The following is a 131,497-nucleotide window of genomic DNA, read 5'->3' as shown; positions in this document are numbered from 1 at the left end:
AGAGCCCGGAGGATAGTTACGGGGGGACCGCGGCGGTTTCTCGCGTTGCGGTGGCAGACTATTACGCGACTCCCACATAAATTGGATGCTGCCGGCTCGAAATGTATGTAGCGATAAATCCACCGGGCCAAAATAATGGCGACTCATTTTGTAAATGGCGTAAAACTTAAAATTGTGCCCGTAGATTTCGCGGATGGGGTGACGCATCGCTATCGCTATCCCTATCGCTCGGTGGCAGCCATTCGGTAAACCGCCCCGACGGAGAGGGTGGGCGGTGGGTGGTGGGTGGTGGGNTGGTCGCCAGGGCGATGTCTCTCGGTAGGAACCGAACGGAGGGTATCATTTTCACCCAGAAATGGAGAGAGGAGGAATGGGGTGGTGGTGGGTGGGTGGGTGGTTCGCCTCGATTCCTTATTTTCTTTATCCGTCCACCAATTCTCGGGCCAGGACGAACCGCTCGCGCGAGATATTGCGCCGCGGCGATAACTCACCCCTCACCCTCGATATCAACTCCCACCCCCCGCGGCGCTCCTCCTTCGCCCTCTGGATTCGCCCCTGCGAGCCGAACCACCCTTATAGTCGACTTCATTGCGCGCTGTACGCATTTGTCTCGGAGCGTGTACGTCACACCCCCGCAACCCTTGTCTGGTACTGTCAGGCCGACGTCTCTGCATCCCTTATTCCCTTACCCCCAGGCCTGGGTACAAGCCGCAAGTGCACCTGCGAAATGAACCTCGGTATTCCCCAGCCCAGAAATGTGACATTTTTCTCCTTTTTTTCTGACCCCCCACCGAAGAAATGAAATCGTGTTTTATACTGTACAGATTATAAGCAATTCCTAGTTTCCTTTCGTCTTTGGATTTTCTGGGAAAGGGGGAATATCATCCGCGAGGCGGTGGTTCCGCTGACCCTGGGGTCAGGCGGCACTTAGCGCGTCAAATAAATTGCATCCCCACCAAATTAGATTTCTCCCCCCTCCGGGGGAGAGCCCCGGGAAAATCGGAAACGGCATCTCGGCGGCCATTTTATTTCCGCACGAGGGCAAGACGGAGGGGTAGGCGTATATTTTTTCAGCAAGAAATAATGAAACCTCCGGAGAAATATGAGCTACCGGAAGCTGCGTGTGCGAGCCAGATACGGGAAATCTAATTCTCGGCCGGAGGGGTGTCCGAGGGCCTGGACGAACGTCCCTCACTGTATTATTTATACGCGGCCGAAATTGGTGCCTGAGCATGCCGGGCACGCACTCATCTTCTCTGGAGGTGGCCCGAGTAATGCCCTTTATTTCTACCGTTCCACGCACCGCGAGAATATTCATAATGCGTTTTGCACGCCGACGCCCCACCGAGCCGTCGCACGCACCGAGACAGGAAATTGCGCGGAAACTTATCGGCGGCCATCTTTGATTGGCGACAATAATCACCGGCCTCGCGATTACGGAAATACCCGCGAATCTCCCTTTTAAGCGGCTACGCTCGCCCCGCGAATTTCCGCTTATCCCCGCCTGCCCTCGGCGCAATTATTCCGTTCTTATGCAAATCCCTGTATTCTTCGCGGGGACGCCGAGCTCGCAACACGCTAGGCGTACGTCTTTTCCGCGGCCGCCATTGTCTCCGGACACTTTGCGCGTAATCCGCGCCGAGTGTCGAGGGTGACGCGCGAGTTTGCGGAAACTTTCCCCCAGGAACTTATTCGGAGGCTTCGCGAGCTCGGAACGGTCGACGCAAATAACACTTCGCTCTTTAATCACCGTATTATTATATTTTCGAACATAGGGTGAAGCGCGACTTTTTTTCGGCAATCTTTCCTTTGGGCTCCTTCGATGACTCCCTGGAATATACGATTTAATATTCGATAATTCAACGGGAAAAATAAGGAATTCATTTTACATCCCCATTTCAAGCATCGAATTAACGATTAACGTCACGACTTGGAATTACTGGAAGAAGACCCTTTCGAAGGGAGAGGAGGTTTTCATCCTTTCTCCGGCGCATCTCCCGTATAACCAGGGCAGGAATAAGTCTCACCCTCCTTCCTCCATTGCTCGGCAGGATAAGACGTCCTCCGGGACGAAGCACGTAAAAACGACGCGAAAGTCCGATCGAAAGGCAATAATTGGAATAAAGCCCGGGCCTCCGGCCGCACACGCGTCCCCTCGTCGATTGCCAGGCAGATCTCGTTTCACGGCTCGATTCTGTCAAGAGACGAGGGGGGTTCCGGGACCGCATTCCCGGCGAGGGGATAACTAGAAAAGTTCTTTCCCAGCCTCGCCCTCGCCCGCCCCTCCGTCTGGCGACCGGCTTCTTATCCTTTGCACCCCTTGTACCAAGCGGCGCGTATCTCCGCGGAGCAGGACGTGTTCACCCAAATGCGCTGTTAAAATTTTGGACACAATCTGACCATTTGTCTTGCGGGACCGGGGAATAAATCTCCGGCGGCTCAGCCGGCTAAGAAAAACGCCGCGGCGGCCCCGCTCCCCTCCCGGCCCTCGGCGCTCTTCCTTTTCATTTTTGCCACCCCTCCGGGGGCGGCACCGCCGCCCTCGCGCCGCTGCCCCGATGCTCCCCGATAAATCATAATATCCGTATTAACATTCCTACCGCTTCCTTCCTTCTATCGAGTTCCTACTTCCACCCGCGGAATGGATGACCCCGTCTCTCTCCACCCCCTTGGCTCGCCAAATTCCAAATCTCGTCGAACCTCATCCCAGCGAAAACGGCATCGAATTTCGATCGAAACTTTCGATTTACCCACGGTTTTATTCCCCCATTAGTCCATTTATTAATAATTATCATCCAAGGCACCGGTTCGATGGGTACCGGAAATCCATGGGAGGGGTACGAAAATCCGAGTTCACTCCCTTTTTTGCTGCAGGCATTTTACCCTTTACTGTATACCCTTCCATCGTGTATTCCTACGTTCCTCATATCTGCCGTCTCGTATTCATAGAAAGCGACTCTTTGTGCCGGGCCCGCGCCTTCGGGCCCGCTCGCGAGAAAGCGCGCCGCGTGGCGGGGGATGAATGAACCCAGGACGCGATGAATGAACGGACGACAATGATACCGTATATCAAATCGACAGGGGGGCGTGCGCCGCGCGAGGCTCCCGCGCGCGGCCGTGCCCTCGCGGGCCCCCTGGAGGCCCACGCGTCGCGACGCGAGGCACCTCGCCGGGTTTCGGCCAAGTGCTTTATCCAGCGATAACTCAAAATGGCGGCGTGCCCGCTGCAGCGAAATGTCCGCCGCGCGCGCGCATAAAGTACGCGGCTGGTATCGTATTCTTCACCCAGTTCCGAGCCGCGGATATATTCCCGAGGGGTGGCGGCGACGCGACGTGACTTCGTATAGCGCGTTTGTCGTCGCCGCTGGGGGTGGGAGGAGGTGGCAGGGGGTGGCGGTTCTCGTCCTTATTCCGCGCGGCAACCCCGGAATTATTATCGTCGTTGTTCCCGAGGACGGCCCCGGAATGTGGTGGCTGTCACATTAGCGTCGCGGCGGAGGGCATCACGGGGGACGCTTCGATGCTCGGCCACCCTTGCAGCCCCTTTTATGTGCCCCGCCCGATTTCTCCCGACGCGGTGACACGCCGGATCCGATATCCGACGAGGCGGATTCCCTCCGATGGAGAGGACGATCTTATAGATCCTGAGGATAACTGATTAGAAAAATCCCGGCCCCGGTATTGTAAAAAGGGTAGATCAAGGATAAATTTGGATCCAACATCGGGATTAAGTTTGTAGGTGTAAAGGGGATTTTGCTCGTCTGTCAGAGAGGGCCACGACCCTGATCAACCCTGAAGAGGACCTCTTCTTAGGGGGATCCGCGTTCCTTCGACTTCTTCTGCGACTTCTCTCCTCCTCGCGATTGTTTTGCCCCGGGTCGACCGTGAGCGTAGGTAATTAATTCGTGATTAATAAGGGGTGCTCGTTCGCATGTGTCGGGGGACATCCGGTGGAGTCGCGCCAGGGCTCGAGAAAAAGACCCGAGAAAGAGGCGCGAAATGTGTTTCCGGTTGCGGGGATGAGTTATCGCATTGTCACCGTTCGGGAATTCGCGAAACGGCCGGGCGCCGCGTATCGTGAGAAAGGAACGGGGAGTTAAACTGCGTTAAAGTTTAATGGCGATCGCGGGCATGCACACACTTAGGTGGCGGTGCCAAGATGTCGCCTTGAATCGGCGGTGAGTTACGGCGGCATAAAATTCGGTAACGGCGCGAGTCTCCCATAAAAGTATAATTCCGGCATTGAGGAGGGGGTTAATTTTTGCGCGGTGAACCTCGCACTAGCTCCGTAGGAAAAATCGGTAATTCACTGGTCGCGTCGATGCATGATAAACGCAGTCAATGCACGCCGGCGACGAGCAAACTGCCCCGCGAGGACATTTTATCGGGCGGTTTAGCACCCTTTCGCTCGCACCGCCGATTTTACCTTCGAGATTACATATATACCCACCGTTATTCAATTTTAAATAACGAATTATTTATCAAGTAATTCTATTTTTTTTTTTTTTTACCGAAATACCGGTATAAATATTTCGGAGAAGAGAGTCAAGGCGCGCACCGAGTGCGCCCCATCCTCGGGAAGTCCTCAGGAAACTCGACACAATTGGCTCACCAATGTCTATCGATATCCCGAGGAGAGGTTCCGGGAAGGTTGCCAGGAGTTTCGAGGGACGCAAAGTGGTCCAATGTTTGTTAATTGCGATAAATCTCGGCGGCTCGTCCTCCGTCGCGCCTCCGGATAAAGCCGGAGAGATCTTCGATCGGATCGCGACGAGGGCGCATCCCGCTCGGCGTGGTTCTAAATGCATTATTGGGCATGCTGCATGCGACCTAGCCCGCTGCAGCCGCCCGAGTCCGCCCGAGCTCGCCTGGGCCGGTATGCGCGCGCGAGCGGCCCGGAATGGAGTCGTAGGATAGCAATTTCGAGCGAGCAGTAATAAAGCACGTCTGCGCGCCGAAATCCTGACGAATGGCCGCGCTTAGGCTCGAAATGGAGAAGCGTCGAGGCGCTCGCAAGCGCGCCGAGCTCGGCGCCCCTTTTCCGTCCGACGCCCTATCGGATGCGATCCTATGCAAGCCGGGGCCTATCCCGCCCCCAGGGCGCCCACCCCTAATCCGATGGCTCCTTCGAGCCAATTCCACGAAAAAAGTCGAGTTTAACGCGGCGCTCTTTGTTTGGATTTTGTGAATTATTAAACCAGGCAATTCTACGTTTCAACATGAATTTGTAATTATTTCAATTTTCTTTCGGAATATCATAAATTCATACAGAAATAGTATTCACCCTTGAGGTGAAGTGAAACCCTCTTCAAATCAGTCGATTCGAGTGAGACACTTTTTTTTACGGGTACTGGACCGATCTGTCCGAAACTTTGAGACATAACTCGCGAGCACTTGTCCTGACACTTTCAAAATTTGGATTATAGAAAAAAAAATTGCTGACTTAGCCTGGATCAGAACCAAATGTGAATTTTGTAAGAATTTTAATATTTTATATGTAGAGGAAATTCAGGAAAACGCTGTAGAGGTGGTTCTTTTCTGACATCGTGAATGGGAAGGAGGATGAAAAGAACCGGAGGTGGAGTTTACCCTAAAGTGTAGGTACGTGGTTCTAAACGAGCGTTTCTTTCCCGGTGTCGGTCCTGGGGTCTCCGGGGAAGGGAGGTTCGCGGGGCATAAGGTGAACCCCGATAAATCTACCGGTACCAAATTGAGAATGTAAAATACATGCGGCCCGCGTCCGCGCGACCGTACGTGGGATTTATCCGGGCCGAACCACGAAGGGCAGGTACGGGTTTAATTTATTCGCCCGCTCGTGGTATCCCCCGGATACCGCGGCGTCTTAATTCGGCCGATCTCTTTAAAGCGCGACTGGCCATTGCGCGAATCCGGCCCCCTTTGGCCAAATTAATTACAACTTGTCACCGCTTCAAGGAGGACGAAGAATAAACGTCAGTTTTCCCGCACACCTGTATAAGTCACGATTCGCATACAACCAAATATATATATATATAAATCTATAGATGCCTATATACTGAAATTTTCCATATATCTTTATTTAGAGCAAAAAAGTATTTCATCCACTCTCTATTAATTATCATTATTTTAAATGAAAAGCGCAGAGGCACTCGAATTTCTCCTTGCAAGAAGGCCGCGCGTCGGGACTCTTAATCGGAAGAGGTCATCCCCGTTCCCGACTCGCCGAATTTTTGCCCCGAGAGGGGAAGAGAGAGACTTTTCCGAGGGAATATATATGCTCTCCTCTCTCGGCGGCAGAACTACCAGGACACTCTGTATAGCGAGAGATTCACGGGGAGGTTACAGGAGGCAGCTAGTACCTATAGCAGCGACTTCTGGGCCTCTAAATCAGCCTCTGTGTCGTGATTCATGGAGGGCAACCTCTTGCCCCCCTCGGCCCCTCGCCTCCCCGAACCTCCGGCACCCTCACACCCCGATCCCACCTATTCCTCCCCTCGCCTCACCTCTTACGACTCCTTCGGCAGTGACCTCCTGCGCGACCCTTTTACCTCCGAGGCTCTGCCCGCGCCCACCTTACACGATCCGCACCTTGGCGACGATGGGCCACGCCACGCCATGTCACGGGAGAGAGATGTACCCCTTCAAAAGGGAGTGACGAAGAAAAGTTCAAGCGAGAGGGTAGGGAATTAATTGCGAGAAATATTCGGACGAATTGAATGAACGATTGCGTTCATTCATACGTCCCTCGGGTGTGGCGTTGTCGATAAGTCGCCCCCAGGATTGCCGGTGGGATCTCAAACTCGCGGAATTATTAATCGCCAGCTATCGAGTCTACGACCTCATCTCCCGAGACCGTCCTTTCACAGATCATTGGCCACTTTGGAGTATCCCCTCGCGACGTCGCGAAAGGGGAGCCTTAATCTCGCTAGTAAGATGTAACCACCGGTCAATGTGAAATATATTTCATTTGCAGCTGTTATCTGCTGCTTAATAACGATTCAGCGGCCTCGGCGCGACGTTTTGATTTATGCAGAAGCTATTACCGCTGGCGTTGCCATACGCCCTTCGCGTGCCTTTATGCGGCTCGACTCTTTCTCGGTCTGAAAGTTCTCTTCGCGATTTGAAAGTTGAAACCTCGCCGGGGAAATTTTTTTCCGCTGAAGATGTCTCGGCGGTTCCTGAGATTTTTCACCGCGGGGCAGGGTGAGTAATTAGCAAAATGAATATGGCAAACAATTCCTTATGCGTGGATAATTGTTTTTTTTTTCACGAGGTGGACATTAAGTGGAATAATTCCCTGATCTCGATTCGCCTTGTTCGAGGAGGAATCGTGAATCAGAGGCGAGCAGGACGTGGCTCCGACATTCGGTACTCGCGGTCCCAAAGATGGCCGACGTGGGCACATGCCAAGTCTTATTCCTCGCAATTGGAGTGAGGCGAAGGCCTCTCGATCATGTGGATATGTGCGGTCGGTATTAGAAGTACAGCGGATCGCGGGGCCTCGGGAAATACACTCCTGCGGGGATATCCCTCGAGATATCCGTGGAAGGCCATTTTCGAGCTCATTGAATAGACAGCCATGATTCTATGACCGCGGAGCGTGCCAACTCCATTGTAGCACCCTCCACTCCACTTTATCCCCTTACCCCGGCGTTCTCGTATATGCCGAACCTGCCTTATTCCGCCGACCTGTCGGCACCTCCTCGCATTAACCGCTCTAAAATATCCCAATTACCGAGGGCACTTGCTCCCGACTTCATAAGTCAACCGCTCTCCTCCTATCCTGAATACAAGCAATGCACATACCCGAGGGACCCCCGATCCTCGACCTAAAATCCAGAAAAATTCACCCAAGGAGATATAACCGAAAAATTGTCAATGGGCCCGAGCCAGTACACATAAAGTGATGAAATGAACTGTCATCGGTATTTCATATCACCCAGTATCTTCGATTTACTCCAAAGTTCCTGCATCAGCCTCCCTAGCGGTCCAGCGCGGTCTCGCGAACTCCTCCACCAAAAATCCAGAAAAATTCACCCAAAGAGATATAACCGAAAAATTGTCAATCGGCCCCAGCCAGTACACGTAAAGTGGTAAAATGAACTGTCATCGGTATTTCACATCACCCAGTATCTTCGATTTTCACCAAAGTTCCATCATCAGCCTCCCTAGCGGTCCAGCGCGGTCTCGCGAACTCCTCTCTCTACGCCGTCCTGCAAAGTATCGCACAAAAGGGCGCCCTTTTCCTCCTCCTCGGGACTTCTCTCGCGTCTCGGTCGCAATCGCGCGACTCGAGACTCTTCTCTAATTAATGGGCCCACAACTCCCGAAGCGGACTCAATTATTGTCGATGCACATCGGCGTAGGAGCCGGCGGGGCCCGTCCGCGCCCAGGGCGCGCTCGCATCTCGCGAGCCTCGCATTCGTACATACGGACGGGAATACGTAAGGAAGCAGGGCATGAGCAATGGCTGGCAGCGCTCCGTAATAATGTTGTCTTCGTCGGCTCGTTTTATTTGCCCGCGGCGCAAGAATGTAGCCTACAGTCCGGCTCAAAATCCGAGCCTGGTTGCGCAACCCGATCGGCGCGAGTGCCCGTGAGCGAGGGCACACGTACATACGTGTACGAGCTAGACCCCGTCGAACCCATCCGAGTGGCTGAAAAACGAGTTTCCGGAAGGAGAGAGACCCACGAGGAAGGTCTCCATGGCCGCCGTGGCCCCGTGGAGATGGGCTAAGAGATACCGGGGCCGGCGTCGGGACGCGCCGTCCTAGAAATTTCGGAATTACTCCGGATTTATGGCCCCGCGCAATCGACTTTCGACAAACCAAGAGAAAGACCGATGCTGCTTAATTTCTATTCCCGTGAATTTCTCCGGTTAAGTTCTGTTAAAAGATTTCTACGTTCCAGCTCCAGGAGTTGTAGAAGAGAAAAAAGAAAAAAAAAATACGGCCGCGTTGCAAATCGCGGTTTAGGGTAACCTATAAATGGTAATTCGAAATTGAAGAAATCCGATCTCTGGGTAGGAATCGAAGCCCGGAAATGTCGGGATTTTTTGAGGTTATGGGGTGACTTCGAGGGGGATGGTTTTGGCGGATTCCGGAGGCGCGGCGTTACGCGGCCGCCGACACGGCCATTAGAATCGAGGGAAGCATTAAGCGGGATCTTTGGGATCGGAGGGCTCGGAGTGGGAAAAGGGAGGGCTCGGCAGGCCGCATTATTACGCGAGGCAGCCGGGTGGCACGAGTACCTGACAATCAAAACGTCATAACCATCGATCACGCGGGGGATAACGATGGGAATTGGCTGTTGCAAATACATTAGGCGGCGCGGGGTGTCACCCCGAGGAGGGGCGCCTCCTCCCTCGCTCCGATACCGACGAGAAGGGCGGAAACCGAGGACGCGGCCCGAGATAAAATAGAAAAATCGTCAACGCTCGGCCGGGCCCGGGCTCGGCTTAAAAAGTATAAATTTCTTTAATGGCGCTAATAATTCCATATCGCGTAATTTACTTACTGCGAAACGCAACGCCAGCCAGCTACCAGAGGCATTAACGAGGAGGCTAATATTTATGCGGTACTCGCTCGGCCGGCACCCAGATAAAGCGACGTCACCCCTCGGCCCTGAAGACCGCCCTCTTCGGCCCTTCTTCCTCCGCCGCGAGACTCGACGGAGAGGAGATAAAAAAAGGGGGAGGAAAAAGGAGGCGCCCTCCCCGGGATGTAGGTGCACTCGGTACCGGCGCCCGATTGGCCGGGGACAAAGGGAGCCCGGTAATTTAGCCGTGCTCGAGCTCGGGGATCACCCTCGGTGTCGATAAATTCCCCCAGAAACGATCGGAACGCTGCCTTCATTTTCGGGGCCATTTTGCCGGTTTAGCTCGCGCGAGGAACCCGGTACCTGCGTCATTTGTTCGCGGGTAATGTATCGGAGATGCACTCTCCAATTATTATGGCACTGCCGGATAATTTTGCGCCGGAAATGCCGATGCTTCCGGAGACGGTTTAAAAATTAATTCCAGGTGGGGTGGACGAGAAACTCGAGGGGGATGAATTTAGGATGGGATCCCTGAAGCGACCACTCGGAGAATCGTCGGATCAAGAATTGTCTCCACGGATCCTGGTACCAAACTCGGCACGAAATCGGCGCCGACAGGCGAGAGGCGCCGCGGCCGACAACCTGCTGCGCCTCGGCTGTTATTTACAGTAGTTAGTGTAATGCGATTGTGAATATGCTCGAATGAAAAAGCTTAATGCGCCGTTATTTAGCTGACAGCGGACAACGCGGCCGGCGCGTGTTTACGCGTTTACACGAGACGTGACGCGCTCGGGCCGGCGTAGCGTGGGTGGGTGTTTTGCGAGGCGACGCGCGGCGTCGCGGCGCTCCCTCTACGGGCTCGGACGCTAGACTCGTGGATTTTATTTAACGCCACTCGAAGGGCCGGTCCCTGCTACCGGGGTAACTCAACTATTCATTCGCGCATTCCATTGTTCCATTATAAATAATTAACCATTAATAAGCGCGACGCGCCGCCCGGGCGGACGAGCCGCGTTAATTCCCGCCCGGCGAATCTGCCGGCGGACCGGCCGATCGATGCCCCGCCGAAAGTATCTCCTCGTTAGGGAGGCGGCAGAAGTGATATTCAACCGAGTCGCGGGAATATCGGCACTTTGTTTACGGGTGTATTAATATTCATGCGAGCCGTGCCGCGGGGGAATTAATCGGCCCGATTACAATGCGCTTAATAGCCGCGCCCGCGGAGGCGCCCCGCCGATGTAACCGTGTAACGGAATTCATTGCGGCTCGTTTTTTGAGGGCCCATGTTTCACCCGAGCCTCTTTTCTTCCGCCCCCGAACAAATCCCGCGAAGCCCGTAATTCCCGTCCGAACCTTCGCCCTAAACTTCGTCCTAACAACGTCTTAACCTTCCCCAAAATTTCTTCCCGCAACCGTAACCTGGAATTTCTCCTCTACAGCGGTGTGCTTTACTTCCTCCCGTAAAGTATATTACATATCCAGGGATTTTCCCCCCGACAAGAGGAGATCGATTCTGCCGAAGAACGCGTTATTATTTAAATCGTCATAGTTATTCGATGTTATATCATCTAGTATTTCCCAGGAAATAATTTTATAGAATTTCTTTTTCATTTTTCCGCATACGAGGGGAACGTCCCGAGATCCATTTCCTTGGGCGCGGAATCGCGAGTGCCCTCCTGACTCCTCTCACTCGAGATGCAGCGTGCGCAGCGTGTCCGATCCTTATCCCGATCTCCGGGTCCATTGGTCAGGCTCGGCATCTGCGAGATCGGAGTCGATCGCGGTCCTCATCGCGCTTCGCGCCTCCGCCTGGCACGTCGCCCTCGCCCGAGTCGTGCCAGCTCACGGTTTTCTTACCCGCGGTTCAATTAATCAAAGGTGCGTCGGCGCTGATTACTCTTGCGATGCACTTGCCCGCGTACACGCGATTACACGCTGTGAGATAGACAGATGAGGCTACGTGCCCGTAGTTAATCTTCCACACGTCAAACCGTACAAACGACACGGCGGCCCGCGTCCACGAGCCCAATCGGCGTGTGCACGCGTGCACGTGGGCATCGCGACGCACACACGAATTTCTCCGGCGGTGCGATACGTCACGGCGTAATGACGCGCCGTGCATCGGCCGAGGCCAGGGGGATGACGAGACCTCCATACTAAAAGGGCACCGAGAGGTGAGGAGTGTCCTACGGTGCCGACGGTGTATATACGCGCTCAGGAAATCACGATCGGACGTACCCGCTATAAAGGTATCCGATCGGCGTCATGTACCGGGAATTATTCATTTAGCGACTCCCGGCGTCGCATCGGCGCCCGGGACGGCCGGCAAAAAGTTCCTCCCTTTTTCTCTTCCCCCGGGGTTCCCGAGCGGGCGAGCCGTTGCTTTAACCGGGCGTCCCTTTCAAGAAAAATCCCGCACTAAACTTCGCTACAAGAAGGTCTACCCTTAAACGGAGATTGAGTCATTTCGGCGGAATCTCGTCGAATAAATCTGCACGTTCCAGAGGCAATTCGGCAAATTACCAAATTGTGGTCGGTGGGGATTGAAAACAGTGGAGGGAAGGAAAAATTCTGAATCCGTTTGTATATTTTGTATTTATAATTTGGGCAGAAGGCAAAGTTACCCACGTTTTTAAAACACTTCGATCTATACCGCTGATCGTCTTCGATATTCCGTTTGTAATTTTCATTTTATCGTGATTCGTCTTTTCGTATTTTGGGCTTTCGTGAAATTTCAAAATTCTGCGATCGAGGGAGGGAGAGGAGGCGTTGATGACAACGAGGAGGAGGCAGTCACTGGCAGAGCGTAACGAAGACGTAGTGCCGTCCTCTTCTACCCGCCGCCACCCACGCCCACCCACTTCCGCCCACCGCCACCCACTTCCAGAGAGGAGGACACGATACGAGGCAACGGAGCGCACCGGCGCCCGCGGCGGCTCCGTCGAGGCGCCGGCGTCGCTTCCGCCCTCGTCCCCGGGCGTCTCCTCGCGCCCCTCCGAGGTCCCGAACCTGTGGAACCCCCTGCCACGGAACCGCCGATCTTCCCTGGAACCAGGAACCGCGCTCGAACGGAGGGGAGGTACCCGGCTCGAAACGCGCCAAGACCGCCGATAAATAAATACGACAAACCAACTCCACGGTTGTTGATCCTGCCGCTCGAATATATCAGTCGCGCGCGTTAAGCTCGAATATCGCGATTTTATTATCCCAGCCTTCTTCCTTCCTCCCATCCATACACAGTCCGAAGCGTACCTAGAACCGTGCCCGACTCTATAGAATTCAAAATGTCGGTGGAAAAATTACCAAAACGAGTATTAATTAGAAAGGGGTTTATAAGCACGGATCGGTCCGACTGTGAGAATAACTTTATCAGGATGCTTTAATCTGGGTCAGGTCAGGACATAATTGCGGGAGATGATGGAGCACCGTCCACCGCGATAAAAGGGTTCTCCCTCTGAAAACCAGAAACCTTGCAATTTAACTCTTCGGCAAGTTTAACTACGTGTTACGCGAGCGCCGAAATTGCTCCGTAATGACGTCAGGCAATTTACATAAGGCCCCCCGGTCTTACGGCCACCCAGGAGAGATCGTGTCGCGTTAAATTACCCCTTCACAATAGGCGAGGCGTTTTGACGTACGGTAAGGAGTTGATTGCCTTATAGGCACTTAATAAATTTGCCGAGGTGACGTTGCCGCAAGAGCGCGGCGACTCCGGTACTTTCCCTCGGCGTGCTTTTGCGATTTCCCTCGTCGTCGGGGCATGTCGCGGAGGCAATGTAGGCCCGTTTGGAACGCAGCCGAAATTAAATGGAGTCGGCTCGTGTTTCCAGGGCGGTACCGGTCACCTGGGAGTCCGACTATTAGTTCAATTTGTTCGAGGCATTTCGCCGAGGGCCCTGGGGCCGCGAGTCCGCGACCTCGCAGGTGAGAGACTTTAATGGCCGCATTGACAAACCGAGCTCGAAATTGCGTCTCCGTCGCGTTTACACGTGGACCCCTGTGAATATAATCGATTGGTAATCGCGGAATCGGTCGCCGGGGTAATATCGGACCCGCGCGAATTACTTCTGGTGACATCGTGACAACACGCGGGGATGCATCGTGAGTCACCGGTCTCGGCAGCGGACTGCACGCAGACTAGAATCGCGGCCAGGCCGCGAGCTGCATGTAGGATCAGCCGAGGGAATAAATAATTGACGGCAATAAGCTCGCGTGAAATTATGATTCCTGTCATCCATGCCCTCCGTCCCCTCCGCGGGGCCTGGCAACCCTCTCGATTATTATTCTTTCAGGGGGATGGAAACGCTCCGGACCGAGTCCGGTTTCCGCACCCTCCGGAGCGAAATCGGAGCGACGACATCTTGACCGAAAAAACGGAAAACAAAGTGGACCGAGATGGACTAGCGTCAAGAATGTTGAAAATCCACCTCTTGGTGGAGTAAACGCGATACTTCGATACGCGACCCGGTGGAATTATTTTCCGGGGAAAAGGGAATCTCGAGCGGATCGATTCGATCGGCCCAGCTCGGCCCATTGTGCCGGCTGAATAGCGCAGATATGCTGGGCGTTGCAATTTCAGAATTTGAGCTGAACTCGGCGAACTCCAAAACCGCCCTTTCGGGATTTATACCGTACCTGGTCGAGGCCGGTCAGTCGCTGATCCGGTGATTTTTATCGCGGGAAGAAAATATGAATTTCGAGGTTCGATTCGAGTCGGATCCCCGACTAAATGGGGGGTCCATTACGAAACCGCGGAGCCCGAGGACGCGGAAATCAGGGAAGTTGGCCCGGAACCGACCGACTCGAAAATCGGCCTTCCGGGTGGAGGAGCAGGATATTCGCGGGCCGGATAATCGAGGCCGAGGGTTTCGAATAATCCGCGGGAGGTTTCTCCGGTTTCTCCGGTTTCCAGGTGGGTCGGAAGTCTAGCGGCGCGTCCGGTGGGCCGGCGCCATGTGCCGGAAGCCCAGAGACTACCGCCGGGCACAGACGTTGGCGGGATATTTATTGTAACGAGGACTTATGGCGACAGATTTAGGAATTAGGGTATCGCGGCAGGCCCGGCCCCCTTGGCAAGGGTTTCCATGGAGCTAAGCGCGATACACGCGTATCTCGTGCACGTACAAATACGACATCCGGAGGTCCTTGGTCCTCGCGCATGGGCCCACGTGATACCGCAATAATCCGGCCGGATTATCCTGCGTGTAGTGCGGCTGCCCCGTAGAGGGGACTCCGATTCGAACGGCGGCGATACGCCCTCCACCGAACTCCACCTCGAGGATGCGCCTTTTCGAGGGTGGATTTACCTCCGAGCACCCCGGAATTATGAATTATCCCCCCGAAGGTAGAAAAGAATTCCGAGAGACCGGCTACCTCGCGCGCGCCATCCTTCCCGGGGACTTCGAAAGCGCAGCGCGCGGCGTCGTCGAGCGTCGCGCGGCAAATGACCCGCGAGACGTCGGCATCCCGGGCTGCGGCCAATTCATCGCGCGTCGACAGCGGCATCTCGCGCGCGTCGGCCAGCGCGCCGGGAGTGACGGCCATTCGCACCTAGTAGCGTTCAAATTTACAGCCTCGTTCGCCTCTCCGCGAGGTCTCTTCCCTCCCGGGCCCCTCCCTTGATTTACACCCCCCGACGAGTTCAGCAAGTGGAGCCGAGGGCGCCGGGAGGGCGGTGGAAGGCCACCCCCCGTTTATCGGGCCTCGTCAAGCTCGTTATTATTACGTCTCATTTGGCGGATAGGATAAAACGCGGAGCGGACGCGAAATGATCCGCCTATAAATCCCAATAAATGCCTACCTGCTCGTACGGGGATAAATATACGCGGCGAGGAGACACGGGGGACGAGGCGGGACGCCCGGCGAGAGGGACGCCGATAGGGCGACTGTGGGAGAGCGAGGGGGACGCGCGGGAAATAGAAAGAGAGCAGCCCGATCGCCGCGCACCGAGAGAGAGAGAGGGGCGTCGCGCCAGCTGGGCGCATGCGCACGCGTTCCCGGCACAACTTCATCATGGACGCGCGCGAGAGCGGCCGCGACACACGCGCGAGTCCGCGGATGCCGGGCGTAGCGACGCCGCTCGAGAGTGTGGAGGACCGGCGTCGAGGGGTGGGAAAGATAGCCGGGAGGGGGAGGCGCCGCGGCGGAGGAGGGCCGCGAGGGGAGAGGGTCAACGGGGGTGTGCATTGCGGATTTATTCCCGCCAACACATTCATCATGGCGGATTTAGCTGAACCCGTAACGCATGGCCGTGGATATATATCTGCTTCCACCCCTCCCGCGCCCCCGGGAGTTCCGCGGACCCGGCGAAACCTCACTTTCGATGACTTTCCCGACTCTTCCGCGAGTCTTTTCGGCAAGGGTCGCCGTGATGGTACACGCGTGTCCCTTCTGTACACCTACGCGCCAGAACTCGACTCGTCGAGGGGATCTCGCGAGATCCTCCACGAATTTCGGGACATGGCACGTTAGGCCGGGAACGAGTGTCGAAAGATTTGAACATGGGACGTGTTTACGGGAACTTCCCTTGAAGACGTTTAGACATTCCTGACGCTTGATTCATACCCTGGGAAAAAGATCCATTTCGAAGTAAAGAAACGTTTCTTTTAATAGTACCGAAGAAACGTTCGGTTAATTCAAAGGATTACCCTCGAGCTCGAATAAATTGGGTGCAACGTTTATTCGTAATTAGGAGAATTTATTTCGATGACGATTCTATGTTGAGTAATTGTATTGATAATTTTAGTTTATTTTTCTTACTTTCGTGAGCTTGGGTATCGTGTCGCGATCGCGTGACGTGGGAACGACCCGGAAGGTCGGGGGTGATTTTTTTTTTCTTGAAGAGGGTCGCTACTCAACGGGGGTGGTCGATCGCCGTACTCGACGATACGTCTTTAATAAATCCCACCGTGCTATCAGCAGCTGATAGCCATGCGTCAGGGCGGCGCGATGACAGACCCTTGGTCACTCTTGGTCCTTGACCGCCTCCCCGCCCTTGAGCACCCGGAACCGGGATATTACGGGGATCGAAATAAATCCAAGGGTCATCCATCTACATTCTATCCATTTTATCCACAGAGCGGGACGTGCGTCCCCACGTACACGGAGCCGCCATCTTCCCGAAACGCCCCGCGCCTCCTTTTCCATCTCGCCCTTATCCGAGCCAATTCCGACTACCCTCTTTCTCTCTCCGCCACCCTCTGGGTCTCGCGATCTCCCTCTGTTCCCGGAGAGCGGGACTGTGTGGGAACAGCGCGAGAGAGAAAAAGGGAGGCGGTTCAAATCCGATCTTCAGCTCGCCTCTATCGAGATTCCAATAGCGGCCTTATCGAAGGCTTTGTGCGATGAGGGATCGCGATTCGCCCGAGCACTTTCTAAGGTCGTCCCATATTTTACATTTATTATCATATTTGAGGCGTTCACAAATCTTTTTTTTATCAAGGCCAGGCATTATCGATGCCCCCCTCGGCCGATTCGGAGAAAGAGTCTTGGGGGGTGGCTTTGCCATTTAGATTTTCGGAGGAAAGCCCGCGATGCCTCTTCCGAGACTCGGATCTTATGATTCACTTAAAATCGGAGAGGTCCAAGAGAAAGCCATCGCACTTTTAATCGAAGAAACATGTCTCGACAGAGAGGAAGGTTAACGGAATAATTAGTTTTATTAAAATTACCACAGTTTACAACAGGTCGAGTGGACATCTCGAGCGTCGCCTTTCCATCGCGCCTCACGAGTGGAGCGTCGATGGATACGAGTTCGTCGGGCAAGAAATTCCCTTCGGAAGTTTCCGGGTCTTAACTTCGACGGTGCATCCTTCATCTTAAAAGGAACCGTTAAAAACTTCCGCTACAACGATATTTAACACACTCGGCGCGCCGGTTTTAATAATCCCTCGATATGGACGCTATTTATTTAACAAGGTATTTCACCTCTCGCGGGTAAATCGAATTCCGATCTCGTTCATTTTGGCGGCAGTCATTTTAATAATTCAGTGTTTCACTGGGCGCGTTCATTTCCTTTTTTAATTGAACTCGGGAAGGTATCGGTTCGTCTAATTTAGTCGAGTCCCTCTTCGGGTTGGGACGTCGCAAAAAAAGGGCCCAAGTCGGGCCTAATGACTTGTATTTTTGGCAGCCGTGGTACCTTCCTCGTGGACGTCGTAGGGTCGTCGCAATACTTTATCGAATGTTGGAACCGTGCGCAGCCTGGGGACGAGTCAATAATGACGAAGCTCCGGAATTCCTGGGCGCCATTCTGGAAATCGAGGGCACCGCGTTAGCTCCAACGATCGGACTTCGGACTTTCTTATTAACGTTCCAAACTCGCGGCTACTTTTCTACTGCAAAACGCACCACTATGTGTATATATATATATATAGCCGGCACAACACTTCAAACCTACACGAGACATGTACACTGGGAAAGATAGACTCCTACGCGACAACAACCACACTGTACGAATGGCCCCACGAGTCGCAAAATCGAATCGATTTTAATTTATTCTACATTGACAGACGGCGCAATTAAAACCGAGACTTGCCAAAACGGAGTCGGGTCGACTCGACTACGTGGCGGTGGGGGATTCGAACAGTGGTGATTATTTTCTTGTCGATTAAAAAAATAGGAAATGCAGTCACAAAACACTATGTACCTATGAGAGTATATCCGGCATGCTGGAGTTAAACTGAACCGATCACCCCTGGGGAGCTTCGAAGGGCCTCAGAGGGGAAGAACGATAGGTACCTACGGGGTCCCCTGGCACACCCTGCTCTTGTCCCGCAGGAAGGAACGGCAGCTGTCAGAAATTCCCCCAGGAGCAGGGTCCTTCCGTGCCCCTCTACCCCAAACTGCTCGGAAAATGGCCGACGCTTCGCCAGGGAGTTCTCCATTTTCCAGGGTTAAAAGCACTCTTCGAAAAGTTTCTCCTCCGTAAAGTAGACTCGTGACTTAATAGTAATCTATAATATCATCGCTCCTTCGTCTTGCAGTGTTTCGTGAGTATTTCATATATTTAGAGGAGTATCTCGGAGTGAAGTGAAATTTTGAAGGGATTTCGAGGGAGGTGGATTTTGAGATGCCGAGTGCGGGAGAAGAAGCCTCGACTGGTGGCCTCGGAGAAAGAACGAAGAAAGGAAAAGAGGAGATCTCGACCCAAATCTGAGGGACGCGAAAAGTTGGCTCGTCGATCAGCGGCCGGAAGGAAGGAAGGAAGACCCGCCATGAGAACGGGCGCTCGCCTCGTCCTGTGTATCTTTGATATCCCCCGCGCCCCCCGCGTCGTTTGCCATCTCATTTTCCCTGTTTGCGCGTTTCTATGACGGCTAAATTGCGAGGCGCACTCGCGGGCCGAAGACCTCCTCGAGTCCGGGGAAAAACAGGCGAGGCACCGTCTCGGAAAATCCGGGAGACGATGCGGAGTCGCATCCAGCGTCGATCTTTGCCGATGTCCTGGCGTCGGATCAAGGACCCGGGTAAATTATTTCCACATGGTCCTGCATCGGGCAGGGCCCTAACACACCCGATGGTGAATTAAATCCTCGTTAATCTCGTTAAGCCCGCGTGTTTCGGGATATCGGCAAGGCCCGGCCGGTGACAAAGACGGATCTCCCGAAAGAGCTCGTCGAGATAAGCGCGGATCCGGATAGTCGCGCTCCTAGCGGAGTCTCCTTCATGGCGAATAAATAACTTTGATTAAGAGCGTCCATCAGGGGCCGGGGCCGGGTCCTGGTCCTCGGAGTCGACTCGCGTCCGGGCCTAAGCCGACTGGGTCCTAAATCATTTTCCACGGTTCGAGTTCCCGGGCGAGCGCCGGCGATCCCGGCCCCGCCGCTCGTATCTCAGGTTGGCCATCACCATTTTCCAACTTGTCTCCCGAATCCCAGTGACGTAAGTAAGGGCGTATATAAAAGTAAGTGACTCGGTCTCTCGCGCGGGGCGGTGATGCAGGGTCCCGCTATCTGCGGAGTCTATCGGGCAGTAAACAGCGAGCAGCAGATAAGGCCGAAGATATATTATGGACGGCGCTTCTCCGTCGTATGGCCCCGCGGAACCGCTACCAGCTAGACGCCCGCTCGGCCGCGCTCGCTCTATATTTCGGCTTTTTTGCCGGCGGCTCCCTTGTAAAAACGCCAGCGGCGTCTGAATAGTCGCGCGGAGGACGGAAGTCAGTTTGCAAGCCAAGCATGGAGGCGGCGGCGCCGAGCAACCCCTTATTTTCCTCCTTCTTCGGCGCTGGCGATGTCGCCGGGGCTACCGGAGCCCCCGAAGCGATCCGCCCACCGCCACCCACCGCCACCCACCGCCTGCCGCCCTCTCGCTCGCACCCCGCGCCCCCGCCGGGCTCCCTCTCGCTCCCTCGAGCCCTCTCCACCCGACTGCCTCGATGCTCGAATGCTCGATGCCGCGATACATCACGCACACGCTGTTGCCGGCTAGCTCCTCCGAGCCACGGCATCGCATATTCGCCGCGTGCTCCCTTTCTGCCCTGCCCCTCCCCCTTCCGGCCTGGGAAATTCAACCGCGGTGCCCGAGGAAAATTCCCTCCCAGCTCTGGCAAGGTGCCGTCGACTGCGATCCCTCGACTCGTGGAGATCGATCTCCTGTACCACCGCGAGGGCCTCGATAACCCGGGATTTTTTTTCCACCCCTTTCGTTTCCGGAAAAGCCTACCGGTTTTCCTGTACACAGGGATAAGAATTGCGAGGCTTCAAGTTGAAAAGGGATTATCTGGATTTTTAAGTAAAGGAGCATCCTATCCCCCTTTTGTTTTCCGATAAAGGGGTAAAAAGGGCAAGGCTGTGATTGTCAGGTGATACCGACCTCGATAGTTCCCTCGAAGGCGGCGCGAATTAAGTAATTTCCCGTCACCGGTCGCGCGACGCCCATTAAGCACGGGCACCGCAATTAGGTGTGTGCCGTAATTACCGGCTAATATGGGATATTTCGCCATTATCGGCCGGCTCGTTTTATTATCACCGCGCGGCCCCGTTAAACGACGAATCGGCGCGCACAGCTCTTCGGAAATTCCGCACGAGCTGCGCGGACGGATGCCGGAAATTCTTTCCGGGCTGTTTTCGGGATTCGGAAAAAGGGGAGAGGGAGGATTAATCGCCCCGGAATTCGGAAATGGGAGAAATTTCGGGAGGCGAAGTCGCGACTCGTCGCGCTCGCGGCGAAAGTACGTACTGTTGTCTGCACCTGCATACGTGCATACTGCAAGTGCGCAAAGAGAGGACGAGTACGGTCGAGAGGCCGCACATGAGAGCCACGAGCAGTGGGCGCAATTACCATAAATAAGATCTCGGTCCACGGGATGACACGGCGCACGCGATCGGGATACTCCCGCACATATCCCGGTCGCGGATCTGGGATAAGGAGTCTACGAAATGAGGGACGCCGTTTTCCCTTGGCGCCTCCCAGGAGGAAAGGGGTGATTTTTTTAAGGGGTCCCTACCCACCAACGGAAATATCATCGAACCACCCCTTGGCATTAAATCGGCCTCCGCGACTCTTGGCCATCCATGCGACCACCGACCTCTCCCTCGGGACTCGGTTTTCTGAAACGCGTCGATGGAAACGCGCCACCGCAAGAGCGACTGCGAATTAACTCCGCGCTTCTTCGGAGTTATTACCAACCCCCTTCGCCCCCTATTCCCGGGGGTGCCCTCGCAATTATCGCGCCTTTTGTTTTGCCCACCGCCGACGAGTACCTTTCGCCTCGATTTGTTTCGAGGGATGCCGCGCCGCACCCCTAGGCAAAGTTCTCCCCCAGGGGGTGGTAGAGACGAGGGGATGAAATTCTGGAAGGATCTCCAAAGACCAATGACGTTTGAACTCTTCTGCACCGTATAGTTGACAATTCCGCATCGACGCGAATTATTAATAAATTTTGCCCGATTATTTCCGGAGATGTAAAAGATCCCATGGACGTTGAATTTCATTATCGCGAAGTTCTTGCTTTGGAAATTGGGAGGAATAGAGCGGAATGGGAAAAATGACGAGTCCAGTTCCTGGTAATATCCAGAAATCGTCGGTCGTTTTAATGAATTTCATATCGAAGTAAATTTGAACAGTCCCAGGGTTATTCCAACCTTTACCCGTGAATTTCTTCGGGGATGAAGAAATAAACGAAACCGAAGTAAAACCAAAAACCGCGACCACGCATACATATGTTTACGCAGTCGATACATATGTACATAACATATGCAAACAAATACCGGCGAGCGTCGCGTCGGTGCCGGGCATTTCCGAGCGGGCCGACGTGTTCCGCATTCGGCCGCGGTGCGGAGCAGGTCCGGGTTCTCGGCCGCCATTTCGCGACCGGCGGGCGAACGACCGTCCGAACTCGCGGAGGAGCGCAACGGTATCGCCCCTCGCTGGTGAAATGCCAGAGAAATGCGGCCCCGCAAAATAGAGGAGCGCCCGCGGTGGCTACCGCGTTGGCAAGGCGTCGGCGGCGTCGCGACGCGCTCGACGGGCCGCTTCCAGAATTAGATCCGACTCCCCGAAGAGGCGCCCCTCGGCGGGGCACGAGAGAGGCCGAGAAGAGCTGGCGAGAAGGGAAGAAAAAAAAATGTATGTATATACTCCGGGGATAAAAAGGTCCCGAAAATTCGAGGGGCACTCGCCGTGCCGAAAGACGTCGGGGCGCCCGGGGGAAGAGCCACCCGGGCCGCTCCAGATTTACGAGGGAGCCATTGGTTCCACCTCGGCCGAAAATCGGGCAACCTTGGTCGCCCTCGTCCCGGGACAAGAGGTCCCGTTTTTTCGCAGGGCGGATAGAGGATCGCCGACGTTTCCGCAAACACTCGACCGACGCGTCCCGTTAGGTCGGCAATTGTCGCCGACTCGGCCGCGCCATTCTCGCGGCTCTTTCCGGGGCCTTTTTCGGGCCTTTTTCCGAAACGGCACCCCCAAGGCCGACCGACCCCCTCGTAAACGCGAAAGAATCCCAGGGCGAGGTCACCGCCGTTCGGGACTCTGCTAATCGCTCCAGGAGTTTTTCGGCCCTACCGAAGGGGACTTTAAAACCGCGGCAGGTAGTTTCGAGAAGTCGCTGCGGATATTCCGAGCGTAAACTACCGGGCTTGACACGTCCACGGGCTCGAGGAATGCGACTTTGCGACTAGGTGGACGCCATTGTCTCGCCTTCCTTTTCAGAGCACTGGCGAGACTGAGGCGCGTGAAAAATCGACGACAAACCCCGGACAAAGGGGGATTCCTACGTTGGATTAATGCGCGCTTGCTGGGCTATGTTATTCTTCGCTTAAATACACGAAACGATGTGGGGGAAAAAATTAAACTGCGGGGGAGGACGCGGAAAACGCGGGGGGGAACGGCGCCGCCTATGGAGGGGGGCATCAGCTGATGAGGACCCTTTTTTTTCCTCTCGACGAATCCCTACTTGATATTCCCGACTGGATACTTATTGTTAGTTACGCTAGGAGCCTGCAAAAGTGGCGCGATTGGAAACAATGTTGGGAAATCTGAGTTATTCCGACTGCAAGCGATAGTCTTCCCGCATAGCAAACACCTCGATTTGCATGTCGGTGCGGACGAACAGATGACGTTGGAAACGTGCGCGATCAAAGTGGAAAAATCTAAATTTCTGGGAACGCACGCTAAACTCTTTCCCACCTGAGATTTATCCTTTTGAACATGTCCATCTTTTATTAAAATTGCGCAACATAATTTCTGATCATTTCTGTCTTGGGCATTTTACGTGGAAGGGGTGCCACGGGACGAAACGACCCCTTCAACACGGAGCCGAGAAAAGTCGGTTTCCCTGAAACCGGCGGTAATTAAAAACAACGACTTGCCGACAAATCGCAACCCGGGTAGGGGAGCATATTTCTCGAGGACGGCGCGGACTTAATGTATAATTGAGTTCTCGACAAGGAAAGGACACTTTGTGGCCAATATAATCTCTAATAATTCTAATAATTCGAGAAGCCGGAGTTATACTTGCGAGGGGTGGAAGCCGTTTCCTGGAGCGATGCCCGCTTCGCCGCGGAAGCTGAGACGAGAAGCCGGGATAGGAGCAGGGAGAGAGAGAGAGAGAGAGAAAGAGAGAGGCAGAGGGAGGAATACGTGGAGAGATAGGAAGAGAGAGAGGGAGGAGGAATAGGTCGAGGGATGGAACGAGGAAACGGTGGGAGGGCCAATTAGAGGGCTGGAAGATTTATCTGTGGGCGACGGGTGTGCGGATAGTAAGGGGTAGCAACTTGCTCGCCCTCTTCCTCTAGCTTCCTCCCTCTCTGTTTATCCGTCCGTCTCCTTCTCCACCTCCGCCCACTTTTTCGAGATACCCGCGATATTTAATTCGACCCGTTCCTTTTTAATTGGAAAACGTGGTCGCCGAGTAGATTTCCGAAGGCGAGATTAATGGCTAGCGGAGGCGCGAGATAAGGAGATTTTCATGTATTTCCGATCTCGGGGACGGGGGCATAAATATCGGATAATTTCATGCTCGTCGATCGGAGGTCGGGTCTTGGCGTCCTTCCGAGTTCCCCCGAAATATCTTCCGCGAAGGGGGCCCGGTCGCGAGTCACGCTTGGGCCCCGGGGACTGATTTTAATCGGGACTACTTTGCACCTTAATGGGAGACTTAATCGGCCTATCCTCGCGCTCTCGGCAGAGGCGATGGCGAAAAATTCGGACAAATTAGCGCGATGCGAAATTATTCCGCCTCGAGGTCGAAGCCGTTTCCTCCAGAGGCTGGAGGTTCGTGGAAGCCGCGCGGCTCGGGGGGCCTAAATTATTTTAATAAGGACGGCTGACATCTTAACTGCCCGGATAAGCAGATCAAAGCGCTGCTCAGGTGATGTTAGCTCGGCCCCGTATTTACACGCAAAACACTCGGCTCCGCGACGGGGATACGCGTTATCTCCGTGGAAACTACTCGGAAGAGGACTCGTTCGTCAGGCCGCGACATTTTTATAGACCCGCACGAAATTAGAAGTAGCCCGAAGAAGGAGCCGCGTGGAGGCCGGGGGAGCCGGCTTTGAGGCGGATTACCACGGAATTGCAGGGACCTCCTCGGTCCGCTGAACGGATTGTTTAAAACGGCCCGATCCATCCGTCTTTCCGTGCCGGCCCCCGAATCGATCTTCCCCGATCCGTCTAACCGCCCCGGAATTGCAAGAACGCGGCCAAGACGCTTCCGAGGGCCCCTGAAAAATGGCCGCTCTTGGCCCCACAACTGTACCCATCAAATAAATTCCATAATAAGATAATCTCATCATCGGGACGAATCATCCATCAATTTTCGGCGATACCAAGTTACTCTGGAATTCAATCTCGAATCCAATATGGCGGACCGGGTACCGCAAGTATCCGTCTGTACGTGTACATTGGATGACCTAAAAGCTTCGAGATGGGTGGGAGTAAATTCGAGAAAAAATTGTGCAAACCACCCCTAAACCTTTTTGCCGGCCCTCCAGCCGAGTCGCGAGCAAACGCCCTGAGTTACGGGGCGCTAACACTTATTTCGAAGCGGTACGCCATTACGGGGCCATGTAATACCGGGAACGCAACGCGAACCTCTCATCCAGCCAGCCATCCCACAGTTCGTTTCCGTGTTGTTACATAATACACGCTGCGGCGCGGTTACGCGGATGAGGGATGAGGTGCTGCGTTGCCTAATAACCTCCCCGTTCCCCGAGGCCACCCCGGGGGGTGGAGGCGCGCAACCCGCGGATGGCGCCGCATCCGCGGATGCGGACCATCCGCACCGCGCCGCGACGCGGCGCATCGCGAGGAGTAATTATTATACAAGGGTGGAGAGCTGCACCCCCGAGCACCGACGCCGGATTCTTGCGGCATCCCTTAGTACGTAGAGGCGGTTTCCAGAATGGACCTTCAAAAAGTATCTTTCCTAGATCTTAGACATATGCAGACATTTTTCACCATAGGACAGCTGATAAAAAAAAAAGAAAAAGAAAAATTGGGTCGTACTGATTTTATTATTTTTTCTTTTTCTTCGAAGGGGGTACCTATCCAGCTTTAGCACCCTCGTAACGTCTCGATTTCCCCGGAAGAGCGGCAGCATCCTCGGGTTTCTTAAGGGTGGTCCCTCGAGACTTGCGTGATCCACGGAATTCGGGGGTCGCGGGCCGCATGCCCAAATTGGATTAGTCGGGCCGAAGAGGCCGAAATTGGCAGGGGGTTTGGAAGCCCGTTGTGGCGGACTTCTATATTTAAGTGGTTGCACCTATACGGAGGGACTTACCGGGATTCAATTACCGCAACGTCTGCGAGGCACGCCATTCCCACCCCTCGCGGGAACTACCCTCCGCCGCCTTGGCGCTCGGCGCCCGCCGCCCCTTCGTCTTCCCAAGAACGAACAGGTGCTCTCGCGCCCGTTGTAAATTGCACCCCTGTAATCCGAAGTAAAGCGCTCGTTTTATCCGTGCCACGGCGAGATGGATGCGCGCTACATCTTCCGGATAATAGGTTGCGCTTACGGCGCCATCTTCCGCAGACTCGGAGGGGAACGGCGTCGGCGTCGGCGTCGCAGCGCGGAAGGGGAGGTCGAAAATATTATCGAAACGCCATGATTTTACGGAGAATTAATTTCCGCATCCCAGGAAAAATCACGAAAAAGCGTCCGATTATTCCGGGCGAGTTTCCGCGCACCCTCCGTGGATGTGGAAGTGAAAATTGTCCAGGGCTCTGGGAGATTCTCCAGGAACGGAGGCAACGAATCCACCCCCTTTCCAGGGTAAGGAATGGCGTTTCCACGGGGCGAAAATCGCAGCCTCCTAAAGAGAGCACGCAAGCGGCCGGCGCCCCGCTTGCGGCCAGCCGCGTCCGTGCACCTAGGCCGGCACTGTTTCGTTCGGTTCGATCCTAGGTACATAATTCATCGGGCGTGCACCATTGTTGGGGCTTCATTAATACAAATGGCGTCTGCTGAATTCTGCCCAACCGCTCCCCATTCCGCAGCGCGCAACAGCGCGGTGCAGCGCGCGGCCCCTCCGGAGAGGAACGCAGAGACCCGCGGCGAGCGAGACCGAGAGAGAGGGGAATAATGTACACCGTTGTGCACAGGTACATCCTATATACGTGTACGTGTAGAGAGAAACGGAGAGAAATAGAGAGGGTCGTAGAAAAGGAGGGCGAGAGCAAGGGAACACCCCCGCGAGCAGCGCCGCTACAAGAGACATATTTCCGCCGTTCTCGTCGACTTTCATGAGAACGTCTATCCGCAATAACGTATTAATATCGCCCGAAAGGAGACTTATGGATATCCACGAAAGCTCGACCCCGGATCAACGCCGCGCCCGTTAGGACGGACGCGTTTCCAGAGGAACCGCGGATGTCATTTTAAGCGCCATAAAGCGACCGCCGCACGTCCCATGCCGGTCACCATGGAATCGGCATTTTCCTCCTGAAAACGGGAAAAGAGCGCCCCCGTGGAGAGGACGGACCCCCGGAAAAATCCAATTCCTTCCGGTCAAAACGTGGAGGACCTTGGAAAAAGTCCACGAATCGAGGAACTTTGTCAATGCGAGCGACAATGAGTATTTTTCAATCAGGAAAAATGAAGGCGAACCGCCGAAGAGGCTAACTGGAAGAGTAAAAACGCGAGAATCCTTGACGAAGGTTAGGATAAGATTAAGCGGATAGATAATGAAGTGCCTATGATGTTAAAATTAAAGGTGTTACAATTTTCCTTGAATGGTGGAAAAATTAAATAGGAATCGAATGGGTTGGTTTTTTTTTTTTTTTAAAGATAATTTTCAGAGGAAATTCGGGACTAGGAAGCGCCGAGCTCGAGAGCCCGCGAGCAAATGAACAGAAGACTGGGTCAGATATTAAATCGCATTTATTTTCTAGCAGCTGTATAATCGGCACAACGTTATAATGTCCTTCGGATCAGCAACCGCGATCTCGGAAGTGACTCCACGGCCGGCAGGACTCGAGCCTGCCCGGTCAGGAATCGAATCGGCGAGTCGGCGAACAGTCGGGTATTTATCTTACAAAAATCCAATTTCCTCACGTAAGACGTTGACACATATACACGGCTACCATACGTATACTTAGGTATTCCCCACCGCTCTAAAAATTGGCCTACACTCGGCTAGTCCTGCGCAGAAAGGAGTCAACTCGTTCCAGGACTAAAATCAATCCCCGCTACGAAATCACCGGATCGCTTCGCAATCCTCCTCCCTACGACAACCGATCGGCTAATAATTCGCCCAACAATCGTAATTACCACGATAAGCCGAACATTTTATCGAATACCGAAAATATCGTAGCAATGGCCAATTTTCCCTGCAGAGAATTCCTCCTTCCGCGCTTATAGCTCGCTAAGCGGTGTTACAGGTTCGTTCGGAGATCCACGAAATAAATAATCATTACTAATATTACACTCTTCTTAGAAATACTGCGTCTACGTATAGTGTGTCCAGTTCCTCAATACTCGCTTAGCGGCTACTCGTATACATTCGTTAACTAGAGTAACGTTACTATTAGTGTTGGCGCCACGCTTTCCTCGGGTAGGCGTTTAGGTACTAAGTAGGTACGTACATAGGGTATTTCGTTCCGATTTTTAAGTTCCTATCTGTAAGCCTTTATCGTCGCGCATTCCTTCAAAAGTGACGTGCCAGAGATGTACATCCCCTAAATAGATTCGAAAAGGAGCCATTCGTATCGAAAACAGCGCGTACTCGCCGCCCTCTTCGCAGGTACTGAGCGAATACGTCATATCGTTTTTATATTTACAGAGTGACAATATAATAATAATAATAATAATAATAATAATAATATATTAATAACAAAATTTCTTGCGAACATCGATATATTCCGTGTAACGACCGAGGGAGCTGCGCTTTCGACATTTCGATCTCGCCCGTTTTGATCACAATTCAACTTGGATTTTCCGACCGGTCTTTTCCGACTTTCTCTTTCTTTTTACGTACTCGATAAAGTATGAAAGGAAAATAAACTCGGGCCTTCTCGAAATCCGCTGTCTTTGACGAAGTGGGACCGCTTTGATACGCGGCTACGGGCGACGCGTTTTACGACGAAACGCGGAAAAGCAGCCCTCGAGTCGAGTCGTAGACAATAAAAAATAACAAAAATATAACGTGTAACGGCAGTCGTGGTATCGTCGCTCAAAGAAACGCACCGGGCATGCACTTCCATTACATGGGAGCGGAACGATTGATAAATGAAGGAGGAAAGAAACGGCAGTCCTCGACGGCTTTGTACACGGACCCACTGACACTGGATCCAAGTTAAATCACTCTACGCACTTTTTATCGGCGATTTGATTTCCATAGCGGCAATGGAATCGTACAAATTGCCCCGATCGGTAGATGTTTTTTTTCTGCGGTTTTCAGGTTGGAGAGAAAATCCAGCTCCTCCGCTCGAAGCGCCGACCCGATCGAGCGTCTCAGGGGAGACTCCACGATCGAGTCGGGGTATCGATAGAGCCTGCTTTCGATATATGTGCTTTTTAATCGGAGATAACGTTTGCTTTCGGGTGCCATAGGTCTCAAGAGTGGATGTGCAAGGCTAGGCAGCGATGGCTTTTCGATTTCTGGGCCAAGTCGTCGACCCTGGAACGTTTTCGACGCATCTTAGAGGGCCTTTCGGCTTGGAGGGTTGGTCCAGTCATAGCTTCGGGGTTCTGTACGCTACTGCACTAACATTCGCTACACTAGCTCGGGAACTACTGTAGCTACTCGACGGGTGAACAGAAGGTGGACATGGCTCATCGGTTTGGGGATATTGGTCAATGGTCAAGCGAGCTACGGGAGTCCGGGTTTGGTCACTCACCAGGCGCAGCATTCGTTCGCCGCAACCCATTAACTGACTATCGAGAGAAACACATCGATACCTATTTGGCATTACGGACACCGTCGGCGCAGCCTGCCACTTACCTGAAACAGAAAGAGAAAGGACGCCTGCGTTAATCGGATCTCGTTAAAACGCAGAACTCTCAAGTTATTCAATCACTCCCGCCTCAATTAACCGCAAAATCCAAAATTCCATATTGAATCCACGACCATGCCGTATTTATTAACGATAAAATCCTCAATTTATAATCTAACGTATGTACAGTTGCAGGACACAATTCATTGAGAAGATAAATTGACCTTGATTTAAAGGAACTTTTTCCCTCAGTCTGAAATTCATTTGAACGTATCCCATCGCAGGATTTTGATACCCTCCAGTCAATCAACTATTTTCAGGGTAAGATAGTACCGAACGGATAAGATCGAGCGGGACTCTAGACCTCGATTTTCGAAATTCGAGGTCCCGGGTACGGTGGTAAATCCGAGGAGCAATAACAAAAATTTGTCGAGCACGCCGTCGAAGGGGTCGCGCCGTAGTACTTCATAGGTAGTAGTTCGTAGGTTGGCCGCGTCTGGGGCGCGACAGGCCGGACCCCGGCGGCGCTGGTTCAGCTCCTTTTGTAATGGGACGGATGCACGTGGTGCCTTGTCCGGCACACGCACGTTGGGTCGAGGTTCGGTGGTGTCGGTATCTCGGCGATATCGATAGCTCGCGCGAAGAGCGAAAGGGGTGGCCGGAGGACGGAAGGATAAGGGGGGTCGGTCTGGAAGGGGCGCTTCCCGCGCATCCCTCCCCCGATCCCTCCATCCGTCTCGACCACCCCCTTTCCTCCTTTCCCTTATCCGACCCCTTCCCCCGACGCATCCGTCTCCCTCTTCCCGGGGTTTCTTCCCTCCTGCCCACTTTTCCAGCGCGGCTCTCACATGGCGAAGCGCGCCAAACGGACCGCGACCAAATACCCTGCCGAAAGTAGAAACGCCGTTACTCATCTTTAGAGGGAACGCGAAAAAGTTGTTTGTCCTGCATCTCTTCGTGCAGGGGGCAGGAAGGATCCCGAACTCTTGGCAGGGCCGGCGACGAGTCGCGGACGCGCCTCGATTCCTCTGCTCCAGGGATTGGAATCGTTAATGCCGCCCCCGATTTGCCCCGACCGAGAGGCGCCCCTGGATGACGGGGGTCGGCATCCTCTCTTGGGGATGTTTCCGCCATTTTCGGATCCTGCCGACTGGGATAAATCCGGGAATGCCGAGGACCTCCGCGTCGCTTTAACGACTCGATCGAGGTAGAAGGTTTCCTTGGACCGTGAGCCGTGCTCGCAAGTGGAGAGCGCACGACCCGAGGGATTATTTTTATTCCGAATATTCCCGAGGTTTTCGTCGCGACGTATCGTTCCTTTCTTTACGGACGGACGTCAACGGAAGATTCCTCGTATCCGTAAATACGCGGACTAGTTTCTCGGGCTTAATTTCCCGAGCGTTTGCTCTTCGGCCTAGAGCCACTTGCCGGCGTCTCCCGGCACTTTGCAGGGAGCTCCGCTTCTTCGGGCGTTTGTCAGGATTTCGAAGGAGTTAGACTTTTTAAGCCGCCATAAATTCGGCGAGAGAACTTGCGCAAGAACGCAACGAGGCAACCGTCAGGGGTCCGGGGGGGGCTCGATTGCCAAAAACGTTGACGGCAACCCCGAAGAGAAGACCTCGCGCTACGAAGAGGCCGCTGGGAATCTCGCGCGGGCGTTAATCACTCGGCAGACGGTCGCGGGAGGTGCGACATTTGCGCGGTGAAATCCACTCGACTCTTTTGCATTCCGATAAACCAGAAACCGCCTAGTCCTCGCTCTCAACACATCCCCAAAACTCGGCGTCGTCTCCAAAACCTCTGACCTAAAAAATACCACGAAACTCTGCACCTCGCATTTCAACCCTGAAAGAAAAAGAGAACGCTCATCTAGAGAGATATTCCTTCGAACGTTATCAAAAAACCATTTCATCGATTCAAATAATAAAAATAACGCGACTAAAATAAAATCCAATAAATCGACCGCTATGCATCCTCGGAAATGCGATCACTCAATTGAACCAAATTACTCCTCGAATGTAACTGCATTTCTTCGGTTCAATGAATTTTCTTCCGCGTGGTACTATTCCAACTTAAATCCTCTTAGGAGATTTCATTCCTGCTACCGCCGACAGCTCTGACAATTTTCGGGTAACTCATCCCAATTGTTACCAATCGATGGAAGATAACGCGCAGTGAGAATTTTCTCCGTAACCGGGGGTGCACCATTTGTCAAGTGTATCGTGCGTCAAAACATACCCCAGGGGAGGAGGGTAAGCCCTCTTTAGCCATTCTTGCAGGGATGCAAATGCGCGGGAATATCAGGTGTTCGCTCCAGACCAGACGCGAGAAGGGGTGGCGTCGGCCCAGAAGGGTTGATTGCAACACGCTGCCGCGACGCGTCCGCGGGGGTGCCCGCGCCCGTGGGGCGGGGATGAGCACGGAGCGGTTATTATCTATCGCTCTCGTTACCACAGGTTGCTCGTAAACCGGCCGCATCAGGGGTCGGGACGTCGGTTTCGCAGTGTGGCGGCTCCGGCCGGGGGTGCAGGAAGGTAGACACCCACACGGAGAGCGGGCCGCACCACGGCCGCACCGCCTCCCGCTCGTCTCCCCTAGATATTACGTCGAGTGCGAACGGATGGCCGCGTCGAGGGGGCCGTTCCGAGCGAGGGCCTCGGCCATGGGTCCTCCGAGTTCCATTGGTCGGGGACCAGGAAAAGGAAAAGAGGCCCGGCCCGAAAGCCGGATTCCCACGCAGCGGCCTTTCCTGCCCATCTCTACGACCGCATAGATCTTCCCAGCGACTCTCAGCGAACGACTATCCCGTAATTAAATCGAAATCGGCACTAAGCACGCTAACTTAACACAAGTTTCACCGAACTGCCAAAAATCAACATACATGCGCTAACAAAAAAAAAAAATATCACCATTTCGTATATTCGACTGAAATAAATTGGATGTATCGTTACATTCGATATTATGACAATTTCATGTTTACTTCGGTCTAACAATTATAAAATTACCTTACCGGTGTTGGATGCCGGGACTACCCGAAAGGAGCCTGGATTAATTCCGGCTCTTTTTATCGCCCTAGCTAGGAGCTTCGCGCAGTTGCGATAAATCGGTGCACTTAGCCTCTCGCGGGGAGTAAATCGAAGTATCGACAGCGTGCTTAGGAAGGCGTCTTGGCGTAATTCCTGCCCGCTCGAATTAGTATTCCCGCGTCCAGAGACCCCGAGGAAGGTCCCGAGGAAGGTTCCCCGAGGGCATGGACGGGCTCGGATTGAGATCGAGACTCGGTTTTTCTCCTCGTCCGGTGCACACGAGCGCGAATTGCGCGTAACCCCCGCGGGGCGACAGCGCGCCGTCGCGACAGGGGGCACCACCGACGCCGCAGCGATACCGTCCGCGTGTATGTAGTGCTGCGACCAGCCGCTGCACCAGAGCCCATAAATCTCGGAGGATATAGATGGCTCTAGTGTCGCGTGAGCTGCAAGCTACCCCATGCAGGGTGCCGTGGAACGTCCCCGCCTCCTGCTACCCGCGCCCCTCCCGCCCTCGCCGCCATCGTTGACCGAATTGCTGGAAAGCCACCTTTTACGCCTAGTCGCAAGAGCCGGCCGGAAATTCGACCTCGCGAGCTCGATCGGCACCCAGGGGTGAGAGGAACGCCCGAAGGGAGATACGTTACCCGCTGAAAGTTTCCCATTAAACGGCGGACTCTGAAAAGTGGAGCCAAACGCCGAATCGCTCTCGATATTCCTGAGGCAAGGATATCCCCTTCGTTCATTAGAAAATCCTCATTACATATACCCTGGAACGTCAAAATATTTATAAAACTTTTCTCCAAACCGAATTATTAAAAAAAAAAAAAAAACTTCAGCATGTGGCTCCGGAGGTGCTAAGGAAGAACGCGATGAAATGTCATTTTTTAAAAAGAATATGTCCCCTCGGTTCCACTCTGAAATAAATGAAACGAACTTTTCTCTGAAAATTGACATTTCATGAGCGGCGCGCCGTTCGTTAGGGCCTTCACAATTACATGATAAAGGTCCAAATGGTTTGGAGGATGGTTTAATCAATATTTTCATATGTTTATGCCATACGAAGTGGCCCCTTTGTAAGACTTTAACGAGATGGGAGTTTCGCGACGATATGGAAGATCCATGGTCGTTAGGGTGGAGGCAAGGGTCATCCGGTATCTTTTGCTAGGGGTGCGCCGCGTGGCCGGGACTGTCACGGAAGGGCGAACTCGGTACGAGCCGTACAAGAAGCCTACAGGGAGCCTACAAGAAGTCGGCAAGAGTAACGCCCTCCTCGGGGAATAAGCGCCAAGGAAGGTCCGAGTCGGGCCCGAAGGGCTTGGCGCGTCTCGACGTGCCCCCGCAGCGCTTACAGCTTAGCCTCGCCGACGTGGCGTCCGCGGGAAATATTGCCGTATCTCTTCATGCGGTGATATCGCCGGGTGATGTATTGCCCGAGATATTTTACAACTCGCACACTTGCCCTTACGTTGGATGTACGCCGGGCGTGCAGATATCCGCGGAGTAGCGCCGAGGGCCGCGACGCGGAGGACCACGCGGCGCGATGTCGGGACCAGCGCCTACCATACCCACCGGCCGTGCCTACAATGCCTACTATGACTACTATACCCTCCTGCCGAGCCAGAACGGCATGTCGGTACGGATCCAGTGTGGGAGTAAAACGAGTACTGGTACGAAGTGTACGGGACCGGGACCAGGGGCCAGGAACCCATCCAGACAGCGAACCAGCCAGCCAACCGGCCAGCCAGGAGCGAGAGCGAGCCAGCCAGAGAAAGGAGAGAGGATGCCGATGATGAATCACCCGCCAGGAGTGAGACCGAGACCCGCGGAGGGAGACGGAAGAGCGCCCGAGGAGCAATAAGGGGAGAATCGCAAAAAACCCTTCGACCAGGACGAGCGCGCTAGACCGAGTCGGTAACTACCAAATCTACGGATTCCGCATCCTGGAGGGTGGTACCCTCCCTTTGGCCGAGGGTTCCGAACTCTAGATCCAGGGGATCCTCGAGTTCGGATTTCTGGCAACCTTGCGGTCGTTCCGGGTCTTGGTCGAGGATGCTGGATTCGGCATTAGGTGGACGGGACCTGGCTTATTCGGAATCTAGGAAACGGGGGACGGAGTGGACGCTTTTGAGGTAATCGGGAACCGGTTCCCTCGCAGGGACTCCGGGTACCTCTTCCGCTGGGTTCGGGGAACGCTTTCACGTTCCAGTTACTATTAATCGATGCTCGAAAGTGATCCGGTATCGCGATTCCCTCCACGTGCGAGTCATCGGGGCTCTCCTGGGAGGGACGCGATAGTTCTCCAGGGAATGGATGTTCACTTTGGAGGGCGCTGGTTGCGAGGCTTCTTGCAGGTTTGAAAGTAGCGTAGGCTACTCGTTCCGGCCAGTAATCGCGAGCCGTGGACGGATGTCTCGTCAAGGGGAGACGTTAAGGCCTGGCGATGGTTATGGCAACACGGAAGGCCCCTTCAGGAGCAGTTAATCCTCCCGTTGCGACAGTGGCCTAAACGGCAACGTCTAGACGGATCCGGATATCGCACTTATCGAATAGCGTAAACCCCTGTACCCAGGACAATTGTCGCTTCCAAGTCAAGTGCACGGTTTGACGTCATTTAACCCCTTGCCGTATTTTGACGGCGTCTGACCGTTGATAACAATTTTGGGCGGATCTTGCATATCGTTTCGCCCGGTTAGGAATATCGTCCTATCGGTTTGTCTTGAATTTTGCCGCGTTAAATTTCACGGCAAGGAGCATTCGAAGAAAAACCACCGCGGATGACGGAGAGAACTCCTCGAAGAGCTCGGTATCCGGGTCGGGCAAGTAATCCGCGACACGGAGGAGCTCCTCCAGGAGCAGTTAGCTCTCAGGTGGTAAGAAGACGGAGAGCGTCCGAAGGCGCCGGAGGGCCGATTGGCCGATCCCGGATCGGCTCGTCCAGGTCGAACAAGAAAGCGCCAATCGCGTGGCGGAGAGATTCAATCCTTCCCGCGGGCATATCGGCCGTGCCGGGGAGATCGAGCTTCCCGGGTGAAAGAAATTGGGTTCCCCGGATGGCCGGGAAGTGCGCGAAATAAAGGAGTTCTTCTCGGCATCGTCAAAGTGGAACGTACACAGTTTATATAGGAGTTGCGTTCGCTCGGTCACGGGTAATGGTTTTACGAGCGTCAAGGGTGATATAAAGAAAATGAAAAACACCGGTGCTGCCGACATGCACGGCCTCGGTATATAACTAACTACGTTGTCCCCTCTTTCTCGCCGCTACTTCTTCTTAAGTTATATAGGACCGGGCCCCGGGTACCTCTCGTACTCGCTTCCTCCTCGCCGACCGGGCCAACTCCCCACGGAGTGTATCACAATTAGCTCGCACTCCCTTCCCGCCCAGCGCTGCCAACTTCACCGACCCCTTGTGAAGCTGCCCGGGAACTTTAGGAAGCTTATTTCAATATTACCGCGAGAACAAAGCGCCCCGTAAGCACCTGACGAGTCTATTCCATGGCGAGTCGTCCTAACGACCAATGCTCCATCTCTGCGATCCCTAGATCACTAAACGGTGGCTTAAAAAAATTCATGCACCCTCTCCAGAATCCTAAGAATCCAGCTCGATCCGGTCCATCCTAAACCCCTCCCTCAAGTTACGCGGTAAATTATAACACGATTTCCGGGATTTTCAAACGTCATTTCTTCTCTTGTTAAGCTGTTCAAAATAAATATGTATTTCTAAAACTTATATGCATTAGCTTTCATGTACAATATTTATTCCTTCCTACTGACAGATTTTATTTACGCGATTCTCCTTCGCGTAAAACTAATCCACTTGGAACGAAGACTCCGCGTAAACTGAGATGGCTGCCAGGTCGTCCTCCATTTTTTTCAGACGAAACTCAAGATGCCATGCCTGGATTCCCTTATGGATTGTGTATGAAACGGGGTACACGGTAATTTTCGAGCCACCCTTGGGATGGGTTCACTGATCACGCGAAGGGGAAATCCAGTGGATGGCCGAAATCATCGAGATATTAAGTGGCGTCCGTATAGGTTAGCGACAGAATTTGGCAACGTCGCAGCCGCCATGACGCGACGGTCGCGCGTTAGAAATATCCACCCTACCGAGAGAGACGGGCGGAGCCGGAGGGAGAGGAAGCGAGAGGACGTATGCTAGGCTCTGGCTAGCCTCGGTCCTGAAAAGAGGGTAAAAAGGGATAGCCTTAGGTTTTGTGTAGCGAGCTCTAGCCAGCTTGTGCGTCGTTGCGTCCTGGCCCGGTCCACCGGGCGCCCCATCCCATCCCGTTTCGTCTCGTCCCAGGTCCAAGTCCCAGATCCCACGTCTCGTTCCACACCCCGCGCCCCGCGTCCGCGTTCGTCCCAGTGGGAGAGAGGGAGACGGCGCTACCCCCGCCCGGGCCTCTCGCTCCCTCCGAGCCCAGCTCTCGGGGATTCTGGGAGTTTTTAGAGTACGGCCCCTCATTGTTGTGTAAATGCGGACCAATGGCGCCGCTAGACGGGGCGCTGCTCACTTTTAAATGCTAATACTGCCCGCGCGGAACCAGATTTTACGCATTTTCGTGTGCAGGAAGGGTGGGTTAGCGCAGCGCTCGCGACCTCGACCAGAGGCGTGACTTACTCGCCGCTAATGCGAGGTCTAGCGACAAAAGCCGCGGAACGAACTAGTAACCCTTTCTATACCGCGTTTCGGATTTCACGGGTGCTTCGGGTCTTTTTGGCCCGGGAACGCCTCTAAAGGGGAACCGCCGAAGGGAGGTTGAATCGTAATGGATACCGCGTTGTACCGGGAGTTATTAAATGGAAATACCCGGAATTAGAGAAATTCCGCTTATGAGACATTCCGGACACCGTTTTCTGTCGTGCGGCTCGAGTGGTTCGGATTCCCCACCAGTCGGTTGTCTTCGTTGAAACGCGCCCTCGGGTGCAGACCCCTCTTTGAATGGCTTCTTGGCGTCGTCAACGGGCTCGTGGAGGTTTGCGAAAGTATCTTATTAATGAGACAATGCGGGACTAGTGCGTCGGGATATGTATTCACGGCTCGGGTGCGTAATGTATCGGCAAGTTTCACCGGTGTAGCAATTCGCACGGGCAAAGTTACGAGCGTCCCTCCGGTAACGGGAAGCTCTCGCGCGGGGGAACGGCGGTGGCGCCGTACTAGCGCGATCTGGCGGACGATCGCTCAACTCGCTAGCCTCCCCTCCACGACTCCTCCTTCGTGACCTCTCCTTCCCCCTCCGCGACGCCGACCGACATCGAACGAGCCAGACCTCAAAGGCGTAGACTTTACGGTGGTTCAAGTGGTATCGCCTAATAACGATGCTCGTAAACGCCAAGATAAAATCAACAAAAGGAGATTTACCGGCCACTACTACATGTAATGAAAGCCGCGGGACGATAATGGAGGGCAGTACAAACAAACGAGACGCCGGCGTGAATCCGATTCGTTAAATGGACTCTCTTCCCGTGGAAGGAAGGTGTCGCTCGTAAATTCCCGGCAAAGGCGTAAGAAATGACCGCGGCCACGTCGATGGCGGTGACGCTTAAACGCTTGTACGCCGATAAAAAATTATCGAAGCCATCGAATTCACCGTACCGGTGAAGTACGGTCGTTTCCGCTCGAGCGTTTCGTTATTGCCGATAAGAAGCCTTCCGATAAATTTTATATTAAATTCCTCAGAGTCCGTTGCGGGCTCATTTACGAGTACAAAGACGCTCGGTTTATTTCTCGGTCGGTGTCTCACTTACCGCGCTAGAGACCGTGCATAATTGCTTGATTTACGACAAACAGCTGACAGACGAGACATATAGGATAACGCGGAACGGGGCACCGCGACGAATCGCCCCATTGTTGGGAAATTCTTCGGCGGTCCACGATGCGATGATTTAGAAATACGAATAACCAGGGTATTACCACGAGAAATAAATATCCATCGAATCGAAGTGCCGAACTTTGCCGTTGAGTATTCCGTGTCGTTCGCGCATGTCTTTTAACGTACTTGGCGCGAAACTCTACCGAGGTTCCGTAGCGGAATCGGCGCATCGGTATCTCGTGAGCCTTTTTCCGGCAGGACTTGGTCGAGGTAGGTCAGGGTCTGATTGCAGGAAGGAAGCAGTTAGGCCCGGTTAAAGTCGTTAAGCCAAGTTTACGAGGTGTTACCGGGAGCGTAACCTGTAAATCTCGAGCCGGGCGCGTGCCGCGGCCGTTTGGCCGGTAGAGGGGACCACGGGCGCCAAGGGGTACGGTGGTGGGGCATATAAGACTACTCGCGTTACGGGGGCCTTTATGGACCGTAAACGTCTTCTTTTACAACCAATAAAGATCCTCGTGGCGCGTTTGACGAGGGGGAGGGGGCCGCGTGCCGCCCGTCAAAATCTCGCCTGGAAGCGGCTCGGTAAAATTCGACACACCGGTCGCTCCATTTGGACTTTGCCAGGGCTACGCAGTTATTGGGCCGCTGACTGATCGATGGTCGCCGACGGAGAAAGGGTCGAGCGAGAAAACGAGAGTGCCGGAATAGAGAGGATCGCGGAGAGTATAAAACACACGCGCGACGCACACGGACGCTGCCGGAGGTTTATGCTCGGACGCGCGTGCCGAGTCGCGTCGATAAAAACAGACCATAAAGCGCATTACGGCGGATCGTTGAACTACCGAGGCAGGGGCACTTAGCGGGTAGAGCGGCTCCCTAAATTAAGCGATTTACCGATCGAGGGTCGGTAAGCCAGATCGATGCGTTACCGACGCGCCGGCCAAGAGGCCGTGCCGCCATCTGCCGCGCCGCGCGCGAACCGGGAAAGTAGTCCCGCGCGGAGGACTACTTCCACCCGAGCCTCCGGAATCGTATACGAAAATATCGCCGTTTCTTCTCCTCCGAGCCCTCCCTTCTTCTCGAAACGTCTTCGCGAACGGCAACCGAACGTTCGAGTCTATCGAAGAAGTACCTTTTCGCGAGATAAGTGGAGAAAACTCGTCGCAAGGTTTCGAGGTAACGCGGGAACGAGCAATGGTTGATGCGCCTTCCCCTCGGCGTAGGCTGCCGCCTACCGGGTACGCCCACCACGCGGGAGGGAGGTCAGCAGCCATAACTAAGCCAAATGTGTTTAACGCCGCTAGATGGCACCGCCACTCCATAATTCGCCCCGGAGTCTATGAAGCCCTCCATGCCGCGATATCTCTCTCGCTCCTATTGCCGCGCGACGAATTGCTCGCGTGACCCTGTCCCCTGATAAAGGGTTCCGATGTTTTGATCGGAAGGCTCCGCTCCGATAAATAATCCCCAGCTGTTTTTTTTTTCCTTTTTCCTTTCCCTTCTTTTATTCCCTCCACCCGGTGCACGCGAATGGCGACGCGTTTTCCTAAATTACCTCGAATATCGAGAATTCACGCCGAGTTTCGCTTTTACACGATAAGGTACACGGAGCCGACCTGTCGCGGGCTAATCAGAGGGAAAGGGCTGAGTTATCGCCCTCGGCGGACAAGTACGACTATTTCAGGGCTCAAAGAAACATCGCAAATCAGAGCTTAACTGGGGAAACGTTCTCCTTTTTTATGATGGCCTGGCGAAGTGTCGTTATTTCTGAAAACATCTGGATGCCGCATTCGTTCCCGAGGACCACGCGGCTCGGTTGGCGCTACCAAGCCGAAACACGAGTGGAGTCGCGCAGGGATGCTTTCCTTCCATTTCTTTTTTTTTTTCTACTTCCCTTTTTTTTGTTCTCTCCACGTCTACCTTTTCCCCTCCTCCGCCGGCATCGTGCTATCGCCCTCGACCTAGACACATAAAGGGTCGTAAAAACCCTCGGAGAAAGTCGAGGGAAAGTGCGGAAAAGCGTGGGCCTTTATTTTCTTTCTTTTTTACGAGGGATATATTTTCAAAGCCCTCCGTCTTCCGAGAATGACTTGGAGAACTTTCGAGAGCGACACGAAATTACGGGGGCCGGGGTTCCGAAAAACGGGGACTTCTTTACCTGTCGCGAACTTTCTATTTCCGTCCCCTCCTACGCCGCGGGAAAATGAAATAAGTGAGAGAGGAAAAAAAGGAAAATACGAGAAAGCCGCGTTAATTCCGGCCCTTGCACTTCGGCTGACCCGAGCGTTGGATTTCTTTTTATTTTTTTTTTCTCGCAAGGTACTCGGCATGCCTCAAGGCGAAACGAGTTCGTACAACGATCCCATTCTTCCTTTATTTGAAGTATGAATCGCCGTTCTGTTTTCAGACAAGGCAGGAATTATACCCAGCCATCCAATACTATCCATCGTGAAGACAACGGGTTTAACTCTGCGAACACGAAGCCGTAACATTTCAGCTTTGAACATGCTCCCATTGCGCTATCTCTTTTTAGGTACGCGTTCATTGCGAGTACGAACAGGGCACGCGAGTGGAATAACTTAGGAAATTATGAAGGCACGCTCGGACGTGGTTTTAACCTCGTTAGATACGCCGCCCGAAGATACTTTTTACAGGCGACCACGTTCGGCCTCCGCGCAAAGCTCCCCGAAAATAGTCCCTCTCCCTCGCCCTAAATCCCCCTCTCAATCAAACCGCCGCTTAAAAAGTTCTTGCCATTCCGTCTGCATTAATCTTCCCCGTACATTTCTCATTTTTTTTCTTTTTTCTTTTCCCCCCAAGGAGAAGGAGAACTCCCGAGAGCTTATTCACTCCCCCGAGATCCGAATAGTCCTGTCCGCGGCCGGTCCAGAGCTCCGACACGGAGTTGGCAACTCGACCCGTAACTCGGAGAAAGTTCGGAGATCCAAGCCGGATTCGGGTGAATCGGGCTTGTTGGTAAGCTTAAGGTATCAGACTAAGGCCCGCCTTAGTACACGGCATACATTGAAGTCTTAGCGGAGCAAGCGGCGAGGACCTTAAGTCGCGCCACCAAGGGGGGCGAACCCCCCCGATTCGATGATACTTGAATAAAAGACCCATAGATCACCCCTTCGCGATTCCTCGTGAAATCCTCCCCCCATCCAGCTCGTACTTACTACCAAATCTAAATTGTCCGTCAACATACAACTCTACATCCCCTTGTTTATCCCGAGAAAAAATTATCAGTTGACCGAAAGAAATGTGCACATCGTCGCTCGAATCGTACATAATTACGAGAAAGAATTACTTCCTCGAGAAGAAAAAGTGTTTTGACATTTCCTTGGATATATTTGATCCGCAGGATTTTAATGTCGCAATGCATGCCTCTTCGAGTCAACTACTTTTTATCAGTCGGTTAACGCACCAACGGTTTCTTAATAAGATCTCACCTTAGTATAGCTGTGTACATTGCGGTGCTAGTAGAGGGTGATGAGGGTTGCCGGTGGGGGGGTCGGGGGGGCTCCGGTGCAGGGCGTACCCCTAGTTGCCCCCTTCGGGTCCCCCTCCGCCCCCTTGCTGCTGGTGCGCAGCCGCGGCCGCGGCCGCCGCGGCCTTCTGCGCCTGGGCCTGCTTCTCCTGCTCGTTCAGCTCCTTGATCGCCTGAATCTCCTTCTTGAGCTTCATCCGCCGATTCTGGAACCAGATCTTGATCTGTCGTTCCGTCAGGCAGAGTGCGTGCGCCATCTCGATCCGCCTCCGCCTGGTGAGGTAGTGGTTCGTGTGGAACTCCTTCTCCAGCTCCAGGGTCTGGTAGCGGGTGTACGTCTGGCGGCCGCGCCTGCGCAGCCCGTTCGCCCCTGCAATCAGAAAGGAAGGACTCGCTTGAGTCGTGGGCGAAACCGACGGTGAAAAATGATAAGATTTGGGAATTTCCACGAGCGGGGCCCGAGGTTACGCAAAAGGGGTCTCTGGTTGGCATCGGCTCGACGGGCACCCCAAACGACGTGTCGTCGAGGCCCGAACGTCTTGTCCACCTCGTTTGCCCGTCGTCGATTGGCGACCAAATCGACTTTCTCGGGCCCCTCGAAACAGGTGCCTGGACGCGGAGTCCTAAATTTCGCACCACGTGCACTCCAAGACGCGGGCTCGGATGTTGGAGTAGGAATATGCAAATGGCTTGGAATAAAGTAGGCACGCTCGGACCCGGGGACGGAGTCGAGACGGTGTGCAGGCCTCCACACCACTCGACGTCGTACTTGACACTAGAGAGAAGAACGCCGAAGAACTGCCTCCCCGGGCCCTCTTCTCTTCCTTTCCAACGTCTCCGAGTGCCAGATGTCCGCCGAATACTTGACCCCGTTGACGAGGATACGTTTCTATCGGAAATATGCAAACACCTCCGGGGAGGGCTCTTGGCTCGACTCTATCGCCCTGGGATCGATGGGAGGAATAATCCATGTACCGGAGGCTGGACCCGGAAGGTGGGACCGTATTTAGTGGAGGAGGCCAGGAAAGTATTTATCTTAAGATTTGTCTCCGCTTTCGAGAGGTTCCAGGGGCGACCTTGAACCGCAGAGTGGAGGGAATCTCCGGGATGCTCCTCGAGGACGCGGAACGGCCACTTGGGCGCAATAGAGGTATAAGCTCCGACGGGAGCTCGAGTTCACCTTATCGGCCGTTACTGCCTCGTAAAAAGCCCGTTCCACCTACACCACGACTTGCCACCCTGGATCGGCAGCCACCTCCGCCGAGGAGGCGAGCACGCCTCCTATGAACTACGTGGCCGTGTGCACACATCCCCAGGAAAATTCCTCCACCGATATTCTCGCCTTTCGCTTTCTACCACCACTTCCGTCCTGACGATCCACAATGGGGTCACCAGCTCCAGGTACCCCCGGATAATTCCTAGCCCACGCCCACGGGAACGTAACTAATATTACGTGTCGCTACGGAAATGTCGACCTCTTGTGGAGACTGCTGGGGTCAGGGGTGAGTTATGAAATTTTCGATCGTTAAGAGATTCGTCTTTGGAGCGACTCTAGATTTTAGCTGCGAGATTTAGATCGATAGTCTGGAGGCGGACCATCCGACAGGTGTCATTAAGAACCTAGCAAGGGGCAAACTCTAACGTAATTCCCCGCACGCGGAATTGCCGGAATACTTTTACGGTCGCGACGCGAGAATAGGCAAGAAGGAGTTCGTTCAAACCCATGCACGTCCCGGGAAGTGTTATCTATCCCCGAAGTTTAGAACTTCCATTCCCGGCTCCGACCGACACCCCTCGACTCCGAATTCCTCCTCGCAGGGAAATAAGTTCCACGCAAAGAACACCGTGCCGTAAATTTGGGGAGCTCGTCGTCACGTGTAAACTTTGTACCGCCGACCGGTGGACCCATCGAGATCGAGCTCATCCACCCGGAAGGATAGTCATTCGCGAATGCAAAATGTGTATCGTCCTCTCGATAAATTTCATATATTTTCGCGGGAGAAATTTAATAGACAATCTGCGAGTCGCTACAAAACCATCCCCTATGACCCTTGAATTGATAAGCGCGACTTATTCTGACGATGAATATTTATTTCAGATCCTGTAGGCGAATTACTCCGAAAATCAACCCTTATACCGCAGGAGTAACAACCCTTTACTATACCAGGAGAACGCTACGCGTGTAAACTTTGGGCAATGGGCGGAAACACCGAAAATCGGACGCGGCCACGCGAAAGGGTGGTTGGGGTGGGCAGGGGCGGTTCAGAATGCACGATGCGTATCATCCCCTCAATAAACGCGTCATATTTACAATCGTATCTGCGCCGATCCATAGGTGTCGCGGTGGGGGTTGCGAAGTCGCGGTCAACGGGGGTAGGTACCAACTCTCGAGCCCTCCACTCGAGGCAGAGTTCATATCGGCGTCATGTTTATTATGGCGACGTAATCAAGTGGGCCGCCACCCCCGCGACCGACCGGGCGATCATCGTTCCAGGTTGTCACGCCCGCGGCAAGGGGTGAGCGCGGAGTTATGGCGCGGCGTTTATAAGGGTTATTTGTCACGGGGGTGGGCGCCTCCCCATAGAGACCGGCGCAGCGAACGCGAGCTCGGGGGTAGGTGCCCTCGGAAGAAATTTCTTTTAATCCAGATTTCGAGTCGGAATATAGCGAGAACTCGCCGAACGTCGGGAAAAGGGGTGGAGGAAGTTTCCACCCCCGAGTTTGCAGAGTTCTTGGTTCCTCGGTTGCTCGTCGTCCTTGCGTACATTATCGCCGTGGAGTCGTTGGAAAGTTGGTTTGCGGGTCGGTCGTTACTTTTTAAATATTTTTTCGGTCGGCTTCGTTATTGGGTTTTTGGGATTCCGTAACGGGTGGAGAGGGGTTGGAGGCGCTTTTCTCGTGGCAAGGGGCGCGGACGATAGACTGGCGAGCTTATAAATAAAAGAGGGGGTTCTCCCAATTAAGCCTCCCTCATACGTCTCCGCAAAGTAGAAAATGTGACAGGCGACCCTCTCCCTTCCCGGCCTTTTCCCCGAGACTCCGGATCGCCGCCCCTCGGTATGCCACCCCTTCGAATCCTGTATCTTGGTCGACGGGGCCAAACGAAGTTAGGCGCCCCCTAAGAGACCCGAGCGTGCGTGGCTGTTTAACCAAGAGGGTGGATAAATTTCGTGACGGAGTCGCGGAGCGTGTTTCGTACCGCTAAGGGGCGGATAAGAGGAGAGTTTGGTCGGGGGAACATGCCCCACCGGCTTGAAAAATACGCCCCCGCTGGCTTATGGATCTACTCGGAAGTCGCGGGGGGCAGAATTGCGCGCCTTGCAAAAAGGGGGTTTGAATTCGATAATCTGCGAATGGAACATCTATGACGGGTTCGTTCGCCCTCGATAAATAGATCCTCGTCAGAGCCGATGCTAAAAAAAGTTTCAGATTGCCCGGATAATTTATAAGGATCGACGTTTCGCGCGCCACCCCTTTTCGAGCCCAGTAATCGCCCCAGTAATCCTCCCTCAACCTCGGGCCTTAAGAGAATGCATTTCGTCGAGAACCTCCCAGCAGGCGAATCCTCCATCCCTGAATCCGAATAAGCCTCTGATGTATGCCCGAAAAATTCAAATCGCCCCCTCCCCCGGAATCGCGGCCATTTCTGCGTCGGGAAGTTCTCAGTCTCTCCCGAGGCATTTTAGACCGAGCCAAAGGACTCCGCCGAGGAGTTTTATAGGGTGAAACATTAAGGAATCGGAAATCTCCTACCGAAGAGATTTACCCCAAAATGGCCGAGAATCGTCGCGGGGGGACGCCGAAGCCGAGGTTATTCGGCCATAAAAGGGGAACCGCTTCCCTCTTCGGGACTCCCCGTTCCTCCTCGAGTTCTCTCGCCGATTCTAATAAGAACAGCCAATACGTTGATTGCTGGCGGAGATTCGCTCGTATAACTCCGCGAAACTCGCAAAACACCCCCAGAGGCGGTCCAACTCCCGGGGGCGTTTGCCCCCTCCGGGATGGCAGCTCGCACCCGAGGAGCGGATCATACGCGGCTACAATCAAATCAAAGTAAGTGAATTGGCGAGCACCGCGAAGGTCCTCGGAATCCGTCCCCGAGATGTACGAGCACCCTCTCGCGTCGGCCCACGGCCAAGACGGAGAGGGTTACCTACCCCCGGGCACCGCGTCGAGCTTTTTGCCAGCGAGATCGAGCAACGCGTCGTCCCCTTTAGCCCTAAATTGCGGGATCGCCCAGCCGTAAGTTTCTCGCGGAGCCAATTTGTTGCGCGCAAGTTCGGTCGTCGGGGGTAAGTTAGGGCAAGTCGGAGGGTTCGGTGACGAATCGATATTTGCGAAATCAGCAGCGTTCCCTTATACCTACAGCACCGACAATTTCCGGCCCGGGTGCTGGAGCCGCTAAATTAAGAAGGACGGACCCGATACAGGGTGTCTGCAACGTGGGTTTGGTGCCGTCGACGCACCCTGCACCCACCTAGGGAAGGATCACATCCCCGAACGCGTGCACGTAAAATCATCCCTGTACTTTAAACTCCACATCGAAAAGCCATAAAAATACCCCCGGAATTTCGAATTCGAGTACAGTGGTTTGGGCGTTGGTCCAAAACCTCTGGGTCCTCTTTCCGTACTCATGGCATCGTCTCCTTCCACCCAGACCGCAGGGGTAGCTCTTCCGCGACATCGGCCTCGCATCCGGCGTCTCGGCCGCGAGACGTCACACCCTAGGCAACCCAGTTCGTGCCCGGGGAGAGACTCGGTATGAGAAACGCGTAGCTACGCAGCAAGCACCGTAGCTCAAGCCGGTACCCTCCTCCAGGCTCGCAAGGTAGGTAATCCTCTCGGGGGCGTGAGTTACAGCTTTCGTCCTCTGCTATGCCCCGCTTCCTTCTCGCTCTATCTGCCGTTCCTCCCTCGGTCCCCTGGGATGGGGAAAGTGCCCGCAGAAAGTTCGGAGGACGACTGCGTTCCTCGGCAGGGCACCGGAAGGCGGCCTTCGGGGGGCGGGGGCGAAGAGCCGAGAAGACGCGAGACACAGCTGGAGTGCGTTAGTCGGCTGTAATTAATAAGTTATAGCTCGGCTAACGAGGAAGCCGATGTGGCCACATCCGACACCTCTTCCGCGCCCACGCGCCTCCCCGCGAGGGCGGCCATCGGGCCTCTGAGAAAAACCCGAACCCGTGGCCCAGCCCCATAAATAAGGGCCCGAAGGCCGCCCCCGAGCATGAAATAAGGGTGGCTGCCGAGCAACAAGGGGCAGATGCGGAGACCGCCCCCCTCGTTGCGCCCCCTCCGGAGGGAACCGCCTTAAGAGAGCTGACGGCCCTCGCATACCGATGCCGAGGAGGACGATAAAACCTAATACCCCGGTGGGGCTGGGGTCGCTAATTTCCCGTCGCCTAGCCGAATTATTAACCGGGCCCGCGAATTCTTCCGGGAATCACCCCTGGGACACCCCATACCCGGCCAAGGGGTGGAGATGTCGCGTCAAACTACTTACATTTGCTGGAAGGTGGAATCGACTCGGATGGAATTGACGCTTTAATGTAGTATTTTTTTATTTATTTATTATTTGTATTTGGTTTTTTTTTTATTTATTACTATTGTAATTTAGTACTTTAATTTAGTATTCCGGCGACGCGATGCGGGGTCATACCGCGTGAATCCTCCATTTTTCAATTCATTTTTTACCCCGACATCACGGTGAAAGGTAACAGATATACCTCTGTAATCGCAAATGTTATCGGCGTGTTTAATGCTAATGGCGTTACAAACGTTGCGGCAATAGGGTTATGACTGCGGACGCGATGCTACTTTCTATTTCGGTTCTCGGTAGGCGACATTCGCGGATGAATGATTGCGCGTTTGTGATCGCGGTGATTCGTGGGCCAAGTGTCGGTAGTTTGGGAATTTTTTTTTTTTGTAACCTCTCGCGCGGAGGGATTTTCTTCGGAATCAAAGGAGCGCGGAGACATTATGAAAATCCTCCCGCTCCAACACCTCGAGCCAATATTATGTTATAAATCTCGGGTGCAAGACTCCGATTTATTCGTTCGGAGAGAAAACGAAGCTGTAAGACATTTCTTGTTAAAAGACGAGGGCTGTAACTCACGCCCCCGAGAGGATTACCTACCTTGCAAGGTTGTAAAGGAGGATACCCAACTTGAGCTACGGTCTTGCTGCGTAGCTACGCGTTTCTCATACCGAGTGTGTCGCTCTCCCTCCCTCTCCCTCTCTCTCTTTCTCTTTCCCTCCCCGTGCACGGACGGGTTTTGTGCATGGTGTGACATTTCGCGTACGCCGAAAGGGGCTTGAAACGCTGAACAGTGCCCTTTCTACCTTACGCCAAGTCCCACATTGCAGTTCATGGCGACGACTCGTACGCGCGCGAAATCGAGGCAAATGCCGGAATTTGACGCGATTCACCGCCGGGTAAACCTAATTAATTATTCGAGAACCACTCTTCCATGGCGAAATTTCCGGATAAGAATCAGCCAATTACCCCGAGGCTTATTATTCCGCCGATTTATGTATCCGGATGTTTTGCGTTCCGTTTATCATTATTTTTTGCGAATTCATAAAAAATATCCAAGTCATTTTTGCATTTTTACCTGAGTTCTCCATAGAGGCGTCTGGGAATACTCCTAATCTCTCGAATGTCTCCGTGAGTTTTTTAGTTACCTAAGAAAATCCTAGAAAAATAGAACGACGCGAAGGTACCTCCGAAAACCTAGTTATTCCTCGTCCGAATTTTCCCTTTGAGTTGATAGTAATTTTTTGTGAGGTATTACGAATTTTCACATTTCAAGCTCGGCTCGTGGCAGGAGGAGAACCGTAGGAGCCCGCTGGGGAGAAACGAGCACTCGAGGGGCGTGCACCTATCTCTAGGGGCTTCCTAGGTGCCCGAAGAACCCTTGGAAAAGTGGAATGGCGCGAAATCGCGACTCTAAAGGGGGTGCCTCGGTGTAAGACCGTAAGGTACGTCGGAAAGCCTAAACTTATGCGACGCGGCCAAGAATGCCGTCCGCCGTGCGAGACGCCGAGGAAGGGGAGGCCCGAGGATGCCGTAAGAAGAACATATGGAAGGCCCGTGAATAAGATATCGACCCCTTACGTCCTGGATCTTTAGGCGCTCGTGGCCGCGGCCATGGCGGCGCTTAAAGGGCATTCCTGCCATGGAAAGATTTCCTCCGTGCCTCTAGCGGCTCTCATAGAATACACCGGCCGCTTCCGAAAGGCTAGTCGTGATCGTGCCCGACAGGAGGCGCTCCTTCCGCAGGACCTGTGAATCACGACTCGGGAATAAAGAGACATCTGCCCCGCGGACAGGAACGTCTCGAGATAAATGAAATTCAGGACGTAAAGTCGAGTCGCTCCCACCGGAGAAGAGGGGTCCGAGGAAGGAGGAGAAGAAGGATCCCAAGGAAGAAGCGCTCTCCGAGCGAGGTCCCGAGCGAATCCGGTACACCCATCGGGTCCCTTGCAAAGAGAAAAAACGATATCGAGATAATTTCCCCCTTGGAATATGAAATTCCGCGAGGTGGAAATATTTTTACTCGGCGCGGGGGGGAAAATCGGAATAAATCTGAATAAATCGGACACCGAGCAGGACGATCCTGCGTCCGATCCTTACCGGCTGGAATCCGCGGATTTCCGCGAGTTTCATTAGCGGCCCTGTCTCGTTATTAACGGCGGCACCTTCGCGCGGAAACGCCGGGTCGAGATGAGCGAACAAAGGGGGTGTACATCGGGGAGTGGAGGGTAGGCTCGTCCCGGCGCGGCCGTAGATTTAAATCCTGAATAGGTTCGGATCTCCCGAAGCGGGTATTTTTTCCCCACCCCGAGGACGAGGCGAGAGTCCTTTTGTTCGCCTTGTCCGATGGGTGCATCGCGACAATTGGCTCGCAGTTTCGAAGGAGCCGTATCGAGGATCGAAGCTGGCCGCATCCTGGTCGAAGCCGAGAACCGGCCGACTCGTAATTCCCGCAGGATGCATCGCTCCGGAGACGCACTCCGTAACTAACCGCGGATGTGGAGGGAGAAAGCCGGAAATTTCCCGAAGGACTCTATACGTTGTTCCGGGCCTTGCCCTTCCGGCCGCTCTTCATCCGCGTCTTCGAGAAATTCGCCCCCAGGAGTAATATAATGCACTTTGAAAAGAATCCACCGATCGATTTCGCGATAAATTCTCATAATACCTGGGAAGTAAAATACCCACATTGGAGTACTCGTATTACAGCCACGGGGTTGTTTCTACATAAAAAGGGATGTCCGAGGTCGAAGTTAGGCATTCTTGATCGAGCATTACCGAGTTCAAGGATGCTTGGGGAGGGATTCTAGGATCCCCACTTTTCGCTTCTACGGCGCATCCTTCCGATCCCACCGAGCATAATCCGTCTCCGGATCAGCGGCGAGCATGCCCCGGCGTGCAGGGAAATTTAATTACCGGCATGCTCGGCACCATCTTATTTTTCTCAGGGCGGCCCAGCCAATCGGGGGCCGGGCTCGAGCGAGCTCCAGCTGCTGCACGCGGTAACTGTAATAATTATGCAAAGACCGAACGCAACGGTGCATCGCGGAGAGCCCGAGGAGGGTGGCGGGACGCGAAGGAACGGAGGGAAAAAGAACCAAGCGGAGGTTAGATGGTGGAGGAGATGGCATGCAAAAGAGGCTTTCGTAGGTAAGCGAACCGAGCCGGTTGTAAGGCGACACCTCGCGGCTCCGGATCCGTTCTCGTAGCGTCTCCGTCGCCCCCGCAGGGGCCGCGATAGCTCCGTCTCCCTCGCCCGCTCTGGTCGCGCGGTCCCCGTCTCCCTCCCTCCTCCCTTGCTCCGATTTCCTCTTTCTCTCTCTGCCTCCTCTTTTTTCCTCAGCCCTCGCGGAGATTTCCACCTCTCCGCCTCCCGCTGCCCTCCCCGATCCTCCCTTGGTGTCTCCCTCCGTCTTTGTCCCGCGCGCGTCCTCCGTCCCTTTTCCCTCAGCCCTCGCGGAGATTTCCAGCTCCTCTCCCCGCGACCCCCAGGAGTGGCTTTTTTTTTCTTCCTTCGGCTCTCTCCCTCTCACGAAAATTTGAGATGCGCCGCACGATCGCGACTACTCTCGCGCGACTCCCTCCGGGGGCGGGCCGGGGGACGAGGCGGGGGCAGGCCCCGAAAAAAAAGATGGCCTTTTTGATACAGGTGGGTAACCTCGCGACACCCCCTAACGAAACGCATCGTCCGTCTTACTTACTCGGTCTCGCATCTATAAACTCACACCGCGCCGGTGCCTTACGCGCGCGAGCGGCCGCACGCACGTCGCACACACCGCCGCGGTTTGCGCGCGCCCGCGGAACGGACACGACCGGCGGGGAACCGACCAACCACCCATATATCTGCGTCCTAAAAGGAATTCCAGAATATATTTTACATATGCTTTATTGCTGCCTTATTTCCAACTCTGCGCGGCCCGTACGCGCAGCGGCCACAAAGGGCCCGGGCCGCATCGGAGACGCCGGTGTCACCTGCTATGCGCCAGCGAAATCGCGGCCCTTTCGACGGGGTGTGCGGGGGTCCCAAAAAATCACGAGGACCCTCCCTTTCCCGAGAACTAGGGAGGGATGCGCGCTTTCGGAGGTAAAGGGCTCCTTTAAGGAGTAACCCACTTTGTACGGCGATATTTGCCGGATTTGCATGCAGAAAGAAGGCCGCCTCCCAGGTGCGCCGGAATTTCGGAAGGGAACAATGGCGCCCCCGCGCTTCCTGGATTAGAGCCGCGAATGCATAATGCATGGATGCGTATGCCGGCATGCCGAGGTAATGACTTAACTTGGGGATAAGGAGTATCGGCTAGATGATTCGATAATTTGCGAGTAGGAATACGAGAGGCAAGGCCCGGAGGGTCGCCGCTCGGGCTCCGCGCGTCGCGTCGCGAGAGGGGCAGGGCCGAGCGGGCCCGAAGCGGCTCGGCTGCCTTCGGCTCCGCTCGGCCCGACTCGGCTGGGCCCGACTCCTCGGACCCCGGGGGGCCAGCATCCCCGGCCACCGATGGTGGGGAGAGCCGGTTTCCACGACCGAGACGCCATCACGCTCGCTCGCGAGAAACTACGATTACGGGAGGTGGAACCATACTTAAGAATTTGGTTCACATTTCCAGGATTACGGCGAACCGCCGAGCCGCCATTAGCGCTCGAATCGGGCCGCATTAACGAGCAGCTCCGGGCTGCCGGGTCGGGCCTTAATATGGAATTCCGCTGCCGATCCCGCTCGGCTCTCCGATAAAAACCCGAATTCTGCCCCAAGAGAGAAGATTGCTCTTCCAGAAGACCTCGGTGCAGGGATTTCGCGTACATTTTTAGAGGTACCGAGAAAATGGCGAACGCCGGGCGAGCGCCATCCCAGGGTCCGTTTAAGGGCCTTACCCTGATCTCCGGGGCACTAGGATACTCCGGCGATGAGTCGCGTCGCGGATATCTCGTATAAGTCGAACCCGGATCATCTTCCGCGATGCGGAGAAATTACGTGACCGAATCCCTAGTTTCGATTCCATCCTAAACGTCTACGGTTGTTTCAACTCCCTGACTTTTAGGCTTAACTCGAACTCAAGCCGAGCCCTGGCAGGCTTAGCTCGAGTTTGGGTTGCGGCCAACTTCAAGCTCCACATATACCGAAACTCCACTTTGAACCCCTCCACCTTGGACTCTTCCACGTCTCGTCACCCTCTAGACATCGATCCACGCGATGACGAGCTGGAGTTCCGTCGTTTCCGGCCAAATTAAAAAATCCTGCAGCTCTGGTCATCCGGGGACCATGGAAGGTGCCGATGGTCGCTCGGGGGTCCAAGATGGACCGAAACGCTGGGAATTTTCGCGCAGGGCCTGGTCCCCGAAAATTTTTCTACTAAGTGCCGATCCAGATCCCCTTTTATCTAGCTACAAGAGCCAGGGAAGGATTGGTTCGGGTGGTTACGTAGTTACAGGTTGGTCGGTCCCGCAGAAGACGAACGAGGCGGCGCGGCACGAGATCTTATCCGCCGCGGCAGCGGCCACTGAATCATCCGCTTTGAATAGGGCCTTGCCTCACTCCCTATATTATATATAAGCTTATATATACATATATATAATACTATATATATTATACATATACACCCCATAGGTACGAACCTTATACCTATTCCGCGTCCACGACACAATATACCCTCGACCTGTATAACCGCGTTATACAGAAACCGTTGTACGCACTAAATAACCCCGACGACACCGTCGCACTGTCCGCGCGGCCACCTTGCGGCGAACCGAGGCCTCGGCCCTCCTCCATGACTTACAAGTTAACGATAACGCACTGCTACCAGAGTCTTAATCAGTATAAATCATACCGACAATGCCGCCGCGGTCTACCTCGGTAAGTTCGTACAAGTATCTCGAGGACTAGCCGCCGGAGGCTGGCTGGTCCCCTGTACATCCTCCCCCCCGAAAAATCAACGTGCAAGGGATTGTGGAGAGAAATGTACCCCAGGAAGCCGCTGAGAAATTGGGGTTATCCTTGAAGGGACGAAAATTGAGTGGAAATACTACTCGGAGCGCGACTTGACCCAAGGGTTAAATTCGGAGGCGCCGTCGAGGAATCTAAGGGATCGCCTGAAATATGTACTTTTTGCGTGCCGAGTGCACGCGTAGCCCTCCAAATGGGTTCCTCGTAAATCGGGCAAAGTGTACGGTGGTTACCCCTAATAGCCGCGGGAAAAGCTTCTATTATGCCGAGGGACGATTGAATTTTGACGCTCCTCTTGGCAATGGACGTTCCTTCGGTCTGCACGCTTGCGCAATTAGCCCGGCGCTCGCGTGCGCTCGATTTGTAAGAATGTACGTACACGCGTGCGCGTAGTCGCGCCGGAAACGCTGCCTGTCGCTTTAATGAAGACAATAAAGCTCGAACGACTTGGCCGGCGTTCGTGCGAACTGCCTCTCGCTGGTCTCGAATCGCGCCGATGGTTATCGGCTCGAAATTAACCACTCGGCGAAGTTGTCGGTCGGATCTTATGAGTCAATCTCGATTTCATTTATTTTTTCAAGGGGCGTATCTCATATGGACCCCTTTTTCCCGTGAGGGGTTCACCGCGGCACCGATCTACCGCTTCCGGGTCCAGATGCGCGATTTCTTCCGCGAATTGTAATTAAAATTCAACCGTCCAGGGTGGAAATCAATTTTAGATAATTCCGTGCAGAAAATGCATCAGACGAAGTACCTCCGGTCTGATGATCGTCGTCGAGTTATCGCGTGATACTTCAGTTGGCCGCCTTGAGCGTTACGCGATCGACACTCCAGTTAACGCAATTAGCGATCCGCTTCATTGACGCGAGTACTCGCGGTTGGACCGAAATAGCTGAAGAAGAAGACCGAGCGCGGCTTAATCGAGCCGATAGATAATGGGTAGGAACGTGCTGGAAGAGCGAGCGAGAGGGAGAGTTAATAGACGGTTATTGACGGCGGCGTAAGACGCACCGAGATCCCGCCGCGGATATCCAGCGCGGCTGCGTTTTCCGCCGATGCCGTGTCTTCGAGCTATCCGCGTGGGAGAGAGTAACGAGACGCGGCTTGGTCGGGCAAAAACTGGGAAACATCGTCTCCAGGTAAAAGGATCGACCTACGAGGCCTGAAAGCATTCGCAAATAACAAAAAAAGAAAAAAAAACAATGAAATTCGACTGAGAAAAATAATAATAAATTAATTCCTCCAAGGACCTCGAGGTTGCGTTCTTTTTCGTCGAGGGAAGGAGGCAACCGATTGACGGGGGAGAAAAAAGACGTCCGCCCACTTAACAAGGAATTTTGTCGGAAACAATTATGGCTATCGAATGACGTCGAGAAATTCGGTCCCCGTGCAGCGAGGCATAATGCTAATAATTAATTAAATGGCGCATCCGATACCACGACGCCAACACTTCGAGTATCCTCGCCGGGCAAGAATGTCGGATTTACGTCCGCGCGTCGCCGAGTGAGACGTCAAGCCCATTCCGCGTCGATATTAAAAGTATATTAATTCGGCAAAACCGGCGTCGGGCGTCTCGTCCTCGGGGACATCTTCCGCCGGGCGGTGCCGTCCACTCCGCAGGAAGCGGCCGAAGCTTCGCCGTAATTGTAAACATTGGATTAATGCAAATGAGCGCTTAAAAGCTTAATTGCTTTGATAAAGTATGGCCGGGGCATTAAATTCAAATGCATGTAAATTAATTCAAATTTATGAGAAATAGGTGGACGCGGAGCACTTACGGGGTTGGGGGGCGGCGGTGGAGGGGAATAAAAATTAGTCCCTGCAGACCGGCCCCCGCGAGGAGGTCCTCCTGGTCTCTTTTTGAGCAGGATGGCCGGCATCGGGCCTGGTGGCTCTCTTAAAAAATTTCGCCATGGCGGCCCCTCGACGCGGGATTTCTCCGCCGCGATACCAACCCTCTCCTCTCCTCGCCTCCCCCAGGAGGAATAAAGTGGACGCTGCCTCGTCGGAGATATAAATCCACTTTTCGCGGGGGAGTCGCCGCCGAGACGGATGCGTGCATTCGGTGCTCGCGATAGGGCCGACCCATCCATTTCGCGGCTCGATTAGATAGGGCCGGCTTTATTGGCGGCAAAAACCGCGCGCCGATGCGAAACAACGGCCGCGGCCACTTTGTCGCGGGCACAATGGACTCCGGTAAAAATACGACGGCAAATGGGCGCGCGACGCGCGAGGGCCTCGTCGGTGCAGAGGGTGTTCTCCAAAATGGCCGCCGGCGGCCTAAGTGAGACGCGATCTTGGCGCGGGACGCCTGCTCCAGTTTACCTCGAGGACGACGACCCCCTCTATCGCAACTTGGAAACAAACCCTGTTACTTTGTGCGGGATTTTTCTTTTCAGAGACCTTGCCATCGCTATCTTTGGAGGAAGACGTAAAGCTGCCCCGCGTTTCGAGGTTAGGTCCGGCCTTGATCTCGACTTTTTGCGCGGCGGTGAGGATAAGGCCTCCCGGTGAGGAAAGGGGTATTAAGACCCACGTTATACGGGAGCATAAGTCTCGAAGGATCCTGCAATTATGAGGTCAGGATCGTAAAGGATGTCTCGATCAATTTCAAGATATTCTCACTTTCCTCGGCGCATCTTGGACGAGGATCTCCGCCATTCGGCCGAGTTCTCGCGCGTGGTATTTCGATCGGCCGGCGCGATACGGGGGGCCGATTATCGAAAGCGAAGGTGGATTTTCCGCGGCGATTATCGCCGTTTATCACCCAGGGAGACGTGAAGGAGTCGTCGCGGTTTCGAGCCCCAAGGACGGCGCTTCGCTCTTACGCGATAGCAAGAGCTACTGGCTGGAAGTACCGGACTACCTAGGTTGTCATTACGATACTCCACGCCCAGATCATTAAGTTTATGCTATCGGCCGAGTTTATATACCACCTGGCGCCGTGCGTACTCAATTATCGACCGAACCATGCTCCGAAGCCCGGCGGTCGCACTTCGCCACCGGTGAGCAGCTCGACTACGTCTTGAGCCTTCGAGACCGCGATCATACTACCAAATCGATGTACGTTTTTCTCAAACTACGCTCCACTATTTAGCATTCAACATCGATGCTAATGATATTCGACGTACAGCGAATGTACCTGCTCCAAGAGCGCGGACAATGCGCGGGGGATGCCTCTGACCATAACGGCGGTCATGAGGCTCGGTAATTATTTTTCTACCGTGAACTATTTACCCGGGAAGAATAATGACGACTCAAGGAACCCTCTCGAGAGAGGGAGGTTGCGGGAAAATAATGAATACTTCGGTTTATTAAACCCCGTAGAGTCTATTTCCACGGGTCGAAGAAGAAGAAGGAGCGCGCTGATGGCTGGGAAGCGGTTCCCGTCCGACGTCGAATTTTTCTTTTCCCTTTCCTCCGAGGTGCAGCCTCCATCTTCCACCATACACATCCCCCTTCGCGAGGCAATATCGTCGCAAAATGCCGGGAAGACGCGAGCGACCATCCCCTCTTATAGCAATTACTTCCATCCCATGGTTGGCTCCGAGGTTGGCGCGTCCAGGCTGGACGAATGTCGGGGTACGCGAGCTGCCTAACTAAAAGTTCTCCTCGCAAATTGTCGGTTATTACCGACGTTACGTTTATCGATGCAGCGATTGCGTTTATGCCGAAGACCCCCTTGGTCCCTGCACGCTCGGTGCTCCCCCCCCGAGCGGAGACTTTAATGCCGGGGACGATTAGTGGCACGACGATCGGCCACCGATCATCCTTCAGCAATCTTTCAGCCATCCTTCAACCATCTTTCAGCCATCTTTCAGCCATCTTTCAGCCATCCTCCGATCATCCGCCGATGATCCTCGACCATCCGACAGCCCCCTTATGGTATGATTCGCTCGCTTCCCTCGCTACCGCCATCTTCTCCCGCATCTTCTCGTCCACCAGGACTAAAGGATCGGAATTGCCGGGCACCCTACTTACATGGAAACGTGTACCCATTAGCGAGCACTTTTCTACACCTCCCAGCCTCTTGAAGCCGGAATAATTGTGCCCTCTCGAATACAACCTCGATGCATAAATCCGATAATGGGTGCCCTAAATTATATCCAGATTAATTCCGGTCGCTTCCTTTCAAGTTCCTTCGGCTCCAATTTTCCAGGACCTCCCCAAAATCCCGGGATTTCCCGGCGTGCAAGAAACATCGACGAAAGCATCGACCGCGGTCGCCGATCCGCGAACGACCGGCATTATCCCCGGGGCTCGCCAGGGCGCGGGGAACAAAACTGCTAACCACTTTCATGGCGGTTATCTTCTGCCCCCGATGCAAAAAATATGATCGCGGTCTCGGAGCTCCCATGGGCACGTCTCGAGCGAGACGACGAGGAGAATAGAAGTTTACAGGCCGCTTGGGAGCGAGAGAGGAGCATACAGGGGAAGGACGTGGTCCATCGAGGGGCAGAGGAAGGATGGGGGAGCGGAGCGAGAGAAAGAGGGAAAGAGGGATGAGTGAGGAAGAGAGAGACAAGGGACGCAGGTGGATGAGGGGGCACGAGGGGGGAGAGTGAAGCGTGTACCAGAAGAAATGGGAGGGCGGATGGGGGGCGGGTAGGGGGGATATCAAGAGCGGACCTCCCAAGTCGCGGCGAGATGGCGGATCATCATCGTCGCATCATCCGTGAGCCGAATGAACGAGAAGTCCGGCTTAAATTTTCGCGAAATTAATCACGCCCCTGGTCCAGTCGCGCGGGGGAAATTTTTTTAATCACTATTCATGCTGCCGAAGGGCAAAAAGAAATTAGAAAAGGAGGGAAGGAGCCGCGCTTTCGTAAGCGGCCTCGAGATTGCCGTACCCCGGCCGACGAGCCCGGGCAAAAGCAGCAAGAATTTTCGGATATTAATCGCCTACCCACCCTGATATCCCTCCGATCAGGTGCGGGGGAAATTCGGTAACGACTTGTATTACACGGTACATGGGAGATGATATAATGATCGGTTTTATTTGTGCACTCATTTTTTGAACCACTGGGCATTATCGGATCGCGCCAACCTGATGAAGACCTTCATGAGGTTTCGGGGGGCGAGTGGATTTTTTTTTGGGAAATTGGATTCATTAAATGGGATGCTCGGAATACAGACGTTGCAGAGGTTTGGAACGTACTAGACGAGTTGGCCGAGGTGGCTAAGGACGCCGAGGGGGATGTCGCAGTCAGGGTGGGATATTAATTTCGGGGATTTGTGGGATACTTCGAAGTTGGGGATTTTGATCACCGGGAGTGGAACAGAGAGATAACGCGTCGCTCTCTGCCGGGCTCTGCAATCAATGGTCGATGACGAGGGTGGCGGAGAAAATGGCGAGGGGTTTTTTCTCTTCTCCTTTTTCTAGGTCGGGGTGGTTTTACTTTCGACAAAAGCTCTCACATCGGCCACGCTTTCTCCGGCCTCCATTTTCCCGGCGGCGGCGACCTTCGTTTTCGGAAAGGCGGGGCGGGTCGACGGCATCGATTTTCGATTCTCGCTATCCGGTTTAGGGTCCCGGTCGAGCATGATGTCGAACTCGCGAGACTCCAGAGAATTGGGGCGGATTATCGATGGCCATGGGGTCGGCCGATCCGATTTTGAGGTTCCCGGTAAACATGGCATGGTGCGAACTACGCCAGGAAATAAACCTCAAAGGAGGAAGAGTCGAAATACCACCAATGAACCGCAATATCCCGAAGAAGCCGAAACCGCAAAAATTAATATCGTCCCCGTTGTCCAGCAGAAATTTAAATTCCTATTTTTTTCCTCTCTCCCGACCTCGGAGATTTCCCACCCCGAAAAAGGGGAGGGAAATCGAGGGTCGATTTTCGACTCTCGCCATCCGGCGGGCAATAGCGTCAGCACCGGGCGGTGCGCGACGTTAAAGTCGTGAAATTCGAGCGAATCGGAGCAGATTATCGATGACCGTGGGGCAGATTAGTCTGGTTTCGGGGTAGCGGGGTGCCCGGGCTGCAGGGGTGCACCTGGCAGAGAGAGAGGGTGCTCGCTGCGGCGCAGGGGTGCGAGAGAGACGGCATAGGTGAGGGATGAGCCGTGCATATGGCGGCGCCCCGTGCGCGCGGCGCGGCCGCGGCGCGATGGCAGCCGATGCTTTACGAGTTTTTGGGGTAAATTGGCAAATTGTAAGCCGGCCCAGCTAATCAGGGGAATTGTTGCGGATGTGGGCGGCCGGCGTTATTGGACGGTCCGGTAGGTAACCGGAGACGCGCATTGGGTCCAGGGTGCTTCCCAAGGGGTGCGCCCCCATGGAAACGGGCCCAAACCCCAAGGGGTTCCCGTTCCTCGGAATGGCGGCCGAACGACATCTGCCGCTCGCCTTCCTCCTCCTTTTTCGTCGGCTCGAAAGAGCCCTCGGGATCGCCCTCCTCCAGGACTCGGGACGCCCCCCTCCGGACTCGCACCCGAGGAACGACGTTCCGAAACGATTACGGCCTTTAATTGCGAGGGGAGGAGGGTGAGCCGCTCCTTCTCCAGGAACTGCTAAGTCGAGGACCGCGCGGAGGACTTCCGGAAAAAGCCACGACGGACGAGCCCTCTCCCCGGGGGAAGATCGTTTCGTCGACGTCGTAAAGATCCCGAAGAGGACCGCGAAGAAGGGGCGCCGAACGACAGCCTCCGGGAGGAGCGTTTCCGCCTCCACTCACGGATTTAGCTCGATTTAGCTAGATTTAGCTCGAGGAAACCGTCACTGGAGAAAATTTATCATTAGGGAATCGGTCGATCTCGACCTAGAAAATCGGGACTTGTTCCGGCTGCCCCTTCTCGGGCGTCGACGCTGTCTATTGTGTCGTCGGAGCAAAGACATCTCAGGCATCGAGAGAAAGCTGGGCCGGAGAGATCAAAGCCGGCGGTCTGCACGATCGCGGCTCGTGGACAACCCCGGGACGATCTTATCCTAGCGGCATTGTGATCGGCGAACTCGGAAACCGTGGCCCAGGTGATGTTCCGCTTGCGGAACCGAGAGAGATCCGCGAGCGAGAGCCGAGTTCCCGAGGCGGCTCGCTCTTTTCGCACGAATATATCTTCCTACTCGTGACGGCCTAATCTATTCCACGCGGAGCGACAGCCCCGTGCCGAAATCGTGTCTGAAAGTCGGGGTGCATCTAGATGCACTTGCCCCGATATTGATGTCTTTATTAGCGGCCGCCTCTCTCCCTCTCGAGAGGGCCGATGCAGCGGCCATCCCGGAACGCCTCGATGGCGCGGTTCGCGCCTGCAATCATTCCGGGGGCGGTGAATCGCGGCTGGGAAAGAGAACGGTGAGAAACGCCCGCGGGAAGGGGGATATACCCGCCTCGATGTGTTTAATGAACGCCGAGCCGTGTGATTGTGCCAGTCGGCATAAACGCTCCGGCACTTTGCCCACCGTGACCACTTGGTGCAGCTTGGTGCTCGATACTCAGCGCCGCCATTTGCTTGTACAGCTTCCTGCAGTGCCTTTCCAATTATCGGTGCATTCGTATTACACGTCGTTTCAATCCCTGTCTAGCCACTTTGCACGGCACTGATGATAGGACTTGATCCCGATCTCCCATCTGGCAGCAGCTGATGATGCGCAAATGCGAGATTAAGACCACCGAGGTGTTGGTCTTGGTCTCGCTCCCTCGGGTCTTGGTCTCATACTTGGGTAACGTTTAGATCCAGACTCCAAGACCATTTTGCCCCTCATCGGAGCAGATCATCAGGGTGGAGTTCGCACCCTAGCATGGGACCGACATCCGTCTTGCCCCTTCTGCCGAATTTATTCCAGCCTTATAAATACGTAGAGCCACGCGCGATCATATTGTGCCCATTAACGTCGCGGAAAGTTGGCGGCTGCTCCGAAGCAGCCAGCAACCACCAAGCCTTTAAGCCGCGGCGGGAAGTTTCCCACTGATCCTCGGTGCGCGAGCTTAAGCCCCGGGATTCCGGAGTTACTGCCAACGTGCACCGAGCGGCGCCACCCTGCACGGGGTGCATGGTGCACGTATCCAGGGTGACTCGGTGTGCGGTGCACGGACGACCCCCGGCCGTGCTGCACCAGGATGCGCAGGGATACCGAGGGCTGCTGCCGGGCGAATGGGGTGGAAAGGGGTGGAAAGGGCTGAAAAGGGGTGAACGCGATGCCGACTGTCTGCTCCCCGGCTGGCACCGTCTATGGCGACCAAGGTACCGAGCCAACCCCCAGCCACCCCAGTTGTGCGCTTCCCTTGAGCCTCCACGAGGACGTCTAATGCAACGGATAACTTAGTTACCCCGAAACGACCTCATCCTCAATTTTTCTGATATTTACAATCCGCCCAAAGTTCTGGAAATCAGGGCACCGGGGATCACTGTACAAGACATCGATCTCGATGGGCATCACACAGGATGGGGAGGGTTTCACCGAGAATTACGCGACTAGAAGTGGCGGCATGATGGATGGATTTTGATTTCGACGCCAATCGAGAGTGCGTCGATCTTGGAATGGGAAGTGATAAGTTGATGGAGGGGTTTTGAAAATTACTCTCGACTGGATTAGTCTTCGGGCGAGTAAACGTTCCCTGATCGGGACCTCGCATCACGACACGACCAGTCGTCGTTTCGCGGAGACTGTCGCGACCTCCTCGTAAACTCGACTTTGCGTGCACTTCTGAGCGATTCGAACGACCGATAATGAAGCCTCGAGCCAGGGAATTGATTTCACCGCGACGTGAGATGCGTATCTCTTATGGACGGTGGGAAGGATTTTATAGGGGGCACTTCCGGTGTCTTCGGGCCCGCGAAGTGGTGTAATGATAGACGAGCCCTGGACGCCGCGGCGATTGAATAAATTACCTCTCCGGGGAAAAATCCCGATTCCGGTCCGCGTGCCGCGGCGACCGGTCTACAAAAGTTGGCGCGTTTTGCTCGTAAATCCGGGTTTTGCATGTACTTTCCCGGGATTTATGCGGCGACGGTATCGGTGCGTTTCGAAGGCCCCGAGTCGCCGGGGCTTGACGAAGGGGGAGGAATTTGCGGGCTTTACTTTCATCGATTACCGGCAGGCGAGCCGCTTCGGCGTCTCTCCCTCTCTGTCTCTCTCGCCACGATCTGCCGGCCGGAGGCAGAAAATCGAGCAAGACCTCCACTCGGTCCAGGCCCCTCTGTGCCGAGAGGCAATTTCGGGGAATAAAAGTGTCCATAACCGGGAATGAAGGACGGGCGGGAAACACGCGCCCCCCGGGCGCGGCGAACGCGTCCGTGCAAAACCGCACGAAATCCGCCGATGCACCCGAGATGACCCGCCCGATTGTTTCGAGGCCGATCGGGATCGATCGATCCTCCGCGGCGAAATTTCGATACTCGATGCCTCGATGAAGGAAATCCATTAATCGTTGAAATCGCCCCGTGAGAACTTAATAATCCGGCAAGGCGTTAGAAACTCTATAAAATCTGAAAATCCATAATGCCATTTCGACGTTGCATAAGGGATTTTATGATCGGATATTAAATTCAAAGATATCGATGTTTTCTTGGTACTCTCGAATATTCGGAAAATCTGGAAAGCAGGAAGTCGCGCGTGACCGCGGAGAACGCAAAACCTCGTCGAGGTCGAGGCGGAAGGTGTGGGAGGGTTCGACAGGGGTTCGAAATTCTGATTGCATTTGCATAAACCCCGGTGGCGCATGTTCGCGGCGTTGACGCGCGAGATCCGGTGCGTCGCGACGCGGGCGTCGGTTGGGCGAAATGGGGCGGCCCGGGTAAAGGCGGGAGCAAAAAGAGCGGCGTTACGCCGTCGTCGCGGCGCCTAGGCAGGCCGCGACGTCGCCACCCCCGCCGCGACGCCGGGCGTCGCTCCTCGGAGGCGCGCCCGGGGTTCATGCAAGGCAAATCAAGCTCCAGAAGGCGAACGCTATTCCCGGATTGTGCCGCCGGAGAGCCTTTTACTTATATTTAAATTCGGGACAGAGGGTGCGCTGCGATCCGCGGGCGGAATCCGCGCCTCCCCCGGCGGCCGCCCAAATGGGATACCGGGATACACTTAAACGAATTGCGGGCCGGGGATAAATCACCTAGATCGATTTGCATTCGCCAATCGCTAAGGAGGGCCGAATCAGCCGCGAGAAGCTTTCCCGCGATTGGCCGTATCTAAGCAGCCCCGAACCGAAAAACCACCCCCGCGATTCTGGAAAACAAGACCGTAACTTGCAAATTTCAGGGAAACTTTCAGTCCGTTATCAGGGGGGACACTTGAAAACGAGCAGATGATGAACCCCAAAAATGGGTTATCAAGGTTTGGCACTCATATCCGAACCTTAATTTTTTATCTTTTGTGACCCTTCATCTGCTAACGAGTCTGGGAAAAGAGCATGACCTGAAAATTTCACGGAGCTTTCAGGCTGTTATCAGGGGGAAACGCTTGAAAATGAGCGGATGATCAACCCCAAGTATGTGTTATCAATGTGTTATGTGGCACTCGTGCGCAAACCTTAATTTAAAATTTTTTTGTGACCCTTTAAGTGCTAATGAGCACGGATATGAGAATTAGAGGTACTTAGGAGATCAGCAAATTGCACTTCTCGAGTACTGCAATGACTTACGCGCCGAGTGCGCCGCTAATTCGCCCGACATCGTCTATTGACTCGCAAACCTACACGGATCGGCTTCTTGGCTGCGAATTAACGAGGCCCGTTGCCCCGAGTGCATGAGATACGCGTATCTATGTGTGTCGCCTTGATTACAGCGCGGTCCGCGACTGTCTAACCGCGATTGCGCTCGCAAACGTTGTTTTCAAGTATCGCCGGACTGATTTAATAACGTCTCTTACGGGACGTCAGAGTAATTGATTTACGCGGAAGCGCCACTCGCGGTGATAAGTCTTTACTCCGCGCCGCCGATGGTGGACGCAGGGTCCATTTGCCTCATTTTGCAGCGACCGCATATCGCATACTAGCCATATTTTTTTGCAACACTTTTCCACCACGTTCGGTTGATCCATCTCTCCCAGAGACTCGGAAGCTGGGCCGAGCGATAGCGCGTCTTTATACCCGTTCGCTTTCTCGACATCGCTCATCAGAGATTCCACCGAAGGCCTGACAGGCGAATTTGTCATCGCGCCTTATCAAGCGGTCTTAATTAACCCCAGCGAAATCATCCGACCGTCCATCCGACGTCCGAGCAAATCGGAGAATAATTTGAGGCGCCTCGGAGTAATGAGCCCTTGACTCTTGAAATATCGGCACAAGCGATAGCAACGATCTCCAGGCAGGTCTTGAAGCTAGCTCGGAGATTTTAACGACTTAACGAGTCGCGGGAAACGAGAACGTCCAGAAAATTAGTTATCGTAGCGTCGGGGTAATTCGCCTTGTTTAAGATGAAATTGCGCGAAACGGAGAGGCCTATCTCGACGGGGGCCATTTTGCGCAGCGGAAGGATGGACCGATCGATCGGAAGCTGAGCGATCGATCGGCGCCGATGATCGTCGATTTGCTCCTCGCGAGGGGCGTTTCCGAGCACGGACGGGCTACTTGCATTAAATTTAGCTCCGACTGGGTGCATACCGCGCATACAGTAGGGCATGATCGAGGATCGGCAGGGGGCGACGCGTTTAACCGCTTGCCAGATTTCGATAAGCGCGAGTTATCGGGCCCCGAAGTGAGACGGTCCCTTTCGGGGGCCAGTCGGGCCCCTTGTGCCACCAAAGAAGCCTGCCGAAGAAGTCGGCCTGCAATTAAGTCGTACGGTTAAAGAGGCGATAATTCACGCGTGGCAATGGAAGTGCGCTTAATTATGCAGGCCTATATTCGGAGTTCTTTGCGCAGCGCGCCGGCGATAAAGTAATCCGCGCGGAGGATGCACCGGGGGCGGATTGCGCGCAAAGTCGTCCCCGCGGCGAGAGGGGAGTGCAACTAATTGTCTATAAATTTGGTCATATCTTCGCGGAATACAGGTCGATATCGAACCACGGGAAGGTAGCGCTCCCCACTGCTTAAAAGCGAGACTAGTTTCGCGAGTCTCTTGATTAAGACCGAGAAACGTCGATAGGACGATCGCGAGTGATCGGACGCCCTTCGAGGGTAAATCAACGGGGAGGAATTGGGTTTTTTTAGCGACGACCAAATCGGAGGTTACGTCGTATCTTCGCATCCCGGGCGCGTATAAATATTCCAAGTCGATCGGCACCGCTTTCCATCCTCCCGGCATCTTTGGTGGGTAATTCAGTCCGAGCAGGAAGCGAGCTAGTCCCGGGGGACGAAAAAATGCATCCGTCCCTAACGACCGGCGCTTGTTATGCACTTCCTGTACAGCACTCGCCGCGAAGGCGTCGCGCCTCCCGCGATCGGCCATCTTTCTTGGGCAGCTCGACACGGGCGATGTCGAAACCCGATAGAAATCGCCGAGGCGACGGGAAACTGCTCGTATCGAGATCTCAGGGCGAGAGGTATCCCGGAGGAAGGCGAAGCGCGAGCTCGGGGGATGCACTCCTCGAGGTTTCTCCGGAAAAATGCAGGAGGATTTCCCGGGGCCGGCCATAAATCCCGATCGGCCGTTTTTTCCTCCGGCTTTCCCGGAGGCCGTTATTCTTTTTTCCTCCCTTTTTTACCCCGCCTTTTTTACCGAGGACCCGAGGAAGGACGCGTCGAGCGGGGAGAAAGTCGCGAAACAATGGAGGGCCCTGGGGAAAGCGGGGGGAAAAAGGGAAGAGAGGATCTCGGGGAGAAAGTTCGCGCCCTGGGACGCGGGGTGGCAGGGGAGGCAGAGGGCGAAAAGGGTGGCCATGGGTGGCCGGGGGTACCGAGGCCCCGTTGCGGCTGGTCAGGGTTGCGCCTTGGGCTCTCGGGGTCATCCCCCGGCCCCGGGATTTCATTACGTTATGGCGGTGCATCGTGCCGCCATTATTCAAACGCCCCTAAGAAAGCCCCACCAGCGAAGCAGGCCGCTGTCGGGCCGGGAAATACGATCTTCCGGAGAGCCGATTGCGGATTCTGAGCCGAGCGAGCGGGACTCGCCGGAACGAGAACAATGAGCGATATAGGTGGACGCGAGCCCGAGAAAGGCTCGAGTGGGCGACTTTATTCGGAGCCGGCCTCCCGATGTTAATTCCAATTATTTATTCGGCGCAAACGTTCCGACCCGTTTCCCCGCCGGAGGTTTCCATAAATCCGAGAAACGCATTCGGACGCGGTTCCCTCGCCCGGCACCTCGAATGGAAATTTTCAGAGGCCGAGCTCATCCTCCGGGATTAATCTCCCTCGTGCTTCTCGGACGGGAAAAAGCGTCTCCGATTCCTCCTCGGGGAGGAGATCCTCGACAAAGCCGATCCCGACGACCCTCCACGGCAGCCGGCCAATATGAGGCTGCACCCGAAACGGTGAGCAGCCTGGTCGTCCTCGCCGTTCGTCATCGGCATCCGGTTCGAGGCTGCTACACTTCGAGGCGGATGGGGCAAAATAAAATGAATAATCGGGAGGAGCGGATCCTTCCAGGGGGCAGGATGGCGCGCGCGAGAGAGAGAGAGAGAGAAAGAACGCGGTCGGACATCTCGCAACGAAACCCAATTAAGAAATGTTTTGCCGGCCGCGGCGAAGGGGGAGGGCTCGAGCGGCAAGAAGAAGAGGGGGAGGCGAATAAGAGCAGGATGAGAGAGAAGGCCATGGAGCGGATCGAGCGGCTCGGCTCGGAGCGCGGCTCGAGGCTCGTCGGCGGGATCGGGCATCGGATCGGGATCGGCCAGATATATCCGTATAAGCGGCCGGCTTTCGCATAGGCGGCAGAACGGCAGCAAATTAGTAGCCGGCGCGTGATTGGTCTGTTGCCGCCCCGTCCATATTGCGATACGCCGCTCGCGCCCTCGCGCGGTTGACGCGCTAAGCCGAGCTCGATAGGGCTCGATAGGGCCTGATAGGGTTTTATAGGGCTCGATAGGGCCATAGGGCTAGGTAGGGCTGGGGAGACTCGGGTCGAATTCGGAAGTCTCGGGGGCTCGGGAGGGCTCGACAGGGCTCGAGAGGGCGCGGAAGAGGGCACGGCAGGGCACGGGCGCGTCCCCCGGTGTGTGCGTCCCTGCGTGCCCTCCCTATACCTATGCGCCGCTCGCAATTTACTCGCGATATCTTTATGCCGGGATTTACGAGCCGATAATCATCGAGGGATGTTCCGGTGTTTTTCGGCTAAATTATTATTATTTATATTGCACTGCCCCGCGGACAGATATCTAAGCCGAGGGCATTAATTGACCGAGCCGGGTTCGATGGCCGCGAAAATGGCTCTATTACCGCGACTCGCCGAACCAGAGGGTATTCGCCCGGGCCAAGAAGTGTTAAGTCGAGCTTCCCGAGGGAAGCGAATCGTTTTTTCCCTTCTGGATTCTTCGCTTCGTCGCGACGGACACCCCCCTTGTCGACTTTTCCAGCCATCCATCTCGGATGCGTCGGACGATCCAAGATGGATGACTCGGTCAACGTAATTACGGTCCGCCATGAAGACCCATGAAGACCCGTGTTCCGCGGAAGTATTATTACGCATATCGCGGAGGGGTATCCTAAATGAGACGTCTCGAGGGGCATTAACGGAAGGGGACGAGATCAACAGCCTTCGTGATGACTCCATCATCCGGACACCCGACCACCCGAGAGTCGCTAGTTTCCGATGAAAAAGGATTCGCACATAAACAATTTTCTCCGATAACCCGTCGCGAAGTCGCGCGTCCCCTCGCGGGGGTAACAGGGGGGCAAATCAACCCCGGGAACCGAACGTGCGATTCCAGCGGCGATCGGGGGAGAGGAGGGGAACAACCTCGTTACGAGTCATCCGAGAGCGGGGACGGACGGTGGGCATCCAAATCATAGTGATCGAGGCGAGACCGTTTACGCGTAATGGTAGCGCGGGCTCTCGGGCTAAATTAATTGTGATGCCGCATTAAATTGCGAGAGTGTTCGCAGGGTGCACGAGGGGGCTGATGCGATCTGGTGGCGAGGCATGCCCCTTGAAATTTAAGAGGTTCCCGGCGAAAGCGGTGCCTACTCGCGTCACCTTTGCTGCCCGAGATCGGGATCGAGTCAGACCGCGGGGGCGATAGCGGTGAAAGCTGATTTCCCCTTTCCGTGTCAAACTAACGAGGCGACGAAGAAATCCCCGGTAGAAATGCTAAACCCTTTCTCAAAAGTGATTTAAATATTTTTCTATTAAATATCTTATTCGAAGAAAAATTCTCCAACGGCCAATGCGAAGATCCCTATTCAATGGTATTTCTATGTGGGGTGCAGTCCCCACCCTCGGGCAAGGGTGGCCTCCCTTGGCAGGCCTCGTTTCGGTCGAAAACCGAAGGCGGTCCGAAAAGTGGCCGGGCGGGGCCGGTAAAGCCTTTGCGGGCTGCGTGCCGCAAATAGCAGGAAAGCAAAGAGCGTTCGGCGTTGCTCGGCTGCAATTAAATCACCGCGATGGTTTACGGGGCCTCTCTGGCCGGTGGAGTCCGGCTCCTCTCCCCTCCCGGAGCCACCCCCTCGGTGCGCCGGAGCTTCCCGGAATCGAGAGAAAATAAAACGCCGGAAGAGTTCGGGGGGTTGCGAGGGGTGCAGGAGCGACGGATAGGATGGAACACGGAGGGGGGAGGCAGAGGGTTGGGGAGGGAGGACGTCACGGAACTCGTGCTCCGTGAGCCCAGCCGAGCTGCACGACTCCCGATCCTTGCCGCGAGAAGCGGCCAGGAACCTCCTCTATCTCTGCCTATCTCACAGATACCCGACCGGCCATCTAGAGCGATGCCTAGAGAGATCCCTAGGGAGACGCGAGCCCCCACGGTCGACGAGCGAATTGTCACAAACGATCGATTCCAGAGAATCCTTGAGGCTCTTTTTGGTGGAGGACTCGATTGCGAGTTGACTTGGGTAAATGACTCCATCTTGGGATTTATTTAGGCGATAATATTAGAAAGTCTAAGAAATCAGGGATCTACAGCGATGAGATCTCTCGGGAGATGCGAGTTCCCATGGTCAACGAGCGAATTGTCACGAGCGATTCTAGGGAATTTTCACGTCTTCTTTTGGTGGACTTAATTGCAGGTAAATTTGGACAAACTACTCTGTACCGAGAATTTTTTTAGTCGATCAGCCTAAAAGGAGTTCACTTAGTTACTTGACTTTATGAGAAGAAGGCCAGTCGGCTATAAGATCGCGATAACCAATGGCGGCGCGACTCGGAGTGGAGGCGCGGACGGGCGGATTCCGCCCTGGCGGCCATCACAGGGAGGCGGGCGGCCAAGCCCCTTTGGATGGACGGGACACGTCGGGTTTAGGTACATAGACCGTTCCGTCTTCTATCTTGTTCCCCTTACAGTGGTAACGGGTACACCCGACCATCTATGTAAATGGACGATCGGGTAGGAAAGTGGGGGAATGCCTCGGAGTGACATGAAAATTCATTTCCATCGCGTGCCTACTTACTCCCAAATGTCAGTAACGTCTAGCCATGAGGGATGAATGTCGTCCTTACCTGAAACAGAAAGAAATTCCTAATTAGCACAGAGGCGCAATTACGGCAGCATAGGAACGAAGTGTAAGCGATAATGCAATGCGCCAGGCAATTAAGGAATTCATCAATTCTTACGGAGGGAAGTGATGGGTGGTAAAAAGGAGCGCTTCTCGCAATGAGTCCCCCTATAAACTCCACACCTCCGCGTAATTGACTTCCATCTTCGAGCGTAACGAGCCGGTGGGCCATTTTTGGTGCGGGCGAAGTTTCGGCGCGGCCTCCTTTCGGAAAACGAGCGCCTTCTCGGAGGGCCTTAAAAAGCTGTCGCGAGGGAATATCGAAAAAGGCAACGGAGCGCGTCTCGTTACCGCGTCTCATTTCTGGGTCCCGGGCCGGCCGAGTTTCGGAAAGGTGGTATCCGTTCGTGGGTCGAGGGAAAAAGTGGTAGGCCGGTGGCCGCCATGGCGTACCCGGGTCCGACGTATGTGTGCACCGGTATATACCATTACATATATGCCGCCAAGTCCTGGCGAGAAAAAGTTGGACGAGGCCCCGGTCCGCCATGGCGGGTTGTGGGGGGTGGTGGGCCGGTGGGCAGCTAACCGAGGAGAGGAGCAAAAGCGAGGGCCAGGCCGGGTTTCGTTCCCGGCCGCATTCACCCGGTGCGGGCCCGCGGCCGGGGCTAATGGGACGCAATTAAACGATTCGTATCAAAGAGAGCCGCCGCCGCGCTCTCTCGCGGGAATGTCGCGAACTAGCGGCGAGGCGGGACCGCTGATTCGCCCGGACGAGTCTAGAAAAATCTCGGCCACGTCCAATTCCATCTCATTAGCGAGGAAGCGGCAGCTGATGCTTGTCTCGCGGTCTTAGCGCAAGAAGAAGAAGCCTTCGGAAGCCATGTATGGAACCGGTCTCCCTGTCCCCTATCTATACACCGTATACCCGGGAATGTACTGGGTGGCGCGAGGTCTACTCGATCGGTTTCGCGCGCGGCTCAGCAGTTCGGCGCGGGACGCGGAAGAGGGCGGACGAGCCCCCGAAGGACCCACGGAAGAAAACTGCGAATATGAACATCACGGTAAATCGGACCTCTTAAAATCTGCATTCTTTGTATTATCCCTTTACATGAGAATAAAAATAATATCTACCGTTGCGGTCTTATTATTTGTACCCTGTCCTTAAATAATCGAAAAAGCCAGTAATTTCAGAATTAATCCTAAACCGAATAGGCATTTTACGCAACTATATGGAGTACCTTTTTCATCTAATTCTGAAATAAATTTTAATGGAGGTAACGGTGAATGTCGATTCTCTAAATTCTTTTAAAAATCGGTGGAAGGCATTCTTTGAAATACGGAAAGTGAGGCGAGACCAATTTCTCGATATTTCTCGGTTTTCATCTTCTATCCACCCGACCCTCCGCGCGGGACACCCTGTACAGGTTTCCCGTGCCTATATTCCGTATGTACATATATTCCGCGGCTATATACGTATCCCCGTAACTGCATGCAGCATGCACATGCATGCGCCGCAAAACAAAGCGAGCTCGTTAGGAGGTGCATCGCAACGACTGCACTCTTTGCTCGGGGTGCACATCCTGCTGGCGTTCGAGCGGCTGGTTGGCCGGTTCACCGGTTGGCCGGTTGGCCGGTTCGCCGGTTCGCCGGTTCGCCATCCCATGGCGGCACGAATGGCTACGTACCGAGTTGTACTCGAACGCGTCTTGCCCTCGCGCCCTGCCGGGACTCGGCGGGAACGATAATTGCCTCCGGGTCTCACCGGCGACCACTCGGACTTTCTCGTCGCCGATTCGAGCTTCGAACGATCCACCTCTGCCCAAAGCGCCGCCATTTTGGTAGCGCATAACGAGACGACTCGCGCGACGCGGAACACCGAATTAAAATCCAAAAGTACGAGCTCTGACATCTACGCCGATGTTGAATAAAAACGCCACCTTACATTCAACCGAAATTTTATAAACTTTTGTAAAATCAGAAAAAGCGGCGGATTACAATATAACGATTTTGTGGGGGAATTTTCAAAGATGGTACGTTCCGAAACGGAAAGAAACTATCAGTGCTCCTTATCAAGGAAAGTAACGACTCATGCTGGATCACAGTGGTCTCAGTGGGAGGATACGTTAGAAAGCCGATATTGTGAAAAGGTTCCAAGCCTTCGCCCTCTCCCCGCGCGGCCCGAAACAGAGCCTACATTGTAATGCCCCATTACTTATCGACGAATATAATGACCGACAGGGGACCACTCCCGGCGCGATAGTGCTTAAAGTAGATTATATCGTAAGGACATTTTGCGGTTGAAGAACGAGGTTTCGCGGTGGCCAGTGGCCGCTAAAAAGCGAGGCGCCCGAGCGAGCGCCATCTTGATTCAGTGTTCCATCCCCACCGACACCCATTTCCCGGACCCCTTTGATCCGCCAACGCGAAGACGTGGGAAAAATAAACCTCGAGAAAGGGGAATAAAAATTTCACGAAGATCCTCTAACGAGTTTCGAAATAAATTCCCGGGGTTCGGGAGGAATGGAGTTCGGCCACCTAACCGTCGCCTCGATCCCTCACGGCCAACTTGCCAAGCCGAACTCGGCATTTCCCTAAGTGTGGGTACCCGCTCCCGCTCCACTCAATTTGTACCCGAGCACCTATTTCTTCAAGACGGGGACCGGGCATCGCGAGGACGCGAGGCGGGCCTTACGCGAGTCCTGCGGGGCCCGGCCCCCCTCTGGGGGCCCGCGAATAATTCCAGGTTGCGTCGACGAGAGGTCGTCTCGTTTATTCGACTAATGATACCTCGGCAATATCGGCCACGACGTCGACGAGGATGGATGCGAGGGGACGACGTCGAGTCTCATTAACGGGGACCCCGCGAGCGCCACCGAGGTTGCGGATCCGCGGCGGATCAGCCGCAGCCGGTTCCCCGGCCATTTCGGGGGCAGCGCGTAAATCGGCCCCCCGGCTGCCGATCTCGTCGGCAAGGAGGGGGCCGAGTCGAATTAGGGTTAACGAGCAGGTGCTTTGTCGTCCGCCCCGAGCGAGTGAAGTACGGCGTAAAAAATATGCCACGTATCGAAACGCAGCCTGAATTATTCAGGCGAGTCGCCGCTCCGAAACGGTGAGCGCGACGACGGGCGCCGCGACGGCGATCGGGGCCCGTCGTTAGCGTCGCTCCCGATATGGGCCATATTAACCGGAACGTGGCCGATCTCGGAAATGGCGCGCCCCTTAACTCGCCAATGGGTTCGGCAGGCCAAGAGTAGAGCCGCGATAAGCGAAAACGGCGCCGTTTCCCGGTGCGCTACTCTGTAACGAGTCCTCCGCCCTAACGAAGCCCGTTGTCGACAAAACCGTATATACGAAACTTACCGATCGCGTTATCCCGAACAAATCTCCTTACACAGAATTTCCTGTATCTTCCACTATTTACCCAGGAAAGTGGATCCAACCTAGACCGGATGATCGGGAAAAATTTCCCATTCCCCCGACAATTCCTCGAAATTCCCCGATTATCTCGGTAAATACACGTTGGAGAAGGAAACGCTTCAAATAAATGTTACAGGGAATTTCACGGGGAAGAGATTTCGTTCGGGTCGTTTTCCTTGGCGAGGGACCGGTGAGGCGGCAGGTCGCGTCAAAGCTGGGCGGGATGCGGTTCCGAAAAAACCTGGGCCGCCCGAGCGGCCAGGGCCCTGCGTCGACCAATCCGCTTGTAGCGCTCCGCAAGATGGTCGGTCCTCGGCGTTCTCCGCAGGGGCCGATTTCTCGGGCCCGGTTCTCCCGGGAGCTCGGGAGACCTCGAGAGACCGATGGCCCGGGGCAGGAAAGAAGAGCCCCGCGAGTCGAAGGCTTATTAATGTCGATCGCTTCATTAATGCCGCGTGCGTTCGCGCATGCGGTAGCGTACATGCTGCGCGGTTCTTATATGCCCGGGGGAAGGGGGGGAACACCGCGAAAATATTCGCGCTCTCTCGCGAGCTGGTACACGCTCGTCGATAAAGAGCGGATCCTTCATAAGCGCGGCAAACCGCATAACTCTCGTTCGCCGGACAAGCGGAATAAGAGGAAATATGGGAGGTGATCGGCCTCTCTCCTCTCGAATCCCCTCTCGTCCTCTCTTTCTCTCCGCTCTTTCTCTGGACTCCGCCGGTCAGCGGAGAGAAGAGCCTCGAGTCCTTTCTCGCATCCTTCGGGACCCTCCCGACGAAGGAAAAAATCCTCCACCCATATTTTCGACTTCAGGCCCCCAGCAGAATTTCCCGGAATTTTCCTTTCAAGGTGAACCGGGAATTTGGCCTCTGCCGAGTGGGAACATTTTCGGGAAATCGGGACGCGAGTCCTTCTCGAGATTTTCGGGATTTTTTCCGAGGTCGGACTCCCGAGTCTCGGCGGGTCGCGCGAGAGAGAGGGGCAGCGGCCGGGCGCGCGGGCGAGAGGAGGACGGAGCGAGCGCGCGCGCTCCGGAGATAGAGAAAAAGGGAAGGAGAGGTTGGCGAACGGAGTCGAGCAGACATAGCTCTCCCGAGTCCGCAGGACGAGTTTATGCGATTTTTACACTCGATCTGATTTTTTGGCGGCGCGCCTCGGTCTCGCGAGACAGATATATGTCCCAGGGCATACAAGAGCCGCGCGTATAAAGACATCGAAGCGAAGCCAACGAGAATTCCTCATCCCGTCCCGTCCTCCTCCCCTCGGCAAACCGCCTTTCCCTCCCCCGGCGCGGCGGCCGCCCCCGAGCCCCCGCGACCCCGCGGTGCCCCGTCGTTCTCTTTGCCACCATACTTGGTATACCCCCCTCCAGGGGCCCGGCAGAGGAACAAGAAGACGAAGAAACGACGACGGGCCTCGCCCATAACCGGTTCACTCTCTCGTCATCGCGCTCCCTTCCCTCGGGACGCGACGAGCCTACCCGGTCCACGTAGACGGGAGATGCGGAGATGGGCCCGATGCGTGTACCTGCATCCCGCCCAGCCTCGCGCCATCTATCGGCCGCGGAGCGGAGGACCGATCGCGCCCCGCGCGAGAACGCCGAATCGAGGAATTCCCGGACCCCCGGGCCTTCCCAAAAATCCACGTGACCTTTCGACATCCGAAGAAGCACCCTATGTATCTTAACTTCTTCCCGCAATCATTCGGTCCGAATTTTCAGACAAAACGTTCGAAACGGAACCTCTCCACGTAGCCCTAACCGCAAACGAGACCACAGGAATTGATCGACATCCGCAATTACTCTCACACCGGGGGTACTTCGAGTAATCGCCGCCGTTTTCACTTTACCGCGAAGCTAAGAGAATTATCCCACATGGGCTGTATAGGTATTCCAGGGATCCTCGCGTACCTAGGGGCACAACCCAGGAGGTAATTTAATGAATTGATTTTTTTCTTCGCTTCAACGAGTTTAAATTTGTCCCGAGAATTCCCCCCATTTTTCCCGTATGATAGTTGCCTCCGGAATCCTGGCGCCCCGACACCTCGGGGCCCGAACCCTGCTTATCTCCGTACCCTTGTACCGGGGCCCGGGCAGATCCCCCTATCTCGCGGGGCACGCAGCACTCTCATTGCCCGGCGCTGGGCCCCATACCCTGGGAGCGCGGCAGGGCCCCTCCGGCCCCGCCGGGAGTGCAAAAGCGATGCGAGGCAAAGAGTTCAAGAGGAACGCTGGAACAGCGTCCACTCATCACGCGGCGTGTAGCCGCCTTTACATAAGCGGCCGTGCCGCCCGGCGGCGAGACCGAACGCTCTTACAACTCAATGCGCCCCCGGAGGCCCCCGCGCCCCACCGAACCCGCGACCACGGCGCAAGTATGTAGCCAATTATGTAGACGCGTATGTAGGGAGACGCGGTATATAGGTACCTACACGCGTACCCATCCGCCGGCCGGAGAGAGACATTGTTCCCGCATTTATATTCCTCAAGGAGTGACGCGAGTTCGGCGCATGCGCCCCGGACGGAACGTAGGTGGTGCCTCTAGGGGTTGCTCGGTCAAAGGGGGGCCCAATGGGCCCAGGGTAGGCCGGGCTCGGGGAGGGGGACCGGACCCTGCCTACTTTTCCTTTGTTTCCCGGATTTTGGGACACCGATGGCAGGCGGGAGGATTCGGGGCCCTGCTGGGACTTGGGTCTTGGGAAAGGAAACGCGGGAAGGGGCAGGGGGAATCGCGACGCCATCTTGGGATTTTCAGGTGAGACGGGAATGGGGAATGAATTTTTGTGAGGGTTCGCGGTATTTTTCGGTTGGTTGAGGCGAAGGGGTTGCGAACTTCCGCTTGGGGTTGTATGGTTTTTTTTGCGACGGGGGAAGATGGAATTTGGCAGCTTAGGGGTGGAGGTCTCCCTCCAATCGGATAACGATATCCCGGTTGTGTCGGCATCCATCGGGCCCGCCTGCCTCGCCGTTACCCCTGTCGGTCCCCCAAATTGATTCCCAGCTCCTCCGACTTCACCCTCGACAGAGATACCCTTCCGCCCTTATCTCCGGCGTCCCTTCTCCGTCTTATCCATTACGTCTACGAATGGTCTCTCCTAGGTCGATCCTGCCCGTTGATTCCCTCCCTCTAACGAGTTTCGAGCCAGTTTCGACGCGGTCCCCGATCACCCCCTTACCCTCGAATCGATCTTTCGATTAGGGTTCGATTTGCGAGGCCTCGAAGACCCCGCTGGCGACTTCCGCGAATCGCCTTCGGAACTCATCCCGGCCGGGAAAGAAAAAAAAAATAATCAAGACTCGAAGAATGGCAAAATTTGAGTCCGGTATATCCGATTACCCTCGGCGGGGAAATAATACCTCTCGGATATGTTCTTGCGCAAAAGCGAGACTGGAAACGAGGAAGAACATATCGAGCCGGCAAGGAGATCGTTCATTTTTTGAGTACGTAATGACCGGCGGACTTTCAACTTCCTCGACTCGCTCGGGCAGCAATGAGAAATTCGCGGATAATTGCTAAACTCCGTGCTCGGAATCGCCGCAGCGAGGCGCTGCGGTGCAATCGGGTTAATTGCATAATTGGGCAATGCCGTCAGAATGCCGACCCGAGTTTTAACCCCCGTTTCTCTCGATAGGAACGACGAAAGCGCGGCACTCGTTAAAATGCCGACGGACGCGCTCGAGTGCATTTCAGCAAGAAATTGAATTATCACTGGAATTGCCCCTAACTCGTGGAGATACGCGCGTTCGTCTTCCCTAGTGACCCTGGGTAAACTCGCGAAATACTCGCTGAATCGGAAAGCACCCTCGGATAAATTCCCATTAATTACGCGCAATACCTTCCTTCCGGTTAAATAAAGATGCGGCTCTCGGGGAGACAAGATGGCGGCGAATTATCAGTCGCGCGGCGCGATGCGCCGATCCACCGATCCGACTCGTCGCTAGGGACTCTAGGAAAGGTCGATATTTACGAGCGATCTGCAAAAGCGGTAATTCAATGTCGCGATGTTACCGAAGTAACGCGATAACCCCTGCCGTTTCTTCACCATATCAATCTCCCGGTTTCCGGCTGGTCGTTCGCCATCTTCCCCGGCCGATCGGCCGACTCGGTCACGTTTCGACGCGGCCTGAGAAAGACGTAGTACGACTTATTCCCCAGGCCGAATAAGTCATAACGCGATAACGCGAGTGTTTACACGCGCCGACGGCGAAATGCGCGCTTTCTCGTTAGCGGACGCCGGAAACCCGTTTACGAGGCTCTCTAATCGACGCACGCGTGTAAACGCCGTGTCCGCGACTATCGCGCTCGTATCGGACTCAAGACCCGACAAAAGTGCGCAAATATGAGACACGACCTCTCCTTCGGCCACGACTCGTCATACCCCGGTGGACATAACCTATAAAAGCGAAGAAAAAAAAAAAGAAAACGATCAAGATCAAAAACCGAGGTGCCACCGATCTCGTAAACCCGGCCTTGCGAGCGTCACGCATACCGAGATCAAGGAGATCCGCGCAATCTTCATCGGGCAATCTTCTTAATCTTAATTGCACGTCCTCGAACCCGATCCCAAAGAGTGGGAATGCTCGAGTAAAATCCCCGTTACCGTATCGGCGACATCGGGACTGCAAGTTTTTCTCAATCTGGAGGGGCAATCAGGTCGGGTGATAATGGGAAAAAATGGCGGCTCTTCGGCACCTTCGGTTACCGCTCTAAGAAGGGAAAATTACCAATGGATTCCTTTCTGTCCGTACTGCCGCCGAGACATGGAGTCGTCACGCTTTCCTGTTCCCGGATCGCGGAATGCCGACGTTCCTGGGTAACGATAATTCCCGAGGAATGGCAACGCGAGTGGAGTAAAGGCGATTCTGGATTTCCAAGATGGCGGCCGATCGCCTTTGGAGGTGAATTCGTCTCGTCTGGGAGATCCCGGGGGATCTTTGCTCGTTTCTACCGAGGCGGGAAGTATCCGTACTTCGACGAGGGGAATATCTCGCTACCGTGCAGCAATCAGGGGTTATCTTTGGAACTTTGTTCAGTATGGCCGCGCATGCGCTCCGTTAAATCAGCCGGCGCGTCCGACGGGCGCGACATGGCAGCGGATCGCCGCGCAGCGTGATACGATGTTAAAAGAATTTCGAGAGCCGGGCTATCTTTATTTTTCCGAAATATGTTCCTTGGGGGCTGCCTTGACGGGGCGCTGCCGATTAATCAGCCGGATCGAGCCAGGGAACGAACTATAAATTCCCGCCGAGCGAGCGCGAGTGCTCCTACAAGCGGCGGCTATCCGACGTGCATTCTCATTAAACACGACATTGGGGTTCCATTAAATATGACGTAAGATCGGTGATGTCTTTGCCTTGCCAAAACGGGAATATCGGTGCCTTCCTCGAGTGAGGACCCTACATCATTTAAATCGACCCGGTATGACCATCCTCTCCTCCTCCTCGAGATGGAATACGTCCTAGCCTTGAATCAACAAAAACATTTTCTTTTTTTTTTTAATATTCTTTTCCCCATAGCAAGATAATTTTAAACATTCGCAATTTACTATTCCACCTCGCAGGTAGTAATCACCGCCCACGTGGGGTCTCGACCAGCGATTTCACCCGTTAAAATCTCCAGACGTTTTACCTTCGCGACAGTTAGCACCAGGCCTACCGCGGTTATTTCCGCCAGCGCGGGCGTTGGAAATTTACTGTACGCGTATTGGAAATTTAAATCCCTCGGCGAATACGCACGTGCGCGGTTCCCTACAATGTAGCTAATCGAAAGGCACCACGATGTAGAAGGCGGCGACGAAGAGGTGCCGTCGTCATCAAGGCGCGTCCTTCCAGGCGCCATCAACGCGCGTGAGGGAACTGAGAATAAAAGACTGATCCCAGCGCTGATCAATTAATCCCAGAAATTACCATATTCCCAGAAGGTGCGCAGAAAGGAAAAGGACACTAGGAGGAGCTCCCTGTTTCAGATTTCAGACGCGTACCATGAGGCCCGTTGTGACCGTAAGAACTCGCACGGTAAAGAACTCTCGCCGTTAAACGGCGTTAAGGTGACGCGAAAGTATTCTCTAAGACATGACATTATTTATAAAACTTTTCTCCGAACCAGGTGCACCGATTCGAATCTTTACCGCGCTGATAAAAATGCCCATGTCAATTTGCATATTCAATCATTGGTTATTTTGATGCCTTCACTTCACTTATTAGGTGTCTAAGAACGCAAGTAAATTTACGTTGATTTTTATCAGTGCATGCAAATACAAAGGCCCTAAAGAAGATACTTTTTTCTTTTTTATGTTTCATGCTTTTTGAAAACTTAAATTTGAAAATCGGAGATCGTTTCCGATGACATATTCTTCAGAATATTTCTTAGTCCGGTTGATCAAATTTCACTCTCTCTTTTGTATTATCTCTCGAAAATATTCCGGGCGTTGCAAGGGAAGAGACTCGGCTCTCAATGGCGTTCTTCGGGTTCCCTTCCGGCGGAGCGATGGGCACAGGGGGGGAAAACGAATCGTTAACGACGCAGGGCTTCGCAGCACCACCTCCGGGGCAATCGGGGCATAATTACTCCTTCGGATATATCTCGAGGATCGTCCAGAGTCACGCGAGAGCGCCGCGGCGCGATGGGGCGTCGCAGGGGCAGGGCGCCTTTTCGATGTTTTCGCCGGACGACATCGTTAACGATGGCTCATTCGCCATTTATCGACCGCGGGAAACGCTGCTTGCAACGGCTCGATTGTACCCCCGAGGAAAGGGGTAGGTCTCGAACACGCGAGCAACGATTATGGCCGCCAGGAACTCGGAACTCGGCCACGACCGATGGACCGACGCTCGGCATTTAATTTCCCGATCGCGTGGCATTTTTTGCGATTTTTAGGAATTGCCGAAAAAAACTCAGGTTAGGTTAGGTCAGGCCGGAATTTTACTTTCGTTAACGCCACGGTCGTCGGGCCCGTACCGCTCTTGGGAGCGATATCCCCAGGATGGGGGTCACGATTTCACCAAACATGTTGCATACGAACTTGAAAAGCGAAATTAATTCAATCGAAATTGCCGCCATTCTCCTCGAGGGGAATATCTCTCGCGGGGTGGAAGTAGCGTGGGGTGATATTTTATGCGGACGATATCATTAACTACGGCGCGCGCTCGTCCGGCATTTATCGACCACGAGGTGCGCGGCTTGGTATAGGTCGAATGCACGAACTCGCGAGAATGGGGTAGGTCGCTTCTTCAGGGGTGCGCCAATGGGGCTGCACCTCTTGGAAGGTTCTACGACCTCTTTAGCAATTCCCTAGGTGGGACGGAGAAATTCTAAAAAAAAATCTCCACCCCCTAAGAATCGGGCTAACTTTTTTTTAACGGTCGGTATATCGTGGTTTTTAGAATTTTTTAGATGTATCGTTACAAAACGAGGATCGAGAGAACGGGGAAAAATTCGGAGGGAGAAGAACCGGAGTCAATTTTTGAAAAACCAGTCCAAGGAGACCTTAACGCAAGACCGGGACGTGAGGTCAGTACTCGAGGGTCTCAAACTCGATTCATAGACAACGAAACCGGCGGACGGCCGATCCGACGTCGGTCTCATCGCGGACACCGCTTTCGCGAGCCATGGACTCCCATAAATCTCCCGTACGCGACCGAAGTTGCGATTCGCAACGCACAATTTATGTTTACCCGTCCGACGGTCCTCCATTTTGCGGGATGTTTCACTGCGCCGTTTCGAGCCTAACCGGACACTTTGCGGTGGACGTTTCTCTAAGCTGCGGAAAAAAAATCCCGAAATTCCTAATAAACATCCAGAATTAATAAATCCCCCAATAACAAGTACAAAACCAGGGACCGATCTTTCGACGTTCAAAGACAAGATTCCAGGACGCTACTTCTGAATATAGAATTTTTAACGATCAATAACAAGATCTGATCACGTTATTCATTATGCAATTTTTTATACGGGGCTTATTCATGCTTTTACAGCAGCAACGTGCACAAGGTCCCGCACCATCGGCATGAACACCAAACCTCTCCTCTCTACATGTACGAGCAAGGTTCCGGGACTCTTCAGGGTCGGAATCACGAGTGCGTCTGGACCCGCACCGCGTGTCACGTCGCGCCGTCAGTCGTTATCCGCGACCCGGGCGCGCGACACGCGATGCGCGGGGAGCGCCGTCCACTGAGTTAGGTTATGGACGCCGTCGGCGTCGTCGGAATCGTCGGACTCGTCTCGGCGTCGGCGAGTACGTACCGCGGGTCGGCTCCTGGGCGCGGCGTCGCCTCCTAGTGCGGCGGAGGGCCATGGCGGCTCGCGGAGGAAACGCGTACGCGGCCCGGCGCGACGTCACGGTGGCCATGTTGGACGCCGCCCCACCCCGCGCGGCGCTCGGCGCGCCCCCTGGCGGCGCGCGGCGCCGGCCGCATCGACCGGTTCTCTCCGTCTCTCTCTCACTCGGAGGCAAGCCCGACGCGTCGGCCGCCATATTGCCCGGAGCGTCGCGCTCTCAGTTGCGGCCTAAGCGCGCCTGGCGGCGCCGCCTCCGCGACGACGCCTACGACCGGCGCGACCGGCGCGACCGGTGCAACCTAGGCGACCAAGGCGACGCGACGCGAGTGCTCGCGGGGACTAATACCGGCGTCGCGACGCGTCGGTCGCGACCCGGACGCGCGAACACTCCGGGAGCGCCTCCGAATCTCCGCGTCGCGACGCACGTGCACCTGCGCGGCGCGACCTGCGCCGGGTATATAGGTGTATATAGGTATAAGGAGGTTTATACAAGAACAATCGAAATTCATCTTTGATGCTTGATTTTTTTTTTTTTCTTTGTAAAGCTGAAGGGAAATCGCATGTTCGATTTCGTGATAAATAATTGTTCGGTGTTCTTGGGTGGAGTATCTTATGTTTATTGAAAATGTTTCTAGATACAGGAATTAGTAATGAACGCGAGTCGGTGCTGAATTCCGGGGCGGGGGGGGAGGAGACATCCGTGTTCCCCGCGCGGAGAGAGCATCGGGGCCGCGGCGATTTCCGCTCCTTCGGCCGCGATTCCGCGCGCTCCTCTGCAGACGTAAACCACGCTGGAGCACAGAGTCTACACCACTTTCCACTCCCGACAAGACTTTGTAAGGAATAGTAACGAGGGCCGGCAACTCGAGGTCGTAAAATGAAGTCATCCCGGTGTATCGCCGCGGGCAGACCGGCGCGGTTTTTGCGGCGTTCCGCGCGCTTTTTCTCGCCGCACGGTCCCGCTTCCGCGGCGCGCGGAATTTCTCCGCGATATCGGAGAATTGAATTAGTGCGGTATATTACGCGAATGTCAGGGCCCACGCCGTCTTTCCGCCGCGGACTCTCCGCATTACAAAGCGAACGGTTTTACTGCTCCACCCGACACCTCCGCGCCTCTTTCTGCGACTACTAGCCGAGTTATTCCGCCCACGATTGTCCAACTTCACAAATCTGAACTAGCCCATTGATAATTTCTTCTCCTAACCTCAAAATCTCGAGCCCACTTATATTTTCGGAAAAATAACTCGTGGAATATACCTCGACCCGTTCTAGATTTCTCGCGTAAAAATTCCGCGGATAAAAGTGCCTTCTCCATTTCTTACACGGAGAAAAAAATGTCATCGAGCCGAAGAAATATTCCGTCAGTTCAAATAATAATTGTTTAACTCAAGTAAACTGGAATAAATCGGATGCAACATTAATTCGGAATTATGACAATTTCAGTCAGATAATTATTCTTGGGAATAATAAATAATTTCTTTGGTTCAATGAATTTTTTTGTCTTAGCGAAGGGGCTATATCGACATGTCTCGAAGATATACGAGGAGCAACAGCTGACCGGCAGGTCGCTCATTGGCTAGTTGACTTACCCGGTGCGTTCCGCAGCCGCCGCATAGCTGCGCACTCCTAATCATCCAGACCGTGGCGGTTTCCGCGATCCCAGGAATTCCCATGGCGAGCACTCGGCTGGGAATCGAATTCCACGTCGGAGCCGAGGATTCTCCGCGGTTGTCATCGACGCGTCCTCGGGTCCGCCGCGACGCGTTGACACGACACATTGACAGGGCACATGGGCCGGCAGCCTCTTCCCGGGAATCGAAGGGGCCCGATAAGTATTCGAAGAGTGTCGCGCTCAAAGGGTTGCCAGTCCCCCCGAGGCCCCCCCGCTGTCCGAAGATGCGCCGTCGTAAATATCCCGCTAACAGCTTCGTCCCTCCCCGGGTCGGATATCTCGTACGCTTTTCATGTGTCGCGGGCCCGACACTCCCGAGGCGTGCAGACGCGAGTGACGAGGCCGGAATCGCAAACCGTCTCTCCGAAACTCCAGCCTCGCGCGAACTGCGCGAAAGTCGACGTCGAGGGGTCCTAAGGCCCCCTGCCCATGGAGACCCGAGCCAATGGTCGCCTCTAGGGATGCCCCCGTAGAAAGTTGCAACAGAGGGCTGTAAAGAAGTCCACCGCGAGGAGGGGCCCAATTTCGAAATCCGGCCCGACGACCCGTTTGGGCCCACTCTCCTTTACGCATCAACTCAAAATTTACCCTCGAAAATTTAATTCTAAAACTATGGACACTAGAGAAAAAAGCCCGCAAACGGTGGAGGCCCCCTTCCTCCCCAAACCCACCCCCGATATGTCGCGTGGTTCATTGTCGGACGTTCGCCCATTGTTTTTTTAAATTTTAATAAAAATCCCGGACACGGTCGATATACGATATTCGCGCCCCCACCCCCCTACCGTTTCCCGCGCGAGATGGAATCGCGATTCTCTCCCCCGCCCCCACTAGTTCGGGCTCATCCCTGGGAACGCAGCTCGCGTCGAGCCGTCGCGACGGCCAGCGTCGCCCCGAGCCGCATGCCAGTAAGCGGCGCGGCTAATTTACGCCAAGTCGAGCAATAAACGTAGCGCCTCTCGCTAGAGAATACCGGGCGGGAAAGAGGGAAGCGACAAAGTGCGTTCGTGTGTACGAACGAGGAGCATACGCACGTAGGGCGCAACGGTAGCCGTAGCGCCGGTTAATTAGGGTTTAAGTTTATGAGGTGCAGGCGCGCCCGCCCTGGCGAACTCCCGGTCCACCCGCCCCCCCGCAGCCGCAACCCCGTCCGGGCGCCGCCATCCCCCGCGACGCGCTTTACGGCGAGGACGCCCCGAGCCGCCCCGCTGTCATTGTTAAACATTTTACCGTGGTACACCTCGTCTTTTTAAAGAGCCGGAGGATTCGCGAAAAACGAATCCCGCTGAAGGGAAATTCAGCCGCGAAATGAAACGCGATTGAGAGGAGACGAGATTTAATATTCTATATTTTTATCGTTTTATTATTCGTGATTTCATTGATTTCTGTTTTTTTTTATCACAGGAATTAGTTGCTAATTTGGCAGCCCGTTTTTAGTGGCATGCCTTGGCCTAGGTGCTTCATTCGTTCCTTTCGTAGGCGCGAAATTCGAAAATTTTTAGGCCATTATAAATGCGGAACACTCCCGGCCGAGGTTTATCGTCGCGGCCGCGGATTTACTGCGATTCGAAACGGAAGGAGGGACTAAAATAATATCGCGCGCCCGGGAGGAGGGCGCCTCGACACCGGACGTCGGGCGCGACACTTCCCAGCCTCGACGCTTTTAAGCTCCGAGACATTGACCTCGCTAAGTCGGACGGGGCCAATGGGGAAGCGCGACCTTCCGGAGGAGCACGACGCTCGCTCTTTAGGCTCTGTCAAAATATGTCAACGCATCTCGACGTGCGTTAAAGATCGGAAAAAGGGTGCAGCGCTAACGGGAATTATCCCCGGGAAGATTTAGACTGCATGAGTTTCTACAGTTTCGACCGTATACGCAAAACTTCTAAACGACCTCTTTCCCCATATCGGGGATTGTTCACGAGGACTTGATATCGGACTCCAAAATCCATACAATTGTTCCAGACTGAATTCACTCAACGTTTCCCACCGCTATTATCACCGCACCCGGTATTACTACGAGAAGTGAAGCTTTGATGCACGTAAAGCGATCGTCATATCAGAAATGGGGATTTAAAATAGAAATCCTTCTCTCGGAATCCAACATCCAACCAATTGTTCAGGGGATATGTTCAATATTCCAGCGTCCTTATCTTCGTTCCCAGGTATGGTCCTATCAACGGATAGGATTATAATTATCCGAGCTGGCGGTATCGCGGCAGCCCGGAGGAGTATCCGCAAACAGGCCTAACAATCCCCGTATAAGGCGGGCCTTTCGGCCGCACGCGGATCCGCGATCGATGGGGTGCGGAGGCAGGGCGGGGGGTGCCTCGCGTGTTCCTCCTTTGCGGTATCGAGGCGGAATCTCCTGTCGCGAGGCGGGTTCGCGAGAAACGCGGTCTCGCGTGCCAGGCCCGGACAAAAACCGCCCGGATAAGCCCGCCCACCCCGTCAGGTGCGCACCCTTCGCCCGGGCGGTGGAGGTGGCGGGCTCGTCGACGCCCGTTTATCAGGCTAAATATTTAATCGCTCCTCCGGCACCCCGGGCCCCTCTAACGAACTCCTTCATGGCGAGCGCGGAATTTCAACCCGCGCGGAGACGGACTCGCGCGCCCGCGCCACCCACCGCCACCCACCGCCACCCACCCCCCACTGCGCCCCGCGCGGCGCGTAATTAAATCATGCCGACGGTTTTGCAATTAAACTCGATTATTTGCTCGTCGCTGGCCACCCCGCCTCCCCGGGCGCCGATTTAACTCTTTCAACCCCCCGCCGGATCCGCCACCCCCCTCGCGAACTTTACTCTCGCGATCGCGCCATCCACCCCCGCAACGACCGTCCCAATGAGCGCGCCGGAACGCCCGCTCGCCGCAAGATCCAATTATGACGATCGGAGGGTATAACGAGTTTACGTCGACGGGGTTTATTAGGAATTCCTCGGCACACTCTTTATCGGAAGATAACTGACGGCCGAATTTCCGGGGCGGAAGTTCCGCCACCCGAATTTCCCACCACTCGAATTCTCCCCGATAGTTTCCAGTGATTTCAACACTGGGATTTATCAGTTTAAAGTGAAATTTGATGATGATTCTAGAATAATTCGGGTTTATCAATTTTTTATCGAGATCTATGAAATCCTGGGTAAGGTTTTTTGGTATCGGTAATCTTGGGACGTTTAACCACGAGTCAAAACGTTCCGGTGGGTTGCGTTTCTCCCGTAACCGGACACCGACGACCGCTATCGCAGACGGCGACGACTCGCGCCATCGGCGCGAGATCCGCGGTGGAGACGCCGCGGATATCCCGGCGATCTCGAGAAAGCGGCCGAGTAAACGATACTCTCGGGATTGAAGATCATCGATGACGATCGTGGCGGCGCGGCGGCAAAGACGCGTCTTGAAAGCTCTTCAACGCCGCGCAACGGTTTCCGCAAAGCCCCCGTGCGGCCGCAACGACCGACACGGCCGGAGATACGATTCGACCGCATACCGGCCGTGCCGAAACGCTTTTATTGCGGTCGGCCCCGAGAGGCCTGCAATTTCCCCCGACTGACATTGGCGGCATTAAATCGAGCGCAAAACTCACCGCCGACGTTACGAGCTACCGCGAGCGATTACGCGCCGGAATGTGAACGTCTCGCTTGCGGCCGGCGGGATTTTCCCCATCCCCTGCCCCGCGAGCATCTCTGACGGTCTAGGGGCAAAAAGTCGCGATTCCGGTGACACCCGTCGCGGAATTTCTTGACCTTTCAGGTGTTTCCAGGTGCCAACCCGATGTCGTGGAAACGAAATCTCGCTCATCTACAAAGTCGAATTCCTACACCGAGAACCAAAGAAATAGTTCATTAATTCCAAGGATAATTACTTCTTTTCATTTGACTCAATTAAACTCGGATGCATTGGGTGCAATATTTATTGATAATATATTTATTTTACCAAATAGTGATACTTGGAATTAAGAAAATACTGATTTGGTACCTATTAAAGAAAATATATTGGTTTGCTTACATGAATTTTTTGCTCTCGGTGCATAATGGATACGAGTTTATCGGTGTCGATGTTATGAAACGTCCGTTTTTCAATTCGGGGCTTTTGGGATCGTTGAAAATAATTTGGGGATCGAAGAGCTGCTGATGAGTTACTTCTTGATGGGCCCGAGGAGCACCGAAGTGTCCGGCTACCGTAAAAGCAGGTATCAATGCGCACCTTGGGAAGCGACATTTCTTTCGGGGAACAGGACACCGAGGGACGGGCTGTAAAACGATTCGGGAGGAAAGAAAAAAAGGGAAAGAAAAAACTCGGCCGGGTCATCGGAGTGCCGTCCGACCCGGAACTTTCTCCGAGCTTAAACGTCCCCACGTTTTTTTTTGTCCGCAGGACCAACAAAGTCGGGCTAAGGGCAGTCCGACTTTCACCGCAGAAAGTTCCTCTCCGGTCTTTTTACGGCTCCTTAGGTGAGAGCCCCGTGGACGCCTCGCAGTAAAAAAGAAAGCGCCTAGCAGTCGCCGAAATGAAAATCAGCTCCCCCGGAAAAAGGGACACGTCGAATTCCGCACCGGAGAAAACGTCGTTCCGGGGAGAAGGAGAAAACCCGGGACGATGTTTTATGGACTAGGGTCCCTAGTTTCCCTTCCCTGGAAAAGTGTCTATCTCGCTGATCAACACTTCGGGCGACAACCTCTCTACATTTTTCCAGCAGGATTTCCTCGATTCCGGCAGTCATTAAGAATTATCAACTCCTCATTCCTATCTCCATTTTTGCTACGCATCTCCAAATTTCGCTGGAAACGGTTTCCTTAAACCTTCGGCCTAATCGAAACTAAGTTACCACTCTTCCTATGAGAAAATAAAACGGCGGCCAAGGGGAGCCGAAAGATACTCGAAGCGAGAAATTCTTAGCGATAGCGGATAATTCACGGCAGTTACACCGCTGAAATGTAATGTGTTTACGGGGCTGAAGCAAAAAGTGCCAAAGAGTTCGTTAGGTGGCGCGCAGTGAATACTTCCCGCGAGTTTCTTTTCTTTTTTCTTTTTAGTTGGTCGTCTTTTTGGAATCCCAGCGAGGCAAAAAAAGTCGACCCCGTCCCCGGGCTTTCTCCTCGCCGCGCCATTCTCGCCATCTTTCTCTTTCCCTCCTCTGCCGGGTCTCTCTGTCTCCCTCTGTCCCCTCGGCGACCCCGTCTCTCTCTCTCTCCTCTTCGCCCGGGTCTTTCTCTTGTTCCTCCCCCGCGTCCTCCGACTCTATCTCTCTCGGAGTGGAGAGAGCAAAACGGAGGATGCGACAATATCCGGCGCCCCGGCGTCCGACAACTGATAACGCCAAGGGATGTTTATGCGTGCGTTTATAATACGTCTGGGTCCGTGACCAACCCCGTTCGATCCGTCGAAAACGCGTTCGCCCGTGGAATCGGACAGATTGGAAAGAAGTGCCCATCACGAGGAAAAAGAAATTCCGCCATCTTTCCCTCCCTCATTAATTTCCCCCGACCGTGAAAAATATCGCGGACGAAATTTTTCCTTCGCTCCGAAAAAATTCCGGATGGCGCAGGGATTTAATTTGAGATAACTGATAACCCTGGAGAAGCTTATCGTCCGAACTTCGTAGAGGAAGAATTTTAGGAATGGTCTTAAGGGTAATGCGGACTGTTCGATAATTCAGCGGCAGCAAATTTTGTTAACGCTGAATGAGTGCGCCTATAAAAAGAGGGAATTTTCTGCCAGCTCGCGGGCCCTCGTATCTATATGTAAATAGGGGAGAAGGAGGGCGAGTGAAAGAAAAGGAGGGTGAAAAATCCCTCTCGGAGACGCTGTGGATAATTTAGGTGAGGAAGGAAAAAGCTTCGCCTAGCCGTGGAATATACCGTGTCATGTATCTATATACAGCATACAATATACATGCCCTCTTGACGCGGCCCGATAACGCGATTGAACCATTCGCATACATTTCACCTGATTATGCGATGTTTAAGTGAATGCCCGAGGCAACAAATTCGCACGAAATAAAGGATCCCGAAGATAACCAACACGGCCTCTCTAATCGACGCGGCGATAATCTCGTTGCATTGTACAAAGCGTGAAAATATGGATATTATATATCTCCCTCCGCCACGCCTCGGACCGCGGTATTGTGACGTGCGGCAAGACCGCGGCGGATTAAACCCAACGCGCACGCGTCGGGGAAAAAATAGTTTAGGGGCCTTAGGCGTAATTCTGACCGATCGGCTCGTATTTCACGAGCAAAGTGGCCGAGAATTCCACGTAGACCTCGCAATTGCGATCCTCGGGGTACTTGACTAGGGTTACGGGAACTGCCTAGTGGCATAATAATTTGCGCCTCCACTTCTACACCTAGGCCGAAGAAGAAGAAATAAAAGAAAAGGAAAATGAATCGACCTTCTAAATAATTCCCCGTGAAATTCTGACGCGAGTGACGAGGTCGATCTGGACTGTCCAAACTCCTAAATTCCAAAGTGACCCCCCACCGGGGGGGTCCCACCCCCCAGGGGTGCCGCGCGTGCTTCGGAATTTTATAGAAGTAAACCGATGATCTAGTAGAAAGCATATTTACGAGATAGAAAGAAAGAAAGAAAGAAAGAGACCGAGGGGGCTGGGGCAGGGAGATAGCGAGATAGGAAAGACAGAGGGGTGGGTCGGAGGAGAGAAAGGGCGGCTACGCTCGGAAGGGGCGGAAGAGGTGGAGGAGAGGCGGGGGTGGCGGAAGGGGCGAAACGGGGGTGTTCGCCCCACGTCCCCGCAGACGTCCCGGCGCTGATGTACGACTCCCTCGCGCATAGCGGAGCGCATAACTTTTATCTTACCTCTCGGAGATCTTCGCGAGGGCGAGGAAGATCCGGGCGATATTACCCCGCGTACCCGGGCGGTTTAGTGGGCGGTTTGGTGGGTGGTTAGGGGGTGGTGAGGGTGGCCAGGGGAGGTTTCAGGAGGTCTGGGGTGGCGGGCGCGCCGGACGCGCGGGGATGCCGACCGCCTCCCGGAAAATGCCGCCCCTCCACCCCCTCCGTCTTTGGATGGAAGACCGGGTGGTTAACGCGGCCATTTCACGCCTCGAGAGGCAGCCGGCTTCATCGAGCGCCTAACTCATCCAAATTCTAGGCCGGATCCTCTCCGTAGGAAAAAACGAAGGCGAGGCTCCTCCGACGACGCCCCTCCTCGTGGAAAAATAAATATAATCGCTGGAAGAGGCTGGATGAAATTATGGGGCTCGGGGCGTGGATGATATAGTCATTGCCCATTTTATTAGGCCCAGAGAATGGATAATGTTATTATACTCGGGCTTCGGTGGCGTTATGCAACATTTCCGGGGCGGGAGGACGGCTCCATAGGAACTCGCCGTAGTTGCTTAATCAGCGGGGAATTTCTAGATCCGGTGGGATGATTCGAATCGAATGAAGGAATATTGAAAAACCGGCAGTTGATTTCCTCCCTCTAGATGCTATCTCCTGTCGGCGCGGGAGGGGAGCCTCAAAGGGGGCGAGATTCGTTCCGTTCGCGCCGACGATTGCCGGCCTAAGCTCGGCTTCCTCGAAACGGCCTCGATTTCCATAAAGCTCGGATCTATCGGCGGCATATTTGGAATTCACCCTCGCGGCTCGTATCTGGTCGCATCCCGCGACTCGGACCACCTCAGGAGAGGCCTCCAGCTGTCGCTTGGACGTGAGCTTTACGGGAACGGCCGGCAGGCCCCTCGTAAATTCCGCCACCCCAGGTTTTCGGATCGACCTAAAGTGAGTATCGATCAGAAGTCGGCGGAGAATTACAGTCCGTGAGCGATTCTCCATAGGCTATACCGAGTGGTTATATCTGCCATACGTCGTGTGCCGTAGGAAAGGGGGCGGCAACCGCAGCACGACTGTCCTCCGCCACCCCCACGCTACCCCAATTTCGCCCGCCCACCCTCGGCCAATATTTATTGATCACCCCCGAAGGCATCGTCCTGCCACCGAGCGAGCCGCGCACCCTTGGAAAAACAGCATTTCGATCGGCACCGACTACCAACTGTTCACCCCTCTCGCACGCCACCCTTCTGGAAAACACCCAATTTCCCAAAAAATCAGAGACAAAAAGACCCCGCCACGAAACGTGCCTCGAGTTCCTAATTTGACACGGATTTGAGATTCCCCCTTTTGTTCCTCGTGAAGTCTAAAATTTGATTTCAATCGACCGGAACGAGGCGCAATGGAGGGATGGGGAGGATTTTAAATGAGTATATCGAAGGTAATGGGGGGAAGGGTACTTTTTCTTTTTAGAAATGTGAATTTTTTTATAAAGCACAACTCACCTTGCAGCCAAATCCAATGCGGCTTAGCGATATCGTCCTTACCTGGAACAGAAACAGAAAAATCGTCTTAATGAGAGGCAATTTATGCCGGAAGGGGGTAACGAGTGCAGCTGCCTGCCCATAAAACATGCGCATCATCGGACGCATTAAAAGTGATATACGCGATGGTCATTAACGGCGCTCTTCATTGCCAATTAATGCCCAGAATGAAAACACACATGGCGGATTTAAAAACCAGTTTACACGGCACTTGATTTGGGGAAACGACGACGAGACGTCCCGTAATCCCTTAAAAAGAGTATCTCGCAGGGGAATCTTCCCGTAAGTAGGTATTAACGTCCCTAGGAAACGAGTGCAGAATGACACTCACGTTACAATGGCTGGAAGGAAAAGAGTCTCATTATCCTGCCCTGGTATCGCCCAGGAGACGTGCCGAAGTACGGTTAATTAGTCTTTTCCCATGACCCCTTCATGGGACTTTCAAGGTAAACCGAGGATCGTATTCTAAAGTGACGACTGCTTCTCTTTGCACAAAAAGTAATCCAGACCATGGGATCATTCCACCCGACTCGTCGGCATCTTGACACCTAAATCGGCATTCCACCTAGAAACCTATCCATGAATTTGCCCCCTCTCCTAAATTCATTACCATAGAATTAATAATTATAAACTCGTCGACGCGACGCCCCATCAGAGCGGCAGCAAATAACCCAGTCGACGCCAGTCCCCGTTTTCCCCATAAAATTGATAGACACTCACAATGCCCAAACTCCCATGCCCCTGGCAAACGAAGCAGCGGAAACAATTAATCCCGAAATGGTGGAAATTCGCGATGGAAATTTGCTTTTCGACCGCTTCGCACGTCGTATGGCGTGCGGTGGAGGCGCCGGTGTGTTGGTGCTCGGCCCCATGGCCGCGGGCCGGCAAATGATCCAGAACACCGCGGGGAATTAGTTCGGCGATGGAGCGAGAGCGAGCCACTATAACTAACCAGCCTGATCTACGAGATGTTTAGTATAGTTCCATGCCGAAGCGGCGTTAAACTCGAATAAACGCAGCCGAGTATGCGGTGCGTCGATAACGAGGCGGACGCGCTCCTGGAGAACGTGGTCGCGAGGAAAGGCACCGACCCCGTGAGACTCGTATGACTTGGGCGGACGCGAGGAACTTCCAAATCGAGGTGGAAACTTCGTGGGACCTTTTGCGGAGCTGTCCTGGAATTATAAAGAGTGCCCCGGCGAACCAACGTGACCCCGTCCGGCGGTACCGTCGAGGAAAGAGACGGTACGTCATCACCGCGACGTCCCATATTTCCTCTCCAGATTGAAAAGGGGGAAAAAAAACAGCACCGTCCCGCGATGAGCTTTCTACACATAAACCATGGTCAACCATGGAAAATGAAATGACCGGTTTCGATCTCTCATCGATATTCCGGTGATACCTGGAGGAGCTCCTCAAGGTCTCCTGCATACCCGAGAGTGTGTTTCGACTTTCTTTATTTTTAATGCCATGATATATCGATTTGGTGTTACCGATCAGGGGCTAGAAAATGTCAGGGTATATGTCCGGTCCCCTCTTCGAGGGGTCCCGGGATCCCGTGGAAGCCGTCGCAGGTGCGAGTCCGGATCCTGGCATTTGCGAGGATTTCCGCAGGCTTCGGGCCAGTCGATATCGACTCGCGGGTGGCAGGTGGAAAATCTGCAGAGGGGTGACCTACGACGCATCGGCGGTGACTGGTTATTAGATTATTGGTCGTATCGACAGCTAGTGCGTTGCCGATACCTAGGGTGCGTACAGCGCCGAGGGCGTCCGGTCGGCCGGGGCAGGTGGAGGGTAACTCCGGTGAGTCCGCGTACGCACCGCGTACAAATAGACGGGGCCAGGGGCGGGGGACAAAATGGGGAGACCGTGATAACGATAATGTACGATCGGCATTAGCTGGCGGCTTGCTGTAGCTGATGGATGCGCTAATTATCAGCGAGCAGGAGTTACAGTGTTGCGCGCACACGTCTGCACGTATGGCGGCGCTATGCGTTTCCGATAAAAGGCCGATACCACCCCCTGGGGAAAGAACAAAGATTCTCAATTCCGAAGAAAAATCGAAGACCGGATAAAAGTCCTTAAATAATCGGATGCCTGATAGGGTACCCCCTGAATTGAACCCGGATTGATTATATTAATTATCACTATAATTATTTCTACTCTCCGGATTTTTCTTCCCAACCTCTGGATGCATTTGGCACTCGGTCTGGTTCCTGTGGTCCAAAAAGTCGCTCCCATCCCCACCGACATAGCGCAATAATGCACAACCCCTCGACCGGGTGCACCCTCGAGTTTCCGGGATCCCTGTGAGGGTTTAATTTCGGGCCGGCTCGTATTTCGCGAAAGCCGACGATATCCGGCGAGCACCGCGACTCGGCCAGCGAGTCTAACGTAAGCCCTAGATGCATCTAGTTACAGGTACCCGTACTTGCACACCCCGTGCACCCTTTCGCCCCTCCAGCCGTCTCGAGCGCGCACACACTTGGTACGTGCGCGGCGTACAGAGCCCGATCGGAGCCGGTCCGTAATGAACATGGCGCTTGTTTATTTAATGGGAAATTCGGTGGCGCCATAAAGCTCGAAGAAGAGAGGGGCAGGACCTATTAAATTTATGCCTTCGGTTTACCCGCTCTGACGGATCGCAAAGCCCCGCTTCCGCGCCTCCTCCGCCCCCGCCGGGGGTGGAGAACCCTCATTCCGCGATGCTGTGTTTGCGTTTACCCTATTGGTAGTCCAATGTAATCCAAACGGAGATATATTCGAGGGGTTGACCGCGGGGGGTGCGCGGGGTGCGGCGCCTCCGGTGACGGATACCGCAGCGTCAGCGCGTAAACCGTCACGCGGTTCCGGACCGCTCGGTCGCGATCTATGGCGGCTGTCGACCAGGGGTCTTTAAGGGGGTGCGGCTTTTTCGGGAAGGGTGGACGTGGGAGAAAACGCGGCGCATAATTTTATAAAAATATTGGATTGGAAACGCGAAAGGGGGAGGTCTCGGTGGGGACTTTTCCCAGGGGGGCCAAAATGGCGCGGCGACTCGACGGAACGATGGGGAGGGTTGTTTTATCCTCGATTAATAACCGGGGAATAGGTTATCGCGAGAAAAAGTTTCTCGCTTTAACCACCCCCCCGGAAGAAAAACGCCGCCGGTCCCATTTCGTCCCTTTTGAATCCCTCTAATTACCGAATTTTCCTCGCCCTTAATTCAGTGTTATAATTGCTTCCTACCCTTAATAAGGGTTGGTGGCCCGATCCTCGGGACCCTGCCTCCCTCGCGCCATTCCTTCCTACCCTCGCCACCCCCGGCGGTCCTTCGACCCCCGGTGCGTACGTACGCCTTATATAAGCAACCCCTTTTGCTTTCTAGGACTTATTCCCCGCGCCTATCTCCTACCCCCGCGAGAAAGGGTAGCGAGACATTCCTAGGGAATTTATGTCGCAGCAAACGTTCTTAATAGTGTATTCGTTACGTCCTCCGGTGAATTTATCGTCGCCCTGCGCGGACTAACGACTTCGGCGGTTCAACCCTGCGCACCCTGCAAGACAATCTACGGTCCTAGGCCGTTCTAATTCTAATTCCGTTGCCCTTAAAAAACGACCAACCCCTTGACAAGACACACGATTTTCGCAGGGAATCGCTTAAAGTACTCGGAATTATTTTCTCGGTACGCTTTTCCGGCTTCATCGATTCTATATCGAGACCGCTCGTCGATGGTGGGTGCTCGCCCGATTCGCGGCGGAGAAAATCCGCGCTGCGTCGCTCTAGGAATTATTCTAGGCTTTTACATCCGGCTGGCAACTAATTATAATCACCCTACCGGGTCGGAGACACATTCGGCCCGGCGAATGCGAAAACGCAGCGGTTGCACGTGCAGCGCGTGCCACTGCGTTTGCCGCGCGGTCACGTCTCCGGCCACTTATGTTTACGCAACGCGATGTGCTTACGGAAACGCTAACGCAAATGGGTTCTTATGTCATTCGCGGGTTGCGCCAACGTGCGCGAGAGTAGGTCCATTCGCGAAAGGACCGTGTCCGAGAGGAACGCCGACATAACACCTCCGACGCGAAAGTAGCGAGGTTGCTCAAGAAAAATGGCCGACCGAAGCAAGCGGGAGTTTCGCGACAGGATACACTGTAAGAAAAATCCCCCCTATTTCAGGCATCTCCAAATTCATCACCTGGAGCGGTGAAAATCCTACTTCTTGGATTAAAAATAGGGAATATCGGGATAACTCGGGAAAACTAGGAATCGAGGGGTGGTCGTCGATTAAAACGCGCGGCGCGCCAAACGATGGCGCCCCCTCGGCCAAAGTTGGCCGGGGCGGGAAAATTTTCGCGAACCCCTTTTCCGCACACGCGGCCATCGACTGCCGACGACCCACATACCGAGCGAGCCCGATAAATAACAAAACGGCCGTAAAAGTATCCGACGCGCGTCACCGTAATTCACGGACGGCGGAAAGTTCGCGCTCGGTTTTCGGGCATTTCGCTGGGGCCTCGGCCGTTGCCGTTTAAAACGGGCGTAAAATCCGGGGGCGAACTGCGCCCCGAAGTCGGGCTCGAGTAAAATTTCACATACGGGGAAACGTCGCCGCCCTCGCCCAAAAGGGTCGCCCTCCGTCAGCCCTGGAAGTCGGCGAACGCGGATACGGTCGGGGTCGATATAATTTTGGCACGCGATTCGCGCCACCCCCGCGCCCCGTGGAATATATCCCCGTATTATGTCCTCACCTATACGACCGCCGCCATTCGCTGGCGGAAAGGAGGCGGAAAGGCGGCGAGGGGTGCCGGCCTCCAGGATTCGGCACTATATGCACCCCCGAGTGCATTATGCGCGGTGAGACCTTCCCGGTATATAAAAGTCGGTTTACTTTGCGTTACGTGCGTTACAGGGTTACACAAGGGGTGGCTAGGCCAGGGGTGGTCGCGGAAACGCGACGTCCATGCCAAGAGCGTCGCCCGACGCGACTTCCGGCTCGCGGAAGGGACCCGGGGGAAACTTGGCCGCGGAACCGATCGCCAATTGAAAACCACGCCTCATTGGCGTGTCGTATTAATCCACGGAAGTCATTCTGGAAATCCAGGGCCTGGTTATATGTTTTGACATTTTTTATGGGAATTTATTCTACGGCTCTCTCGATATGGGGAGTCCGGGGGGAAATGGCGCGGCGGAAGGCGGCGATTCCTCTCGTCGCGCTCGAACGAGGAGCCATCCGAACTCTTCCTTTTTCCCTTCTCTGGGAAACCTGACGGCGTCTCGCCGAGAGACGTTTCCGTAGCGGCGTTTCCGCGCCCGGGGTGCTACTCGCGGTCGCCGCGAGGGGGGACGTAATGCACCGGGAAAGGGAAAAATAGCCGGGCGAAGTTTCCTCCGGCTCGGCCGCGATGTTTTATTCTCGGCCTTGGGCGTCGGAAGAGTTAGAGCTCGCATCCACCACGGCCAGCAAGATATACCAAAGTAAGTGCCGGCGTTGGACCCGGAGTGTATAAAGGGCCGCGCCCACCGGCCACCCCTTCACCCCTCCGCGAAGGGTTTGGAAAACTTGGGAACCCCGGATATTTACGCCCCCTCGTAAACCCGGGAAGGTGCCTTCTTCTCCCTTATGGATACACCTAGGACAATTCCAGCCGCGTCTTCCGGACCAACCCTGAAGTCCTTCCAATTATCGGCCCTCGGAAAAGATACCCATCAAGGGCGAATTTTTTACAGGAGAAATTCCCGCAGACCTCGACCTCCTGCCGGGCCAAAAATCGAGTCGAAACGTCGCGTCCATCCAACTCTGTCCCTGATGAAAAATGCAATTACGACCCCTGCGCTTAACGCGGTCCAAATTAGCGGAACTGCCAGCAAATAGGCACCGAGCGTTTGCGGCCATTAAGGCCGGGATAGGATTCCGCGATGACGATTCCGTCCACCCGAAATCCACCTCCGCAATTTCGGAGGGCAGAGACTACCCTTGCGAAGGGCCCGGCGCGTGGAAGTCCACTCTGGACGGCGATGAGCAAAATGCAGCATCAACATTAAAACCGTAAGACCAAGACCAGGTTCACTGGTCACTAGTTGACGGCCCCCAAAAATCCATATCTCTGTCGGAGGTGGACGTTCGACGGCCGTCAATATGGCGGCGCCTTCCATCAGCGTCCAACGGATGTCCCCTCCGTTCGGCGTCGCCAAAAAGGTGGATTCCATTTTCCCGTCGCAGGGTCGGCCGGGTGGGTAGCGATCGATTCCCGCCGCGAAATGGACCGTGCGAGAGATCCGTGCCGGTTCGTCAGTCGTCCCTCCTTGTGGTCCTTTTGCCGTCACAAGGGATGTGTTCGGCTGCATATGTATGCCCGAGGCGCGGAGGGGAACGCGGGTGGAGGGCACACATCGTGTTCGCTTCGGGCACCGGTGTGCAGGTTTAATTCCCTCGAAGCATTGTCCGCGTTAGGTACCGTCACCCTGGCATGCTCGCGCAATTAGCAATGTAAATGCCGGTTAGTTAGTTAGCGTGTTCGTAAAGCTACGCGGTGGCCAGCGGGACTAGATAACAGACCTCCCAGGCGAGTGATCATCTCGACCGGCATTGATAGGACCGCGGACGCATCGATTGCCTCTAACTCCTAGCCCGTTAGGTCCCCTCTTTCTCCGGTCCCTAAGGACCAAACGAGGGGCTAGCAAATTCGGATCCTCGAGATGAACGGCGTGGCCGGTCCCACGGAAGAAGAAGGACGTCGCCGGTCGAGATCGATCGGCCCTCCCAGCTCGCCGGTCACGGATGCCCCCTGACGATGCACGAGATTTCCGACGAAAACGTGGAGGAAGGAATCTTACCTCGTATCTTAATCTAAAACTATCTTCGGTTCCTGCTTGCAATAATTAATATCGATTTTTGTACCTCTTGGTCCCGGTACAAGTACACTAGGAAAAATACATCACTGAGCGAAAGAAATATTTTCTTAATTCGAAGAATAATTATTCGATTGGAATAAACTGGAAAATAGATTCGATGCAACACTGACGATTTATTTCACTCAACTGATCAGTCTTTGGATTAAATATTTCTTTGGTTCAATGAATTTCTTTCTCGGGGTAGGAACACAAAGGAACGCGCGGAGAGCACTGTTTAGAGGTGTATGAGAAATCGCGAAAGTATGGGATATTTTAGTTATTGTAGGAATGACGTACAGAGAATCGATGTATAATGTAGAGACGCGGAACGGACGAGACGGCGTCCTAGCGAGGTGGTTGCTCCTCTCGCGGTCAGGTCGAGACTATCTGGCCGGTCCTCTTTGAAATTCCAAAGGAACCCTGGTTGATTATGATTCTACCACTGCGGGCCCTCGGCTTACGCAAGATCCCGTGCGTGAGGCCACGGGAGCCATGATGCTTCAGGTATGGCCGCAGGGGTGTTTCCTTAGGATTAGGGGACCTGCCCCCGGTCTTCATGGCGCCCCATCATGCCTGCCTTTCACGGCGGCCATCATGCTTCCCCCGGGAAACTCTCTTTCCCTCCTGGCCCGGTTTCACTTCAACTTTCCAATATTCCGAAAAATATCCCAACTGAATAATAATCCCCGAAGAATCTTAACAATTCTAACGATCTAACGATATTACAATTTAAACCGTTTTTATTAACTACACTTAAGAGATTAAAGGAAAATCCTACAATAAAGGAATTGTTTATTTCAATTACAAGAAGCATTCAAAATGTGGAATTTTCAAGGTTGCTCGAATCTCGCAGGGGGCGTTAAGTATACTTCAAAGCAGCGGAAACCGCACATCGGAATCGCCGTTTAAAAGTAACGTGGGAAACGTCACGAGCCCATCGATCAGTGCCTCCTCCCACGCGAGCGCAATTATTAAGAGATTTATTACCGACTCCGGCGCTTATTGCCCAATGCTTCGATAAGGAATAATTTAGACGCGTGCGCGTAGGATATGAGCCCCGAGGTTTATGCCACGTTTAAATGAAACGTTATTGCACAGGGTTTGAAAAAGAAATTGCCCGGTCGCATGCCTCGTCGCGTTAGACGCGCGATAGTTGCGAGCAAAGTACTCGGATGCGGAGGGGCTCTGCCTTGCCGACGGAAAGTCGAAGTCGCGGCGCCACGGGGTTCCGAGGTTCGCCGCCAGATGGCGCGCGCCGCTACTGCCACACCCGAGACCCTCTTCGGTGCACTTGACTCCCCAACGTGGTTTCGGGAGCCCGCTTAGGCTTCGAGCGCGACCACGTGCTACCGATGTCACGGGTAGGGTTAGGTCTCCGCAGGGCCAATGGGCCGCAAGGGCGTAGAGGGTAGGGGGACACGCACGCAGCGGCACGCACGAGTCGCGCCGCCGCGACGCTCGGGAACGGACGTACCGGCGCTCCTCCGCTGATCCTCCTCGTAATTTCATTTTCCAACAACTTCTAACCTCAAATACTTCCCAAAGAGAATTATCCAGAAACTCTATCGAGTCTATAATAAATACAACATATACAATTAAATAAATTAAAGGCTGAAAATTGAAATACGGTAATAAATCAGTGTATCATGAATGTAGATATGGATTATGGAGTTTTTCATTCGATTAATCTGGACTTCCTAGGAGGCCTTTTTTCTTCGGTTCTTGGTACAGAGGTCAGGGATAAAGTCCGTCCTTATCCTGGCGCTATCAGTGTATATACTCCAGGGGTCCCGCCTACGCCAGTGTGGCATCTAGCTCGACATCTAACCCATCGCAATTAGGCAGTCATCGGAGTGGGACGTCGGAGCCATTTTTTCCGTACATAATGAACCCACGCTTAGAGAGATAGGGAAGCGACCTCCTATGAATGGACCGTATATATACATAAATATATATTTATCTTCGCATTCCCGGATTACAGAGACGCACATCGGCTCTCCTCGTCGCCTCCTCGTGAAGGTCGTTACTTCGCTTTCTACGGAAAAATATCTTAGCCCCCTCCATTCATAATTTCTCCCCCTGCAAAAGGCTACTCGAAGATAAACCCGAGTCTCGAGACATTAAGAGGCGGCACGACGATTCCGGAACGTCGAGCGATATCTCGCTCCAAATATATCGGTAGGGATCGGGTATCAGAGTCTGGGAGATTCGAGGTTGCGATTGGGAAAAATTCGAGGATTTTTCGGAGTTTCTTAAAGGTCGATCCGAGATGCGACGTAGCCCGGGGAATTTCACGATCGAAACGCGTGAATGGTGTTTCACGAGGTTGGCATGAAATCGCCGATAGAGCGGAATCCACCGACGGGTTTTAGAACCCCACCAGATCCGACACCGAATGCCAATGATCTCGTGCGATCGAGGACGGAATTAGCCGGCCAGCATCCGAGGAGGAAATTCGGACCTCTGAGACGAGCCGGGAATTCTACTTCTCTACCACCTCATATCTATGTACCCGTTGAATCGCCCTTACTCGATTCCCTTGAGATCAATTTCACCGCCCGAAATTGAAACTCCCTAAGACATCGATGTTTCGTTAAACTCCCGTTTTTCATATATACAAAATTGGTCCAGAATTTCCTCGGGTCAAGTCATGAAGCGGAACTATTTCGGTGGTCTTGCGTAAGAGCCGGCCGGCAGTTCCGTTTGTTTTATTTCCAGTCCATAAATCGAAGGACCGGCTTAATGCTCGAGGCGAGGATTACGCATCCAGGATTTTTCTCGGCTGGTGCAGGTGGGGGTAGAGAAAAAGAACTTCTCACGGGAGATTTGCCCTCGTCAGATTTTCCCGGGGCTTTAATAAACCGCCATCGGAGATAGCTCGGATACGGGAATGTCTTCCGGTCGTTGGTTTCCACCGGGTGCCATATTCAGGGTCACGTAACGAGTGCTCCCTCGAGTTTTTTTCAACGACCCCGCCGGCGGGGCCGTATAACTAAGCACCTCTCGCCTGGCGTTATATGTACACCTCGTGACGAAATTAGGCTGTCCGTAAAGTGTAATATTATTTTTAGTCGGTTGCCCTTCCCGTTTCCGCGGCAGTAACCATAATTTTTCGGGGGTACGCGTGGCGTGACGCCGGCCATCCACTCGGCCGCTCACGCACACCGAGAGAGAGGAGACACCGATTCCCTCCTCTCGACCCCTACTCCTGGAGGAACGGGCCCCTCCACCGAGAGGCCTTCCCCTCCAGGCCTTCTTCCCCTCCGGGCCCCATCGGGCCCCGGGCTCTGCCTGGCCCGGGCGGCCCGAACGCCCGGAACGACCGGAACGCCCGGGCCGCTTTAAAGTTCCTTCGGCTGGTCCCTGACCATCCGCAACTTGCTCTCCGTTCCACCCTCCGCTTTCAACTTCTGGACCCGGTAACCATCCACCTCCGCTATTTTTCAATTACCCCTGACATTGTACTTCCTCCAAGCACCTTGATTACTGATTCGGAAAACGTGAGAATTTCAGGGTTACCGTGATTTTTTTTATAGGACTGGGGTTTCATCGGAACTTTCTATTGAATTAGTTTTTGCATTATTCAGGCATGGTTTCAAAGTGTCTTCTTCCCTAGCTTATGACTATGTGCGACCTTCGCTCTCTGCTTCGCGACTTTATCAACGAATTTTCATTACTGATTCGAGAAATTTCAGGATTCCGGGGTTACCGGGATTTCAGGTAACACGGAGCTTCGTTCGAATTATTATTCAATTATTTCATCCTTGATTCGGATAAGGTTCCAGAGTGTCGTTCAGGTCTTCACTGCAATGCGAGTCCACCAGCCGGTCCCTGACCGTCCCCAACTTTCAATCCCTGCTCGAGTTCCCACCCTCCGTGATTCCGGCTCGGGTGACCCTTTTCCCGGGGCACCCTCCCCGGCGAGGAGGCGTCGATGAACCCCGCGAGCAGTTTAGCACGCCGATAAATCCAAGCCTGGAGAAGATCTCAATCGGGGGAGAAGGCTATCACCCGTTTACGATGCACCTTACACCCCTTTAAAGGTGGAAACTCCGTCCAAAGCCGCCTAGCTCCCCTCTCCAATTCACCCCCCCAAGAAGCATTGCTAATATTTTCCAATTTGCCCCCTCTTCCACGACCCAAAACACGCCAGTCGATTTTCATTTCCCATCCCCAACATTCGCATTGCGCATATTACCGTACTTCCAGGGATTTATTTTGGGTAATTTCGCCGCTAGAAAATGTCCATCTGAAATCGTTTCGCGAGAGGCTACTCACTCGAAAATCAGTGAAAACGATTTCCTCCTTTGAGAACTTATTGCCTTTGATATATGTATATATGTTACCGTGAATGACCGAAATTGGAGAATGTCGACTTTCACCGGTGAATGTCAACTGATACCAAATACGTCGGTGAAAGATCGAATATTTCATTACATTATTGTACATTCGGACCCTCTCCAGTGTGTGTCGACAATCACACACCGGTGAATGTCTACATTTACCGATGTAAGTCAGAAATAAGGGTATTTAGTAAATATTTCGGACATATACTAAGCGACTATGTGAATGTTGACATTCACCGGTGAAAGTCGACATTCTCAAGACTTCGGTGTTTCACTGTAACAATTCGACGCGCAGTGACATTTCTCCCGGGGCGAAATTATTCCGGGGTATTTTCTCCCGCGTTGAAGTCTCGAAAGGGGAAATTCTCTCGCTTAAGAACAGAGGAAGGGCTCGCGGACAAGACGAGAAAGGCGAGAGGGAACTCGTACTCGTCGGCCCCGTGCGCGGACGGCGATATATCAGGCGCGGCTCGTCGCGGCCGGACGGTAAGAAGGAAAGCGGCTTTGCGGCCCGGGCGCAGCTCGGGTGTAGGTACCGGAGTACCTAGAAGGTGGGCCTTGCGCGGCTCGCAAATCATCCCGATGCATCACGCCGCAATTACACGGTGAGGGTTCATTTAAATGCAATAAATAATCCTCCACTCATTGTATCGCGCTGTCTCGCGAGCGGACCGGCCCGGCGCGGCCGTATACGGCGAAGGGGTGGCCGGAAGAGCGGTATCGGCAGCGGTATCGCCGCATCGGCAATCCACCCCTGCCAACCCGGTAACAACGGGTCCATTACCTCCCCCGATGAAATTGATTTCAGCGGATTGTTTCATAGAAGAGAGAGAGAGAAAAAAAAGGAGAAATTAACGATACATTTGGGCCGGCGGAAATTAATCAAGGTGGATTGACATTGATTTTTGTATCTTCGGAGGATCTTTCGGGTATTGAAAATTTTCCTCTCGACAAATAGGGTAGCCTGAGGTAGAGTGGTCCATTCAGTGGTTTTGTTTTAATGCGTGGTGTCGGGAGTTTATTAATCTTCACGCTCCCATTATCGGCGGGTACCGCCAGCCCACGCTGGCGATAAGGCCCCGGCGCGTTTAGAATTGTTAATGCGATTATAATTGAACGGTTTATCCGATGTGGGAATTGCGACCCCGTCCGACGTTTGTATTTCGGCCCCTTATTTCCACGCATGACGAGCCACGGTACGCAGAAAGTGGCCAAACGTGCGTAAGGCCCGCGTAAGGCCGCCCCGTTAGGGCCCGTTAATTCCCCGTTAAGGCGGCTTCGGGGCCCTAAGGCCGACACAGGGCACAGGGCCCTCGCTCCCCCAGGGTAATTTCCCTCGTCCGCCTTTACCCGCTGATGTAATTATGCCATTGCTCCTATCGAGCGCCTCGGAGCTCGTCGCAGTCTTTAAACCACTCGAATTAACCGGCGACGAGCGAGCATCGGGCTTGCTTCTTCGAGAATACATGAATAAAGTAGGAGGAGGAAGAAGTCCCGAAGGAAGACCTCCACCTTCCCTGATTTCCATCGCGAGCGAGATAGGGCCCCGTCTTGGCCCCATAAAAATCCAGCACCCGGTATTCGAAACGCCCGTCGGAATAATTCCAATAAACGTCCTTTATTGATAATTATACACACCACATTAATCACATACACCCCGTACACTTGTATCCTGGAATTAAGTGGGAATAATGCCAGTCAGGTGCATCCTCTCGACCCGAAGTTTCAGGTACAACAGAAATGCGCTCGTTACACATTTAATAATTATCATCGAGGCGATAATTATTTTTACGCGAGACGTCGGACGCCCCGGCTCCGACAATTTTTTGGACGTATACTTAGGGCACATGATAAAAATATATAAATCCAAGGCGGATATCAATTTCGCCTCCACGGCGATATCGGAGTGTACACTTAGGGCGCAACCTGTAATACTGGTTAACTCCTCGTAACAATATAACGCCATCTCCTCCCGGCAAGCGGAGTGCTCTCCACGGCCGCGTTAAAGATCGGTCCCAGGAAAAGGAGCGATATTCCCGTTTACCCCGTACGGGTGCCTCGTAGGTTGGGACCCGGGGTGGTCCGGCGAGTTTAAACAAGAGGAATGCAACGTAACAGGAATAGTCTCTCTAGTCTCGTTCTTATTATTATTCTTTTGGGCTGGTTGCGGTCGAGCTTATATCCTAATGGAGGCGGAGGGCGATGCGAGGCAGGAGCGGAAAGGAGGGAGGGACGAGGTGGGGACGGGAGAGGGATATATGCGTGTAACGCCATGCATCATCCTTCGTTCGTTCGAGAAAGCAAAGGCCACCGCGGGGTGCGTTACCTTACTTCTTTGCCTATGGGCACCTAAAGGGGCCAGGGTGTTCCACCCGCAATGGACCAATTCCACCGCGTCCTCGAATGCATCTCGCGACCAGGAGGAGGCTCCCCACTTTCCCGGGAAAGTGGAACATTTTTCGAACAATGGGAATTTTTTCGACCGAGAGAAAGTCCACCTGAAAAGCCATTTTTTGGACAGGTGCGCCCAGGAGCGCGGATTTTTTTACGGGGTGTCCGGATTCCTTCGAAGGAGGGCCTCGGACAAAAGCCCGGCATCGCTTCCAGTCCACGCCCATACTCGAAGGACGAATAATGCGAATCCAAGCATAGAGGGGGGGTTCGCAAGCACAGCGTGGTACCTCCTGAGACCGGGTAATGAGACGGCCCCCGACCAAGAGGAGCTGATATCCAGTGCGGTCGTGGTTGCTTATCCGTGGCGCGTCGGCGATTGCCTCCCTCCGATCCCTTTTTCTTTTTGTTATCCCGACAAAAGGAAGCCGCACGCCGGACAATCCCACGGATCGCGGTCCTCCGTTCCTTCGATTTTAAAGATCCTTCCCGGTCGGTCGTAAAAAACGAGCCATGCGCCACGAGTACCTACCGACTCGGTACCCGTCTTTCCGGATCGATGAAATTCCGGGATAAATATCACGTGGAGGGGGAAATGTTATTTTTATCGGGGGAAGGATGGGTTTTGGGAAGGGTCCTCTCCTCCTTCGAGGTCGGGACCGGCGATCGGATTTTTCGGGGAAGGACCCCGCGTGGAGGGGATCTTGCGGGCCCAGCGTGGTACCTCCTGGGACCGGGTAATGAGACGGCCCCCGACCAAGAGGAGCTGATATCCTCCGCGGTTACGGTTGCTTATCCATATCCCATGTTCCTCCGGGAGGCTGCTCGGCGGGGCTCGGATATGCGCGAGGAATTAAGGTTTCGGCCCTCGACTCTAAGCTCCGCCAAGAACGAATCACCGGCTCCAGAGTCGGAGAGGGGCTCGACGGGCAGGGGCCAATTTAGTTAATCTCCCGGTCTCCTACACACGGGGACGCCGGGATCCGCGAAATTAGGCTAAATGCCGCTGCGCCCATAAATCATTCGCGGTACGAGTCTTTCAATGTAACCGGAACGCCTAAACGCTTTCGGGAAATCCTCCCGGCCGCGACATTAGCATGGCGAGTCGTCCGCTAATTTTCCCCGCATTTGAAATTCAGCCCGCGAGTACGCATCCCTTGGCCCGGTAATCTCGCGACTTCTTATCCGGCGGTAATGCCATCCATTGGAAATTCAATGGCACCGAGGAGACGACTCTTTGGCGCGATGCCGGTACCCAAGCCGTGAACGGTCCCTAGACCTCGGTCCCGCGCAATCATCGGGAGTCATTGCCTCGAGAAGCTCCGAGTCGTCGAACCTCCGGCATGAATCGATTGGTTCGAGCCCGCCGAAGGACTCGGCCTCCTTTGAGGAAACGACCGAGGCCCCGCGATCTTGCGAAACCATAAATCGATTCCAGGTAGACGGAACGCCTGGCGAGCGCCCCGAAAACTTGGCTCCTACCTCCCGCCAGGGTGAACGAAAATCGGCCCACCGCGCGGAAATTATTCCTAACTCTCGGCGCTACGTCGACTCGGAGCCATTTTCAGCATCAGGAAAAACGCATGAATTCTCCGCCTCGCGACCTCCTAAATATACACCCCAGGCGAAACGGACATGCGACGCAGAAGTCCTTGCCGCCCGAAAGAGGACGCGCTGGCCAAGACGGAGTTTTTTACAAATAAAATCCCTCCCCCGGGGTAGATCGTCGCGCGTCTCGCGGCCTCGGGGACGCGGAGAGGGCGCGAAAAAAATCGAAGCCGAGTTAATCGCCGACGGTGATCTCGATTTTCCGAAACGGGGAAAGGACGCCGGGAGGCCGGCCCGATAATGCGCGGCTCGGCTTGCCCGCCACTATAATCATTAATGATGACTGACTGAATTAAATTATCCGCAATCTGTGGTGGCCGATCGGCTCGATCGGTGGCTCAGAATCGAAGAACGTGACCTCGCGTGTACGTCGATCCACGGCTACCAACCTCCAGTGGGTCTCATCCCGGTACCGTTACGTTCCAATTAACACGGCGGAACGGCACGACGGCGTCGTTCCCGCGGGAGAGACACGACGCGTCCGTAAACCGCCCGGAAGTACCGACAGGACGGCGAGATTTCCCGTGATTTGCATCCACCACCCTGGGAAGCGTGGCCGGTCCATCTTTTCGCGTCCCTTGTGGGCCTGGATGCATCGGACGTAGATTACTCGCGTCCCGGTGGACGCGTTTCCGATCGCCCCGCTCGATGACGGAAGACGGGCGTCGACAATGAATCTCGCGGATAGAAAGAAAAATCATGTGGAAATTTACTGAATTTTCTTATGCAAAAGGAAAATAATCAGAAATTGTATCCCCGGGTATGCCATGTAAAATAAATACGCGACACCTCAGCGGTGTTTTTTTTTTTAATGAAATTCATGGGACGCTTTTCGATCGCCCCGCTCGATGACGAAAGACGGGCGTCGACAATGAATCTCGCGGATAGAAAGAAAAATCATTTGGAAATTTACTGAATTTTCTTATGCAAAAGGAAAATAATCAGAAATTGTATCCCCGGGTATGCCATGTAAAATAAATACGCGACACCCCCGCGATGTTTTTTTTTTTAATGAAATTCATGGGACGCTTTTCGATCGCCCCACTCGATGACGACAGACGGACGTCGGCAATGAATCTCGGCGTTAGGGAAAAACATAATAATCTGGGAATATACTAAATATCCACGTGGAAAATAAATAATCGGGAAATTATTCCTAGGTATGACGTGAAAAGTAAATTCCAGGCGGGATCACAGAACGCGCTACCGATCGTTGCGTACGATGACGGAAAACGACTATCGCTGCTATGCCCGTTAAAAAGGAAAAATAAAGAAGAATAAAATAATTGTGAGATTTATTCCTGAGTGCCCCGTGGGAAATATATCTAGGTATCTAAGCGGCGTTTCGTTACACGGAGTTCGCAGGGTTACGTCCAGAGGCCGCGCAAGCCGCCCCCTGGGAAAGATGCGAGACACGGGAAAAATACGAAAAACGCGGCATCGACGAGGCCCCGGCCCCGAGCTGGAAAGCCGCGGGTCGTGTAGCAATTTAAACGTTTAACCGCAAAAATTATTGTTATCGGGAGACGGCGCGGCAGTTGCGCCGGCGGCCGGCGTAATCGCTGCGAGCCATTGTCCGTCCGAGTAGGCCTCGCCGGCCGAAGAAGTTTACGATTCAAGTGATTAGCGTAATAAGGAGTAATCTCGGGGCGAAGCGGCACGCCGTCCCCTCGCGATTATTCGCCTCGCCGATACGCCGGTTTTCGGAATCGCCACCGCGGCGATTCCGCGCGAGGCCCAACGTGACCGAACTTCCAAGTCGCGTGAAACCGCGCGACCGAAGAAACATGCAATTATTCCCAGGGAGCGGCCATCTGGGTACTTTTCCAATTACCATGGCCAGTTCGGGGCGGGCATCAACGTGGGCGACGATGGAGACGCGGATAAACCGCGCGGCCGCGATACGGCAAGCAATCAACACCCGACCCCACGTGCGACTAACTCTTCTACGAGTCGCTACTTGGGACTTCCTGAATGCTGCATCGAGTAGTTCCAAGTAACTGCAAAGCCACGTAAAATGGCGGAAAACTCTCACGGATGGAAAATGAAAAATAAAATGAAAATCGCACAAAATGCCACGCGTTGAACCTAAATCCGAGTGGTTTGAAAATTGTGGAAAGTGCACTTTTTCAGGCTAAATCGGCCGGCGGCTTCTTTTTCGGCGGTCCCGCGGAAACGCGGCGTATCTTCGGTGACAATGGGCCGGGTGGGCGCGATTAGAATTCCCGCCCGGGCGGAGAAGGCGCGGAAGGATTCGCGTCCACCGGGCGGGCGCGATCCGCGAGTCCGATACCGCGCCTCGGCGGACCGTGTGTACACACAGCGAAGGCGTTCGGCAAACAGCATTAAAATTTTCGCTTTCCGGGATATACGTACGGCCCGCGTACATATAACGTAATATAGGCCGCGCGGGATGTACCTAACGCGGTTATTCCGCAGATTTAGTGGGCACACAAGGACGGCGCGTGCTGATAATGCTGCTTTAACTCCCCGCCGCGGGCCAAGCCAGGGCGTTATTTTTCCAGGTTTCGCCACAAATTAGTTTGCCCTCCCGAGGAACCCCCCGTGCTCCAAGACTTCGATTCCGTCCTCGAGGGCGATTTCCAACGCGGAACTTAAACCGGCCGGCGCGTTTCCGCGGCGTTCCGAGTGTCCTTGGCACTTTTCTTATCACTAGTCGCTATTTATCAAATAGTTGCATTTAAACATTAATAGATATATACCCATGGTAAAGGCAGATGTCACGGAATTGAATTGAAAAAAGGAAATATCATTTCAGAGCGATCACTACGAGTCTCCGGTCCTGCAGGATCTTCTTCCGCCTAGTGGGGGAAAAAGGGAGGGCCCGAGGAAGGAAACACCAGGTTTCCTTGAAAAAGAGAAAATAGAGGGAAGAAGATGGACCCCGAGGTGGCGCGTTCGCGCCGACACCGTCGCCGCATCCGCTCGGTGCAATTATGCAAACGCCAATGTGCACTTCCTCAGATTGAAGGGTAGTCGGGTGGGCAGCTGCGCCTGGCCCGGTTACGATTAGCGGAGATCCGGGGCGAGATAATGAGATGCAACGGCCATGGCTCCAATTTTAAGCAGGAGCTGCCGAAGGAGTCGAGGGGGCAGGGGGCAGCGCCGTATCGCAGGCCGCTAGATCGCATCTCGGCGCGGGGAAATCGGACCGGGCCCCATAGGGCCCCGTCATGCCCATGGGCCCGAACACGACCGGGAGGGGGCGGTCGAGGGAGGAGGGACCAAACTGATGGACGGATTCTACCGGCGTCCCGACTGACCAATAACTAACCCTCGGGACTCCTTCGCGCCACTTGTCCCGGAAGATGCGAGGAAGGTGACAAAGGATGACTAGGGTCAGGTGAGATCCCGACAGAAAATCGGAAAAATTAGTCGACCCTACCCGGAGAAAAAATATCTCAATAAATAGTATATTTAATATTGCGTTTATTCAAAGTGTAATCATTGGACTCGAGGAAACTCGAATGAATTGGTGCAACGTCTCTTCTGAACGATGACAATTTATTTGAGTTTATCCGGGTCAGATAATTATTCTTTGAATTAACAAAATATTATTTTTATGCTGGTCGACTGATTTCGAAAAAAAAAAAAATAACAAGGTGCCACGTCTATTCATTAGGAAGATAAATCGATACGTGGACATTTGCGGGTTATGGGGAATTTATATTTTTTGAGCAGATATAGGTTCGACTTTTCCGCTTAGCGGATAAAAAACGGCCAACCGCCAGACAGCAGGCATCGCCGGTTACAAGAGGCCCACGACGGTCAATTAATCACACATTGGATATTACTCCGTAATTTCGAGACATTTCTAGACCATAATTTCGTGGCCGTTATGGATACTGCCTAAGCTAGTTACCTCCCGTGGCAGGACGTGAATCGAAAGAAAGGCCGTGAAAAAAATTCGCCGACGAAAGACGGGGCTCACGGTATTAAATTGATATACTGCAGCAGGACCGCCTTTGTACCGCATGCAGGTGTTCCACGCGATCCATGGTTGACCGATTTACGGCTCGCGGAATTGGGAGTAATTAAATAATTTCGGGTTTCCGAATTTTCTGCATTTTCATAATCCCTCCCCCGTTGGCGGGGGAATTACGTTACAGCTGGCGACTCGTCACTTAAAGGCCCCGGAGGTGTGTCCGGCGTCGTTAAGATGAATATCGATGTCGAGTAGCGTTGAAATATACTCAAATCACCGACTCCGGGCGACATAGTGAAACGAAAAGTGGAACCGCGCATTCCCGACCCAGGCACGTCTTATCTGTCCCACGGGTAAAACTTTTCGAAAACCATTTTCGATAAATACGGGAGTAGTTATCGCAAACCAGAGACCGTGTCCGGCAGTTGGGCGAGTGGAAAATATTTTCTTAAAAAGCGATTCGATTAGAGAAAGAGGACTCCGGAGGTGTGGGAGTGGACAGCGAGGTGGTCGCCATGGCGGGCCCGATTCGACTCGGTTCCACTTTCGGCTCGGCCCGAGCAGGGGCCTCATGGGCGCCACGGTTTTTACGGGAGGCCGGGCTCGGTGGAGGAGCGCCATCTTTTAACGCGCCACTTAGTTGCGCCCGTCGATAAGTCACGATCTCACGGGCGAATCGGTAACCCATGTTTATCGGCCAACACTGCGAGATCGGCACCCGTAGCCCTTATGCAGATTCGGAATAATTCTTTTTTCGGTCGCCGTTTCCTCTCCCCCCGGGAGATATCGCAGCTAATTCGCGGTTTAAGGCCGCCTCGCGTCCGTGGAAATCGGCTTTGCGTGCGTCCCGAATGGCAAGCGGAAACCGAGGGAACCGGTTCCGAGAGTCAAATCGATCTTAGCCCGCGCAAGAGAGGACGTATCCCGAAGGTAACGAAGAGAGCGATCGCCGAAGACGAGCCCGGCCTCTCTTGACCTACAAAGCGCCGTGGGATATGCCCAGGAATGGAGGCGGCGCCGCCATTTTGGATTTCCCAACCGACGTCCCCGAGTTAGAGAGCGGTTACGCCGTGAAAAGGCGCCGTTTTACAAAATCAAAGTAAAATCTGGGAGAGATTTAAAATACATCCTCGGACACGGAGGGACGCGAAATGTCGTATCACGTGTGATTAACGCTTAGGCGGAATTTGCCCGAAATTGGAACATCGGTGGAACCAGTTTTAGCCGCGCCGCGTCAGCTGATCCGATTCACCGGATACCGACTCTTGGACCACCGGTGGTCGTTCCTCATCGGCCGACCGGTATCCCCGGAGTATCGGCTGTTAAAAATTCCGAGGTGGATTTAATGCCGTCGCCGTACACGTGGGTTAAATCCGAGTCCTCCCAGACCCTGCATCGAATGGACCCAAGTGATATCGATCCAAGATTATTCCAAAAATTCATATTCTCCGTTCTGGAGCAGTCGAATCGAAAGTTGGAGCACAAGCTAAGCCAGTTTTCACGTGGACCGTACGTGGATAAATTTCGAGTCTTCGTCGCATCAAATCCCCAGGAAATACCTCCCTTTTTCCAGTGAAATTGAAAATTTGCTCTGGAGAAATTCCTATTCCCCGAAATTTCTCTCGTTTCAGAGTAGTCGAGTCGAAAATTGGACCGCGATCGAAACCTGTTCTCCCTCGGCAGTCCAGTCAGCTGATCGGATTCGCCGGACGAAGAGGCCGCGCCTCTTCTCCCAGGGCACGACCCGGGAGATGCCCGGTGGTCAAAATCGGGGCCCGCCGGGAATTTCCGTCGGCCTTCGACGCGGATGTCCCGCGCGGGCCACGCGGTCCGGATCCTCGGATAATTCGACGGGCGAGCCGGGGCGCAACCGCGCGTCCCCCGGCCGGCAAAAGAGAAATAAAGGCGACTCTATTAGCATACGATTGGCACCGTCCATCTTAATGCCCCGTCCCGCTTTGTCCTCGCGCGCGTATCTTCCGACAATGTTTATGCCCGTGTTCCTGGTGTCCAGGCTGTAAACCGCGCACGCGCCCCTTCCGCTGAGTTACTCCGCTCGCGGCTCCTCTCCGCACGCGCGGCCTCCTCTCCGACACGCGCCGAAACCGCTTTGTCCAAGAGATATAAAAGAAACAAAAGGAAGAAAAATGAGAGCACCTCCAAAACGCGAAAAATGACGCTCTAACAATTTTTCATCTAACAAGAACCTGTTGATAATAGGCCTTACGAGGGGAAGGACTCGAGGACGACCCTGAAGAGGAACGATAGGAGTCAAAACGGGTCTTGATCTTGATCTTGCAAATACGATCAGGTGTCTGGCAATTTTTTTTTTTTTTTCAAATCCCAGGACCATTTTACTCGTCACCGAGGAGGGATTCCCCGCAGAGGGGCACCGGGAGCCTGGGCCCTCGGGATCCTTGAGAACGAAGGATCTGGGAGAAAGACCCGACCAGACGTGGCCGGAGGGCGGCTCATCATTATTCAATAATCTCATGGGAGGGTTGGGGGCGATTTTAATTTTTTTTTCCTCTTTAGACGGGCCCATTCTGGGCGCATCTCGACCCTACGACGGCCTACGTCGAGCCCGAGAATCTGCCGGCCCCACGTTCTACGCCATTGTCGCGGGAGGAACGCGTTCACGGAAGGCGCACTTCATCACCCGGCAGATACGCCGAAGAATTTTGAAAAAAAAAAGTAAAATTGCCAATAGCGATCGGCTAACGTGAAACGTCCCAGCGCCGCGTCGTGGTTATTTATAACGCGAGGAACCGTTTCTCCCGTATCTGGCGGTTCTCCTCCGGCGTCTCCGCATCCGTTTTCGACACGTGTAACCTGGGGGAAATGACGCCCCCGTACACCAGATACGTGCGGATAAATTCCCCGCGTTGCGGAAATTTCTACTCGGTTATTCAAAATGGCTCGAATAATTGAACCCAAAAATAAGTGTCGAAGAAATGATGGAAGCGATTGCAGAGCGTGAACGAGTCCTCGTTTAACAGCTCGAAATTAGGGCAGGGAGCGGAATTCGGAGGAATCGCCGCGTTTTTGCATAATAGTGCACAATTTCGGGGGAAAGTTGCGAAAGGCCGATCGTCCTTGACTGCTCCATCGAGATCCTCCTTGGCCGCCTTCCACCGACACGTGTCCGGCAATTTGGAGCACGTTTTACGTGCGAACATGATCTGGCCGATGGATCCGAAGAGTAATACGAACGGATGGAAAATATAGTTGAGAGAAGGAATAGAGAAACCTAACTCCTTGCCAGGGTCCCTGCTCCTCCAGGACCACGATCCTGGAATTATCCTCGCGAAACCATCTTGGTTATGCAGGCTCTATTTTTTCTTTTCTTTTTTATTAGAAATGGAAGAGCGCGAGGTGGGATGAAAAATCGCCGAGAATGGGAGAAGAGATTTTTGGGTGGTTCGGTGGAGTCCTCGAGTGACTCGGGGTTCCGGGCGAGCGAAAGAGACGGACGGAGCGGAGGAAGCGAAAAAAGCGAGAAATAAAGGGAGCGAGAGAAAGAGACGGAGAGAAAGAGATCTCGGCATAGCTACCGCCGTAACTCTTTGCCGCTGGCCCTTGCTCTCTAAGGAAGGACCACCGTTGGTGGCGGTTTGTCCTCTCTTCCGCCGGGCGATCTTTTATGGCGGCCGCGGAGATCCCGCGCGTTCAACGCACATTTAGGGGTTATCGTATTATGTCGAGTCACGAACTCGTTATGGCGCCGCAAGACGGATCGACGCTATAAAACCACTTGGTTTTCGGGGGATATGCGGAACGACCGCGGACTGGTTTGCGTCTCGACGGGGCGAGCGCTAGTCGGCGCGTCTGCGGCATCGGGGGCGATTCCGCGTGCGATTCCATCCTCGATTCCGCGTGCGATTCCATCCTCGATTCCATCCTCGATTTCATCGGCCTCGTCGCGACCAATCCGGTCGATCCGGCCGCTGCGGCCGATCCGTGGCCGCGTCGCTCTACCTACCGGATCCCGAGCCAAACCGGTACTTTCGTTTCGCACAAATTTCAAGCTCCTTGGGACAAATTACTGGGTGCTCGCCATAGGTGGAGACGGGAAACCCGGCGCTGGCTTAACATTACCCCGTTGAGCGGAGCCGAGCCGAGCCGAGAGGAGCGGCTGATCGTGGACCTCGTTGCGAATATTACAATGCGTTGCCGCTCTCGGTCACCGGCGCACCCCACGGCCGAAGGGAGAGGGACGTGGGAGACGCGGCCAGAGGTGTAATTTCAAGATCGCGTGGAAGCGGTCCGATAGGCCATAGGAGAGCCATAGGCCAGGCGTAGGCCAGCCAAAGGCGAGCCGGGGCGTCGAGACGCGGCCAAAGGGCGTCGCGACGACCGGGGTCTCTCCGAGCGGGGAATCTTCGGGAGAAGGAAGCGAAACCACGAAGAACCGATTTGCCGTGCATTATCCGCATTATCTCCGGATTCGCGGACATCGCGCCGTCCCCGCTCCCTCTCGGACGCGAATCAAGCGGAGATTCCGGCGACCCCGTCGAGCCGTTCCATAAACCCTGAATTTCACGCCGAAGCGGAAAAGTGAAATCACGGTATCGATCGAGATACTTTGCTCTTCGAGGGAAAAATCTTAATCCTGCCCGCTCTTGGTCGCACCCACAGGTGAGGTTGGCGCGGTCCTTCGAGGACTTCCGTCCTCATTCTTCTGCGGATTATCGCGCCGTTATCTTCCCCGATATTGGGCCCACCGTCGGGCTCCACCTCGGTCTATCAGGGCGTAGACGCGGTTCGATTCGAGTCCCGTTCGTAAAACCCGTTCCCTAGCTCCGAAGTCGGTCCTGCGTCGAGGTCTTGCACTCGCATGCCGGGGACCGCCGTAAATCTTGCCGGGCGGAGCCTCGGAACGCAAGTTGCGTCGTTGCGTCGATGTGCTCCGCATCGTTGCGTTTTCAATCGTTGTATTCTGCATCGTTGTGTTTTGAGTCGTTGCACCCTGCGCCGTTGCATTCTGCATCGTTGCATTTGAGTCGTTGCGCCTTGCGTCGTTGCGTTCTGCATCGTTGCGTTTTGAGTCGTTGCTTTCCACATCGTTGAGTTTTGCTTCGTTATGTTCTGTGTCGTTGCGTTTTGAGTCGTTACGTCCTGCATCGTTGCACTTTGTGTCGTTGCATTTGAGTCGTTGCTACCTGCGTCGTTGCGTCGTGCATCGTTGCGATTTGCATCCTCACGTTTTGAGTCGTTGCTTTCTACATCGTTGAGTTTTGCTTCGTTGCGTTTTAAGTCGTTACGTTCTGCATCGTTGTATTTTGCATCGTTGCGCTCTATTGTTGCGTTGTTACATTTTGCATGGATACCCGTTGCGCCGTTGCGTCGCTGCGTCCTGCATCTCCGCACCGTTGCACCGTTGCATTGTCGAAGATTAAAAAGCACCATCGCGATCCGCGAACGAGAGAGGCCTCGCCTCGCAACTCGCGTCGCGGTAGGGATAAAGAAGGAGATAAGAGAAAAAAAAACCGCGACAAAGAAGGAGCGATACGGTCCTCGTCTCTCTCGCGGAAGGAGCGATTACTCTCGGAAATAATTACTCATCTTCTCGCTCGGTCGAGCTCTCTCTCCCTTTCCCATCTCTTTCTAGGCCGATCGATCTCGATAGCGATCTTATCCCGTCATCTCCTGCTATCTCGCATCCGCCGAACGAGCCAGGATTTATCGACGGCAACACGATACTGCCGACTTAATGGAACTACGCACGCTGCCGAGGAATCCGCAAGCGGCTACCGCACGCTCTCCCGCGGAAAAATCCCACCCCCGTAAGACCGCCGCCATGTTCTCGAGGATGCTACGAAGATGGCAATTTTTCCACGGGAAAAGAAATCCTCCCTCGTGGTCGGAATCATTTAATAGAGCCACGGAAGGACTTTAAGACCGCCTGAGAATTCTTCAACGGAATCTGGCCCGGGAAAAGAACATGAAAACTCGAGCCGAGGCAAGTGAGAACTTTCCTGGCGGTGACAATGCTAGGTATGCAGTGCGGGGGTGGATGCTGGCAATTCGCAATAAAGTGAGTTACGGGCCACGATTTCTCAGGTCATTAATGAGTGGAAAGGAATGGAGAATTGTTGCGAGTCCCAGGAACTACCGGAGGGCACGGCCCGAGGTATTCACGGGTGAAGGTAATCGGCGGGATATCGTGCCGAGAATCGCCGATGAAGAGTCGAGAACCACCGATTAGAACTCGAGAATCGCCCATGAGGAATCGAGAATTTTTCCTAACTTCCCGAAACCGAGGTCACTGTTCGGCACGAGGGGATCCCGGAAGCGTCGAACTCGCAACTGCGACGGACCAGTCTGGACTGACGAGCCGTCGGGGACGCAGCCTGGAAAAAGGACCGGAAAACAGTTATTCGGTCGGTCCAAGGGCCGTCCAGGTTTACGACTTTTTCGCTAAAAAAGACCTAACGGTGACGATCGTAAAGCATTTGTCAGCTCGGCCGAGGGCGGAATCGAGTCCGCAGGCTTAGCGGATGGAAGGACGGACGTGACCGGGCGAGGACCGAGCTGCACTTTTATTGCCGATGACCATAGGCCCGGTCCCCTGGAATATCGGCAAAAGTCTCTCCAGAAAACAGCCCCTTTGTAAATGATGTAGCCCCGGGAAAACTTGTACTTCTTAATGAAAAAAAAAAAGGATCTATTTATAAATTAAATGCAAAAATATAGAGTCGCCGAAATTCTCTCCCCTCCTGTCGGACCGGGAACCTTCTCGGTCGAATTTACAGAATCTCGGGAGGGGAATAAATATAGACCTAGGTGGATCTAATTTGGTATTGCTCTTTTATTGCCAAGATGATCGGCACCTCTCAGCTCCTCTCTTGCCAAGTCCCCCTCCCTCGATTTCGGCCATGCTCTCGCGGAATCGCGCATTCTACCGCATAATTTACAAGCCCGCCAGGAAATATTCCAGCGGCCCGAGAAAAAGGACGAGCGGTGCACGTAGCAAGGCCGAGCTTCCTCTCGCGCTCCTAACAAATTGCTCCGCCAGATACCCTGAAGAGCTTCCGACTAGATGCTTATAAGCAGCCGATAGAGCAAAACGAATTTAGACTAGGTAACGAAGCTTCGAGCCAGCCACCGTTCCATCCGCGATTAGATCGCGAGACCATCGGTACCCCATTAACCACTTTTAACCCGTGCACACCTGTAACGATTTTTCAACGCCCTTAATCACGCGAGCCAATTTCATGAATCTCCAAAGCACGACGAGAGAGCTCTTATCCCGAGATTACCTGCTCATCGGCACGCCGTTAACTATTTTTCTCGTACGCCTAAATTCTATTAAATCCCCCTTGATTAAATCCAGGGACGATTTCGATCGGATTTCTTCGGGGTTATTTCTCCCGGCAAGATGGCGCGACAAAGCCGAGGGCAGCTGCGATCGGGCGACAGCTGAAGAAGACATTTATCGGCGCGACAAGCGAAGTGGTCTCGGTTATAGATTCAAAGGGAACCTATCCTCCTCCGACAGTCGTTCTTACCGACGACCTCGCCCTTACGTCGGCGGCGCACGAAACGCGCACTCGCTCGCGTAATATATAATGTGCGGTTAGATCGCGAGACCACTTTTAACTGGCCATAAATCATATAAATTACTCCCAGCATTCCTACGTGGAAACCTGTTCCTTTCCGGATCGGACCCCGCGCCAGCGCTAATAAAGGTCTCATTGCTAGCCGGCCATAGGTCGATTTAAAGATGGGGATTTTTCCGGCGAGATATAAAAAATACGCAGGAAGGCACTTAAAGGTGTACAAAGCTGCATGGTATTGGCGCAACCTGGAGGGAAATTATTCCAAGGCAGAAGAGGACCCCGAGAAGACTCACTAGGTACCCACGTCGAGACGGAGTCGAAGCCTCGCCGCGCCCATCCACGTCCCGAGACCGCACTTGTCTCGATTTATGAAGTGTCGTCCGATCTCGCATTTCTGGCCACGAGCGAATTCGATATCGCGTTACGATCCAGTAGATATACGAGGGCACTTGTTACTCACACGGTAGCCGACCGGGAATATGGCGCCGCGGGCGGGCGCGCTTACTCTCTCCCCCTCTGCGCACTCCTAATTGTTGAAATTCTCAGGGCAGAAAATCCGGAAAAAATTTTGGCTCCATCGTTCCATTTATTTCCCGTATTTTCCCTCGTCCTCTCTGTGCCCTCCAAACTGTTGAAATTCTCAGCGCCCGAGAAAATCCCCAAAAAATCCGGATCCATCGTTAAATTTATTCTTCGCACTTCCTCCCACCCTCTCTGCGCCCACTTAACCGATGAAATTCCGCAAAAACTCGCAAAAATTCCAGACCCGTTGTCCAACTTATTTCCCGAACCTCATAACCTCGTGGCAGATTTTCATAAGGTCCGAAACCTGCCGGAAAGGTCCCCGGGGACAGTAAAACCGAAATTGCCGAAAATACGTCGAAGGTTCGCAGGCCAGGCCCCGAATTTCCGGAAAAATCGGCTCTTCGTTACGAAGGGACAATTTCGGGAACAAGGTCGGCCGTAAAGAAATTCGGAAGAGGCCCTCAGTCCGCGGTGCACCCAATGCTCGTAATGTTAGTAACGCTCGTAATGCCCATAACAGTCGCTCGGTCTAATAGGACCCGAGGTGTTAATAAATACGTCACGGGGCAGTCCGTCATAACTTTTCATAACTCGCCGCCCATAGGGGGCCACGACTTCGCGGCATTAAATGCGGCGTTAAACGCGCCGTTAAACGCACGGTTAATCGCGCCACAATAATGGCGGGACGCGTATCGATGATAAAACGCGCGGCACGCGCCGCATAAGTTATTCCGCGAGGCGGCGAGGACCGAAAGGCAAAGAGACGCCGCGGAAAGCGAGGTGGCCGCGTTATCACCCGTTTGCGCAATTTCCCGATAGGGGGAAATCGGCGAGGACAAGGCGAAATCGGTGTTCGGTTTCCGTTTACGGCAACGAACTCGGAAAAAAGGAGCCGCAGAGCCCCGGAAAGAGACCGTCCGAGAGGGAGATTGCCCTGATAACCTACAGGAATAATGATATACCGATAAAACCCCATTTCGGGGCCTTTTGACCGAGAAACTTCATCCAGGAAAATGATACAATTTATTAGAGTCCATGCCGAGGTAACAGAAATTATTTCAGAGAGTGGATTTATTAATGGCTTCTTAATGAATAATATTCATCGACAATTAGGCGGCGTCGAACAATGCGGACCTCAGCGTGGAGATTCGTCGGGCCGGACGTCGGGGGTGAGATATCGCACTGCAGAAAGGAAGATATCCGGGCGATATCATTATGCAGATGCGCGCCGCGAAAAGGCAGATAAATGGCGGGAGATTTGCGCGGGGAATAAAGCAGTCTTTGCAACAGCGGCTTATCAATATTGATACTGCTACTAGAGGCAACGCGAGTGAGCGCAGTGGCCGAAAGCGCAGCTACACGGTAAATAGCATCAACGGTGATATATCCCCGGATAAATATGCCTCGTTGCGTCGAAACGGCGACGTAAATTCCGCCCGATCTGCGTTGCGGAGAAAAAAAAAAAAAAAGATGCGAATCCTGAAATTGAAGAAAAGAGAAAATGAAATGACCTAGCGGTCGTCGTTCCGAATTTTATTCCGGAGTGGCGAAATTGTGTCGAAATTAATACACTTCTTTTTGTTCAGAGCTTCGAGGGGACTCGACGCGATGGCAATGCACTTCCTGCTGCACCGGCCACGACCTTCCAGAGTCCAGAAGAGGGGCGTAAGTCATGCATAAGGGCGACGGTGCAGAAACAGTCCGACAAACGCATTGTGGCCGGGTCACAACCAGGGCGGCAGGTGCCGGCAGTAATGGCCGCCCTTCGGCCGGCGGTGTTCGGCAAAAAGTATGAGTTATGGACGGCGAAATCTATTTGCGATACTTGCTTTTCGATTACATCGAGCTCATTAATCGAGGCGGCGTTGGTACGTCAGCGCGCAGCACACCTACCGAACGTGCGGGGTTCCTTCCTTCCCCGACTCGAGGCTCCGTAAAGAACCCTGGGTAGGTGGGAAGCAGGTCACGCATCACGCAGGAACGTCGCATCCGACTTGTTCGATTTTATCCGAGTCAAACAATTATTCCTTGAATGTACAAAATATTTCTCTGGTACTATCCAAAGAAATATTTCTGTTTCTATTTTTTTTTTTTTTCAGAGTGTGTACTTCGAACTTACACGGAGTTAGAGTAATTATCGAAGGGATTTTCGGTAGATCTCGTACAGGGAGAATTCTACCCCCTAATCGTTGACGTTACCATTCGAGCTCGCACTGTAGGTCGGTCATTCCGCAACTTCCGGAGCGGGAAGTGCCCGCGGGACTCTTCCTCTTCCCGTTCCCGGGGGTTTCCCGGGCGAGGAGTCGCGCGAAGTGCCGCTTAATTGATAGGGGACCGACGACAGCGAGGAGAGAATTAATCGCGGCCGCAGGAGCGATAACTCTTGGCGCACGAAATTTGCAAAACAGCAAGATAGCGAACGGCCGGACCGTGTATAACCCGTACAGGGCTCTACGTGCGAACGGCTCGTCCATCAAACCGGGCAGCGCCGCCTGTCCAGCAGCCCGAGGGCGCCGCGACGCTGGGCGTCGGGCCCGACCGCGACACTTTTCCGCCACCCGCGAGCGCGCGACTCGCGACCGAACGCGATCCCCGACCTCCGTAGCCGACGCATACCGGCGCTAATTGGCGCTAATGTTAACATTGGCTCATGCAATTCGCCGCGCATCTAAAGCGTTTCCTAATGAAACGGTGTAATTTACGGGGCGGGGTATTTCCGCGCGGAAAAATTCAATCGGGTTGCGTACCGGTAGGACTCTCGCACGCAACGCACCGCGGAACGTGCAAGCGGGCTACGATTTACCGCTAATTTATGGATAAGAGAAACGTCGCCGAGGCTTGCATTAGACCGCGTTGGAATCGCGACGCTAAGTGCGCCAAGGTGGTACGCCTTCTAAATCTAGAATTACCTCGTCGAAATATTTTCGATACATTTTAGTACGATCGCCTTAACCCACGGGCTACTATAAGCGTCTAAAGACGAGGAACGAAATGGCAAAGACGTTTGGTCCAATATTCCCTGCCCGCTTTGATGAATTTCACCCGTATGTCGAAAGGGCTCCGTATTCCAAGGGTTAACCTCCGCGCCTTCCTGGATTTGCATTCGTTTTCGTTTCCTACGGTAGGACTCGCAGGGAATCGTGGTAATAAAATTTTAACGGGGTGACGATATATGTTTAGGTAATTAGTGTTCGCATGAACGAATTATCACGGTAGTGACGAATTGACCCTCGACGGCCTGCTCACCTGATCGTGGTTTTCGGCGAGGGGCCGATGTTTTTCGGCCCAGTAGTACCGGGGGCAGGGGTGGGGAGAGGGGCGTAGTAAGTCATACGGGACGGCTCGTACGTCATTCTCGAACCGCGACGAGAGAGACGGGCGGACCCGCGGAAAGCGGGCGGGAAAGAGAGGGAAAGAGGGCCACGCCGACGAGGAGGGACCCGCGCCCGGCCGGGCCGGCCATCGGCGCCAAGACGCCCGGCCGGGCTCGGCCCTTCTTACCTACGACCTGCGAGCCACTCGATCACGGGCGCGCGACGCGCACGCCTATATTCGGCGCGGCGCGGCGCGGTACGACGCAAGCGATGCGGCACGACGCAAGCGGTAAGGCTCAACGCATGCGGTAAGGCAAGACGCAAGCGGTAAGACCGAACGCATGCCGTAAGGCTCAACGCATGCGGTAAGGCACAACGCAAGCGGCGCGACATAACGCGGCAAGGGAGATAGGGTACAACTGTAACACATGTTACAAGTAAGTCAAATATTAATAAAAAAAAAAAAACACTGGCAACACCGTTAACGTGTGTGTAAATTTATCCAAGTGATTTTTTTTGTTTACGTGTTGTTTCGTATTGTAGAATTTCTGTTACTTTGAATAGTTTCATCCTTTGCACCGTGCGTGTTATAATTATGACTCGAATAATATATTTTTCATTCCTTGTAACGAAGGTAACCGTAATTAAGGGGTCTGAATCTTGTTGCAAAAGTTACAACAGTGACGCGATGTTTCTTTCGGATGAATATTTATGGGCAGAGTGAAAAGAATTAAGAAAAAAAAAAGAAATGGTTACAATTGTCCTCGACCTCCAGTACGGTGTGCCGCAAGCGGCACCGCTTTTCCGGATCTCGCTTCAATTGAAATCGAACACGCGCCGAGTCGGCGTGAAAGTTAGAGCCGAACTGAAATTCCCGCTCGGAACATGCGACTGCTGGGGGATTATTTTTCCGCGGCCGATCGCCGGACGTACTTGAATTACAATTCCGTTGCAAACAACGTCGTGCCAGGCGGTTCCGTAGAAACCTACAAGCGCGGATTTCAGGAAAAGCGTCGCCGACGTGGGTGCAATGGCGCGAGGCGCGAGTAATAAGTTTTAATTGGCAAGCCTTAAGGTGATTTCCAACGACACGTTTTCTTCTCTTTCGAGAGTTCTCGACATCCGGGTATTTGACTGATAAAGTGGCAATTTTCTGGCGAGAGACCTCGAACGTTCTCGTACGCGGAAAGGAAGTGCGGATCCTCGAGCTTTTTAATTAACGCAAATCCGTACGAATTCGGCCAATCGCGGATCTGATAAACCCGGTATTCCTTCCTCGATTTTCGCACGCGAGAGGAAACCGCGGCATGACCGGGACATGCGTAGATTTAATTACAGCCTCGCACAGTAATTCGATTAATCTTAATTACGATCTCGGATGAGATTGAAAAGTCGACGCTTTTAACGCGGGACACCCGTAAATCGCGGGGCACGATCCGGTATTTTAATTCATTCGAAAAAGGACGAGGAGGCTTTCCCCGTTTAATGGATATGGGAGTTAAACACCGCATTGAAGAACGCATTACGTGGCCGTTTGCGTACCGCGCCATTCATTAAATGACACTCCTCCCCGGGAGGGAATAGCTCCTTAAGGACGCTCTCTAATCCGCTCGTTATCCTTAACCGGGTGAATAGAAAAATACCAAATAAATCAAATAAATCATGCAAATCATCCTAATCATATAAACCATCCAAATCGTTCAAATCATATGAATCGCTTAAATTACTTAAACTCCTTAAGATCGGTTTAAATTACCCCAATAAAAAAAATACCGCCAGCCCAGCAGGGTCGAAACCGTGCAACCGATAAAAAGAAAGCCAAGGAAGGGGCGGTGCAATAACATGAAACATGAATTTGGCAAATCCATCCCCGAGAGTGGAGTGCCGCTCTGGGGGTGGGCTTCGTCGGTAAGCCGGCGACCTGCTCTACCGGCGGACCCGCCGTCGGCACCCAAAGCACGGACGCCCGGCCGAGCGGGGCAAACGAGCCGCGCCGCGATTTCGTCCTCGTAAACGTCAGCGTTGAGGTAACGGCGCTGTTCCTGGCTGGTTTATATTGAACGAGGTTACTCCCCGAGGTCCGTAACACCTTCCCCCGGCTACCACGCGGCACACCACGTGGCTTTTACGCGCCAACTTTCGAGCTAACCGGGCCTCTCCTTCGGCGAATCTCGCGACACGCCCCACACACGACTGGAGTCCCAATCTCGAGGCTCGATCGCGGGCAAAAATCCCACCCAAGTTGGCGGAAACTTATTCCAACGAGAACCAAGCCCTTCCCACGCCACTCTAAACAATGTATAAATACCAGAACTACGTAAGTCTTCGGTCCAGATATTAATTCGGGATTTTCCTACGTGAGTAAAATTCGAGATAAACATCTGAACGGGACGGAGCGGAACGAGCGTTGACGCGTTAAGGGGGCCACTTTTTACCCGGAGATTCGCCGTTTTAACGGCGGAGGAGAGAAGCGTAATTGCGGTGGGTTCAATATTGAATTAGCAAGGCCGTTATTCAGGGCTCCGCTGTTCTCCATCCTCGCCGTGAAACGATTCGCCCCCGTCCGAGCGACACTCGACGCGCACCTCGGACGGGACGGTTTTAATGCTCGAAGGGACGCCGGGGGAATTTTTATTCGCCCGAGAGCGTGGCGGTATTGTACATTAATTATTTTTGGGGATACTTCAACACGGGGGGTCGAGTTAATGCTTGCCGCTCCCTCTATCGGAGTCGGAGGCAGGGGATGAAGCGTCCAAAATCACCTGCGTCGAGGACCTCCCAAAGCCACCCCCTAATGCCATTTCGCAACGGTTTATCAGTTCGCTCTTAATGTGCCTTTAAGAATGTAACCTGCGGTCTGGCGCGAAACGAGGCCTCTTCTTCGAGGCCATAGGGAAGATAGCGAGGCCCGTTCTCCTCTGCCCTCTAATTACCCTGCGAAAAGAGCGGCCACCCTTTGGGGGGGAGCCCTAAATCGGGCGCCCATCTGGAGAGGAGCGTCGGGGCGCGACGCGACGCCGAGAACGGGTGTTTCGCGCCCCACGTTCAGGCCGGAAAGATAGCGATTCCCGATCGGGACAAACGGCCGAATGCTAATCAATCCGCCCGACAAAGAGGGTGGGCCCCAAGACGTCGCATTAAGCGGGGCGGAAAAAAAAAGAAATTGAAGCAAAAAAGAAAATAATAAAAAGCAAGGATACATTGTAGCTCTACTTGGCGGGTTAACCCGAGCATCCTGCAGGAGGTGGATAGGCTGCTCGGAGCTCGCTAGAGCGCGAGAAACGACTCGAAGCGAGCCTTTGACTGGACATGTGTACACGTAGGTACACTTGCATACCTGGTTACATACGAGAACGCGCATAGAACCTGTTCCGTTTCATGGGTCGATCGCGGCCGATCGTCCTGGCCAATTTCTACGATTTCTCTCCCGGGATGGAATCCAGGGAACCGGGGAATATATCCCGACCGCGAAGCGAAAATGCAAGCGGAAAATCCAGTAAATTTTTCATTAAAAAAAGGAAAAGAAAAAAAGAAAGAAATAAACAGTACACGCACGTAAAACAACGGGACAAGAAAAATTCTCTCAGGGGAGTAAATCGACGGGACTCATTTCCAGGGTGCCCCCAAAACCTCTTGGCAATTTGTACCGCATTTTCGTCCCGTGTCCCGTCAGAAGGTCGCCATGCTCTCTCGATTTAAGCCTATAAATATGGCCGGATACCCCGGCGGTCTCGTTTGGCCCTGTTCCCGCGGTGCCATGCCGATGATCGGGCCTGACCTACGCGGCACTGCCTACCACGGTAACCCCTGGTCAGTCCGTGTGGGCCCTTCGGGCCCCCCGAGAAGGTAAAGGTTACGTGGGCGAAGATGGGGGGCAAGGGGTGCCGCGAACCGGCCCGAAGAGAGAAGCGAGACGGAGCGACGACCAGGCCGCGGGACCAACTGCGGGGAAAAAAAGGACGGACGGAGAGAGCGACCCGCTCAGATCCGTCGGAGACCCAGCTGGGTGGGGAAGGAAGAGTGAGACCAGGCCAGAGAGGCCTCTCTCGCTTTAGGAGCGATTATATCTGCCGGCGACGAGAAGTGCGTCGGAACGAGGGGGAGAGAAAGGGGGGGCCGTCGGTCCCCACGCCGGGGCAGAACGGTGGAAACAGCTGACTACCGGAATTCGGGTTCCGGAGGGGTGAGAGTGCGTTCACGGGGAAGCCACTTGAACCCCAATTGGACGAGTCCCCATTATACCCGTGTACCCGACGATTTTACACGCACTTGACTCCATTCTGCCCACCGTTCGTTACCGGTGTACGTTCCTGGGCGTACGTACCGACGCACCCCGCGAACCTGGTCAAGACTTTCGGGATGGTCGACGTCACCCCCCGAGACGATTAGATCCAGGATTGGTCGGGATGCATGAATGGTGGGGTACGGGGTGGCTTGGAGGGTGTTTTCGGGGGTTGCGGGCGCGACGTTGGGCTCTGACTGGGGGTCCGTTCTCCATTTGATGGAGATTCGATTCTCTTTCCAGGGTTTGTGTACGGGCAAGGTGGAAATATAATAAAGGAGGAATTCGACCGGGGTGCCGGGCTAATGACGAGTTGGGGGGACGAGGGGGACCCCGGGGTCCTCCTCGAGATCTTTACACCCGATTGGGAATTATCCTCGGGACAATTTATGGAACCGTGGAGCAGCCCGAGGTGCGATCGGGACGGATCATCCGGAGATTCGACGCGGAGGCAGCCCCCTCGGTAAACACTCGCGCCCCCCCTCCGGCGGCAATTCGGGCAAAGGTAACGCGATGCCGCCTCTTCGGGATTTATTCCTCCACTCAATGGGAACACCCGACCGGCGCAATTTATCGCGCGTTACGCACCGCGCGCTCGTGCGCCGCTCTACGACTCCTTCGCCGACAAAACAAACACCGTTGAGGAACGTTCCTGCCGCCACGCGGCGGCGATTCCCACAATTCACTCCTAAGTCTGTCAGCCGGCTATCCGCTCCCGGCATAACCTCCCCGTCCATTAACTGCAACCTTGCATTCAGCTACCGACCCGAGCCAAATTATTCCTTCTCCCTGATTAACCGGTCAAATTTTTCCCTCCCCAAAGGACCCCTTCTCGAAACAACCACACGCTTCGTTGCAAGCCACGAGGTACCAGAACCAAGTGTCTCGCTGAAAACGAGGGTAAACATGGAACACAGGGGGAAATCGTGGAAAAACGTGTCGCGGGGTCCATCGGACCCGATATCGCCGAAACCCACCCCAACGAAGTCCACCCACGCGGTGACCACCGTCACCGGCATCGATCACGTCGACATCGTCATCGGCCGCGCTCCTAGCCCGGTGTCCGGAATCATCGGACGTCCCCGAACCCCGTCTCCGGCAACTCATCAAGCGCGCGTCACCCTCCCCCCGGCAGTTATGATAATCCCCGGTGCCCGGGGTGGTTATGAATGCAAACTCACCTGCTATAGCCATCCAGGGGTAGAAGGTATGGTTGCCGGTGGGTTGCTGGTGCAGTTGGGTGGCGACCGGTTGGCTCGCGGGCGAGTTAAGGCTGCAGGTGTTCCAGGAGGAGGCGAGGGACCTGGAGGAGCCGTTGTTGCCGGGGCTGGAGGCAGGGTCGCCGCCCACGAGGCCGCCGTACCCGGCGACCCGCGTGCCCTCGGGGGTGCACGCGGAGGGCCGGACGACGGAGTTGGACTGCCCGTTGGTGGCGGAGGTGGCGGACTGCCAGACGTCCTTGACGGCGGCCGCGGCCATGACGGCCGCGTATCCGTTCTGGTGAGCCGCGGCCGCGGCGGCGGCGGCCTGGTCCTGCTGCTTGCAGTCCTTGCTGCCGGAGGACGAGTAGGAGGAGGTCGTGTGGCCGGCGGCCTCGGGGGTGGTGGAGTAGAGCTTGCACGCGGTGGCGACGCTGGCGTCGTAGGGCGAGTCCTGGGGCGGCCTGGTGTTGGCCCCGGAGGCCGGATGGATGCCGAGCGACGAGGAGGTGTGATGGTGGTGCTGGCTGGAGGCGTACGGCGACATGCCCAGGCCGAGGGGGAAGCTGCGGTAGGCGGCCGCCGTGGCGGGGTCGTGGTGCTGGCCGGCGGCCCCCGTCTGGTGGTGGTGGCCGCCGTAGAAGCCCCCGGCGCTCTGCTCAAAGTACGAGTTCATCGTTCCGGGTATCCCGGGCCACCGGGAGGTCGCGTCGAGAGGAAGGCTCCCCGTGGGCGGGGGCCGATGGGCGCCGGTGGGACCCGCTGTAGTCCCCCGGAATCAGCCGGAGAACGCGGTCTCCCGCGATCAGCCCCTGGGAGCCCCCTGACGGCTCCTCGGACCCGATCGGCGCACTCGGTCCGGTGGTCTCCGGTAGTATCGGGTACCTCGCGGAGGTCCTGGGGCGGCGGCCGGGCCCCCTCGGTGCCGCTGGCCCCGCGTCTCGGGTCACTCGGCAGGGTCCTGGGGCGTCGCGGGGGGCGCGCACTCGCCGTCGCGGCAGGTAGGAGACTGGTCGGGGCAGGCCAGGGGCATTAAACCGCTTAAGGGCTCGTAAAAGTCATCGGGCCGTGGGTGGGACCGATGTCGGTGTCAATAGGCCTTAGGAGCGTAACTCGGAATGGGACTCATGGTGCGGTTTTACGGCCTCGTTATGGTCACCGGCTCCCAGCGGCGCGGCGCGCGCGACGACGTCGACGGCGACGAGGACCGGCGCTGCGGAGAGCGACGATCGTTAAAAGGTTACGAGGCAATAAACCGGGTAATAAGACGAGCCATAAAATCCCGCGCTCTCGGTCGGTCTCTCCCCGGGAGTGTCCGAAGAGCGGGAGACGCGGCACGCGACCTCCCCGAGGAACGGAGCGCGATCGGCGACGCGACCTTGATTATCGGCGACACGCCGGTCCGCTCTCGGTCGGGCCTTCCCTCTTTTTTTCTCTCCTCTCTATCTCTCTCTCTCTTCCGCCCTGTCTCGAGGGCCTGTCTCTCTCTCTCGCTCTCTCTCTCTTTCTCTCTGGCTCTCCAGTCCGCACTTCACTATCACTGGTAGCAAATGCGAATAGGACTATTATATCGGCGGTTCCCAGCCGGGGCCGGCTCTCTCTCCTGTGTGTATACGGGGCCGTGTCCTGGCCCGTGTACTGGCGTGTACTGGCCGTGCGAGAGGATCGTAACGAACCCACGGTATGCCAGTGCGGTGGTCCACGGCACACTACCGCTTTTCTCGCGCCCTGTGTACCGCCACTCTGTACCGCCGTCCGTCTCTCGCGCGCGGCCTCCCTCTCTCTCCGTCTCTCTTTTCCTCTTTCTCTCTCTCCCTCGTTCTCGCCCACGGAGCGCGCGCGCCCTCTCGCTCGCACCCTCCCTCGGTCGGCGGTCCCGCTCGGTCCGTCTCTCTCCCTCCGCACGAGACCCCGCGCGGCGGTCTTCCCTCCTTGTCCCTCGCGTGCCGTGCCCCTCCCCGCCGTGATAACCGAGTTCTCTCGCTCTCTCCCACCTCGGCCCTCTCCCGCCTCCGTTCCCTCTCTCCGTCTGCGTCGCTCTCCCTTCCGCGCCGGCCGCTCTCGCTCTCCTCGGCCCCCCTCCCCGCCTCCTCCCGGGGAGCGCCCTAGTAACTCAACGACGTGCCGCCGGATTAAATTCGTACCCGCGCGCACCGTGCCGCCCGAGCAGATAAGAAGACGAGAGAGAGAGAGACCCCTGGAGGGAGAGAGGGAGAGAGATGCCGCTAAGCGCGCGCCGATAGACGGAGAGAGACGCTCCGGCCGGCCAAGGGGACCTCGAAGCGTCGAAGGGGAAGAAACGGGGTGCGAAGGGGGAGGTTATGCTTAAGGACCAATCAGAATTGAATTCGTCACGAGAGCCGCGCCGCCACGCTCCGGAGTTCCTCCGCCGCGGGAAAGTAGTGCCCCGGCCGAACGACGCCCATGCCCCGCCAGGCTCCGCCCACTCGCCCCTTCCAGTCGCTCCGCGGCGGCGGGCGCGAGAGGACTCACGGGCGCCCGCGTGGCGCGAGGCCCGCCGAGGACGCTTACCGCCACCTCTGGACCCTGCGCCGAACTAAACCGCCCAGACCCCTTCGGACGGTCGGAGGGAGAACATCGACGCCGTGGCGCGCGCCTTCCCGGCGGAGCCGCGCGCGCGCGCGCGCTCCTTGCCGCCCGGACCGACGCCCGGCGGAACCGCCGGAAATGCCCCGCAACCGGTCGCGGGGGTTCACGATGCGGACGGACGGCCGTATCGCTATCGTAACCCGCCTTTACGGGCCGTTTATGCTTTACGGGCCAATTAGACGGTCGTACGATTAAAAGGTCGTAAAAGAGAGGCCCGGCCGGTATCGCGCGCCCGCTGTTTATTGGGATGTAAATGTCGCGGGATTATCGCCCCCGTGGTTCGCACCTCGTAAATTATACCGTAACGAGCCCGGCTCTGCGCCCGTCATAAGCTCCGGCCGGACGGCCCGTCGTCCGACCGCGACTCCAACGAACGGGACAAGACGCTCCGATTTCCGCCCGACGATTTCCCGTCAACCGCCAAGCGCGAAATTCGACCGTAGATTTGTAGCGATTTTTAACGATTTTTCTCGCCTACGAAGAAGTAATCGTAAATCACCCTTCGTTCCGATCGATGCACTTCGATCAGAGGGCAGGGAGCGCAAAAGGGATTTTTGCTCCGGACAAAATTCAAATCTTACGGAAGCTTTTCGATATGTTAATTTCAAATCGAGACTTACGGGGTTTTTGGGCGAGCCGTTCAAGGTCCATCGGCCTTCTCCGCTTGTTCCGGTTAATTTCGAACGTCATCGTGGAGTCTTGCGATTGGTGCCCCTCAAGTGATTCTGCAACGATTCGAAAATTAAATGAAGAATTTTCCGTACAGTTTCGATCACGTGGGGGAATTATTTTTCTCCGGTCGGAATTTCGATCGCGAAAATACACGTTGGGATCGCTTCAATGGGGGACGATTTCGACGTCGGTCTCGAAATTATAGGTTAAGGTGGCACGAGGCGCCGAAAACGGGACGAAAGGCCCGGTTTCGCGTAAACCGGGGTTTAACGAAGGGATATATATACACACCCGATCTTCACTTTCATGGGGCTCCGACAGGTGGCGGACCGTCTGCTTGAAAATCATGACGGCAGTAAACTCTGGTTTTATGACCACTTGAACAGAATCGTAAAAGTCAGGTCCTTTAAGCTTACGGCACCGGTAGGGCGCGTGTCGAGTATAGGGGGTGTGAGGTGCCACTCACGGTGGGGGTTAGCAGGCAACCGAAATGGGCCTAATGCCCCTCTTAAAGCCCCATCGAAGATAACCAGCCGCAAAGGGGTTTATTTAACGTCCAGACTATTCCCATAAAGGCCGACTCTAACGAGCTACCGGCCGAATTCTACGGGAATACTCTCTCGACTGCCTTGCCGGACTTCCTAAGGCGACGCGTTCTCCAAAATGGCGGCGCCCAAGGCGCCCTTTCCGCCCGTTCTTCCTCGAGACGAACTCATATATTTTATGGCAAACTCGCGAGCGTCATACAATAATTAACCGAGGGAAACTAACTGCGGACGTCGTTAATAAATTCTGACGGGTTGTCGAGG

At 54.3% G+C, this 131,497-nt stretch overlaps 1 protein-coding gene across 2 annotated transcripts; it reads right to left on the bottom strand.

Moving 5' to 3' along the window:
- Positions 1-27,322: 27,322 nt before the first annotated feature.
- Positions 27,323-129,096, bottom strand: LOC105697647 (homeotic protein ultrabithorax). Of its 2 annotated transcripts, XM_012421147.1 has the most exons (4): positions 127,389-129,096; positions 41,686-42,093; positions 29,299-29,402; positions 27,323-29,078 (listed from the first exon to the last, which is right to left on the bottom strand). In XM_012421147.1, the coding sequence occupies exons 1-2, from the start codon at positions 128,080-128,082 to the stop codon at positions 41,777-41,779; spliced, it is 1,011 nt and encodes a 336-aa protein (XP_012276570.1). In that variant the 5' UTR covers positions 128,083-129,096; the 3' UTR covers positions 27,323-29,078; positions 29,299-29,402; positions 41,686-41,776. The 2 variants fall into 2 exon arrangements, with proteins under 2 accessions (XP_012276570.1, XP_012276569.1); XM_012421146.1 differs by having other exon boundaries at positions 27,323-29,402.
- Positions 129,097-131,497: the final 2,401 nt, after the last annotated feature.

Source organism: Orussus abietinus, unplaced genomic scaffold (assembly GCF_000612105.2).
Source record: "Orussus abietinus isolate OABI.00-Male unplaced genomic scaffold, Oabi_2.0 scaffold25, whole genome shotgun sequence".
In the NCBI taxonomy this organism is placed as follows: domain Eukaryota; kingdom Metazoa; phylum Arthropoda; class Insecta; order Hymenoptera; family Orussidae; genus Orussus; species Orussus abietinus.
This window is presented reverse-complemented; position numbering and strand designations above follow the sequence as displayed.

Coding starts and splice junctions, on each gene's coding strand:
- LOC105697647 (XM_012421146.1), bottom strand. CDS start 128,082: ATGAACTCGTACTTTGAGCAGAGCGCCGGGGGCTTCTACGGCGGCCAC. Junction 42,094..127,388: donor CCCCTGGATGGCTATAGCAG/GTGAGTTTGCAT, acceptor TTCTGATTGCAG/GGGCGAACGGGCTGCGCAGG.